The sequence below is a fragment of the Macaca fascicularis genome, chromosome X (genome assembly GCF_037993035.2).
Source record: "Macaca fascicularis isolate 582-1 chromosome X, T2T-MFA8v1.1".
NCBI classification, from domain to species: Eukaryota; Metazoa; Chordata; class Mammalia; order Primates; family Cercopithecidae; genus Macaca; species Macaca fascicularis.
In genome coordinates, this window is record NC_088395.1 from 3,013,666 (window position 1) to 3,157,844 (window position 144,179).

Genomic DNA, 144,179 nt, shown 5'->3' on the forward strand with positions numbered 1-144,179 from the left:
CATTACCTACAAAAGACTGTCCTAGGGACATTTTTCTTCTCTAAGAATCAGAAACATTGCCAACCACAACTTTGGAAAGTGGCAAGTAGAATAAAACAAGAAAAAGAAGCCAGAGATATAACTATGGGAAGAGAGGGAAAGCTATATTTTTTCACAGGCAATATGACCAATTAAGTAGTTCAGCCGAAAAAGATGCAAATAAACAAGACCTTCCCAAGAAAGTTTAGCAAAAGCGTTCAAGGCTTCTACAAAGATGCTGAAAACCTGGAAACATATATGTCCTTGCATGGGAAAACACAATGTTATAAAGAATACATACGAAAAATTTGATTCATCTTTTAGAAGAAATCCAATTAAAATCTCAATGATTTTTGGTGATAAATATTTAGTAAATGAAATTTATTTATAGACAAAAATTAGTGTGAACACATATAACAATATGGAAAACATAAGAAAGCATGGGTTTTCACACTAAAATATGTTGTAAGACACCCTACAATAAAGCAGAAAACAGAAACTCACATGGGTATTTAATGTGAGTGACATTTATGGTCACTGAGGAAATAATAAATTACTTACTACATGGTGTGATATGGTTTGGCTGTGTCCCCACCTAAATCTCATTTTGAATTGCAGTTCCCATAATCCCCACATATCATGGGAAGGACCCAGTGGCAGGTAACTGAATCATTGGGGGTGATAGTCTTATAAGGAGTTTTTCCCCCTTTGCTCAGCTCTCATTGTCTCTCCTCCCGCCCTGTGAAGATGTGCCTTCCACCATGATTGTAAGTTTCCTGAGACCTTCCCAGCCATGCAGAACTGTGAGTCAATTAAACCTCTTTTCTTTATAAATTATCCAGTCTTGGGTATTTCTTCATAGCAGCATGAGAACAAATTAATACATGATGTCAGAATAATTGGTTTAATATTCAGGTAAAACAAAGTTAGATCTTGATTTCACACCATATACTCCAGTGAGTTCCAAATGCTTTCAGTTTATATACATAACATATAATACATTATATATATATATATATATATATATATATATATATATATATATATCTATATTTTAGAAGCAAGGTCTTGCTTTACCACCCATGCTAGAGTGCAGTGGCACAATCATAACTCAATGCAGCCTCCAGCTTCCGGACTCAAGCAATCCTCTTCCTCTGTTTCCCAAGTAGCAGGGACTACAGGCATGCGCCACCACACCCATCTAATTTCTAAAAAAAGTTTTTGTGGAGATGGTTTCACTGCATTGTCCAGGCTGGTCTGAACTCTTGGCCTTAAGCAATCCTCCCACCTTAGCCTCCCAAACTGCTAGGAGTACAGGTGTGTTGCACCTGACCAAATTCTAATATTTAAAGATGAAAAATATTATAAAAGTATGTGAGCAATATCTCATGTCAGAAAGAAGAGTGACTTTCTAAACACAAAGAAGAGTGAATAACAAAGGAAAAAAACTGAAAAATACAACTACAAACAATTTAACACTACTGTACCTTCCAAAAATGCAGTTCCATAAACAAAATAGAAAAATGATAACTGTGAACAAAGTATTTGTTATATTTAGAACAATATTAATGCCTTCTTATGTATTTGCTGTATTTAAGGCTTGCTATGTAGATTAATTCTTACTGCTCAGCAAACTAAGGCTGAACAGCTCAGTATATAGAGGATACAAAATTACAGCTAGAAAGGAAGAATAAGTTCTAGTGTTCTACATCCCTGTAGGATGACTATAGTAATACAAATATATTCTATAGTTTCCAATAGCTAGAAAGAGGGAACTGAACGTTCCCCACACAAAGAAATGATATGTGTTTGAGATGATGAATATGCTAATTACCCTAATCTGATCAGTATTCATCATATGCATCAAAACCTCACTATGTACCCCCTACATTATCCTATGTCAGTTAAAAACTTTTAAAAAGAAATGTAAGGACAAAACAAGAAATAAAACTCTTCCAAGAGATGGCCAAATTAGGTTGTTTGGCAAAGAAGAAGGGGATCGGGAGGAGGAGGAGCAAAAAGAAAGGGAGAGAAGAAAAGAAGAAGAAAGGAAGAAGAATGAGGAGGAGGAAGAGAAGGAGGTCATCGAGACAGGTGACTTTACAAAAGGTGGGGTCTGTCTCAGTGCTGGTGTGCATAAAATAAGTTGAGGCAAATTAGGGATGTTGATGGCTCAACTCAGCATAGTGATTGGAATTTGGGGGTTTACTCCTACCATTTGGGGGAATGAGAGGTTGGAGTAAGATTGCATCTAAAGATTCAATCTAAGATTTCATCTTATAATAAAAGTAAGGAGATAGAGTGAAGTCTACAGAGACACAAGCTAGAACAGCAGTACTCAATCTTGGCTGAACATTAGAATCACCAGGGAGTTTGCACAAATACCAACACCCAAACAAAAAATAACCAAGATCTCTTTTTAAGTTATTATTTGTGCTACTGCAAGAAGAGGAGGAGGAGGAGGAGAAAGAAGGAGGAGAATGAGGAGAGTGAAGAGGATAGAGAAGAGGAGAGGGAGGAGACAGGAAGAGCATACCGCTTTGTGGCTATCAAATTACGAGTTGTTAAAATGATAGTAATTCTTGGGAAGTGTGGAGGTAAAATGTACACTCTCATAGGCTGTCACGGAGACAATACAAATTGGAAAAATCTCTTTGAAGGGCATTTTGGAAATGTTTTGCAAGAGTCTTAAATATGCTCATACACTTCACTGTGGCCATTCCATATCTCAGAATTTCAGAGACTATGGGGATTGTTTGCAGAGGTGGGCAAAGTTGTGAAACAGTCTAAGTGTCCCCCAAGATAGGATTAAATACTTAATGACATATCTATACATCCGTAGGATGGGGCTGACTAATGTTGAGCTATGCAAATCACATATTGGGGTTTTGGGAGGCGGAGGTGAACTTTAAACCACATGATCTGATTTATAATCCAAACTGCAATTACATAGTGTGCATGCACACTAACCAAAATCTGGACTTGTTCAGAATATTTATCTTTGAGGAATGAGATTGCAAATAATTTTTATTTTTTCATTATCTTCTATTCTAATATATATTACATTATACAGAATATCATATTCTAATATATTTCTATGTCTTGTTATTTATAACAGTTACACTATGAAATAAAGGCTTTTCACAAAGTCAGAGGTTAGTTCCAGCTATGTGTGTGAAAATGCTGGAAACTTGTTTTTCCTCTCCAAACAGGGACCGATTCTCCTCCTTAAATGCCCTTAAAAGAGGTTTTTTTTTCAATTTATATTGTCACTATGCCAGCCTATGAGAGTGCACATTTTACCTCCACGCTTCCCAAGAATTGCTATCATTTTAACAACTAATTTGATAGTCACAAAGGGATATACTCTTCCTGTCTCCTCCCTCTCCTCTCCTCTTCCCTTTCCTTTTCCCTCCCCTTCTCCTCCTCTTTCTCCTCCTCCTCCTTCTCTTCTTCCTCCTTTTCCTCCTTCTCTCCTCCTCCTCCTTCTTTCTCCTTCTCCTTCTCCTCCTACTCTTCCTCTTCCTTTCCTCCTCTTCCTCCTCCTCCTACTTCCCCTTGTCCTCCAGCCACCTGGCTGCAGGGTGGGTTTTTGTGCCTGCTCTTGTTTCAGCAAGGAGGACATCAAGACAGATTATCTTTCTCTGTTTAAGAATGTATTAAATTCAGTATTTTCTGTAGCAAAATATCAGTGGTTTTTTTTTTTTTCCTATTAGTTTAAATCCTTGCCTAATCAAAGTCTCACTTTTCCAGAATCAACACTAAAAAAATAAAACTGCAGTGGGTTTTAATCCAGTCATCTGAAAATCATTTTTTATCTCTTCCTTTAAGTAATTACTTAAAATGAACCTCAATCTCCTACCATCATCTAGAAAGTAAGATAGAAAATGTTTATACACATAAGCTATTTTTATAATGATTCAAAGCCAAATCTTGAGGAAAAACTGTAAACTTCAACCCCTCAGCCAAGCCCAGAAAATGTGTGATTGCATTATGTTGACATATTTCACAAAAGCTTATATAACATAAAATAATGAAAAAAGACTGTGTGAGCCTCCTGTTATACATGGAAACTCTTAGATTTTTTGTTTGCTTGTTTTTTTCTTATTGTCTTAAAATTCATGTTGCTGGACATTAATGAAAAATAGCTTTGCTTTTTTTCTTCCAAAAGCCACATGTCCATATTTCTTTCTCACAACAGAAAGTTGAAGCTAGATTCCACTAACAATGCTTCCCTATTCCCCAACCTCTTTATGGTTTTTTTAAAACATAAAATATACTTGTTTAGAAATCTCTTAGATGATAAAGAAGGCTAAGAGTCTTAAGATTGTGAATGGGGACTTGTAGAAAATTGTAATGTATGCTGTGATTAATAATTCAACTAAATTGTATCAGGGACACTTGCCTGGGCTGCAGACAACATTTCTCTATCACTTACTTGTGGGGAGAACTTAAATTGGTACATAATCCCATGAACCTTAGTCCTCTAATCTGGAATAAAGAAATAATGTTCCACCTCCAGTATTGTTATACCCTTTAAATGGCAGTATAAGGGAATGCTTTTAAAAAATTACAGTTCATTGTGTAAATTGGAGTTATGCCATTAATACCATTGCATCAAAGAAATAATAATAATCATCATCATAACAATAATAGATGGTATTTACATATCATTTCTAGGGGAGGCTTTCACAAATATTATTTCATTCAAACATGACAACATTTTGTGGCTCTGTGGAAATATACTATGGGTAAAATAAACCTCAGTCTAACAAAGGCATACCTTGATAAGTATTGCTCTCTGATGTCAAGAGCAAGAGTGTTTCTCAAGAGGTATGGCAGCAGTAAGGGTAAGAAGGTAAGGTATAGTACGATAATAGAGAGACTTTGTGGACACCCATTGAAAGTGCTCTGAATTCATTCAAGAACTCAAGTTCTTCCCACCTTGCCTTCCCCATCCCCTAGTGCCTTATAATCCCTTTATTGAGTGGGGAATGAGAACAGAGAGGTAGAAAAGCGTCCTTGCTTCTTTACTCCTGAGCCAAGAAAGGACACACACCATTGACGGAATTCATCACATCACCCCATTGGCGGGAATCCATCACATGACTCCACCTCAGAGCAAGGGAGCATGGGAAATGTAGTCTTTGCCTAGGGATCTACGTTCAATATCGCAGGAAGTGCGTGGCGCTTGGTGGACAGGTAGCCACCTCTACCTCAGGGCAGTCACATCACCATCAATGTTGCTGGTCAAGGAACTGGGCAACTCAATAACGGAGTCAGATGTAGGTCCAGGCTAACATTATGGTAGAACTGCTTCTTTAACACATGTTTTCTTTTGCACTCAAAAAGGAGGAATGTGTCAAACAAAAAATAACCAAGATTTCTTTTTAATTTATTATTTGTACTTGAAAATGTCCCCCAAATTATGTTTTCCCTCCTACATGTGACTGTTTGGATTATCCATCTCTCCACTTGGAATCCCATCTCTTCATTTCTCCATCTGTTATTCCATAACTTCCAAAGAGAAATAGAAAAAGACTTTTAAAATAAGAATGAACAATTTAGGCTACATTAAGATGTGTCCGAGAACTTGGGTAATATTCATGAGTGTGGTATTCTCTTTTACACATAGGAAGCTTTTTATAAACAGATGACAGACATGCTCAAATGAAATTCTTTAACTGGGTTTAATGAATCCTAAAGGTGCAAGGTATGCTATTTTTATGGTGTGGACTAAAACAGTCAGCAGTAATTACAGTGTGAGATTTGGGTAAGTGTTTGTGTAATAAAGGATTTAGCAGGTTATTTTAAAATGGATTTAATAGCAGTCTCAAAAATGAGTCCCTCAATCTTGAATCTATTGATACACACACATACTCATATATGTAATTTTATGCTTATATTTTATATTTATGTGTTTTATATTATATATTATATCTATCTACTTATCCCAGACTAATAATTATTCTTAAAATGGCTCAAATAACATATATTCTGAGGGTAGTTTCTCTTTAGAAGGAAAAAATACTATTTAAGTCAGTGCACTAAAGTGCTAAATAATTCTATTTGGAAAGAAACTTGTTCTTTTGGGAGAGTAAACTAAAATGTCAATGAACCTTTTTGACTTTGCAAAGGGTGGAGTGTGTCCCAGTGCTGGTGTGTACGGAACAGGTTCAGGCAAAGTAAGGATGCTGATGGCTCAGCTCCGCATAGTGATTGGCATTTGAAGGTTTACTGCTACCAGTTGGGGGAACAAAAGGTTGGAGCTTCAAGCAAGATTGGATGTAAAGTTCTTAGAATGAAAGTAAGGAGGTAGAGTGAAGTCTACAGAGATGCAAGCTAGAACAGAAGTTCTCAATCTTGGCTGATCATTAGAATCACCAGGGAGCTTGCACAAATACCAACACCCAAAACATTCCCCAAACTAATCAAATCTGAATTGCTAACAGTGGGGTAAGGGAAAGAGAGAGATGTTATCAGACATCAGATTTATTAAACTCTTACAATGATTTCAAAGTGCATCCAAAATTAAGAACCACTGATGAGGAGATTTATCAGGGTTTGACATTTCCATTGCCTTAAAGAGTGGTGATATTTGAAGTTTTATTGTCCCCATATGCCCCATCCTATATGATATTGCCTTTCATTATCTTCTAACCCACGTTCATGTGACAAGGTTGTACAGAGGTTAAGATAATGGAATGTAGCGCAGAAACTTCCTAGGTTCTGAAGTTCTCATAGAACAGAAGAGGAACATGAATATAAAGCACAGTCTTTCTAGATTTAAAGTTCTCATTAAGAAGGTAGGAAGGTGGAATAGTAATTGTACCATTTTCGAACTGAATGACCAAAGGCAAGCTGTTCAAACTCACTGTGCCTCAACTTCCTACTAGGTAAAATGGGAGCAGTGGTATCGGCACCAACTTGCAGGGTGGTTGTGATAATCAAATGAGTAATATATGGAAACTGGCCAAGACTGTCAAGACTCTACATAGATACCAATTATTATCATCAGTATTGAATTTTGGAAGATGAAGGAGAGAAGTTGAATACGAGATTGGGACAAATTTACCCAGTCATTGAGACAGAAGCCTTCCGTGGTCATACGTTGGCAGGTAGAATTGATGGAGAATTTTACCAGAAGCTGGAGACTGAAGCAAGAGGAGGCACATTGCAACTCAGTGGCTATGAGAACAATTATTCGCCTTTCTCCCACCGAAGCACCTCAGAATAGGAAGTAGCTATGGGCTTTCCGTAGTCTTCGGGAGAGTACCTAAATCATTCTACCGGCATGTTTAAGTGAAGGGCAGAGGGAGAACTTGTCATTTGGGTGACATATATAATAAGCAAAGGCAGTTTTTGGGAATTCTAGAGGCAGTAAAAGTCAGGAATGTAGGGGAAAGTGGTATAACAGGGAATATTCGTTTTTAAATCACCATCATAGAAAAGTCAAAGGCCATAAATATGTGAAGGGATAAAGACAGGAGATAGAAAATGATGCACCTGAGTGTTATACACATAGCTGCTCACCGAGCCTGGAAGACCCTCCCCATACCCAGCTTCTGAAAAAAGTGTAATAATAAAATAAACTTTCAAAAAACAGAAAATAAACCAGTACCATTTTTTTTACATTTATCAACAACTGATAATTCTCATCTAATTGTTTTCATAATCTTTGTCCTTTGTACATACATCATTAGATGCTTATCTTATCATGTTACAATTAACGTCTGAATCTACAACTTGTATTATAAGTTAACTGGGATACAGGAATCCCATGCAATTCACTTTTCATTCCACTGTCTGACTCAGTGCTTATCCCATGCTACATCTCAGTAAATGTTGACCAAATTCTGAGAGAATGGTGAGAGTAAGAAAGACAAAGAAATCTTTTACAAGGTCTATGATTTTCATTTCTAGTTTACCAAGTATGTTTCAAAGAGGCAAAGCTTTATTTCCAAAGGGAAGCTTTTACACAATTTTACCTCTGCTGATGTCCAGTCTAAGACTGCATGGTGTGAAAGTGTGATGGTGAAAGGGAGCGAGGAGTAAGAGGAGTGACCTTGCAGTTGATAAACAGGATGATGATGATGATATCAATAATGATGGTGATCATGGTGATTGTTGTGATGATGATGATGATGATGATGATGATGATAGTGATGGTGAGAAAAGTCTTTGATAGAGGGTCATAAATGTTTGGGTGACAATAAGAATCCTTCTTGTGTTAAAAGATGGAGTAAAAAATGAAATGGAAGACTTGAAAGGTAGCTGAAGCCCTTGTTTACTAATCCAGAGTGGTGGAGTTTATTATGTAAATTTGAAGATCCAATCTGAGGCTTTTTGACTGAAGTAGCATGACTGGAACTCTAGAGCATAAGACTAGCTTAGCAGTATTGTGTGTTGAATGCATTAAGTTGAAGACTTTAGTAGGCAACATCAGCAATAATCCAAGTGAGATCTCAAATTTGGCATCAGCTCCAGAGCAGTGATAGACCAGGAATAGGGAGAAATAGAAGGATAAGATCAGTGTTACAAAGGTGTCTCAACATAGTTTGGTGAGTGATTGAAAGGAAAGCAAGGAAGAGTAAGTATCATAAAACGTTCTAGCTTTATAAACTGAAAGAGGTGGTGGCATTAACAGAAATAGCAAAGGAGGAAAAGCTAAATTTGGAAGAAAGATGGTGTATACGTCAGCTTCTGCTGCAGTAACAAATACTCCAATTCAAAAATAAATGTGCTTGTGTGATAGGAAGGTTGCAGGTCAGCTACAGCTCAGTTGGGCTCTGCTGGGTTCAGCCGGGCTGGGTTCCTATTTTGGAGCCAAAAGAAACATTTCCTTCTGCCCTCATGGTGGAGGGCTGGAGGTACAGGGTTAAGGAATGTCTTGAGTCCTCTGCTTGGATAAAATTTACATCATATCCACTTACATTTCACTGGTCTAAACATGTCATATGATCATGAGAGAATCTGTATAATTTCCTTCTTGTCTGAGGAAGCAGCTCATTGGAAACATGATCTAATTTGTCCCAGATGGTGAATGCAGTTTGGAACACAGTGGAATATTCTAGTGAGTACAGAGTGAGAGAGAGAGAGTGGCAGAAAGTTGCAGAAAAACAAGAAGAAATGGAACTCAGGAAAAAGAAACATAAGTAAAATCCCTTAATATATAAAAGTTATGGTTGAAGCTAGTGGGATTTATGAGTGAGGAGAGAAAAGAATGGATTGAAGATAGAAAAGAATAAAATTGGGTAAATAAAAGTTGAGGAAGAAAAAAGATATTGCAGTACAAAGAAAATCAGCAGTGGCAGTTATGGTGGGACCCTACCCTAGAACAGATATAAAGAGTAAAGGAATATGTAGAATTTCCAGATTGTTCTCAAAGGTCCCTCGGTCATAAAAAGCTTAGACAATATCGTGGATGCTTGCATCATGGTTATACTCACTTGCCCACACATGCACAGAACTGGGCTACTGTGAAAAGCTCGTATGAAGATCACCCTTGCTTTTCTTACATGCTGTAGTTCATTTGAGTGGGTTTCAGGTGGGAAAGGAGAGATAATAAGGGCAGGAATCATTTCCTATCCTTATGGCATTCTACAAGCATCACAAAAACCTAAAAAAAAATTGTATCCCTGAAGATACCCAGCAGATAAAGCATTACATTGGGTTAAATGGCAGTGGATGCTTTCCTGGAATCAAAGAAAAGATGATAGTGGGAAAGGAGCATCCTTATTTATGAGAATCCATGATGAGGCAGACATGAGATAAAGGTTTTATACCCCAATCTAAGGATTTTCCGTTTCGCCAGCCTTCCAGGGGCTATCCTTAATTAAATGACGGCATACATTGAGTCAAGTTGAGTGTCAAGCAGATTTGCGGTCTTTCCTAGTACTTCAAATAGTCCACAGGCTCTGTTTACTTTCTTCATCTGGATTTTGATAATCTCTCAGATCTTTATATTATGTTTATTCAGGTTGCTGCTTTTCCCTCTCAAAGTCTTCATCAACAGAAGAGAAAGCAGCCATCTTTCTTCATGCCCCAACACACCACCAACCCAAGGTTGCTTTGTGTCACAGAACTTTACTAAAGTTTTGCAAATATTGGAGAATGAAAATTGTGCATAAGTGGGAACAAATTAAGAAGTAATTATAAATATAACAGTTCATGTGATCCTTATTACTGCCATAAAGCTCAGAATTCAAGGCTTTCCCCAGAGGAAGACAAAATGAGTCAACTTCAGAATCATCTCCCAGCCAAAGAGAAAATTCAAATACCTTTATCATGCCACTCAAGACATTTTTTAGTATCTACCATGTTCCACGCACTGGTCAGGTCAATGCGCACACAGCACTGAAGAAACTAGACACATCTTCAACCAGACATTGTGAGTAGTGGTTCTCTTCTATACCAGTTTTCCTGTCACCCGTTTCCCTGGTCTACTTCCTATATATCTTCAGCTCTGCATGGCAAGGAGGACGTTCCCAACAGAGCTTCTATCAGCTGGCTTGTTACTGAAGTCAGCAGTGGGACCGGTTAGCAGGAGTTTGGAGGAGAAGTGGGAGGAATGGAAGGTGGGTGCATCTCCTCTGTTTCAGCCTTGGGCAGCAACGTTGCAGCCACAAGTGATACATCGTCACTCTGCAACTCACTCTCTGGGATGCCTACTGCTCTAGTTGGGCTCCTCAGCCCTTCCTTTCTCTCTGCAGACAACACCATATAGTAATTTCCCTTGACTGAAAACACTGACTAGCCCCTGAAGCTTTTTCTATTTACATAATCAGAAAGCATCATAGAGTGTTTTCTAAAACAAAAAAGGTACTTTTTCTTTCAGATAATTTATACTACCCTACCAGGGAGTGGACACAGCTTCAGTGTTTTTCTTCTTTTTTTAATGGAACTTTCAAGTTTTGTCCCACCAGCTATATGCAGTGGTTTTCCCAATGACCCAGTAAAGTGAGTGGTGTCATCCCCATTTGACACACACAAAGAAACAGAAGTTTAAGTAGATGACATCTACATTCCCACAGCTATTCAAGAACAGGACCTAAATTCAAGCTTGTGTCTCATTCACTTGAAGTCTTATTTGGTCAGCCATGTTTTCCCAAAGCTCCCCATTCACCCAAAACCTTGTTTGATTGGCCATGTTTTCCCAAGGCTCTTCACTCACTCAAAGCTTTGTTTCATGGACCATGTTTTTCCAAGGCTCCTAATCGACTCAAAACCTTGTTTGATCAGCCATGTTTTCCCAAGGCTTTTCATCCTCTCAAAGCCTTGTTTGATTAACCATGTTTTCCCAAGGCTCCCATTCACCCAAAACCTTGTTTGATCAGCCATGTTTTCCCAAGGCTTTCCATCCACCCAAAACCTTGTGGATCAGCCATGCTTTTCCAAGACTCCTCGTCCACTCAAAGCCTTAATTGGCCATGTTTTCCCAAGTGTCCCATCCACTCAAAACCTTGTTTGATCGGCCATGTTTTCCCAAAGCTCCATGGTTAGGCACAACACAGCACAGCACACACGTTGGTTCTAGTTTTGGTTTCTAGTTCTGGTTATGCTACATGGCTTAGGATGCATAAGCTGCAGCTGAAGTTGGATGGTGTAGGATTGGACCTACACCAATGCTCCAATCTTACACCATTATAGTGGTCATATCTAAGCACCCTTCTTCAGAATTCAACTCTCCCAAGAGTGGTTGTGATTCTTAACTTGAACACACTTTGAAAACCATTGCTCTTCAAAATACTGGAGAAATAATAGCAATAAATATGAAAATAACCAACATATACTGAGTACTTGTGATTGGACAGGTTTTGTTCTAAGAACCTCATCTTCTATTTTCACAATGGCCTTATGAGGTGAGTGTCCTATAAATTTCCTCTTTCCCACAAATCTGAAAACAGAAGCATGCAGAATTTCAACACCACACCAAGGTTCTAATGTCTTCATGGGGGGAGGTATCACACAATATGGTACAAATTAGCACAATAGGTTGCCCCATAGAGGGTTAAATAATAAGAAATATGTGATGGATCACAGTATAGTTTTGCCAAACCACTTCAGGAACAAATGAATTCCAGCGCTAAAGATGCCACTTCCTCATCACATTCTTGCTGCACTTTGTACTCACCCAAGCTTCTCTCTCAGAGATTCTGATTTGTAGGTCAGAGTCTGGTGTAACAGGTGGAATGGTGGCTCCCAAAGATGTGTCTATCTATGTCATAACCTCTGGAACTTATAAATGTGAACTTATTTACATAAGATATAATTGTCTTAAGTATCTCAAAATGAGATCATCCTGGATTAGATGAGCCCTAAATCTATGGACAAATGTCCTTATAGTAGACAGAGGACTGGGAGGCTGAGGCAGGAGAATCGCCTGAACCTGGGAGGTGGAAGTTGCAGTGAGCAGAAATCACGCCATTGCACGCAGCCTGGGCAACAAGAGCGGAACTCCGTCTAAAAAAAAAAATGGGAGAGAGAGAGAGACAGAAAAGGAGACACAGAGGAGAAGGCTACATGGAGATGGAGGCAGAGACTGGAGTGATGAGGCTACAAGCCCAAGGATGCTTGGAACCCACGGGAGCTGGGAGAGGCAGGAAGGATCCTCCCCTAGAGCCTCCAGAAGGAACGGGATACAATTGTAATGGATTGAACCATGGTCTCCCAAAAAGATATGTCCACATCCTAACCCCAGAACCTATAAATGGAACCTTATTTGGAAATAAGGGCTTTGCAGATATACTTAAATCAAGGATCTCAAGATGAGATCATCCTGGATTAGTGTGGCCCTAGAGCAAATGACAGGTGTCCTTCTAAGATACAGAAGAGGAGACACAGATGGAGAGGAGTAGGCCACATGGAGACCAAGGCAGACACTGAATTGATGCCGCCTCAAGCCCAGGGATTCCTGGAGCCTCCAGGAGCTGGGAGAGGCAGGAAGGATCCTCCCCTAGAACCTCCAGAAGGAGCGCAGCTCTGGCCACACTTTGACCTCAGACTGCTGGTCTCCAGAACTGTGAGATAATCAATTCCTGTTGTTTTAAGCCACCAGTTCTGTGGTCATTTGCAATCGCAGTCCCAGGAAATGAAGACACTTGGACATGAGGATGTTTAAATCAATCCAGGAGATGATAACATAAAGCCAACAAGAACCAAAGGTTAAAAAATACTGCTAAAAAGGAAGCCAAACAGCCTCTCTGGATGAAGGTAAACCAACGTTTGTTTTTGTTTTTTTTTTTTCCAAAACAGAGTCAGTTCATGCTGGCCATCCAGAAACTCACTAACACTACCCCTCTTAGTTTCATAATTAATCTGTTACTGAACTTCCACCTCCAAAAGACTTGGGTCCTTTTCTTATTTTTGGAGACCGTCTTACGCTGTCACCCAGGCTAGAGTGCAGTGGTGCGATCTCGGCTCACTGCAGCCTCAACCTCTCGGGCTCAAGTGATCCTCCTACCTCAGTCTCCAGAGTAGTTGGGACTACAGGCGTGCACCACCACACCCAGCTAATTTTTGTATTTTCTGTAGAGATGGGATCTTGCTATGTTGCCCAGGCTGGTCTTGAACTCCTGGGCTCAAGCGATCTGCAGGCCTTGGTCTCCCAAAGTTCTGGGATTACAGGTGAGACTTGGGTCTTTAGTGACAAAAGTGCAGAAAAGGATCTTGTGGGGTTCAGTGTCTTGCAGACTGAATTCAACAGCAGGGTTGGGGTCTTCCTCATCTTGTCCCACATTCAGCCAAGCTTCATTGAAACAAGAGCTGCCTTTGCAATTACAAACCAGACTTCAAGGACTAGAACCTGGTTGAAGTTTTGTTTTTCTGTGAGGTCCTGAGAGTAATTAATTGGTAACAGTGGACTGTTAGCTAGGGATTTTGCTTGTGTCCACAGGTTTACAAGCACATATACCAGATGGCAGAACTTAGCCATTTAGGGAGAAAAAACAACTATCTTCCAGTTAGTGTATTATTTACAAATAATGATACAGCCATATGTGATTCTGATTAATGATCTGCTCAAATCACACACCTTCGTGTTCTGGACACACTGGTTTAAATGGCTCTTATTTTACCTAAGTCATGAGGTGCTAAGTATCTCTCATCATGACCATTCCTACAAGAAAATTTAAAATATTTGCATTTATTTCTTAGGACGTCTGTAACCAATCACCTCAAAATAGGGGCTTAAAACAACAGTAATGAACTCTCTCCCAGCTCTGGAGATGAGAAGTCTGAGATCAAGGTATCTCAGAGCCATGCTCCCTCTGGAGGCTCTAGGGGAGGCTCCTTCCTGCCTCTCCCAGCTCCTGGTGGCTCCAGGCGTCCCTGGGCATCACTCCAGTCTGTGCCTCCATCTCCACGTGGCCTTCTCCTGTGTCTGTGCCTCCTCTTTTGTCTCTTAAACAGACACCTGTAATTGGATTTAGGGCCCATCTAATCCAGGATGATCGCATCTCAAGATCTTTACCTTAATTACACCTGCAAAGACCCTATTTCCAAATAAGGTCCCATTCCCCGCTTCTGAGAGTCAGAATATGGGCATATATTTTGGGGGCCACTGCTCAATACACTACAATTGTATGCAGTTCCCTCTGGATGTTCTAGGGTAGGATCCTTCCTGCCTCTTCCAGCTCCTGGGGGCTCCAAGAATCCCTGGGCTTGTGGCCATGTCACTCCAGTCTCTGCCTCTGTCTCCATGTGACCTCCTCCTCTGTGTCTGTGTCCCCTCATCTGTCTCTTATAGTGACACTTATTGCATTTAGGACCCATCCTTATCCAGAATAATCTCATTTCCAGATCATTCACATGATCACATCTGCAGACTCTTTTTCCAAATAAGGTTGCACTGACAGGTTCCAGGTAGAGATAATTTTTTTGCAGAATGTTGTTCAACCGATTACAATATCCTACCATGTTCAACCCCAAATGAAACACATTAGACTGTAGTCCAAATATGTCTATTATTTTTAAAAAATTAATTATTACTTTTTAATATTCAGAGACAGGGTCTCACTTTATCACCCAGGCTGTAGTGCAGTGGTGTGATCATAGCTCACTGCAGCCTCAAACTCTTGGGCTCAAGTGATCCTCCTACCTCAGCCTCCTGAGTAGCTGTGACTATGGGCCTGCACCACTATTACATTTTATCTATCACTAGGCCCAAGGTCTCCTTGCTTGAGGCTCGAACTTTTTTCATGATGTTTTTGCTGCCAGGAGAACACGTCCCCCGATTTGTCCATATCATTCTGCCCAGCCATTCTTCTATTCTTGACCCCATGAAAATGCTACGTCAGCCATCAAAATATAGCTCTTTCTTAATGGGGCTACAATCTCACCTGTTTTTTCATCCCCTAGAATCTGAATGCTCTCTGAACCACTTTGAATGTTTCCAAATGCCTCTTCAGCCCATCACCTCATGTGAATGCAGAAATGTGGGTTGATAGGATGTTTTTACCATTTTTTTCCAGGTAAAATTTCACCAAGGTATGTCCTGCAGAAACATTCTCTACACCTAGGAGAATTTACCTCCCCAGATCTCAGTTTCCGCATCATTCACTGAAGCAGGGAGTCCAGATGAATGTGTTTCTAAAACCCTCTGCTGCGTGTATTTATCTAGCACAGTGTTTTCTAACCAGGGATGGTACAGCCTCATGGGGAGAATGTGGCCATGTCCAGAGACAGTTTTGGTTGTCACACTGGGGTGGTGGATGCTCCTGGCATCTGGTGGGTGGAGCCCAGGGACGCTGCTCAACACCCTACAGTGCACAGGACGGTCCCACCACAGAGAATCCTCCAGCCCCAGATGTCCATAGTGCTGAGGCTGAGAAATCCTTAGCATGAGAAACTCAATCTATTATCTATCTATCTATCTATCTATCTATCTATCTATTTTCCATCCATCCATCACCCATCCAACCATCCATCGTCTATTTTTCTATCTACCCATCTATCATCTACCCAACTACCTATCTAATCCACCCAACCATCTCTCATCAGTCTATGTATGTATCTATCCATCTATTGATCATCCATTCAATGATTTATTACCTATCATCTATCTATAATTCATCCAAACATCCATCATCTATTTATATATATACCTATCTATCTAACATTCACCCAACCATCCATCATTTATCCATCTGTGTATCTGTCATCCATCCAACCATCCACCGTTTATCTATCAATCAATCATCCATCCAACCATCTATTATCTATCGACCTATCTTACTCCTTTCTATATTTATTATCTATTTATATCTATAAATCATCTATCTGTATCAATCTTTATGTCTCCTATCCATATATATTATCTATCTGTCATCTATCTACCATCTATCTATCACTTATCTATATCAATCTTCTGTCAGTTATCTATCTACCAATCTAATCTGTTCTTTATGTCAGTGGCTCTCAGCTAGGAGCAAGTTTGCACCCCCTAAAGGGGCATTTGGCAATGTCCAGAGACATTTTTGGTCATCACAATTTTGGGGGTTGGAGGGGTACTAGTATCTGGTGGGTAGAGCCCAGGGATGCTGCTCAACACCCTACAAAGGACACCCCAGCCCAGAGAATCATCCAGCCCCAAATGTCATTCATGTGCATTTTGAGAGACCTTGCATCATCTGAAGAGCCTGTCTATTGAGGATAAACACTCCAAGCACCACCTCCTCCTCCACCTCTCTGCCTCCTCAGGCCTCTCTTGATATCCAACACACAGTAAGGGCTGTGCAGATATATTTAAGCAGATAAGTGGATTGATGAATGAGAGACAGGCTCTTTGCCTCCCACAGAGTTTAAAAAAAAATGCATTCTTTGGTTTCCATGACCGACATTCTTTAACAATTGGCGACAGTGCATTTCTTGAAATGCTGACAGTCATATTTTTCCCAAATGTTTATCTTGTCTGCCTTTTTCCTTCCTCTCAGGGGAAGCAAAAGAAGGACAGTTTTGCATATTTGTGGAACACCAGTACATGTATTTCCAGATGTCTCTTTGACAAAAAATTAAAAAAGAAAAATCCTGAAGGATTTCCTAGAACACTGCTTCTCAGTCCCCACACTGTCTTGCTGCATACTGAAATTGTCACTACATGCAAGTGACACTCAAACTCTGCCTTCCTGCCTGCCAAATCTGTCATCAGAAGCATTACCTTTGACTCAGTTTCCTTGCCTGTTAAAAATGTGTAGAGAAGATAATCATTGAGAGAAGGTGAATGAAAGCAGTTTTTTCAACCACGCTGATGGAAACCCAAATTCATGTGACTCTCTTTTGTTTGAAAATAGCATTGTCATCACTGCCTGGTTTTTGAGAGAATATTATTTTATTATCAAATGTACAGTATATTGACCTTAAAAATACAGTACAGCAGTCATGGAAATAATAAGTCTTGTATTATTCATGGGCACAGACTGACTCATGGCTGGGGAAGAAGCAGCCACCTTAGACTGGATGGACAGCTCAGATACTGCAGAGAAATTTCTGAACTTTTAGGAGAAGACTCTAGATTCATTTCTGTAAAGCTATGATGCAGTTTTCTCTTTCCTTTCCTCTCACCTCCTCTGAGCACAGCTTTCAACAAAAAGTTTGCATACAAAGAAATCTAATATCGCAGCCTTCCCCACTGCAGGGTTCCTGGAGAAGGTGATATAACAGTGGTTACTGAATTTGAAGGAGGTTGGAGAGGAATTTTTTAAAATTGTATTTCCATGTCTGCTGTAATGTATCCAAGTCTTGTAAAGACCAATAATTTATTAATTTTAATGAGACAGAAAGTATTTCTCCTTCTAGTCTCATCGTCTGATTTGAGAGGAAAAATATATATAAAACATTATATAAAAGGTGAGTTCCAGGAAGAAATGGATTTTTTCATATAAAATGGTAGCTGTATGTATGTAACTCTGAATTAAAAATATATATATATATCAATCACTCTGGTTCTAAATCCTTATTAGGCAAGCTGGAGTTTTGAAGTGACAGAGGAAATAACTGAAAGATGACTTGTCAATCTGGAACAAAGTCTACCATGTAAAAACTGCAGCAGGTTAACTAGGTGATGCGTCTTTAATGGGGTAGTGGGGGATTGTTCGTGTCTATGGTTTATTTTTGGTGAATGTTCTGCAGATATCCTATGGACGCTTATGAAGGCAGTTGAGTGGCATTTGCAAAAAAAGAAAAATTGCAGTCAGAGCACAGATACAGCGAATGAAGCCTCTGGAATGATGTAAACACAAAAGAAAGTTCCCAGCGAGGCTGAGCCCTCCTTCTGGTGTCTGTATTGCTTCCTTTTCCCAACAATCGTAGATCAAGTTCAACCTCAACTTGAAACCCACAGGGTGCCACCATGCACTATGACACATTATTTAAGAGCTCCGATTCCCCAGCCTGACTTCCCGTACAAACCGCGCTTTGTTGTCAGTTCCTAAGCAATCATTCTGGAATCCACATTTCAGAAGACATGGATGTAAGTTGTTTTGGAGTCACTGCCGAGAATGTTTTTTGCCATGCACTTGTAGAAGCCGGCGTCTCTCTGTGTGGCATGCTGGATGGTCAGTGATCCCTGGGGGTGAAGAAATCTGTTTCCATACAGACGAGCCTGAACCCCTGCCTTCAGATGCGACTTATCCGGCAACTCCCACGTGATGTCAGCTTTGGGAATCCCCATAGCCATGCAGTTCAGTTTCACGGTGTTCCCGGGCCGGGTATAGATGACGGGGGTGGGCTCGCTGGTGATCCGGGGAGGATAGGCGATCACAATCACGGGGATGCTGGTGACCGAAGGGCCGTACTCCGTCTCCATCCTGCATACATAGGTACCCCTGTCAAACACCGAGGCCTCACGAACCGCGAGGGTGCCATTGTCCAGAAGGGAAATGCGCCCCAGGGCTTGGGGGCCCTCCAGACGCATGCCGTTGGGGAGCGTCCAGGAGAAACGTCCCTGCCCAGCCCCGGGAGGGGTGCAGGGGAGCTTCAGGGTCTCACCGTTGATGATGCTGACCAGGTTATGATACTGCTTGTTTGCTTCTGGTTTCAGCCCCACCTTCAGGGAGACCAGCCTCTCCGTGTGGCCAGCGGCGTTGCGGGCCACGCAGCGGTAGGCCCCGGCATCCACCGAGGAGAGACCGCTGATGTGGAGCATGCCGTCAGCCTTGTGGTAGAAGCGCTGCAGCTGCTGTCCGCTCTGCAGATCGGTGCCATTGGGAAGGACCCACACCAGGCTGGGTGTCGGGCTCCCCGCGGCAGAGCAGTTGAGGCTGATGGTGTGGCCCGCCATGGCCGTGATCTTCTCGCTGATCGGGTCGTGGAAGATGGGTTTCTCCATGGGCTCCAGGACAGTGAGCTGCACGATCAACCTGGCCTCCCCTCCCTCGTTGCGCGCCATGCATACTAGCTGAACGGAGTCGCTCTTCCTCAGACTCCTGATGTCTAGGGAACCGTTGCCATGGACAGTGACCCGATTTCCATAGTATGGAGCTGGCAGAACCACACCCTCGGGAAAAGCCCATAACACCCTCGGGGTGGGGATGCCTTCAGCTCTGCAGTCAATCAGTTTCCGACTGCCCCCGGCTGCTATCTCCCGCACAGTGGTGATGGGGTTGGGGCTACCGTTGATTTTGGGTGGCTGGACATTGACGTGAATCCACACCGTCTTCCTATCCTCTCCGGCGCTGTTCCTGACCAGGCAGGTGTAGTTGCCACTGTCAGAGCGCTGGGCTTTCTGAATAAGGAGAGTGCCATCTTGGTATATCTGATACTTCTCAGAGGCGGTGGGGATCACCCGGTTGGTTGGGGACAACCAAGTCACCTTGGGCATGGGTTCTCCTTTGGCCTCACAGGCTACAGTGGCCACGTCTCCATAGGGCACCTGAACCGCCAAGTAAGTCTTGTTCCGGATGGTGGCAGGCGCTGTCACCACCTTGACTCTGACTCTCATCTCGTCCTTCCCGACCTGATTTTCGGCAAAGCAGGTGTAGTCTCCTTCCTCCCTCATCCCCACTTCGTTAAAGTAGAGCGTCCCATTGTTGAAGACGACATAGCGCTTGGTGCGTCCACCGCTGTCATCTGACTGCATGAAGGAGTTCACCAGACTCCCATCCGGGAGGCTCCAGGAGATCTCAGGATTGGGAAGCCCGGTGGCCACACAGTCCACTTTCAGGTCACCCCCATAGAAGACTTTGTGGTCGTTCTCCTCCTTGTGCTCAATCTTGGCCGGTTTCATCACCACATTCACCTTGAGCACCACGTAGTCGTCACCAACCTTATTTCGAGCTACGCACAGGTAATCACCAGCGTCTTTGTCCGTCACTGATTTTACCACCAGGGTCCCGTTGGCAAACACCTTGATTCTACTATCAAAACTACAGAAAAAAAGAAAAAGGAGTAGATGTCAGTTTCCCAAATGCTCTACTGTGGCATTAGGTCACTGGAATAACACAAAAATAGTTGGTTCTGTGATGCATCAGCCCAGATGGCTACTATTGCAAAATGCCCAATGGTTTGATCCACACACACTTGCAGGAATAGGATTGACATCTTCGACTATGTTTCATGCCCTTGAACCCATGGTCAGGCCAACCTAACATCAGATTCAACAGGGAGTTCTTATTTGCAGTCAATCACTTTCCACAACCTTCTCCAGGCTGTAAAAACCACTGGGCAAGAGAGGAGGAAGTTAAGTATTTGTTAAGAAGTTAGGTATTTCTTCTGGATCCGAGTTTAGAGGGACAACATTTCATTGCATAAAAATCACACACTGGGCCAGGAACAGGGGCTCAGGCCTGTCATCCCAGCACTTTGGGAGGTCAGGGTGGGAGGATTGCTTGAGGTGAAGTGTTCGAGATCACCCTTGGGAACATAGCAGATCCCATCTCTACAAAAAGTAAATAATAATAATAATAACAAGCCGTGCCTCATGGTGTGCACCAGTAGTTTCAGCTACTCAGGAGGCTGAGGCTGGACGATCGCTTGAACACAGAAGTTTGAGGCTGCAGTGAGCTATAAGCACACCACTGCACTCCAGCCTGGGCAACAGAGTGACACCCTGTCTCTAATGAATTTATTATTATTATTAGTTGAGATGGACTGTCACTCTGTCGTACAGGGTGGAGTGAAGTGGTGTGATCTTGATTTACTGCAACCTCCACCTCCCGGGTTCAAGCAATTCTCCTGCCTCAGCCTCCCGACTAGCTGGAACTACAGACACTTGTCACCACGCCCGGCAAATTTTTGTATGTTTATTAGAGACAGTGTTTCACCATGTTGGCCGGGCTGGTCTCAAACTCCTGACCTCAAGTGATCTGCCCACCTTGGCCTCCCAAAGTGCTGGGATTACAGGCGTGAGCCACCGTGCCCTGCTAATTAATTTCATTTAATTTTATCGGACGCAGGGAGCAGTGTGTGTGCATATTCATCCTGAAAATGGACTCATATTCGTTGGGGCCACCAGCCCAGCGATTTACAGGAAGCCACGCAGAGCCGCCTACCTGAAGAGCACGTCGATCATCCTCTTGGAGGGCAGCCTCCAAAGGATGCGCGGCCAGGGGTCCCCCGAGGCGCTGCAGTCCAGCTTGAGGGTCCCTCCGTACCTGACGTCCGTCCTCCGCGGAGAGGTGCCCGTGATGCGCGCGTTGGCTGCTGCACGCTGCACGTTCAGCTGCACTGTCCTGCGCGCGGAGCCCACCAGGTTGGCTGCCACGCACTCATAGCGCCCGCTGTCCTTGGGCGCGAGGTTGCGGATGTAGAGCGTCCCGTTGGGGAAAACGAACAAGTTCCCGTGGAGGAACTGCGAGGGGCGGATCTGGGTACCGTCCCCGAGCACCCAGCGCACGCTGGGCAGGGGCGCAGCCTTGGCAGTGCAGTGAATGTGAATGCTGAGCCCAGGGGGCAGCGAGATGTTCTCCAGCTTCTCCTGGTGGATAACCGGGGGCAGTGCCGCCACATGCAGGCGGATGGCCAGGCTGTCCGCCCCGGCTGCATTGCTGGCCACGCACTTATAGACGCCTCTGTCTGAGAAGGACGCCTCCTTGATGGAAAGGGTTCGGTTTTCGTGCAGGGTGATGCGGCCCTCCACGGGGGATACAGTTTGCCACACCCTCCTGTCTGGGAAGATCCAGGAAATTTGGGGGGCTGGGGTCCCTTTGGCCAGACACTCCATTGCAATGGTGTCTCCCAGGTAGACGGTGACGTCCTGGTAGTGGGAGGCTAGGATTTGAGGTTGCTGCACGGTGACCGAGAGCAAGACCACCATCCGGTCCAGGCCGTGCAGGTTGCTGGCGGTGCACATATACTGGCCTCGATCTTGCACTTGAACCTGCCGTATCACTAAGGTACCGTTCTTGAGAACCTCAAACCGTTGTATCCTGGTATTCGGAGTCATAAGAGCTCCTGGAGAAAAGTAACACAGTCAGCTTTGGCATAAACTGTGCCCTTTTGATAATGCTCAAACGAGCAGTATTAGTTAATCTAATTCTCCACTTTATCACTCAGACAGCAAAAGCAAATGTAGAAGGTAGAATGTTTTAGTGTTTTTTAAAGGTTTTTTTATGTTTATTTTATTTGTTAGAGGTAGGGTATTGCTCTGTCTCCCAGGTGAGGGTGCAGTGGTACAATCATAGCTCCCTGTAGGCTCAACCTCCTGGACTCGGCCTTCTAAGTAGCTGGGACTATAGGTGCAGGCCACCACTCCTGGATAATTTAATTTTTTTTTTTTTTTGTAGAGACATGGTCTTGCTGTGTTGCCCAGGTTGGTCTTAAACTCCTGACCTCAAGTGATTCTCTTGTCTTGGCTACCCAGAATGCTGGGATTACAAGTGTGAGCCACCACACCCAGCCTGTTTTGGTGCTAACCGTTAAAGAAATGAAAAACTGAGATATCATCTCATGCCTGCTGGAATGTCTATTATCAAAAAGACCAAAAACAACAGACCATGGTGAAGATGTGGAGAAAAGGGCACCCTCGTACACTGTTGGTGGGAATGTAATTTGGTACAACCACTATGGAAAACAGTATGGAAGTTCCTCATAAAACTAACAATAGAGCTGCCTATAGTCTAGCAATCCCACTACTGGGTATTTAGACAAAGGAAATAACGTCAGTGTGTTGACAAGACATCTGCACTCCCGTATTTACTACAGTGCTATTCACAACAGCCAAGATATGGAATTCAGCTAAGTGTCCATCAATGAATGAATTGATAAAGAGAATGTGGCATATATGCACAATGAAATACCATTCTGTCTTTTGTTTTTCTTTCTTTCTTTTTTTTTAAAAAAAAGAAGCGCCACTGCACTCCAGCCTGGGCGACAGAGCGAGACTCCGTCTCAAAAAAAAAAAAAAAAAAAAAGGAAATTCTGTCATTTGCCACAACATAAATGAACCTGGAGGACATTAGGTTAAGTGAAATAAACCAGGCACAGAAAGACAAATACTGCATGATCTCATTTATATGTGCAATGTAAGAAAGTTGAACTCACTGAAGCTGAAGCAGATAGTGGTATGGTGGTTACCAGGGGCTGGGGATGGGAGTAAAGGGAAGATATTAATTAAAGAGTATGAAGTTCAGTTAGGAGGAATATGCTTAAGTGGTATTATACTCATGGCAACTATAGTTAATAACAATTTAGCTTATACTTGAAAATTGTTGAGAGTAGATTTTGTGTTGTCATCACACACATACGAAATAAGTATGCTATAAAAAAAAGGATAGAGAAAAAGAATGTTTTGTTTCTCTTTTTCATTTTTACACTAGTCCCAGAAACAGGGCCATCTTCAGGCAAAGGAGGGCAAACGTGGGTTTAATAGAGAATTCTAGAAGCAGGCATGAGTCCCAGCCACTTCCAAGGTGAGCTAAGATGGCACAAGCTCAATTACTAGAGACACAGCCTCCCCTTTATTTATTTATGCTAATGCTGTTCTCCTGAACTCCTCGGGCTAGCTGGCTGCATGGGCATGCCAGGCTTGCAGTGGCCAGCCACCCCTGCCCAGAGAGGCCCTTGAGTCCATAAGAAAGGTGAATTAATCCTAAAGTAAGACTCCAGTAACTCTCTCCTACACAAACTCTGGTTAAAGTGTAGATTGGGTACATATGGACATTAAGATAGGACAAATAGACCCTTGGGACTACTAGAGGAGAGAGGGAGGGGTGGCAAGGGCTGAAAAATCCACCTATCGGGTGCTGTGCTAGCTACCTGGGTAATGGGATCATCTGTGCCCCAAACCTCAGCATCATGCAATCTACCCGTGCAACAAACTTGCACATGCTCCCCCTGCATCTAAAACAAAAGCTGAAATTATAAAAATAACAATAAACGCTTATTCAAGTAAAAACAATTCCCCAAATGTGTTATAAAAATTTCTCCTAATGTGCTTATGTTGTTCAACACATGCTGTTTTAATGTATTATATTGCTAGCCAATAAAATAAAAATTGACCAAAAAAAAAAAAAAAAAAAAAGTAGATGCTTAAACATCTTACCTGTGGAAACCTTTGTCCAAGTAATGAAAGGCTTTGGTTTTCCTGTTGCCTCACAGGGGAACACAGCATCTGTCTCGGCAGTGATGGACACAGTCTGTGGGGACTTGGTGAGGATCTGGGGCTTTTCCCCAAGAGACCAGAATTTGGATGCAGGCGGTCCTCCTGCAAAGAACTTTGAGCTGCTCTGGTGGAAGCTTCCTGAGGACTGGACAGAAGATGTTACAAAGGAGACAGAACTCTGGGTGGAGGAGACCAGAGGGGTATTCTGTAAGTTAGTTGAGGGTGACCCCGTGGTCCGCGGAGTGTGCAACAACGGAGGTGCTGGAGGGCCAAAGTCCAGATGGAAGGTGCTATGGGAATGTATCCTGTTGTAGGAACCTGGATTAACTTTTCTCTCTCTCATTACTGGGGCAGGAGAAGTGGGTATCTGGGGTCTCAGGGTGACTCCCAGCTGTGGAAAAGAAAGAGTCCTGTTGGTAAAGAAAGGGAATCTTCCATTGGAATAATGAGGAATTCTTGGACTGGGAGGCTTTCCAACTGGGTTTCTTGCCTCAGGGATGTTGTTATTTCCAAACACTTTGGAGTAGCCATTGAATTGGTCAGTTCTTCGGTCAGCAAACTTACTAGGAATGCTGGGTTTGGACATGTGCAATGGGAGAGGAGTTGTTGTACTTGATAATCTTGGAGTTGTAAACTGCTTGTTCTCTGGTAAAGACCTAGAAGGATATGTAGTTATTTCTGGTTTGTTGGTCCAGTGATGAGGTGGCTGGAAAGTTACAAAGTATCTGGAAGCACTTTGTGTGGACATTTCAGGCAGCCTCACTGCTCCTGTTGGTAGGAACAGTTTGGGTTTGGCAGGGACTCTGGTTAGTTGATGAGAAGCATGAACTCTTCCATCCTGGTGGTGGCCATCTGGGCCATGTGGTAGACTCCTATTATCAAATACTTGCTTCTCCAATTCCAGCTTTATAGACAAGTTAAATGCATCCTGGTCGGAAGAGGGTGTTGATAATTCATTTGGCCCTGACGTATGCTGTGTCCCTTCATTGTTCACTGGGGCTGCTTTGGTTTCTGGATTCCTCACATAATTCAAGAAAACATTTTCCTTGGAATCTCTAGATGTTTGAGATGTTCTTGGACTGAGAAGTGCTGGCTTAGTGGTGGTGGTTTCTCCCAAAGACATGAGAATCGTGCGTGGGGACGAGGATGCTAGCTCTTTCATCTGGGCGGCAGTAGGGGTGTGATTCTGTGGTCTAGTTTCAGAGAGTAGAATAGCTACAGTGGTTTCATGATGATCTTGATCAAGAGTGGTGGTTTCTGCCTGACTTGAAGACACCTGCACTTTTATGCTTGAGAGAGTTGTGGAAGAACCAACTTCTTCCTGTTGAAATGGTGTGGAGACTGTCACAGAGGATGAAAACTCAGAAGTAAAATCCACATCCTCGAGCTCTTTAAGAAGGGGAGGGTCTGTAAGGTTTTCCCCAGAAGTAGTAACAGGTATGTCTGTCTGTAGCCTCCCAGGCTGGGCTGTCCTTGAGGGATTCCAGGTTGGAGTTCCTGGAAAGCCTACAGGAGAGGATTCTTCCTTAAATTCTCCCGTAGTGGAGACCAAGGAGCAAGAAGTTGGTATGACATTAGTAATTGAGTCACCAGTGACTAAAGTGTCACTTTTATGTTTGTCGACATTTGTGGCATCATCATCCTTAATTTCTTTTCCATCTGTTGTGGGTTTATATGTGACTGGAAGTGTCTCTTGGATTTTATGGTAAGATGAATATATTTTTCTGGTGGTTGTCATGTAATCTAAGGAATCATAAGGGCCCTCAGTTTTCAGAGAAACAGTTGTAGGCAAAAGTATAGTTTCTGAACTGGGAGTAACAATGTTTCTATGTTTATTTTCTGGAGAAGGGCTGGGCTTAGATCCGGAAGCTCTTGAGCTCACTGTAGAAGGGGTATATCGATGTTTGTTTGGCCTCTTCCCGTGTTTTCTCCGTGGCGTTCCCTTGGATATGGGTTCTGCATTCTTCTCCATTTCCAACTGTTTGGGGGTAGTAACTGTGTTATCCACCCAAGCTGTAGGAACCGGAGAACTCTCCACTTGATTTGAAATCTTAATTTCAAGTGCTTGAGTTGGTTGAGTAGAAAAAGTCTCTGATGGGGCAAAAGTTGTGGGTGGGGTTTGCTTGTGTCGGTGGCGGAATTTGTGGGGGCGTAATCTCTTTCTCCCATTGGGTCTCCTTCGAGGAGGGTGAGTGGTCATGGTGGATGACGAAGCAACTTTTTGCCTTGGAGTTGTTGTTGCTGTTGTGGTGTCTTTGTCTAGCAGGGTGCCAACTGTGGTTTCTGCAGGCTTCTTAACTGGAGACACACTGCTCATTATACCCAGTGTGGAGTCAGGCAAAGTGATGGATTTGCTCTGTTGGCCTTCACTCTCAGAACTTCTGGAGTGTGTGGGGTCTCCCGCTAGCATATCTCCTCCCTGTAGTGTCTGAGACTCCTCTTTCATACCTGTTTTAATCAGTAAGGTGTCTTGAGTGCTTAAACTACTTTTCACAAGCTGGATGTTCTCTGTCGGTCCTTGTAAATGTGATTTGCCTGGGACACCTTGTTCACCTATAGTAGAATCCTCAAATGACTTTGATGTACTAGAGTCATTAACCCAGGTGGTGGGGATTGGAGTAATGTGTGCAAAGGTGTATTCTTTCATGTTATCCTCATGTGTTTGTGAATTAGTCTCCAAATCTGGGTCAAAGTATTGCGCAGGCTCAGACTCAGCCAAGGAGACAGCATCCAATGGAGGCTCATACTCACTGGATGTGGGCTCTGGTGAGGATCCAACATCTGCTGCAGACCAACCCTCTGTTGCCGTCTCTTCATGGGTGGGCTCTTCATAGACTGTGTCTAAGGTGTGCAGAGTAGGAGATGGTTCATAAGGCTCAGATATAAGTGTAGGGGCTGCAGTCCACTTCAGGTCGCCTTCAGTGGAAGTTATCTCCTCAGTCTTCTCGGAAAACTCATAAACAACTTCTTCCAGAGGTGTGCTTGTTACTTCAGGTTCAACAAGAATAACTCCATTGTGGTTGTGTTCTAGTCCCATGCTGGCTGAGGAAATGGTACTCAAAACGTGCTTTTCTTCACCAAGTAGAGGTACATCTGCTGAGGATTCTTCAGCACTGGTCGCTGTCTGCATAGGAGATGCTGACGGGGGAGAAACAGCAGGCAAAGGTGGTGTGATTTCTAGACTCAAGGATGGAAGACTTGTGGTTTTAATCACTGGGGGTACTTCTGTGCCCTTAGGGAGATTTTTCCCACGGACTTTAGCTAAAATGTCAGCCCAGTGCTCTGGATTAATCTGTTTGTTTGCCATGTTTATCCTTCGTCTGGATTCAAACACTCTGCGACCTTCTGCAACATTGGTCTCTGGTTCTTTTTCCGAATGCTTCCAGAGTTTCAGCTTTCTTCTCCCTTTCTTGGCTTTCTTATCTCCATTGATGGCATCATCCTTTGTTTTGAGGAACACCTCTTGGTCCTTTGGATGCAGAAGTCTCCTTGAAGTGTTCTCTTCATCTCCCATGCCTGAGCCCCCTTCATCCTCCACGATGTCTTCTCTCACTCTGGAAAGAGCCTTTGCACCTGGGCGTCGGCCTCTTTTGGATGGCGAGCCAGACCCTTTCTTGGTCACTGTGATTCCCACGGTAAAATGGTCTGCCCCTTGCTGGTTGACAGCCACACATCTGTAGTAACCACTATCGCTGACTTGGACCTTTGGGATGGAAAGAGTTCCATTTGGCAGCATGTATACATGTGATGTGTTAGTCAAATCATTAATTATCCTTCTGTTTGGAAGAATCCAGCTAAGGTGGGCTTCGGGTATTGCTAAAGCATTGCAAGGCAACATCACCGGCTCTCCTGGGTTCTTGCCAATTGTCACTGTGTCTTTCTCGGCTGGCTGAGTGGAGGGAGACTGCACAAGTACCCTATATACCATGCGGTCCATTTCATCCCTCACTTGAGCAATGCACTGGTACAAGCCCGAGTCAGATGGCTCCATGGACTTGATCCTTAGCCAGCCACTGCTGAGAATGGAGAACTTGCTGTCTGGGTCATCCATGGGCGCTTTCAGGATGGAGCCATCTGGAAGCACCCAGAAGATAGACGGACTCTCAGAAGCTTTCACATTGCAGCTCAACTGGCATGGACCCCCTTCCAGGACAGTCTGATCTCTTTGCACAGCTCCACTAGGCTCAATCATTACCCAGCTTCTGCCCCGAGCCTGCCTTGTATCTTTGGGGGATATTGTTTGAGAATACTGGGTGTAGTAGGAAAGTAGCACCTTCTTGGCCGTACTCTGACGTCGGTTCAGCTGGATATCTATGGATGGCTGCATGACCCATTCTGGTTCTGCAAGAATCTGGGCTCTCACGCCTGTGTAGTAAAGAGCTTCCTCATCAGCATTCTGCCTGTACTGGTAACTGACTCTGGGGTCTTTGCTGAGCATGAGCTCTCTGTGTAGCTTCACGGGAACTTCACTGTAGTATGCTATCAATTTCCATAGCTTTTCATAGTTTTCCCGGGTCATTGGACACTCAAAGTCCAAGGCAACTGTTGCATTTATGTCAATATCTGGAGGATCCGTTTGGTTCAAGTGAATTTTGTACACATCCATTGGTTTCTTGATGTCACAGACCAAGTTCACCATGTTCCCGTGCTCGTCAGTCATGTTCAAAGAGATATTCCACTGGGAGAGTTGGAATTTCTCCATGATGAGCTGGCTGTCACCATCCTCTTCTTGTTCTTGCTCCTCCTCAATACTGCTGCTCCTGTTCTGTCTCAGAGGAGACTCTATGGAAGGCTTCAGACAAGTCATGTCCTTCAGCTTGTGAATCTCATGTTTGTACAACTTCTTTGGACTGAAGCACATTGCACACAACTGACCACCTTCATAAGCTTTGTCCTTTTTACACTTCAGAATTCCTAAAACAAATAAGCAAATAGACACTCAATAGCGTAAGGAGCCAAAGAAAAGGCACGCCTTACACATGGCCAGAGAATAAAGCCTATGTTTGTGTCTTTATCACCCAGCTGTAATCCCATAATCAAGGAATCCTATACATGAGTTGCCTTTGAGGCTTCATGTTAAACCACAGTTTTAGCACACTGCGTGGTAACTAACGGGTGCTTTATAACTGCTTAACCATTAATAATAATTTTTACTTAAAAATACCTTAAAATACTTACTAACGGGTATTTAAAAAGCGTTTCTAAGTTAAAGAAAGCAACTTCACTCACATACATTATACGATGTACCTTCTGTGAAAGTTTAGGAGAATCTATATAAATAACTGCAAAGTGGGGAAACATTTCTAGGTAAAAAGATGAATCTTTGCATGTATCACATCATATCTACTTTTTGTTGTTTTTTCATCTTGATATATATATATATACCAACATATATTAAAAAATCTTGAAATATATCTATCTCAATATATACAAATATGTATCTATCTTAATAGATATATGTTTATATAATATATACATAAATAATAGATATATTTTTATATAATACATAGATATATATCTATCATAATATATAAACATATATTGATATATCAATAATATGTATTAATATGTAGATATATAGACATATAATCAATGTTTATGTATGTCTAAATATATATAAATAATATATAAATATATATGGATATAAATATATAAACCCGTGAAAGCATTTTCGGATAAAAGGAAGAATCTTTGGCATGTATCACATCATATTTACTTTTTTAAATTGTTACATAAAAATATATAAATGTATAGATGTATATATATTTATAAATAGATAATCAGCATATTTATATTATAAATAATTTATAAACATATAATAATACATAATTTATATGTTTATATATAAATATATATAATCAATGTGTATCTAGGTAGCTATGTCTATATTTATAACTCTCTATATATTTATAAATTTATAATACATAATGTATATATAATCAATATGTATGTATCTAGGTAACTATATATAACTCTATATAAATTTATAACATACAATTTATATATAATCAATATGTATCTATGTAAGAACTATATATTTATATCTATATATGTATAAATTTATAATATATAATTTATATATAATCTATATGTATGTATCTAGGAACTGTATCTATATTTATAGCTCTGTATATTTATAAATTCATAATATATAATTTATATGTAATCATTATGTATGTATATAGGTAACTATATTTGTATTTATAACTAGATGTATACATTTATAATATATAATGTATATATAATATATAATATATACAAGATAAATATAATGTATGTATAATCAATATGTATGTATCTAGGTAACCATATCTATATTTATAACTCTCTCTATAGTAAATACTTCGCAGAGGGTTTGCTTTTGAGTTCACATTGTCCTCTTAGTCTCCTGGATATGAAATCCTCTGGAATTTTCTTCATCCTTTCTGGCCACAACTCAGTCTCAGTCACTGCTTGCTCTTCCTCCTCTGCCTGAATCTTTGCTGACTGGGTCCTCCTTGACTTGGTCCTAAGCCCCTTTCTTTCCTGGTCTGCTTCAGCATCAATGGTCTCTCCCACATGTGTGGTTCCAATTACCATCCACCTGCCAGTGATGACTATCTTATGAGCTTCTCTAGTCCAAACACATTCTCTGAGTTCCACACCCCATTGCCTCTTTATATGTCCTTTTAGATAGCATGAAGGCTCCTCGAACTGACATCTACGAAACAAACTTATATTCTCTCCCTGACCTAAATGTAGAGTCTCGTGCCTGTTCTATCTCAGTAAGTGATGGCATACTCTCTCAGCTTGGGAAACTGGAAGACTAGGAGTTTTTCTTAATAGTCCTCTGCCTACTTCTGCCCATTCACATTGGGAAGAAGCCAGTCATACTGCTTCATCTATGACTTGGAGAATTATAAAACTCCTAACTGGCTTTGCCATCTTTCCTTTTGCCCTCCTGACCATGGTTTTCTGTGTGACTTTCAAAGTAAACACCTCAACATGCAAATAGGATTGTTTTGCACGTCTCCCCCCAACACACATACACACACTCACACTCATACCCACACACATACATGCTGTGAGACAAACCAGCAAACATCAGCAGCATTTCACAAAATCCCTTGGCCAGCTCAATTTCAGGGTTCAGGGAATGAGCACAGCCTATAAATGAATGCCCTGAAGATGATGAGCAGGATGGAGCACAGGTCCGCATGTCACTTGCCTGAATCACTGCACTTTTAGAAAAGATGAGTTCAATGCTCCTAGCCCCTGCCTCTTTCTGCACATAACATAATGTCTGGCAGGATTAATGACTATGCCTCTGTAACCTGTAAGCAGATGTCCCCTGGCACCCAAACTTTGATGAGAATCAGCTCTAATGTAACCTCTGAGCACATCTGATGTGAATTCTGACCACATTTGATGTGACTTCTGAGCACCTGCAGAAGCTCCACCACCTGTGTATAAGCTGTGGGCTGAAACACTGCTATGGAACAGTCTAACAGAAACTCTCTGAAAGATTCTGGGATTGCAATCTTCAGAAAGGCTCACTATATAAGACTAACTTTAATACTTTAAAATCTTGGGTTTATTTCACATACATGCAAATCTACACATATGCAGATGTACACACATGCACACAGACACATAGATGCATAGACATGCACACACAAAGACATGCATGAGCATCTCCAGACAGTAGCAGAGATGGTTCTTTGCCCAGCAAAGTTTTATGGGTCCACATCCATAATGTAGTGCTAATGCTACAAAATAGCCATCCAAATGCATTTTCAGGCTCCCTTGCATTCACTGGGGTGTGAGGACTGGTTCTCACGAATGGAATATGAGTGGAGGAGGTGTGTGTCTTTTCTGGTTAATACCATTCACAAGTGGGTATACCTCTGTCTTTCCTCCATCCATTGCTTGATGGTCTCTTGGAAGGAAACTCTAAAAGCTAAGAAAAAGCAAGCCTCTTGAACGTCTAGCAGTAAAGACTCCCAAGCAGGCAATTGAGCAAATCTAATGATGTTGAGTTGGAAATAAGTTTAGAAGCTGCAAGGAACAGACGGGAAGACAGTGTGGCTAGAAATAGATGAATAAGTAGAACAATGGGACCACCATGCTAGAGGATAGTGGGGACAGGTGGAGCGACCATTGTGTGGAGACTTCTTGGAGGGAATGTGCAAATGTGCATCTTATCCTAAGAGCAATGAAAATCAGTTACGCAGAGGTGTGGCCTGGCTGGATGCACATTCTGCAAAAATGTTCTCACTGCTTTGTAGAGAGTGGATGGAAAACAGGGCTGACAAGGCCATGGGGACACTTGTTTAGAATGCTCCCCTTTCCTACCAGAGAGAGAAGGAAAGGAGCCTGATCCAGGCCAGCGGCTGTGAGAATGGAGTTGAGGAAATAGATCCAGGATATGGTAAACACAATGCAATCTGAGGATGGGGATAGGTTGCAAGGTAGGGCTTAGAGAAGGGGGAGAAAAGAAGGAAGGAAGAAAGGGAAGAAAAGGATGGAGGGAGGGAGGGAGGAAGGGAGGGATGAAAGAAAGGACAGAAGGAAGAAAGGAAGGCAGGAGAGAAGTCAGGAGGAAGGAAGGAAAAAAGGGAGGGAGGAAGGAAGAAGCGAGCGGGGGAAGGTGGGAAGCAGGAAGGGAAGGAAAGAATGATGGAAGGAAAGAAGGAAGGAAGGAGAGAAGGAGGGAATGAAGGAAGGAGAGAAGGAAGGAGTAAAGGAGGGAAAGTGGGAACCAGGGAAGGAAGGAGAGAAAGAGAGAAAGAAGGAAAGAAGGAAGGAAGGAAGGAGAGAAGGAGGGAAGGAAGGAGAGAAGGAAGGAAGGAGGGAAGGAAAGAAGGAAGGAAGGAAGGAGAGAAAGAAGGAAGGAAAGAGGGAAGGAAGGAAGGAAGGCGAGAAAGAAGGAAGGAAGGAAAGAAGGGGAGAAAGGAATCACAATCTACTTTGTTGCAACTGCTACATATAAGTCCTGGTTGTTGCCATAGCTCTCTGGATCAATACTGAGCATCGCTTCCCTGTCCATAAAATAACGACCTTGTAGCCACTCCTCACCAGCCTGCTCTTTTCTAAGCATCCTTTGTAACTTTCTCATGGAACATGCATTCACAGCCCCTCCCCAGTCCCAGTTTCCCACATTAAGCTGCAGTTCAAGGCTGGCATGATTCTCCAGATACCCATTCCATGGCAACCCACATCACCTGTATGTAACTGATTACATTGACCACTACATTTCACTAAGGGATAACTGCATTTGCATTGGGGAATGAAGGTGGCTTAACATTTAAGTGGTAACGTTTAAAGTGTGGGTTCCTATCTTACTGATTGGGTGCTCAGATTTCATCCAAGGCAAGATGAATAAGTCAATATAAGAACCTTGGAGAAAGGAACGTCTCCAAAAAGATAAAAGAATGTGCAGCTAGGAGTGGTCTACTCTCCTCTCTTCTTACCTCTGGATTTTGCATCCCATTCCAAAAACCATCTCATCTCACAATCACAGGTCCACGGATTTCCCTGCAAGTAAAGATTCTCCAGAAGCGGCATGTTCTGAAGCATGCTGGCAGGAAGAGTTCTAATCATGTTCTCCGCTAAGTAGAGGTGCCTTATGGTGGAGAGTCTGAAATCATCCAGAAATGTGAACGTGGAGAAGGTGCTGGGGTGCAGCTGGTGGAGCAGATTTCCTTCCAAATGGAGTAGTCTCAGGGATGTTAAGCCATTGAAAGCCTGTGGGTGGATAAACTCGATCTTGTTGTGGTCAATGTGCAGCCTCATTAAGTTAGAGAGACCCTGGAGGGTCTGTCCTGTGATCACTCTCAGCTTGTTGTAGCTGAACTTGAAAACCTACAAGGGCAGGGGAAAACAAAACAAAACAAAAGGCTCCTGTTTATAGTTTAAAAGCCACAGCCCCAAATAGAAACCGGTACAAAGGGCTGGAGAATAATAACATGGAACTTGTCTTTCATGTCAAAAAATAGCCGTTTTATTGATCATTAAGGAGAATGACATAGTTTCCATTCTTTATTACTGGTCTTAGAGGATGCAATTAGTGACACTTACAAATGCCGCGGGTTTACCTGAAGAGAGCTGAGGTCTCTTAAAGCTCCGTCGGGGATGCTTGGGATCTCATTGCCGTGAATCATAAGTAACTCCAACTTGGTCAGTCCTGCAAATGAAGTTTCTGACAGGGCCTGTATGCTATTAAACCTAAGGAATAGTAATAATAATTATTATTATTAAGAAAATAAATAGCAAATGCTTAACTCCCACATGGGAAACATTCTCTAGCCTGCCCAAGAGCAAATTAGTACAATGGTGAGTTTATTTATTTATTTATTTATTTATTTATTTATGACAATCTTACTCCGTCACCCAGGCTGGAGTGCAGTGGTGCAATCATAGCTCACTGCAACCTCCACCTCCCAGGCTCCAGCAATCCTCCCACCTTAGCCTCCCAAGTAGCTGGAAGTACAGGCACAGGCCACTATCCCTGGCTAATTTTTTATTTTTTATTTTTGTAGAAACAGGGTCTTGATATGTGCCCAGCCTGGTCTGGAACTCCTGGCCTCATGTGATCCTCCTGCCTGGGCTCCCAAAGTGCTGGGATTACAAACATGCGCCTGGTCACTGCACCTGGTCATGAAATAGTGATTCTGAGGTTATAGGGGTGCCATTCCGAAAGATGTTTATCCCTTTGTGTCCCTATCTCTGGGGTCAAGAAAAAAGTGACACATATTTATTTGTCTTCGTTCTGTTAAGGAACATTCACGGAGAACTTCGACTTGGAATATGCTAATGTGATCAGGAGGCTATTTGGTGTCCATCAGTAGGATTTAGAATTCAACATGAGGCTGTTCCACATGTCTCTTTCTTGGAAACTCTGTGCTGAAGTGACAGTAATAAGAAGGGACACATGGCTAGCAGGGACGGGAAAATCCACAGCATTGGAATTTGCTTTGCATATGGCAAGAAAGGAGAGAGCTTCATGCTAAGGGCCAAATAGAAACGTTGACCACAGACACCGACACTCTTATTTCCCATGGACAGGTTGCCATGTCTGACGGATGATCAAAGTTACTTGTAGACATGCTAGGTTTCTTTTTTTGTTTTGTTTTTTCCTGTAACCTGTCCTCAAGAGGAGTTCTTTTTGTTTGAAATGTTTGGCTTTTTGTTGTTGTGTATATAATTGTCAAGATGCTTTCTTGACGAATTCAGAAATGTCTCATTGCCATATTGGTAATAGCATACAACAATGCTTAAACTTGATCCCTGCATAAGCAATTTGAAAAACGAATAGAGAAGCCTGCATGCTGTTACCATAAATCACTGTTTCTGCTGAGATATAACACATCTAGCCTGATATCATCCATTGCTTCTCCTTGTCACTTAAATAAAAGGAAATCAATTAGCAGAGAACATAAGTGAATAGCTCATAGCTAAATGCAGCAGAGGCTAGCATGGTCCAACTTTCTCATACTCATATGTGCCCAAACCTGGACTACAATTCCAAAGTCAACAGAAACACCAGGTTAGCTGTGACTCCCCTAAGACCCAGCCTTAGGAAGCTCCTTTCAGCTACAAATTTTTGAGTGCAGGAAATTTATAAACTCTATTTTCAAAAACCATTCACCTTGATTGCATCAAACTTTTCAAAGACCTCCTTTCATAATTGCATTCTTCTCTTTAAGAACAATTTATGCAAAGAAAACATCAGATGGAATGAAATGCATCCCATCTTATTGAAATAATGTATAGATTCAATATGGCGCATGAGGAAAATATAGTAGAAGATGATCCTATTTCCTGTTCATCATTTTGACTCATGTAGTCAATGAACAATCATATATAGTGGTTCTCTCTTCTTCATTAGATGACATTTCCACTCTTCTTTTTAGTGCATTACTCCAGTGTGTTGTCAGCTAAGCTCTGCTTTATTTAACACTGCTGAGAGGTAAAATATTAAAAGAATTGGGCTCATAGCTATTTGTGTACCTTATGAACATGCTTTGGATTCCATAGAAGGTGGGAAACTTAGCTGGAAGTGAGTCTTGTCCTCTTTGTATTGCTTTTTGCCCTTTATCACCTAAACCCCATGAAGCAGGCTAATTTTCCACAGCAGAAACTGAGATTCAAGAAAGTTTCCAGGCTGGGCATGGCGGCTCATGCCTATAATCCCAGCACTTTGGGAAGCTGAGGTAAGAGGATCACTTGAGTCCAGGAGTTCAAGCCTGGGCATCATAGTGAGACCTAATCTCTACAAAAAATACAAAAATGAGTTGGGTGTGATGGTGCATGCCTGTGGTCTCAGCTACTGGTGAGGCTAAGCAGAGAAGACCACTTGAACCTAGGAGGTCGAGGCTGCAGAGAGCTGTGATTGTGCCACTGCACTCCAGCCTGGGAAACAGAGCAAAACCCCATCTCAAAAAAAAAAAAGTGAGAAAGAAAGAAAAAAAGAAACTTTCCAAAATTTTTCAAGGAATAGGAAAAAAGGGAGGTAAAACCATGCAATGTTCCATTCCAAAGTTTTTTTGCTACTACCTAGTGGTATTTTGGTCTTATTAAAACAAGATGGGAACTTAAATATTCCACAAACAAACACAGTAACAACAATAATGTCCCCATTACTGAAGAGGAGACTCCCAGAAGACATTGAATGCATTCAAGAATACAGTCAGTGAGAGTGAAATCCAGGCATCTTGAGACCAAAGCTTCAACCTGCGTTCAGACACTGTTAACTGAAGCAGGAGAAGCTGTCAATATCAACTTGACGTTGTATTTTATTTAGTGAATTCAAATGTATGGAATCATGGTACAAAACTCCCCGAAATATAATGCTGCAGAGATAAGTGAAATTCAAGGGCATGAAGTTTTATTTCATGTTAAGGACCATGAACCTCCTTAGTGGGTAAAATTCCACGTAAGAGAAGAAAGAGGTGCATTTTTCCAATCATGAGCTCAGCAGTTTCCTGCGGAGTGTAATAAAGGGGAAGGAAGGTGTTGACTCCTGCAAGCTGCGTGGGGAATGGGGGTCCCAGGGTGTAGAGCTGAGATAGAAGCATAGAAAACTCTCTCCTGCTCTCTCGCTCTCTCTCAAGACAGGGTCTGGCTCTGGTGTCCAGGCCAGAGTGTGGTGGCACAGTCTCGGCTCACTGCAACCTCTGTGTCCTGGGCTCAAGCCATCCTCCCACTTCAGCCTTCTGAATAGCTGGGACTACAAGCACACACCACCACACCTGGCTAATTTTTGTATTTTTAGTAGAGATGGGGTTTCACCATGTTGCCCGAGCTGGTCTTGAACTTCTGAGCTCAAGTGATCTACCCGCCTCGGTCTCCCAAAGTGCTGGGATTACAGGTGTCAGCCACCACACCTGGCCAGGCCTCATGTTTTGAGGTCAGGCACACTTCACGTTGCCTGCTGGTTATCCCAGAGAAGTTACCAAGCTTTTTGGAAGCTCAAATTCTTCATTAGTAATGTTGCTGAGGATTCTTTTTTCAGAGAGCCATGTGTGGGTTAAAGGACATAATGTCTGCAGCCACTCAGACATTGCTCTGTGTCAAGGGCTGCTAAAGAGTTTCTGGAGGGAATAGGTACAACAAAGCTGACACCAGGGAGATCAAAGGGAAAGTCACAGCCAAGCAAGACACAAAAAGAGACATGATAAAAATCTGTGAGTTAAAAATGGCAACTAAAATGTAGTTAGGCAGGGGAATAATGAGCAATATATTATATGAATAAAGACATTCAATGAAAACATATTCAGATGTTCAAAAATTTATATATAATATGAATAATGTAAAAATCATACAGGAATCATACTATTCGTAAACACGTCCATTCAATGATTCTTCTCAGAGACACTCAAGTGACCAATTTCAGACCTGATTTCAGCTGACTCCAGAGTAGAAATCTACCTGATACATTTCTAATTCATTCTTTGCCATGTTATGTTTCAAGGAACTTTGCAGCCTGATTACATATGTTTCAACTCACTAAATAAAATAAAGTGTCAAGTAGATATTGATAGCCTCTCCCGCCTCAGTCTCTGAATGCAAGGTGAAGCTTTGGTCTCAAGATACCTGTATTTTACCATAGTGACTGTGTATTCTTGGATGTATTCAGTGTCTTCTATGAGTCTCCCTTCCTCTATAATGGGACATTATTGTTGCTGTTGCTGTGTTTGCAGGGTTTTTTTGTTCCCATCTTGTGGGTAAATGAAGTGCCAATCATGCATAATGACCATACTAAGTTGCCATTTTTTATTTTTTATTATTTTTGTTTTATTTTATTTATTTATTCATTTGAGATGGAGTCTCCCTCTGTCACTCAGGCTGAAGTGCAGTGGTGCCATCTCGGCTCACTACAACCTCTGCCTCCCGGGTTCAAGCAGTTCTCCGGCCTCAGCCTCCCGAGTAGCTGGGACTACAGGCGTGTGCCTCCACCCCTGGCTAATTTTGTATTTTTAGTAGACCCATGGTTTCACCATGTTAGCCAGGCTGGTCTCAAACTCCTGACCTCAGGTGATCTGCCTGTCTCAGCCTCCAAAAGTGCTGGAGTTACAGGCATGAGCCACCGCACCCGGCCGCCATTTTTATTTTTAAAAGAAGACCTTATTTCTTCTTATTTAAACACAAGCAAAAATGATCCAGCACATAAGAGGGGGCCAAGAAAGTCTTACAGGATGGGTTTGCCGATGGCATCCTCAGAATTGTTCACAGGTTTTTGTTTGACTGAAATACCAACTATGAGGAAAAATGCAATGCACGTGAGTGAGAAGCAAAGAGAGTCTAAATGTATGTTTCAGAGTCACCGACTACAGAGTAGAAGTCTACCTGACACATTTTCTCATTCACTCTTTAAATTGACTTTCTGCAAAATCACTATGCAGTGGCAATATTCATTGCTCAAGATGCACACTACAAAGAGGAATGAAGCTCTGACACAGGCTACCATGTGGGTGACCCTTGAAACCTGTTGTTCACTGAAAGAAGCCGTTACAGGTCACCTGTTGCAGTGGTCCTCGAACCCCGGGCCACAGAGCAGTACCGGACCGGTTAGGAACCAGGCTGCACAGCAGGAGGTGAGCAGTGGGTGAGCCAGCAAAGCTTCATCTGTATTTACAGCCATTCCCCGTTGCTGGCATTACTGCCTGAGCTCCATTTCCTGTCAGATCAGCGACGGCATTAGATTCTCAGAGAAGCACAAATCCTATTCTGAACAGCGCATGCGAGGGATCTAGGTTGCGCACTCCTTATGAGAATCTAATGTCTGATGATCTGTCACTGTCTCCTGTCACCCCCAGAGGGAACTGTCTAGTTGAAGGAAAATAAGCTCAGGGCTCCCACTGATTCTACATTATGGTGAATTGTAGAATTATTTCATTGTATATTACAATGTAATAATAATAGAAATAAAGTGCACAAAAATGTAATGCACTTGAGTCATCCCAAAACCACCCCCTCCCCAACCCTGTCTGTGGAAAAATTGTCTTCCATGAAACTGGTCCCTGGTGCCAAAAACGCTGGGGACCGCTGATCTATTGTATGATTCCGTGTATATGAAATGTTCAGAATAGTCAAATTCATAGAGACAGAAAACAAAGCAGTGGTTCCCAAAGGCTGGAGGAGGAGACGGAGTAGAGAATGACTGCTTAATGGATATGAGGTCTCCTTTCGGGGTGGTGAAAATGTTTTGAACGAGATAGAGATGATGAGTACACAATAGTTTGAATGTACTAAATGGCACTGAGTTGTAGAGTCTACAAGGGTGAATGCCATATCATTTGAATTTTACTTTAAAAAATTGCAAAAACATTGTACAGGTCAGCTTTGTATGTGCCTTCAGGATATAGTGGGCTCTGAAAACAAGCTTTAATGCTTTTAGAGATGGAGAAATAAAAGGAAAAATAAGGCAGATGCTGTTTGAACTTCCCTCAATATGAAACAATGTCTGCTAGAGATTCTACATGCATGGAATCATTCTGCAACGCAATCACAGCTATAATTTGAGCTTTGTGTGTCTGCAACTTACTATTCTGGGTGGGTCAACCAAATAGGCAAGGGCTCAGCTCTCTTAGCAAGAAGGATGACTAGAAGGGTAAAAATAATGAAAAAGATCATTTCCGGTAGTTGTAAATTTCATAAGAAAATAATTAAAGCACAGGAAGGAGAGTAGAAGGGGTTTGATGGGCCAATGTCTAGGGCAGTGCTCTCTGGGGAGCTGAGATTTGAAATAGGGCTTAAGAAACAAAGGGATGTGACCGTGTACACCTCTCTTGGGGCAAGGCATTCCCAATGGAGGAAGACACCCAGAGATTTTCATTGCTTTATACAAAAGCCCACTGTTTGGTTTGTTGACCCTGATTAGGAACTTGGTTTGGGTGCTGCCTCAGTGTTTCACTCCATTATGGGTTGACTTATAGTTCATTCACTTTCTTAACTCTCAGCTCCAAGATGCCTCCTTCTATTTCCAGTGATTCATTCTTGGTCCACTTGGGCATGGCCTCATCATTTTAGAAGAATATTCCATAGTGGACAATTAGTTAGCTCTCTGGTTTTTGCTGTTTGTCATAAAGTTCAGAGTTATTGGCCATCTTTCTGTTCCTTAGACTCACCAAACTTGCCCGCTTTATGGCACAGCCATTGATTTGTTCTCTATAGAGATGCTGCTCAACATCCTGTAGTGCACATGATGGCCCCTACAACCCAGAATGATTGAGTCCTAAACATCAAGATTGCAGAAATTTGGTAACCTTACCTTAGCATGTGCAAATTTGTCTATCTGTCTCTCTGTCTGTATCTATCTATCTATCTATCTATCTATCTACCTACCTACCTACCTATCATCTATCAATCTATCTATAATCCTCTCTATCTCTCTATCAATCCATCTATCATCATCCTATCATCTATCAAGCATCTATCTATTATCATTTGTATATCAATTATATATCTATTCATCCATCATATCTATTTATCTTCTATTATCTATCCATCCATCACATCCATCTTTCTATCTATCAATCATGTATCTATCATCCATCACATCTATCATCTATTATCTATCCATCGCATCTATCTATGTATCTATGTATCTCTGTATCTATCTATCCACCTATCTATCATCTATCTATGTATCTCTATCTATTCCATCTATCTATCTATCATCATATCATCTACCTACCAACATACCTACTTTTCATCTATCCCTATCATCTATCAGTCTATCATCCTATCTAGCTATTATTCTATCATCTACCTATTATCCTATCATCTATTATCTCTCTATGCATCTATCATATGTCTATTCATCCGTCACATATATCTATCTATTTATCTATCATCTATTATTGTTCCATTCATGGCATCTATCTATCTAATATCTATGTATCCATCACATCTATCTATCATCTATTATCTATCCATCCAAGACATCTATCATCTATGTATCATCTTTCTATATATGTATAGCTATTCTATCTATCTATCATCCAATCACTTACCTATCAACATACCTAGCTTTCATCTATCTCTATCATCTATCAGTCTATCAGTCTATCATCTTATCTAGCTATCATTCTATCATATCTATCATCTATCTATTATCCTATTATCTATCTATCAACAACCTACCTATCATCTATCTCTGTCATCTATCAGTCTATCATCCTATCTATCAATCTATCACTCTATCATTCTATCATCTATCTGTCTGTCTGTCTGTCTATTTTCTATCTATGGCAGTAGTTCTCAAACAGGGGTAAATTTGCTTCTAGGGAACGTTTGTCATCATGTGTAGACATTTTTGGTGATCACAACTACGGAAGGGGGTGCTACTGGCATCTAATGGGTGAAGGTCAGGGAAGCTGCTCAAAGTCTTACAATGCACAGGACAACCACATAAAGTAATGATCCTATCCAAAATGGTAATAGTGCCCCAAATGTCAGTTATGCTGAGGTGAAGAAACCCTGCTCTAATCATAGATAATCTTTGGGCAGATGTGCTTTCTTTATTGTTATTTAGGATTCTAGATTTAGTAATCTATCTGGAATTTTGAACACACAGAGGTGAACTGATGTCAGCATCAAAATCCTTTTCCATTTCTTGGATGCTGACATTTCACTAGATACAGCAAGCAGGGGAAATAATGGTATCAGATGAGTAAGTGAGAATGTCAGGGACCAGGTTAACTAAGAGCTGAGAAAACATGGGAAGGACTATGTTTTCTTCACACCAGGTGCAAAAGGGAGTGATTGGAGGGTTTAAGTAAGGGAGTGACATGAACTGAAGTATGTGTTAAAACAGCAATGTTGGCCACTACCTGGAGAACGTGTCAGAGCTGGAGAACGTGTCAGAGCTGGGCAAGAGAAGGAGGCAGAAATGTGGTGAATCCTGCAGAGATATTGAGGGATGTTGGATTCATGACCAGGTGTGGCAGTAAACATGAAGGCACACAGAACATTTCCAAATGTACTTAGAGGAAGAGCCAGCAGGCATTGCTGAGTGGTGGGAGTGAGAATGAGGACAAACTTGGGGGAAGGACTTCTGCTTGGAGGGGAGCAAGTGGGTGGATTCTACCATTTGCTGGACAGCAAAGGCTGGAAGAGACAGGTGTTGGGGAAAGAATTCAAAGCTGTATTTGCCATGGGATGTTTGAGAATTTTGTAAGAATCTAAGGGGATAATAGGGCTCAAGACCAAGATGGAGACCCAAGATACACGTTCAGGCAAGACTGGCCAACCGACCAATGGAATAGAGCTCCGGGAGTAAATAATATCACCTGAACAGAGCCCAGAAGAAGGAGGCAGATCTTCAGAGAGAGGAGATAGGGTTCTGAGGCTCAGTCTCTGAAGTGGGTCAGAAGCAGCTGGATGTTCCTCAGCACATTTTACTTCAAGGGTGTGATATGTTTTCCTTCCATAGTTGTGGTCATCAAAAAGGTCTCCAGATGTTGCCAAATGTTCTCCAGGGGCAAACTCATCCATTGTTGCTAACTACTGTCATAGATAGATGATAGATAGATACATAGATAGATAGATAGATAGATAGATAGATAGATAGATAGGCAGGCAGACAGATGATAGATACAATAGATAGATAATAGATAGATAGATAGGCAGACAGATGACAGATAGATAGGTAGATAGGCAGACAGATGATAGATAAGTACATAGATACATAGATAATATATGGGCAGACAGATTGATAGATGATAGAGATAGATGACAGGTACATAGATGATAGACACGTGATAGATGATAGGTAGGTAGATAGATAGATAGATAAATAGAATACATGATAGACAGAGATAGATTGATTGATAGAGATGATAGGTAGGTAGACAGATTATTGATAAATTGATGATAGAGAATAGATAGGTAGATTAATAGATGATAGATAGACAGATAGATGGATAGATAGAATAAGTACATCAATAGATAGATGATAGAGATACATGATAAGTAGGTGATAGGCAGACAGATGATACATAGATCAATAGATTGATAGATAGATGATAGGTATGTAGAGAGATAGATTGACTGATGATAGAGATAGATCATAGGTAGGTAGATAGGTGAGAGGCAGATGCATGACAGATAGATAGATATAGATATAGGTAGAGAAATAGATTGGTTGATTGATGATAGAGACAGATGATAGGTAGGTAGACAGGTAATAGGCAAATGATAGATAGATAAGAGAGAGAGAGAGAGAGAGAGAGAGAGATATTGAGAAAAACATAATGGCTCATACTAAAGCCATGGATAGCTGAATGTCAAATTTAACCTGAGAAATTTGATGACAACTATCAAGGTGGAGAAGAAGGGAAGATAGGAACAAAGGATCAATACTGGTTCATTTCCCTTCACATCTGAATAAATCCCCCTGTTCGGGAAGGCACCCAAAGTCTGGAACGGGCTCCACATCAGCTCAGTAAACCTGTCTGACCCTGTCATCTTCCCTCTGCTTGTTTGTTGTTGTTGTTGTTGTTTGTTTTGTTTGAGACGGAGTCTCGCTCTGTCGCTCAGGCTGGAGTGCAGTGGCGCGATCTCGGCTCACTGCAAGCTCCACCTCCCGGGTTCACGCCATTCTCCTGCCTCAGCCTCCGGAATAGCTGGTACTACAGGCGCCCGCCACCATGCCCAGCTAATTTTTTGTATTTTTTAGTAGAGACGGGGTTTCACCGTGTTACCCAGGATGGTCTCGATCTCTTGACCTCGTGATCCGCCCTCCTTGGCCCCCCAAAGTGCTGGGATTACAGGTGTGAGCCACCGCGCCGGGCCCCCCTGCTTGTTTTTAAGGGGCATTAGAGAGCTTGTAGATGCAGATGCCAAGGATGCCAGACGTGAGAATGGGGTAGATATTCTGGAATAGACAGAAGCCTGGGGAATCACCTGAGTACCCCCTTTCAGAACCCGAGGGTATACATGTCCCCTTTTTGCATCCTTCTAAAAATCAGCAGAGAGTCTGGGAAATGAGCACCACACTCAGGGAACAGAATCTAACTGGAGACTGGGATGACCCTGCATGAAGTGCAGTTCGGTGGCTCATTAGCCCTTTGGCTTACATTCCAGACTACCTTCATCACTATTGATTGGCAATCACTGAATGTATAACCAATTCTGTGAAATGTTTATGGCAGACAATATTTGCAAAATTATGTCAAAGGTTCCGGTTAATATCACAAGGCAGAACTTAAAATAAAATAGGCAAGTATGGCCCTTGTCAAAGCTGCAGAAAGGCATCATCAAAACCAGTCTTTTAATCAAGAGAAAAAAAATATTTAAGAGTCTGTAAATCCATCTCTAAGTGGATGCTATATTGTTGGCTCCTGGAAAAAATATTTGGAAAGCAATTTTCAGAAATGCTTTTAGTTTGTCCAAGCAGGAAACAGCAATGCTGACAAAGAACCCTAAAAACAGCTGTGTGGGAATAGAAGGATTCATGAACACTTGGCCAACAATTCCTTATTCCTTGAGAGTCTTATATTTTCTCCAGACTGCTAAAACACAGATCAGTCTCCGAGTTTTATCTGTTAGACATTGCTCTTGCTTCAGTTTTTTCCCCAAAAAGATGCAAGATGCCAGACTCATTCCCTAATTTGAGGTGGATTTTTCTAAAACAATGCTACTATGATATTATTAGTGATTTTTTCAAGTAGTATATTAATTCATGTTACAAATTAAACTAGATGGAGGTAATAGATGTTGATACAGTGAAGTGATTCTCTAGGGTTTTTTATATTTTTCTTTTCTTTTTAATATTACAGAAAACTGTCTCTAGATATTACTGGCATCAATAGGAAAAAGAAACATTAACATGTTGGTTTGTCTGTTTTATTCCCATGTTAAAGTCAATCTTTATTGTGAGTTGTTTAAAATGAAACCATCAGAAACGGTGTTGTGATTTAGAGGTTAGTTATGTTTTGCTCTCACAAAGTACTTCAGTTTAAAAATGAATGGGAAGAAAAGCATCCCAGAAACTGTAAATGAGATGCAAACAACTTCAGAGGTAATAGTCTTATTGGTGCTATGAGTCTCAAGCCATTAAACAAATCACCTCTTTGGGGAGGGTGCATGCAGGGACTGTCCCCACCCTCATTTCCAGCCTGATAGCCCCCTTCCCAACACCCAACACAAACACACAAACCTGCTGTGCAGGAAGTACCTCTATATATATATATATTTCTGCATCAGCCCCATGCTTTTTAGAGGGTTCCACCAAGTCCCGGCTGATGGTGCCCCCAGCATGGGACCTGCCAAGGTGCCGGATTTGAGAGACGAGGTGGCTAATCCCAGCAAGTGGGACCATGTGTTAAAATGGTTCATGTATAAAAAACAATTCCTAGACAGAGCCATTTTGCACCCCAAGGGCGGAAGAAAAAGAAGTTACAGTTAAAGCTCCACTTTCTGTTCTGCAAATATCACATGCGCCATCCCCCAGGATTCAAACAGGCTTTAGCAGACATGGAACCAACACAAATGCCCACCAATGATAGACTGGATAAAGAAAATGTGGTACATAGACACCATGGAATACTATGCAGCCATAAAAAGGAATGAAATCTTGTCCTTTCCAGGGATGTAGATGAAGCTGTAAGCCATCATCCTCAGCAAACTAACAAGGGGAAGAGAAAACCAAATGCTGCATGTTCTCACTCATAAATGGGAGTTGAACACTGAGAACACATGGGCACAGGGAGGGGAACAACACACACTGGGGCCTGCTGGGGGGTGGGGGGTGAAGGGAGGGAACATAGAGGATGGGTCAATAGGTGCAGCAAACCACCAGGGCACACATACACCTGTGTAACAAACCTGTACACTCTGCACATGTATCTTGGAACTTAAAGTTAAATAAATAAATAAATAAATCAAATGGGCTTTAGCACCTCTTCCCTTTTTCTTACTTCCATTACACAAGAAATGTGTCCTGATAAATTACAAGATTGTGAAAAGGGAAGCTGGCTTACATGTTACTATTCCCTCCTCTGGCAACGCCAGGCTGTTTTCCCCAATGAGCTATCATCGTTGTGGTTGGATGTTCAGATGGTCAACTCCTAGAGTCTAACAGCATTTCATTGAGAAACCTATTTAATCGTCTGTTGCCATGGGTTAGGGAAATTATTATCTTATTCCCTTAACATTTTGTTCTCTTGTTCTACCACTGTCAATAGGGAAGTTTCCATTTTACTCCCTCAATGTTTCATTCTGACTCTACCACTGTCAATAGAGAAATTTCCATCTTATTATGTCAATGTTTCATTCTCTTCTTCTACCACTGTCAATAGAGGAGAGTTTTTTTTTTTTTTTAACTTTGTTCTATAAGATGTCCAGGTACATTTACAGTTATTTTGCATTGGCTCAAATCTGACCATTTTACTTTTATTAAAACATCTCCATGGTGGATACTTCTCAAACACTAATTTAATCGGTTGTTCTGGGGATAGACGCTAGAAAGTAGCTAATACATTTTGTTGAAGAACTCCAAATGATTGTTGACTATTAAAATTGCAGTTGAGTACCTGTAGATCATAGCGACTAACAGTTAGGTCCACGAAACATTCGTGTGTATAAAATGAAACCAATATATTAAAATTTTACCTGGCACCCCACATCAAAATATGTTTTAAAAAAGATGTTGATATTTTTAATAGCCAAAATCTGCAGGAATTCTTTTACTGCCTCAAAGTCACAATTCTATCATCTACATGACTTATAAAATGGCACAGATGTTCTACTTATTTTTATTATTCTTAAATCGTTGCTGAAGTCTGTTTAAATCATCTTCATATGTTTAAGTGTGTGTCTCATTCATTCACCTTAACAATGTATTAAAGAAATGGTATCAAGGGAATTTTTCAACAAACTCTAAAGTTGTTCATGCTGCTCGTTGATAGACCTCACAGCAGTGGCAGCTGATGGATATATTCAGATAATCATCGAAAAAGCTGCGTTTAGCGTAACTAAAAGGTCTCCTCTCTATTCTGCCCATCTGCAGCTCCATAATTCTCGACAGAGCTACACAGAGGAAATGCACATATGAAGTTAAGTAAATGCACATACAAACATGCAAAACCAGATCAAGACGCACGCACTAACAGTGGAATGGTTCGGGAAGAAGGTGGTACAAACCCCAAATTGATTCTTTCCACGTGTTTAGCAATGCCAGCAGGCACGGAAGCCAGGGATCGGAACGTGCAGTGGACCTCGCTGGGGACGTAGCAGGCACAAGGATGCGGGCAGGCCAGCGCCATTCGCGGATGGCCCCAAAGCAGGATCAGCACCACGGAGAGGGCCCCCCAGTGCGCGCGCTTGGGCATCTTGTCGGGGTGCCTGATTCTCGGATACCTGAGGTAGAACAAGGAAAAGAGATGCGCTTATTCACAGTAGCACCGATTTCCTGTGGGCAATTTTTAAATTTGAATTGTGCATCAGGGTTTCAAGCTTCCCAGGACTTCACACGATGTGTTGTAGTGATGCTTAAACCATGGGAATTGAGAAGGATGAAACATGTTTTTTTCTAAACTTTTCACCATTCACTTTAATCATGACTATAGAATATAGTCCTGATTCTTGGCTTGGATACTATGATTTGGAAATCTATCTTGCACTCTGTAATTGTGGGTATGAAATAGAGAGAGGAGAGAGCGAGAGAGAGAAACAAGAAAAAGAGAGGTTTATATTTATGTTTCTATAATAAAAGAAATAATAAAATATTATGTTTCTGCCTCCAACAACGACTGAGCTATTATATATTGCATATATTTGAATTTAAAACATCCCAAGAAAAGTGTATTCGTATTCTTTCCTTTAATGATATTTCTCAAACCTTTAATTCTAGCTTCTTGAAGAGCTTAAAGAGGCATTTGCTAGGAGGATATTCATCCTGTTATTTCTGGGTTTATTTACTATCTTTATTTTATTTTATTTATTTATTTATTTATTTATTTTTCTTGGAAAAGCCAGCGAGTTTTTGTGATGATTTAGAGTTGCTGTTAATTGGGGAGGAAGTTTGGGGGAACCTCTGATCATTCAATAAACAGGAAGGGACTGCTTATGAAATATATTCAGGCAAACAGAAAAAAAAAATGGAGTCACTAAAAAATGGAAAAGCTCGGGTAAATGCTAGATTGCATCAGCTACTTCATTTAGAATGGCGGTGATCATTTTCTTCGTGCCCTGGCAATGCCTATGTCATCTAACCTTTTGTCATCTCTTAAATGGCGTTCACTTAAAAATAGTGGCACACATGGAAAGTAAATAGGGATACACAACAAACACGCGCCTGCCCATTCGCCCGGGTTCTGAACGAGCGCGAACTGCTGATTAAAAATTCTAAAATCCAGGCCAGGCTTAGTGGCTCACGTCTGTCATTCAGCACTTTCGGAGGCCAAGGCGGGCGGATCACCTGAGGTCGGGAGTTCGAGACCAGTCTGACCAACATGAAGAAACCCCGTCTCTACTAAAAAAAAAATACAAACAAACAAAACAAAATCAGCCGGGCGTGGTGGCGCATGCCTGAAATCTCAGCTGCCCGGGAAGCTGAGGCAGGAGATTCGCTTGAAGCCGGGAGGCGAAGGTTACGGTGAACCGAGATCGAGCCATTGCACCCCAGCCTGGGCAACAAGAGCGAAACTCCGTCTCAAAAAATAAAAATAAAAATCTAAAACCCTTCCTATAAGAGAGGAGCATCCCAAACCTGCAGCTTTCCCTGCCTTTAAGTGGCCTAGAAAAGGTTATCCTCTTAAGCCCGGGGGCGCGTCTCCCTTCAGCTGCCCATAAAGAACTGATTGCACACAGGTAGCTTTGCAAAAAAACAACTCCGGGTTCCGCCTCTGAGCGCTGGAACAAACCAGCTCCTGCAGCTCTGCAAAAGTCCTCGGAGTTTCCTCTCTCGCCAGAGCCCGGGCTTTCCCCGCCCCTGCCTGCGCGCCTGACCTCGGCGGTGGGCTGGTTCCAAGGGCAGCCGCGCCAGTCCCCAGCGTCCTGTGCCGGCGGGCGGACTTGGCCCGGGCGTTCCAGAGGACTCTTCAGCCCCAACTCCCTGTCCGGCCTCCCTCCGCCCCCTCCCCGGCACCAACCTCTCGGGAGACCCAGGAAACTCGCCCCCAGACAACCCTAATCCCAGGGACGCGGGGTCGGGTCTCTCCGCCGGGGAGAAAGCGGCCACGCGCCAGTTAGGCCGCCAGAGACGGTCTGCGAATCCCGTCGGGAAGCAGGGGTGGGGGCGTGAGGCCGTCTACTTTCTTTTTGGCCCGGGGCGGACAACCTGGAGTGGCCGGGCGGGCAGCCCTGAGCCCCTGGCCAGCTTCCAGAGTCCGCTGAGTCGCGTCGAGCTGGCTGCGGGGTGAATTACGCGCTTTCCCGGAATGCGGCTGGGGTGGCCCTGCGAGTCCCCGCCACCCGGGACTCGGACATCAAACCCCTTCTATCTGCGTGATGACTGTCCCGGTTTTTTTGCATGGCTCAGCTCACTCTAGGCGTTGGGTTGTCCCCTTTCCAGGGAAAGCCTGGGTAAGGGTAGGAGGAAAGAGGCGGGGAAGGAATGGGGGAAGAGAAGAGGGAGAGGAGACTTGAAGTAGCCACAGCCTGAGCAACTTGGAAAGAGGCTCCTCAAGTGCCCTTTCCCCCACCGATTGCAAGAGCAGAGTGGGCTTCACTTAGGAATTCCGTTGGCAGCTTCCCAGAAACGCGGGATGGCCGGGTTGAAGGTCTCCAGAGAGAGCGAGGGATGGGGAGCGCGTTGGGGAGAGGGAGGAAAGGAGGCATGGGATGTCTGGGCTTAATTAGACCTATTCAGTGCATCCTCCTTCAAGATCCGGCTCTCCTCCCTAACTGATCTTTAGTTACTTAAATTTGCAGGAATTCAGGTATCCTGATTTCTTAGCAACTTCAAACAGTGCTGGGGAACGGTGCAACCTACCTGCATGCAGGTCCTTTACCCCCAGTTTTCCCTTGGGTGTCTCAAATCCCTTCACCCCCTGCGGGCAGAAACGGCAGCCCTGGGGCGCCCTGGCCACCCTGGGTCCTCACCTGTCCTTGAGAAGCCGCCGCACACGGGAGCGGTGCGCCGAGAGCATCCACCGAGCTGGGGCGCGCGAGTCACGGCCGGGAGTCGGAGTCTGCCGGGGTCATGCCCTTCCCGGGGCCAGGGGTGAGGCAGCTCGGCTTCCCAGCGCGGCACAGCGAGCCGGCGCCCTTTTATTCCCGGCACTGCAAGGCTTCCCCAAGTCCACGCCTCGGCACACCCCCACCCTGCCCCACCCCGGGGAGACGGGGCGCGGGCCCGAGCCAAGGGACCCTGGCCGCGCCGCTCTGCGCTCAGCCTTCTTCTTGCGTCTTCATTGCGCCTGGGCCCGGGTGGGCATGCCTCGCCCACTCCCGCTGCAAGAACCGCAGGCGGCTCGGGGAAGGAGGGCTCTTTGTCAGAGAGAAGTCTGGAGACCCAGGAGAGAACGGTGAGATGCAGGGAGCGCGGTGAGAGCCGCAGTTGAGTCCGCGCTTGGAGAGCGCCTAAGCAGCGCTGGGAACGTTTCCGTTCCTTTCAGGAGAGAGAGAAGGAGCAGGGTTTGCGCTTCTCCCGGCCAGACGGCGTTTTCTCTGGCAGCTCTTCCCGGCCCGTGTGCAGGCAGGAGCGGGCTGGCCCCGCCGGCATCCAGCTAGCTGCAGGCAGGGCTGCAACGTGAGAGCCGCCGCCACGCCCTCCCGCCTCTCCGGGACTCCCCGGCGCCCGCCTCCCTCCCCCTGCCAGTCTTCTAGCCTGAAAGGTGGAACGGCTCCCTTCCGGCGTGGGGAGCCTTCGAGGGGCAGGGCGAGGGCTGGGACGTTCGGAGAGTCTGATGGTATTGTCCGGGGAGGGGGCGGAGGGATGGGGGGAGCGACCTGGCGACAAGGCAAAAAGTAGAGGGTGCAGAGGGTAGGTCCCTATTCCAGGAGGCAGAGGAGGAGGAGGAGGCCGTTGTCTGGCTTCCTGGATAAGTCAGACCTGGAATGGTGGGGAGAGGTCAGGCGAGGATCTTCAGTCAGCAGAGCCCACCTGGGGTAAAAACATGGAGCTCAGACAGGCGTGCAGGGCCCGGAAAGGCACCATTGCACCAGCTTGTTGCAGGGTGCACCAGCGACTGCTTTTCCTTGTTCCTCCGGTTAGCCGCATTCCTCTCCCTGAACCAGCATTTTGACAACACGTCCTTAGGGTGTTTACCTCTTGTGTTCTTTGATCTACAAAAGACATCTGTGAGCATAAAAAAAAAAAAAAAAATTATTTTTTTTTACAAGCCCAGTGGTACCATGTACTTGTACAACACATCCTGTCTGCTGAGATGCCCCTGAAGCAGGCTGATAGCATGCGGTATTTATTTATTTATTTATTTATTTATTTATTTATTTATTTGAGACGGAGTCTCGCTCTGTTGCCCAGGCTGGAGTGCCAGTGGTGTGATCTCGGCTCACTGTAACTTCTGCCTTCGAGGTGCAAGCGATTCTCCTACATCAGTCCCCCCATGTAGCTGGGACTGGAGGCTTACGCCACCACGCTGGGCTAATTTTTGTACTTTTTTTTTTTTTTTTTTTGTACAGACAGGGTCTCACTGCGTCGCTCAGGTTGGACTCGAATTTCTAGCCTCAAGTGATCCACCCACCTCCGCCTCCCAAAGTGCTGGGATTACAGGCGTGAGCCACCGAGCCCAGCAGGCATGCAGTTTTTTGAAGGCAATGCATGGAAAAAGTATAATTGAGAAGTGTCTGCTCTTTAGGTTCAGAAGTCCTGCCCTACATCTAGCACTCTGTCAGGGGTCTTTCAGGAGGAAGGAAGGACTAAGCCTAAGAAATAAGTTGCTTCCCCTGCATGGAGCCTGGACCATCTTAGCTCCTCCAAAGAAACACAACGTCTGGGAATTCCTCACCACCTGCCTCCCATGCCTAGGGTGGCTTCCACAGAGTTGAGAGTCAGACAGAGTTGAGAGTCAGGAAACACTGGTTCATAAATGGGAATTCATTCCTTCTCTAGCTTTCGTTTTCAGTGTGTGTTGACATAGTTCCAGGGAATAGTCAAATAATACCCTTAGGTAGCCTCTTTCTGGGCATGCCCCAAATCCACTGATTAAATTACAAAACAAAACAGAAAACAACTGTCTCTTGAACACGTCTTTACCTCTGTTAATGATGTTGCCACCCATCTCATCAGCTAAACTAGAAACTCAAGGCATCGTTGCCTTCTGCCTCTCTTTCATGTCTTCGTCACAGTCAACTGGTTGCCAAGTTTAGATCCTGATGCCTAAGAATCTCTGGGCCCAACGTGCTCTTCTCTCCACCTCTCTCACTGCAGTTGCATAGATATGTCTTAGATTTTGACAACTTCTTCCTCCACCAACTCCTTCTCATTCATCCCTTCCAGGCCATCACTGAAACTTAGAGGGGTGCCATCATCCTCACACCCAAGGCTGAAGTTTTCCATGGGTGGCCGGTGCCATGCCCTGTGCTTCCCAGCCTGCCTGTCCCTGGGATCTTCCTTTTGGTGATAGGACTGGCTCGTCAAGATCAGGTAGCACATCCCTGATTTTTGTTGTCGGTTCATGCCACTGTTTTGACAAAGTTCTCCTCAGTCTCCATTGTATAGTATTTCCTTACCTCCGTGCCCATTGCTAATGTGGGCTTTTTCCTGCATTGTGGACAATCACTCACCTTCTTTTTATGCCATCATAGCTTCTTGACACCTGGAGTATAGCACAGAGCTTGGCATACACTAGGTGTTCAATGGAATGAATGAATGTGTGCATGACTGAGGTTGAATTCTATTAAGAAATGTCTAGATTTGGCCAGGCACAGTGGCTCACACCTGTAATCCCAGCACTTTGGGAGGCCAAGGTGGGAGGATTGCTTGAGTCCAGGAGTTTGAGACCAGCCTAGGCAACATGGCAAAGCTCTATCTCTACAAAAAAAAAAAAAAAATAGCCAGGCATGGCGGCATATGCCTGTAGTTCCAGCTATATACTGGGGGCTGACAAGGGAGAATTGCTTGAGCCTGAGAGGCAGAGTTTGCAGTGAGCCAAGTTCACACCATCGCATTCCAGTCAGGGTGACAGAGTAAGACCCTGCCTTAAAAAAAAAAAAAAAAAATTCCGAATTTCCCTGCAGTAAGGAAATCTGTTTATACTACCTTATCCAGGGGGATTATTATTGGCACATTTAATAGATAGTATCTATTAATACCTCTAAATACTTGTGCTACCTGTACAATCTGCACCCCAAAAGTGGTTTATCGAAGTCTAGTTAAAGGCGTAGGTTTACGGAAATGAGATGGTTAACTCAAACATAGCGGTTTTAATTCCTTACAAGTGTGAAGTAAATAAAATGCCAAGTCAACTAATTAAATTCTGCTTTGAAAATTTCATGCATAGGATGAGGGGGAGTAAGCAGTGGAAAGAGACGGCTGAATGGGTGCAGGGTTTTAGCTTGGGGTGACAGAAATATTTCGGAACTACATGTTGGTGATGGTTGCACAACATTAAAGATGTACAAAATGCCATTACATTGTTACTTTAGCATGGTTTACTTTATGATGTGAATTTCATCTCAATAAATTATTTTTTAATAACACACATACTAATAAAAATAAATGCCTAGACTAGAAAAGTCCCAGGGCATAACTTGCACAATAAATCCACAAATAAAGCATTATGGAATCTCGTCATTCCGTCCTTTCTTAAAATAAAATGCATATTTTGCTGCATTTAGTCTTTTTTTGTTTTGATGTTTGTCCTGCTAATGTTGCCTGCTTGCTTGGTTATGTGTTCCTAGAGCAGGGACCATGTTTTATTAATTGTCGAATCCCTTGAAGTGCCAAGAGAGTTCCTTAAATACAGGAGGTTTGGAGTACATGTTGGCTAAATTAAATTCATCTGTTTGCTAATAATTCCACCATGTGGAGGATGAGGAGGGATGATCAAATGACGGGCAGGTCAGTCCTTGTAGCTACAGAATGTACTTCAAGCAAAAGAATGATACTGAGCTCAGTGATTAACAAAAGGTCAGAGCCTTCCTAATCGCCAAATGCCATGGAACCTGATGGATTGCAGTTTGTTGCAGGATGCACCAGTGAAAGTGACTTTTACCAGCCACTGCTTTTCACTGTTCCTCTGGTTAGCAGCATTTCTCTTCCTGAGCCAGCATTTTGACAACGTGTCCTTATCATCAGCGTTTGCCTGTTTTGTCTTTGATCTACAAAAGACATCTGTGAGTATAAAAAAAAAAAAAAAAAAAAAAAAAGCTTTTTTTTTTGACAAGCCTAATGGTACCATTTCCTTGTGTAACCAATCCTGTTTGCTGAGATGCCCCTGAAGCAGGCTGGTGGCATGCCAGTTTTAAAAAGCGATGTGTGGAAAAGACATGATTGAGAAGTGCCTGCCCTTTAAATTCAACCCGCTAGACTCATGCATTCAGAAGGAAATCCAAACAGGTTTGCTAGTTCACTTCCCATTACCCAACCCTGACCCTCCACAGAGGCCCTCTCTCCTCTAGAAATGTGGAGATAGGGAAACTTGCAGCCCAGGAGACCCAGGAGGCCCTTACCCTGGGGAAGCCATCATCCCTCTGCCTCCGTCATAAGATCTTTAAAATCCACTTTTCTTGCAAGGCTTTAACCAACAGCAGAACCATAGGTGGTTAAGTCAGACAGATAGTAGAGCTCAAACCACCTCCTCCTACTACTCGCTATTTCTTGGCCAGAGGGCCTAGAACACACTATTCTCCCTTCCTAAAACTAGATTTCTCAGGGGTACAATAAGGGTAATTTTACCTCTTGGAGGTGTCGTAAAGACAGAATGCAATGCTGTATAGAGAGAACTGAACATACTACCTGCACCACATCTGCAGTTAATATTTATATATAGGATCCAGTGAACCTACAGTCATTTTTTCAACTTTATTGCTGTGTCTTTCATCTTCCTATCCAGGTTTTACCCCAATGCAGTCTCTGGAGGTGCACTGGCTGTTTTGTGTATGAACTGCAGTTCCTGGCGATTCTGATTTCAATGTGAAAATCTAATATTCTAAAGGACTCTGTGGATCACTATGTAATTTTCTTAACAGGGGTTGTAAAAGTAACTTTCTTAGTCACATGCCTGCAAACCCCACTGCTTCCCAAACTCTGTAATCAGGAGAAGGGCTGACCTAGTGAATACCCTTGGATGACTGGAGGGAAAAAAAATAGTCTACACAGGAAATCTCTACTTCAAACTCATGGGCTTGCATAGCTCAGAAATCCCGGGGGCAGACTAATAGCTAGTGGGCTTGTATCTTTATTTGAGCAGAAACAGACTTTCAGGAATTTTCCATGGGAACTTGCCCTCATCCGTCTAGGGTAAACCTTAAATGAAAATACGGGCTACTGGCCACCTCGATGAAAAGGAGGGGGTATTTTTGTTTTCCTTCTTATCCTCTTAGCACAGCCAGGAGGAATACCCTGTTCTGTTGCATGTACTAAAATGTTCCCAGATTTTCTCAACAGCATACTTTAAAATAGAACAGCAGCGTGGAAAATAAGTAAATAAATACAAAGAACATGTCAGAGAAACCCTCTAGATCTCCTGAACACAGTTGAGTTATCTCTGCAAATTAGGCTGGAGAAAATTCTGCTTAGCATGGTGCACATCAGCCTACAGAGAAAACACGTCGTGGAGAAGTGAACTTGCCTGACCCAGCTTGGGCGGACGTGCCGATGGGGATATCTGGGCAAAATGAAAGCTGTTTATCTACTACTGTCTCTTACCGTGACCAGCAGCACCTAGAACATGGAACTCACAGACACAAGCTTCTCCGCTCTGGATCCCTAAAATTTCAATTGGTAGAAAACCAGCTGCAGAAGATGAGATCACAGAAGGTTGTCCCATTCCTCCCCAACCCAGACCACACAGGCCAGTGAATTGCAGACAGGGAAAGGCAAGGAAATGTCAGCAATTATTAATGAATCCCTTCAAAGACCTCAATCCTAGATGGGTAATTCAGCAGAAATCAAGACCTAGCTCACTTTTTTTTTTTTGAGATGAAGTCTTACTCTGTTGTCCAGGCTGGAGTGCAGTGATGGAATCTTGGCACACTGCAACCTCCACCTCCTGGGTTCAGGCGTTTCTCCTGCCTCAGACTCCCAAGTAGCTGGGACTGCAGGTATGCACCACCATGCCTGGCTAATTTTTGTATTTTTAGTAGAGACAGGGTTTCACCATGTTGGCCAGGCTGGTCTCGAATTCCTGACCTCAGGTCATCCATCTGTCTTGCCCTCCCAAAGTGCTGGGATTACAGGCGTGAACCACCACACTCGGCCCATCTCACTTTTCAAAATAAAAATGGCACAGGGTCTCTTTTCCAACGTGAAACTATTCATTTCAGAAAGATGTTCTATAAATGATGAACACTCACAATTCTGGAGTTCACACCAAGAGGGAGCCCTAATGAAAACTACGGACTTTGGGTGACTTTGGTGTCTCTGTGTGGGTTCATCTGTTGTAACAGACGTCTCACCCTGCTGAGAGATATTGATCATGGAAGAGCGGGTGTGTGTGTAGGAAAGGGATATATAAAAATTTCTGTGCCTTCTGCTCAATTTTGCAGCTCAGACTGCTCTAAAAATAAAGTCTAGTTTTTAAAAGTCTATATTTAAAGAGTTGAGACTCTTTCTTTCCCGTGTTCTGTTTTGGCTTACGTTTTTGCTGATTCGTCTTCTTTCAGACAAGCTGCCTCTTGGAATACAAACCAAATGGCTTCTAGGGGATTCCACATGGAAGCTGCCCTAGAAGCTTGTGAGGAAGAAGGAAAGAATGTCACTGAAACTAGTCTGAGCACTAATGGCTGGTGGAGACCTTGCCCTCGAGTGGCATGGTCTAGAAATCTCCTAGGGCAGCGGTCCCTAATGTTTTTGGCACCAGGACCAATTTCATGGAAGACAGCTTTTCTGTGGAGCAGGATAGGGGTGGGACATATGGTTTTGGGATGGTTCAAGCACATTACATTTATTGTGCACTTTATTTATATTATTATTCCACTGTAATATACAATGAAATAATTCTACAACTCACTATCACGTAAAATCCATGGGAGCCCTGTGCTTGTTCTGCTGCAGCTAGACAGCCCCATCTGGGGGTGATGGGATAGACAGTGACAAATCATCAGGCATTAGATTCTCATAAGGAGCCTGCAACCTAGATCCTTCATATGTGCAGTTCACAATAGGGTTTCTGCTCCAGTAAGAATCTGATGCTGCTGCTGATCTGACAGGAGGTGGAGCTCAGGATGGGAAGCAGCTGTAAACACAGACGAAGCCTCGCTCACTGGCCTGCTGCTCGCCTCCTGCTGTGCAACCTGGTTTCTAACAGGCTGGTAGCAGTCTATGGCCTATGGGGTTGCAAACCCCTGTCCTGTGACATTCTTCTTACATGTGGATGGATTCCAAGACCCATCTCACTTTTCGAAATAAAAATGGCAAATGGCCTCTCCTTCAGCATGAAACTATTAATTCAGAAAGATGTCCTATAAATAATGAACACTCAGAATTCTATAGGACACCGCGTGAAGTGCCTTCCGTTTTGGTAAGAAGTCCTCTTTCATGAATTAGAAGAAGCGGCCTTAGTTAACAGACCGAGGGGGACTCACGGAGCAAGCTTGAAGTTATTCTTAAAATACAGAAGAGGAAATTAGTTCTCATACACAGTGACCTTCACTTGTGCCTAATCATGAGATTGAAACATACTGAGATTTACTCGATTTTAAATACAGGTGTGTGTTGTAAGTGGACAAGCTTAGAGATTCACTAAAACTCAGACTAAATTCAAAGGAGCACTAATGTATTTTAAAGAAGTATCAAAACACTTTGGAACATGCACTTTAAAGATATAAATATAACTCTTATGAATAAAGTAAAAGAAACAAATAACTCAAAGCCGTTAGAAAGCCTGGATGAGAAAATTCAGCTTGTAAATGTTGCCCTGAATACATTACAAAGAAAAAGGCAAAATAGTATTTAGCTTAAACAGAAACTGTGTGGTTTGGTAATTATTCTTAGTTAACCTTCAAACGTGGGCACAATCTGTATGCATTTCCCAGGACTGCCACACAAACCGCCACTGAGTGCCTTAGGACAACAGAAATGTATGCTCTCCCAGTTCTGGAGGCCAGAAGACTGAGGTCAAGGTGTGGGCAGGGCTGCACCCTCTCTGGAGGCTCTAAGGGAGGATCCTTCCTCCCTCTCCCAGCTCCTGGGGGCTCCAGGCATTCCTGAGCTTGTGGCCGCATCACTCCAGTCTCTGCCTCTGTCTCCACGCGGCCTTCTCCTTTGTGTCTGCACCATCTCCTCTTCTGTCTCTTAGAAGGACACCTGTCATTGCATTTAGGGTCGATTCCAGGATGATCTCATCCCAAGATCCTTAACTAAATATTTTTACATCCTCTTTCCCAGAGCCTATGAAAACGTTACCTTATATGTCAATAGGGGAATCAAAGTTGGAGGGAAAATGAAGTTTGCTCATCAGCTGATCCTAAAATGAGGAGATTATTCTGGGTTATCCAAGTGGACCCCATGTAATTGCAAGGGCTCTTAAAAGTAGAAGAGGGAGGCAGAAATGGAGGTTAGAATGATGAGATGTGAAACGGTCTCTGCTGGTTGTTGCTGGTTTTGAAGATGAAGGAAGAAACCACATTCCAAGGAATGCAGGCAGCCTCTAGGAGGTACAAACTGCAAGGAAATGGATTCTTTCCTGCATCCTCCAGAAGGAACCAACCTGGCTGACACTTTGATTTCAGCCCCAGGAGACTCATTTAGGACTTCTGATTTCTAGAACTGCACGTGAATAAATGTGCATTGTTTTCAACCAGTGTTTTTGGTATTTGTTTTAGCAGCCACAGGAAACTCATACAGAGCTCTTGCACAGGGTCTACCATCTCTCCTGATAATTGACACGTGATTTGTGAGCTGACTCCCTGGACAGGCGTGTGGTTGCTGAAGGGAAGATTTGACACTTCTTAAATTACCAAATCCACTACTCCTCTGGTAAAGGAACTAGAGGAAAGAACCAAGAACCAACACATGAAGGTAGGTTTTGCTTTGTTTTTATTATTATGTCATATTGTATTTTTATTATAAGGCAGAGTATTTTACCCATGGGTTTTTATTTTGAAAATTATTAGACATGATTGATTATTAATATTATCTTATCTGATAATATAATTATTAATGTTTAATCTAATAATATTATAATATCTTATCTAATGATATTAGATAAGACTAAATTATTATAAGATAATTGTTTATGATCAGTCTTTCCTCATTTATTTCTCAGGCATAATCATTGTAAAGATAGGCATAAGTATGAGTGTTATTCTTTCATTATTTAAAATATTTTAATTGGCACACATCTATATGTATTAATAAATGATTTGCTATATATAAAAATTCTGAGAAATTAAAAGAAATTCCTAAAGGCTACTTTGTGTTTAAGACTGGAAGAAGAGAGAGGCGATAGACAAAAAGGCTTAGTACTGAATTTTTTTTTCTTTTTTTTTACTCTAAGCATTTTTGGTTTTATACCCAAAAGGGGGATTTGTCTGATTTAGAAAGAATGTCTTCTGATTTTTATGTTTAAAAGGACCACTGAATGTTTTATTGCCTTGACGTTTAAACTTAAAGCCATTAAGGAATATGAGGTTAACCTAGTTAAACTCCTAAAAGACCAAGGCGCATTGTGCTTTTCATCTCCTGGTTTTTCTTTTTTTTTTTTCTTTTACTCTGAAATAATCTTTTTTAGGGGGAGATTGAGTCTTGCTCTATTGCCCAGGCTGGAGTGCAGTGGCGTGATCTCAGCTCACTGCAACTTCCACCTCCCGAGTTCAAGCTATTCTCCTGCCTCAGCCTCCCAAGCAGTTGGGACTATACGCATGCACCACCACGCCCGGCTAATTTTTGTATTTTTAGTAGAGACGGGGTTTCATCATATGGGTCAGGCTGGTCTTGAACTCCTGACCTCGTGATCTGCCCGCCTCGGCCTCCCAAAGTGCTAGGATTACAGGCGTGAGTGACCGCACCTGGCCGAAATAATCTTTTAAAAAGAAATACTACTCGTTTAAATAAAATGTGTCTGAAGTTTAGTAATTCCATGAGTTTCACTTTCTATTTTGGAGTAAAACTCATATAACATAAAATGGACTATTTTAACCATTTTGAAGTATGATTCAGTGGCATTTAGTGCAGTGGTCCCCAACCTTTTTGGCACCAGGGACTGGTTTAGTGGAAGACAATTGTTCCAAGGACGGTAGTGGTGGGGTTGAGGAGGTTGGTTCCAGGATAATTCGAGTATGTTACATTTATTGTGCACTTTATTTCTATTATTATTCCATTGTAATATATAAGGAAATAATTCTACAACTCACCATAATGTGGAATAGGTGGGAGCACTGAGCTTGTTTTCCTACAAGACAGTCCCATCCGGGGGTGATGGGAGACAGTGACAGATCATCAGGCCTTAGATTCTCATAAGGAGCATGCAACCTAGATCCCTCACATGCTCAGTTCACAGTAGGGTTTGCTCTCCTATGAGAATCTAATACCACCACTGATCTGACAGGAGGTGGAGCTCAGGTGGTAATGTGAGCCATGGGGAGCAGCTGTAAATAGGCATGAAGCTTTGCTCACTCACCTGCCTCTCACCTCCTGCTGTGTGGCCTGGTTCCTAATAAGCCATGGACAGGAGTCAGTCCATGGCCTAGGGGTTAGAAACCCCTGCTATAGTGCATTCACAATATTATGCAATTATCATCACTATCTAGTTCCTAAACATTTTAAACATCCCAAAAGGAAACCCTATGTCCATTAAGCAGTCACTCTCCATTCTCCTTTTCTCCTAGTCCCTGGAAACCAATTATTTTATGTTTTCTGTCCATAGATTTAGCTATTCTTGAAATTTAATGTAAATGGAATGATATAATATGTGGTCTTTTGTGACTGGCTTCTTTTACTGAGCATGGTGTTTTCAAGGTTCACACATATAGTAGCCTGTATTAGACCTTCATTCCATTTCATGAATGAATCATATTAGACTGTAGGAATTGAACATATTGAACATATTTTGTTTATTTCTTGATCATTGGATGGATAGGTAAAATTATATGTCACGCTTTTTTTTTTTTTATTTGAGACAGAGTTTCACTGTCACCCAGGCTGGAGTGCAGTGGCGCCATCTTGGCTCACTGCAACCTCTACCTCCCAGGCTCAAGCGATTCTCCTGCCTTAGCCTCCTGAGTAGCTGGGACTACAGGCACGTGCCACCACTTCCGGCTAATTTTTTGTATTTTTGGTAGAGACGGAGTTTCACCATGTTGGCCAGGCTGGTCTTAACTCACAACCTCAAGTGATCCCTCTGTCTCAGCCTCCCAAAGTGCTGGGATTACAGGCATGAGCCACCATACCCAGCCTATAATGTTTTTTAGTAAAGAACCAAATATGTTAGCATCCATTTTCAATCTAGTGAAATAGGCACAGAATCTGCACATCATGAAATGAGCACCCATGGATATGATGCACAGAACATCTGAAAGCCACTGTGAAACCACACTTCCCATGTTTCTCCAGGAGCGTTATAATAGAACCCTTAATATAAACAATATTTGCACAGCAAGCACAGACTTCTTATTTACGAACTCTCAGCATACTCTATTTTTTTCTTAACAGGTAAACTTATCTATCCATCCTCCATGTATCCATCTATATTTCTATCAATCTATAAATTGTCTTATATATATATATCTATGTATCTGATCTCTATCAGTTGTCTAATTTATCACCTACTGATTGGTTCTCCTCTATCCCAGGGGTCCCCAACCCCCAGGCCATGGACTGGTACCAGTCGGTGGCCTGATAGGAACTGGCACACACAGCAGGAAGTGAGCAGCAGGTGAGAGAGTGAAGCTGCGTCTGTATTGACAGTTGCCCCCCATCGCTTGCATTACTGCTTGAACTCCACTTCCTGTCAGATTAGCGGCCGCATTAGATTCTCACAGGAGCAAGAACCCTATTGTGAACTGTGCATGTGAGGGATCTAGAGTTTGCCACATGCTCCTTATGAGAATCTAATGCCTGATGATCAGTCACTGTCTCCCACCACCCCCAGATGGGACCATCTAGTTGCAGGAAAGCAAGCTCAGGGCTCCACTGATTCTACATGATGGTGAGTTGTAAAATTATTTCATTATATATTATAATGTAATCACAATACAAATAAAGTATACAATAAATGCAATGCCCTTGAATCATCCTAAAACCACCTCTCCATCAAGTCCATGGAAAAATTGTCTTCCCTGAAACTGGTTCCTCATGCCAAAAAGGTTGAGGACTGCTGGTCTATCCATCATCTATCATCTCTATGGTCTATCTTTCTATCTATTTTCTATCTATCTTTATATCCACCTACCCATACTTGAGATAAGTTTGAACATTCATTTTTTATTAATTTCATAAAAAATAGCCTTCTTCAAAGGTTAGCTAGAATCATGTGTGATTATTTTTTTCTTCAATAGAATAAAATGCAGTTGTAATAAAATACAGTCTAAATTCTTTAGAAAGTGACTTTATTGTAATACTTTCATTTACTTTTTTTCTCTTGGCAAATGTGTGAGACTTTCCTAAAACACTATATAAACTTTTTGCATGTATGTATGTCTGGTTTTTGTTATTGTTGTTGTTTGTGCTACAGTGTGGGTAATCAAATAACAAAAATATTTGTTTTATTCTCATCATCCAGGCTTTATATAATTCTTGGGACTTAATTGATGAGTGATGTATCGGAGGTGTCTAAAAAAAGGGTGATTTCTAGTTCTTTCTTTTAGTCAATCCTTCAAAGTCCGTACATTCTTCTGTTTCCTAAGGTGTCAGGGTGTTAAGAAAAATAAAAAACTTGACTTGAAAATGCTTGTACAATTTAAATACTGTGTTTGTTTGGCAGAAATAGTGTTTTAACAAGAGTACCATTTGTTTCTGCCTCACTGATAAGAATTCTGGAGATGGAAAACCCAAGGCTGGAGTTCTGGGATACCAGCACCCTCTTCCCTTAGCATGTGAACTCCCACATTTAACAAAAGCTGTTGCCCAGGCGTGGTGGCTCCCACCTGTCATCCCAGCACTTCAGGAGGCCAATGCAGGCAGATCACTTGAGGTCAGGAGTTCAAGACCAGCCTGGCCAACATGGCGAAATTCCATGGCTACTAAAAATACAAAAATTAACCAGGCATGGTGGCACACGCCTGTAATCCCAGCTACTCAGGAGGCTGAGGCGGGAGAATTGCTTGAACCCAGGAGGCGGAGGTTGCAGTGAGCCTAGGTCGTGCCTCCAGCCTGGACAGAGCCAGACTCCACCTCAAAAAAAAAAAAAAAAAAAAAAAAAAAGACAAAAAGCTGCTGACTCTTCAGCCACCCCATCTGTATTCCAGACATAAATCAGGAGAACAGGAGGAAGGAAGAAAAACAAACAAAACAAGACCCCCTCCAGGAGCTCCCAGCACCACTGAACTTTCACAGCGTCAACTGGAAGAGTGTTTAGAAAAGAATAAATTTTTCTGTTGAGCATATTGCATAGTGTGTGGGTATGTGAGTGGTTTTCCCTATAGCTGCTGTAACCAATTGCCACGCATTTAGTGGATTATAACAAGACAAATGTATTATCTTATAGTTCTGGAGCTCAGAAGTCTAAAATTAAGGTGCTGGCAGGACTGTATTCCTTCTGGAGGCTCTTGTGGGGAAATTAGTGGTCCCTTTCTGTATGTTCAAAGCCAGCTGCCTAGTGTCTTCCAGTCTTTCTCTTTCTGACCCTCCTCGCTCCCTCTTCTGCGGACCCTGTGATTACATCAGGGTGCCCCTGGACAACCCAGGCTCATCTCCCCATCTCAGGACGTTTCACTTAATTATAAGGTTGCTGCAAAAGTAATTGCGGTTTTTGCCATTATCTTTGCACCAACCTCATACATCTGCAAAGTCGTTTTTGCCAGACAAAGTAACATATTCATGGGTTCCAGGGATTAGGATGTGGACATCTTTGGGCACCTGTATGCAGCATGGTACACTCAGTAAAGAAGTAAGGGAAAATGAGTATCACGTAGGAATCTGACTATCTCAACCACCGCGAAATGGGGAAAGTTCCCCCATCTCCCTCACAGGGCGTGCAATGCGGGTGCGGCTCACTTCTTCAGTGCCCCGCTGCGCAAACCGCTTGGAGGTGCAGGCAGCTGGGGAGGTTGCGGGGCTCCTGCCCTCGGCAGCATCTGCGGGTGAATGTTTACAGCTCCGGAAGCCCCAGTGGGCATGTGTTACAGGGTGCTCTTTTAGCTTAGCCGTTCATAGGCGGCTTGTATTACTCAGCTCAGTTAGACCCCCTGCCTTATCACAAGGACAGAGGGCTTTCTGTACCCCGGGTTCCTGTCTTTGTGTACCGGAAGCATCAGATCCACACGTGGGCTTGGAGACTGAGTGCAAGGTTTTATTGAGTAGAAGTAGCTCTCAGCAGATGCGGGAGCCAGAAGGGAGATGGTTTTCGCCCGGAGTTGCCGGCCGCTCAGCAGCCCCGGCTTTCCTCTGACCTTCCGCGTGAAACTCCGTGTGGTTCTGCCGGTCAATGGCCTGCCGGCCTGCCGGCGTCTGCCAGTGCACTCTTCCGCTGACGTGCTCCCCTCGAGGTCTGGCTGCTATGTCTTCTTCCGCTGATGTGTTCCTCTCAATGTCCAGGCCCTTGCGTGTCTGCCTGCTACGGTCTCGAGGTTTTTATAAGCACAGATTGGGAGTATAGCAGGCCAGAGTGCTCTTGGGAAATGCAACATTTGGGCAGGAAAACAGGAGTGCCTGTCCTCACTTAGGTCCATGGGCACAGGCCCACAGGTGGAGCCCTAGCCAGGGACCACACCTTCTTCTACGCAGCACTTCCCTGCCCCCCTTCCATATGAACAGTGCTGTAAATGACAAAGTAGATGATTGATTTTTATGTAGATTCATGGAGCCACAAGTACACTCAGCCTAGACCTATCTGTAACCTCTGTATGCATACCAAATTTTCTGGTAGATCCTTAACATGTAAGCACTTTTTGTTGGCTTGTTTTTGAGACAGAGTCTTGCTCTGTTGCCCAGGCTGGAGTGCAGTGGCATGATGTCGGCTCACAGCAACCTCCGCCTCCCAGGTTCAAGTGGTTCTTCTGCCTCAGGCTCCCAAGTACCTGGGATTACAGGCGTGCACCACCACACCTGGCTATGGGGTTTTGCCATGTTGACCAGGCTGGTCTTGAACTCCTGACCTCAAGTGATCCGTCTGCCTCAGCCTCCCAAAGTGCTGGGATTACAGGTGTGAGCCACCCCGCCTGGCCTCATGTGTGCGTTTTAATTGCCACTAAAAGATATGATGGGCTGTGATTTTGTTTCATGGTAAAGTGAGCCACACAGCAAAGTACATTCAAACACCCTTTAGCAAGCTATTCACATACCGTGAGATTTCATCCTACACCACTCAGAATGGCTATTACTAAAAAAAAAAAAAAAAAAGAAAAAAACAGATGTTGGTGAAGATGCAGAGAAAATGGAACACTTATACACTGTTCATGGGAATGTAGATTAGTGCAATCTCTATGAAAAAGGGTGTGGAGATTTCTCAAAGAACCAAAAATAGAACTATCATTCAATCCAGCAACCCACTACTGGAAATCTACCCAAAGGAAAAGAAAAAAAGAAATCATTATATCAAAAAGATACTTGCACTGGCTGGACGTGGTGGCCCATGCCTGTAATCCCAGCACTTTGGGAGGCTGAGGCGGGTGGATCACTAGAGGTCAGGAGTTTGAGACCAGCCTGGTCAACATGGTGAAACCCCGTCTCTAATAAAAATACAAAAATTAGCCAGTTGTGATGGTGCACGCCTGTATCCCCAGCTACTCGGGAGACTGAGGCAGGAGAATTGCTTGAACCCGGAAGGCAGAGGTTGCAGTGAGCCGAGATAGTGCCTCTGCACTCCAGCCTGGAAGACAGAGGGAGACTCCATCTCAACATTAAAAGAAAAGATACCTGTACTGGAAGCCCTGTTTACAATAGCAAAGATATGGACTCAACCGAAGTGTCCATCAGTGGATGATGGGATAAAGAAAATGTGGTATACGCACACAGGGGAACACTATTCAGCCACAAAAAGGAATGCACCCATGTCTTTTGCAGCAACATGGATGGAAGCGGTGGCCATTTTCTTAAGTAAAACAACTCAGAAACAAAAAGACAAATACTACGTGTTCTCACTAATAAGTGGGAGCTAAATTATGTTTCCAAATAGGCATAGAGTGTGGAAAAACAGACATTGCTGACTGGGAAGGGTAGGAGGGGCTGAGGGATAAGAAATTACTTAATGGACACAATATTCATTATGCCAGTGATGGTTACAGAAGCCAAGACTTCACCACTGCACAATCTAGGTTACAAAATCACACTTGTGCCTCATAAATTAATACAAATTTTTTAAAAACCCAATTACACTGCTTCTAACAGTCATAATTTAAAAAGTCAAGTGATTAAAAAATGCATTTGTTGATTTAATCATTTGTCTAATTAATGAATCACACAATATCGAGTGTATTGATGTAGATTGAACTCCACACGGGCCTAAACTGTGTTAATCCCACTTGCTGAATTCTTTACTCAGGCAGGGAGGTTAGAATGTGAACTCGTGGCTACGCTCCACATCTCAGCAGGGAGCAGCGTGTGCTGTCTTGCCTGTCTGCTCCTGCAGATCAGTAGCAACCTGTCTAGTGCAAATAGAGAACCAGTCTGGGGATGTGTCTGGGCTGAGCAGAGAAAATCACTTCGAGAAATCACTGATGTCGGCCAAGGGCTGGGAGAAAGGAGGACACAGGGGCATTCAATTAGCACACCTGCCTTCATCAGTCCAAATGCTACTTCAGTGCAAACTTTTATTGCATTGTGTTTTAGTCCGTTTCACGCTGCTGATAAAGACATACCTGAGACTGGGAAGAAAAAGAGGTTTCACTGGACTTACAGTTCCACGTTGCTGGGGAGGCCTCAGAATTATGGTGGGAGGTGAAAGGCACTTCTTACATGGTGGCAGCAAGAGAAAATGAGGAAGATGCAAAAGCGGAAACCCCTCATAAAACCATCAGATCTCATGAGACCCACCCACTACCATGAGAATAGTATGGGGGAAACCGCCCCAGTGATTCAAATTATCTCCCACTGGGTGCCTCCCACAACACATGGGAATTCATTCAAGATGAGGTTTGGGTGGGGATACAGCCAGACCATATCACATTGGTAACATACTTGCCTGTGTAGTTTTAGGAATGTGCTTCTCCAGCCTACCAAAACCTAATTTTAACACAGAATATCTTTTTTTTTTTTTTTTTTTTTTTTTTTTTTTTTTTTTTTGAGACGGTGTCTCGCGCTGTCGCCCAGGCTGGAGTGCAGTGGCGTGATCTCAGCTCACTGCAAGCTCCTCCTCCAGGGTTCACGCCATTCTCCTGCCTCAGCCTCCCGAGTAGCTGGGACTACAGGCGCCCACCACAGAGCCCGGCTAGTTTTTTGTATTTTTTAGTAGAGACGGGGTTTCACCGTGTTAGCCAGGATGGTCTCGATCTTCTGACCTCGTGATCCGCCCGTCTCGGCCTCCCAAAGTGCTGGGATTACAGGCTTGAGCCACCGCGCCCGGCCAACACAGAATATCTTAGTTCAATTTTTAAAGATTTTTCTAACAGTTTTTTTGGGGAAAAAAAAGATTTACATCAGTTTATTTGCTGAAACAAAGCTAGTAGATTTGTTTGTAAATATCTCCTAATTATGCAATATGGAAACTTTGAAGGAAAGTGAGAGTCTTTTTGTTGTTATTTTGTTTTGTTTTTGTTTTGTTTTTGAGACAGGGTCTCAATCTGTCACCCAGGCTGGAGTGCAGTGGTGAAATTATGACTCACTGTAGCCTTGACCTCTTGGGCTCAGGTAATCTTCCTGTCTCAGCCTCCTGAGTAGCTGGGACTACAGGTGTGCACCACCATGCCCAGCTAACATTTATATTTTTTGTAGAGATAAGGTCTCATTATATTGCCCAAGCTGGTCTCAAACTCCTGGACTCAAGCGATCCTCCTGCATTAGCCTAATAAAGTGCTGGGATTACAGGCATGAGCCATCATGCCTAGCCTTCATTTTTAACATAACACCTATAAGAGATCACTTGATTTCCAGGCACATCGTGTTCTATCATTGGTTTCTTCAAAATTTATTAGAACAACTTTACCTTGTGTATATTTGTTAATAATTGTATCACAAATGATTTAATGTAGTAATTATTATAATATTTATTGTTAATAATGCAAATGATATATATTATATAATATGTGTCTTTAGGTATATTTTACAAGTTATATGGCTGTATAAGATATATTACAAAATTATATCACATTCATAAAATACACACTATATTATATTATATATAATATATTGCATATAAATTACACGTGGTAGCTCATGCCTGTAATCCCAGCACTTTGGGAGGCCAATGCAGGTGGATCGTAAGGTCAGGAGATCGAAACCATCCTGGCCAACATGGTGAAACCCCATCTCTACTAAAAATACAAAAATTAGCCGGGCGTGGTGTGGCTACTCAGGAGCCTGAGGCAAGAGAATCGCTTGAACTCAGGAGGCGGAGGTTGCAGTGAGCTGAGATCTCGCCACTGCACTCCAGCCTGGGCGACACAGTGAGACTCCATCTCAAAAAAAAAAAGTTACGTATGAATATATAACTTGTATCATAACATAAATATCTTTCTATAATATGTAATATTTATGTTATTATGATATATTCATTCTATTATATAATATATTCATATATATTGTATTTGTATATTTGTATATTATACATCGTAAATTCATTAAAAAGTATCTAATGTTTACCTAATCAAGTTATCTAATTATCTAACTTATAACATCTAAATAAAATTTATATTTATATAAATTATATATTTATGTTTTATAGTATTATATCAATACATGTAAATGTATCAACATCAATATATTGTGTATTATGAAATATTTATGTATTACAATACAATAAATTCACATTTTCTCAAACATGTATAAATTTAAGTTATGCACTTAAATATGTATGAATATCTTATGCAGATTTCAATATTAATTAGATAAGCATGCAAACATATTTTCCCTTTGCCTTTAGGGAATTCATTATTCTGTGTAAGCTGTCCTTCTTTTTCAACTGGAAAAAACATAAATAAACTTGAGTTGAAATCTAAATGTTTGATCTGTTTATTCCAACATTTCTTACACTTAGTTTATCTGTCTACGGCTCATACGACTTACATGGATTGCTTGAAAGAGTTAATGGTAGGGTTATGGCAGGGTTATTGCGGTAGAGGTTTAAACAGAATTAAATGTAGGAAACTGAGTTCCCCCTAGAAGCACAAGCAGAGACTAGGATTTGAGGGTAAGGTGTTTATGGGAGGTGATACCAGGAAGGACCCATTGGAAAACCAGAAAATGAGATAGTCGAGGCCCCATTGCAGAAACCTTCATTGAACTAATCTGAGTGTTTGACCTGGGACTGCGCATTTTTGGCAAAAACCCAAGTTGTTTCTGAAGCAAGTAGAATGTGGATCGTGAATCTCCTGGAGGATACTCTGGTTCAAAGGAATCTCCTGTTTACACTGGCTCATTGGCTTTTTGAGTGACAACCCTGACTGGGCCCATGACAGGTCAATTTCACCTTGAGAAAGAGTAGTTCAGGGACACTGGCTCTTATGTTAACCTTCCTAGTTACTCACAAGGGTGCCCAATGGCTCACAGGTGAGAAGACCAAGGTACAGCACAGGGGATCGGCAGTCAATTCCCACCACTAGAAATGACTCACATTGTGGCCCAATAATTCCTGGTGTATAGTGCATTATTACTGGGTAAATGGCTGCCTCCTGGGAAGATACAGAATTTACAGGCCCTCACCCATTCGCCAACTTATTAATTTTCTATGGCTGTTGTCACGAATTGCTATAAACTTAGTTGCTTAAATGATGCAAATTTATTTTCTTACACTTCTACAGTTCAGCAATTCTGGAAGTGAGAAGTTCAACAAGAGCCTCATTGGGCTAAAATCAAGATGTCGGTAGGCTCAGCGTCATGCAATGTAACAACATCATAAACCTGTACATGTAGTCCTTAATCACAAGTACAAGTTGATGTTATTTTAAAAAATAAAATAAGAATGAAAAATCCTTATTTTTCATTCACCAAGAATGAAAAATCCTTGTGAATTTCCTTCTGGAGTCTCTTTTGAACAGATATATGGTGTATTCATTTCTTAAACCTGATCTTTGATCTGATACGAATGTTGATTTTTTTCCTAATTTTTACATTAAATCATTCATTAAAGTGGTTATAATTATAAAAGTGAAAAAGAATAACAAAAAGGTGTCAGTAGGGCTGCATTCTATTAGAGAAGATGTTGTGCAGAATTCATTTCCTTGCTTTTCAGGGATGGTGGCAGAATTGTTTCTTGTGATTGCAGAATTGAGGTCTCCCTTTCTGGCTGGCTATAAAATGAACATCATTTCCAGCTTCCAGAGACCACCATACTCATCTCTGAGTCTTCTGCTGTTTTTTGTTTGTTTGTTTGTTTTGTTTTGTTCTGTTCTGTTTTGTTTTTGAGACAGGATCTTGCTCTGTTCCTCAGGCTGGAGTGCAGTGGTATCCTTACAGCTTACTGCAGCCTCGACCTCCTGGGATCAAGTGATCCTCCTGCCTCAGCCTCCCAAAGTGCTGGGATTACAGACATGAGCCACTGCACCCAGCCTTTTAATTTTTTTGAGATAAGGTCTCGCTGTATCACCCAGGCTGGAGTGCAGTGCCACGGTCATAGCTCACTACAGCCTCCAACACCTAGGATCAAGCATTTCTTTCTTCTCAGCCTCCAGAGTAGCTCATGTTACAGGTGCATGTCTCCATATCTGGCTTTTTTTTTTTTTTTTAAGTGGAGACAATGTCTTGCTATGATGCCCAGGCTGGCCTTGAATTTTGTCTATTTTTAAGGACTCTAAGGACAGTTTAAACCACTACAGGTGTACTTAGTTCCCTCTGGAGGCTCTAGGGGAGGATCCTTCCTGCCTCTCCCAGCTCCTGGGGGCTCCAGGCATCCCTGGGCTTGTGGCCATATCACTCTAGTCTCTGCCTCTGTCTCCACGTGGCCTTCTCCTCTGTGTTTGTGTCTCCTCTTCTGTCTCTTACAAGGACTCCTGTCATTGCATTTAGGGTCCTGAATCCAGCGTGACTTCTTGCAATTAGATTGAATAATCAAAAACAATCTCCCAGTTTTAAGGTCGAGTGAGTTAGCCACCTTAATTCCATCTGCAACCTTTATTCCCTTTCTCCATTGCAGGGTATCATATTCACAGGAGATTGGCATTATCTTGCCTCCTATGCCTTTCTCTTTCCGACTCTGGTTCATATCTGCCATGGAATCTTGTCTCCACCTGATAGCCCAGAACTGCCCCAAATGCTGACCAATTTTGACACACAGAGTTCTCAATAGGCTCAGCTCCTCAGTTGATAGGCACTGAATCCAAACACATCTGACAGCCAAACCAAGGCTGGTGCTCCAAAGGAGAGTTCAAAGCTCCTTCAGTATATACCACAACAGTCTCCACCCAGTGTCTGAGCATGGCTCATGGGCCTGGGGCCCGTGTTGACCCAAACTCCTGGTCAGTGTGCTAACCCACCTGACATTTCTCATTGATTTTGGTGTTGCCTCTAACCTGAATGGTATTAGTTTTGTACAGTTGCTATAAAAAATTACCTCCTCTTGCTCTGTCACCTGCCTCAACTGCCTGGGGTCCTAGTGGTTCACTGCACCATGAAGACAGATTCCAGATGCAGGGAACTCGCACTTCCAATTCCAGACGCTATGTCCAGCAACGGCTCCATGGTTCTGGCCCACCGTGGTGCCCTGGACACCTCCTGCATCCTCGTATGGGTGAAGGAAAAAGGCCATGACGTCATTGCCTACCTGGCCAGCATCGGCCAGAAGGAAGACTTCGAGGAAGACAGGAAGAAGGCATGGAAGCTTGGGGCCATAAAGGTGTTCATTAATGATGTCAGCAGAGAGTTTGTGGAGGAGTTCATGTGGCCGGCCATCCAGTCCAGCACCCTGTATGAGGACCACTACCTCCTGCGCACCTCTCTGGCTAGGCTCTGCATCACCCACAAACAAGCGGAAATCACCCAGCAGGAGGGGGCCAAGTATGTATCCTATGGCATCATGGGAAAGGGGAATGATCAGGTCCGGTTTGAGCTCACCTGCTCACTGGCCCCCAGATTAAGGTCATTTCTCCCCGGAGGATGCCCGAGTTCTACAACTGGTTCAAGGGCCTCAACGAGCTGATGGACTATGCAAAGCAACATCAGATTCCCATCCTGGTCACTCCCAAGAACCCGTGGAGCATGGACAAGAACCTCATGCATATGAGCTATGAAGCTGGAATCCTGGAGAGACCCAGCCACCATAAGCCCTGACCTGACCAAAGCCCCCAACACCCCTGATATTCTCGAGATTGAGTTCACAAAAGGGGTTCCTGTGAAGGTGACCAACGTCGAGGATGGCGCCACCCAGCAGACCTCCTAGGAGCTCTTCGTGTAACTGAACGAAGCCAGAGGCAAGCACGGCCTGGGCCGTATTGACATCGTGGAGAGCCATTTCATTGCAACGAAGTCCTGAGGCATCTATGAGACCCCAGCAAGCACCATCCTTTACCATGCTCATTTACACGTCGAGGACTTCACCATGGATCGGGAAGTGCGCAAAATCAAACAAGGCCTGGGCTTGAAATTTGCTGAGCTGGTGTATACTGGTTTCCGGCACAACCCTGAGTGTGAATTGTCCGCCACTGCATCACCAAGTCCCAGGAACGAGTGGAAGGGAAAGTGCAGGTGTCCGTCTTCAAGGGTTGGGTGTACATCCTCAGCCGGGAGCTCCCACTGTCTCTCTACAATGAGGAGCTGGTGAGCATGAGTGTGCAGGGCGATTAGGAGCCAGTTGATGCCACCGGGTTCATCACCATCAGTTCCCTCAGGCTGAAGGAATATGACCGTCTCCAGAGCAAGGTCACTGCCAAATGGACCCCTATACAAGGGGAGCTGGGGCCTCCTCACTTTGCAGATCCCCCAAGTATAGGCACTAATTCTTGTGATAATTTGTAATTGTGACTTGTTTTCCCCAGCTGGCAGCGTAGTGGCTGCCAGGCCCCAGCTTTGTTCCCTGGTCCCCCTGAAGCCTGCAAAAGTGGTCATTGAAGGGAAGGGTGGGGGGCAGTTGCAGTGGGGAGCTATAAAATGACATTTTTTTTTGAGACAGGTTCTGACTCTGTCACCCAGGCTGGAGTGCAGTGGCTTGATCTCGGCTCACTGCAACCTCCATCTCCTGGGTTCAGGTGATTCTCGTCCTTCAGCCTTCATTCTCATTCTCATCCCTCAGTAGCTGGGATTACAGGCGTGCACCACCGTGCCTGGCTAATTTTTGTATTTTCAGTAGAGACAAGGTTTCACCATGTTGGCCAGGCTGGTCACGAACTCCTGACCTCAGCTAATCTGCCCACCTCAACCTCCCAGGGTGCTGGCCTTACAGGTGTGAGTCATCGTGCCTGGCCAAAAATGACAATTAAAAGAAGATTAAAAAAAATAATAATGACCTCCTACTGGGTGGCTGAAAGCAACATAAATGTATTATCTCCCAGTTCTGATTTTTTCCAAATTTGTTAATTTTTGTGGGTACATGGGAGGTGTATATATTTATGGGATATCTGCAATATTTTGATACAGGCATGCAATGCATAATAATCACATCACAGAGAATGGGGTATCCAACCCCTCAAGCATTTACCCTTTGTGTTACCAATAATCCAATTATACTCTTTTAGTTATTTTTAAATGTAAAAGTAAGTCATTTTTGGTCTCCTAGTTCTCTTGTTGGCCTCTCTCTAGCTTCCAGTAGCCACCGGCAATCCTTGGCATTCCTCGACCTGTGGCTGCATCGCTACAGTCCCTGCCTCCATCTCCACGTGGCCTTCTCCTCTGTGTCTGTGTATCCTCTTCTGTCTCTTAGAAGGACACCTGCCATTGCACTTAGGGCCCAACCTAATCCAGGATGGTCTCATCTTGAGATCCTTGACTTAGGTATATCTGCAAAGCCCCTATTTGCAAATGAGGTCCTATTCACAGGATCTGGCCATTAGGACACAGATACATCTTTCCAAGACCACAGTTTAAGCCACTACAGGTGTACTTAGTTCCCTCTGGAGGCTCTAGGGGAGGGTCCTTCCTGCCTCTCCCAGCTCCTAGGGGCTCCAGGCATCCCTGGGCTTGTGGCTGCGTCACTCCAGTCTCTGCCTCTGTCTCCACGTGGCCTTCTCCTCTGTATCTGTATCTCCTCTTCTGTCTCTTATGAGTACACCTGTCATTGCATTTAGGGTCCTGAATCCAACATGACTTCATCTTGACATCCTGTACTAATTACAGTTACAAAGACTCAATTTCCAAATAAGGTCCTATTCCAAAATTTTGAGTGGACATGGAATTTTTTTAGTGGGGAAGGTGGGGAGAAGACACAGAATATCTCTTGTGTTTCCCACATCCTCTGGCTCCTGCTGCTTTCTCCTAGCCAGTGGGATCCTGGTCTCTCACATCTAGCCATTAGCTGGAATCTTGCCTGCACGGAGCTACCCCAACCCCCTGCCCTGACTGGCTCCTACTGGGTTATGTATTCCCCGTCTAATTTTATCGCCACAATTATCACAATGTATATCTCATGATCATCGTCCCCAGTCTAGGGACTTTACCTTCAACCATCCTTTCATTAAAATGGCTTATTAACGTGCTTTCTGCAAGTTGGACTATGCAACTGGATTTATTCTTAAAAACGTGCTTTCTGCAAGTTGGACTATGCAACTGGATTTATTCTTAAAAACGTGCTTTCTGCAAGTTGGACTATGCAACTGGATTTATTTTTTAAATACCTGAATTGAACAACATAATTTGACCTCCTACTCTCTGCTTGTCCTAGAAAAAAGCAGCAGTTACACACGAATTAGAGTCTTAAGATATGAGACCTTTCAAGGTCGGGCATGGTGGCTCACGCCTGTAATCCCAACACCTGGGGAGGCCAAGGCAGGAGGATCACTTGGGCCCAGGATTTCAGGACCAGGTGGGCAACATGACAAGACCCCTGTCTCTACAAAAATTAGCCAGTGTGGTAGCACATACCTATAGTTCCAGCTACTCAGGAGGCTAAAGTGGGAGGATCACTTGAGCTTAGGAGGTAGAGGCTGCAGTGAGCTCTAATCAGACAACTGCATTCCAGCCTGGGCAATAGAGCAAGACCCTGTCTCAAAATAAAATAAAATAAAATAAAATGAAACGTGAATTGAAAAACGTAATTTGATCTCCTGCCCTGTGTCCATCCTAGAAAAAAGCACTAGGGGCCCTTGAATTTGAATCTTAAAATATGAGACCTTTGTTCTAAATGAACCACCCATAGTCTCCACACCTGTTGTGAAGAAGTAACTAAAATGAGCTGATTTTGTTTACTTAGCAGAATCCCCTATATCCCTAAGTGACTCATAGCCTGCTGCTGTTACATAACAGCTTGAAGACAGACTAAACATTTCGGGATTGTTAAGGGAACAAAATGCAAGTAAAGTGCTCCTACAGAAACATTGCCCCTGGCTATGAACACCTATGAGACACTTGGAAATTGATGTCGCTTTGTTTTGTTTTGCTTTGTTTTGTTTTGTAGGAAGACAGATACACTTTGCATGTTGTCCACATATGGAAACCATAGTCTGAATATATAACCTGGGTGGCCAAGTTAGTTGCAAACAAAGATACAGTAGCAGTAATAGAGTGTTACCCTGATAGAAGGAGAGTGAACAGATCCACAATAGGTCAGAAGATCTGAAGTTGCATCCACCTTTATTCATTAGGAAGCCTATAAAAAGCAGGAAACAATAGCTAATGTGCTTAATTCATGTTTAAAGAATAATTGAGGTAACAGATATCAGTGTGTTTTCAAAAGAAATAAAATTCAATGGCTGCAGTTTCCTATCTGGTTATATAATTCCCATGTAGTTGTATCGCCCAATTGATGACTAAGCTAAACCCACAACACCCTTGCCAAGGCCTGCCCAGCCTCCAGCAATAGGCAGTGATATTTCAATCCATTTAGGGGTAAGTTTGTTCCACATTCCACCAGCTCTATTGTGTGGGTTTTCGTGTTAGGGAGACAAAAAACCACCTCTAGGTAAGTTTCATGGATCACAGGTACACCCCTAGGGATCCTGTAGAATGTCTGTGATATTTACACTACACAGCAGCCCCTCAAATCTTAAATGGCACACACACACACAAATGATCACGCTTCCTGTGTCTTAATTTGATTTAGAATAAACACGCACTCACGCATGTTGAGGTTAAGAGTCTGCTATGGTCTGCATGTCTATGTCCCACCCCAAATTCTTATACTGAAATCCTCACCCAAAAGGAGATGGTGTTGGGAGGTAGGGCCTTTGGGAAGTGATGAGGTCATAAGGTGGAGCCTCATGAATGGGATGGGTGCCCTTAGAAAAATGACCTCAGAGAGTTCCCTCGCCCCTTCCACCATGTGAGGACACAGCGAGAAGGCTCCATCTTAATCCAGGAAGCGGGTCCTAACAAAACACTGAATCTGCCCTGCCTTGACCTTGGACTCCCAGCCTCCAGAAGTGTGAACAGTAAATGTCTGTGTTTGTGAGCCCCCCAGGCTATGGTATTTTGCTAGAGAAGTCTGAATGGACTTATCCAGGTGGGTCTGCTATCATCACAGGGATCCTTACAAAAGGGAAGTAGAAGAGTCACAGGCTGCAGGAAGCAGAGGTTGGTATGATGTAATTTGAAGATACAGGAAGGGGTCATGAGCCAAGGAATGCAGGCAGCCTCTAGAAGCCAGAAACAGAAAGAAATCGTTTTTCTCCTAAAATATTCAGAAGAAACACAGCTCTGCAGACATCTTTATTTTATTCTGATGTCCAAAGCTGTAACAGAATAAATGGGTGTTGTTTTAAGCAAGGACATGGTGATGATTTGTGACAGCATCCACAAACTCGCACACTTATCGTCCTGCTGTTCAACCTTCCCTACAAGACAAATTCACCCCAGGCCCTTTGCACCCGCTGGCTCCACTGCTTGGAAGTTTCTTTCTCCAAATACTGAATGATTTATTCCAACACCACCTCATCAGAGTGGCTTTTCACCTATCTCTTTCCAAAACAACCTTCTCCTTTCCTTTTGCCCTGATTCGCTTTGGAAACAGTTCCTATGTGAGTTTAGTGTTTATTTTACTGCATCTGACTCTCTCACTAGAATGTGAGCTCAGTGGAAGCTTCAGCGTTCTCACTCATGGCCCTGTCTAGGGTTAGGGTTAGGGTTAGGCAATCTGGAGCCATCAATAGCTATTGAATGAACAAGCATGGCCAGGTCTATGTTTAGAGGGTCAACTTCTGGACAGGGACATAATATCTTCTTAAGCAGTGAGGAAGTCAGCAAGAGCCATCAAACTGTCATAGGGAAAGAGTAGAAGCACACCTATTAGGAGTGGAAATCAGAGTTAGGACACTTCGTGGGTCTCTCTGATTCTGAGACACCCAACTGCATGGTGAGACGTTGTATTTGTCTGTTTTCACATTGCTGATAAAGACGTACCTGAGACTGGGAAATTTACAAAAGAAAGAGGTTTAATGGGCTTATAGTTCCACTTGGCTGGGGAGGCCTCAGAATCATGGCAGAAAGCAAGGAGGAGCAAGTCATGTCTGAAAGCAAGGAGGAGCAAGTCATGTCTTACATGGATGGCAGCAGGCAAAGAGAAAGCTTGTGCAGGGAAACTCCCCTTTATAAAACCATCAGATCTCATGAGACTTATTCACTATCACGAGAACAGCATAAGAAAGACCTGCCCCCATGATTCAATTACTTCCCACCGGGCCCCTCCCACAACACGTGGGAATTCAAGATGAGATTTGGGTGGGGACACAACCAAACAATATCAGACTTCTTCCATGAGTGGTTTTGGCTCCAGATACGCAGTGAAGCCACCTGTGATGACCGTTAAGGTGACTTTGGAAGTCACCTGTGACCTTCCAAAAACACCTGCACCTATGAATCTAACTACATAGATTTGACTTCATTGGACCTGGGTGTAGTCTGAATTTTGGGAGTGCAAATGATCTTCTTGTGAGTCTAACAACCTGTAAATGGATATGATAATGCCTAGATTCCAAGAGAGAAACAAATGTATAGTCAGCATCAAATTGGTTTGGGATGTGGGAGGCAGAGGATGTCATGGGTCAGGGAAAATGGGAGATCCTGAAGTTGCCAATCTTTCTTATAAAGAAGGACATATTTTCTTCAGAAGAGTAAATCAAACCCAATTTTAAACTTGATTTAGACAAAACATGTGTCTGCACATGGGTGTCTATCCCTTAAGGATTTAAGAGTCATCATACTATCCATTTATATTTATGAAATAAATATAGTTCTCTGCAGGGAGAAAAATGTTGTAATTTTCTTTTACTTGAGGCCAATTCTGTTTTTTGGCCATGTGTTCAGCCATAAGTGGAACTGGTCGAATTTTAATTTTCCAAGAGTATCATAAAGAATAGAAATGGAAAGTAATAAAGAGAAAGTGACTGAGTGGGCAATATTTTCCTTTTAGCTCCCAAAGAGAGTGGCCAGTATTTTTTGACCCTAAGGAATGCCTGTCATTTATTCTCAGAAGCAATGTAGGAATTCATGGGCTACCCCAAGAGATGCCATGAGAACAAAAGTGTAGACCCAAAACAAAGGTAGCTAGTGTCAGCACGAGATGTATGATGCAATTTGAAGACCAGGGAGAAGTTGAAGGGATACAAGGAGGGACATTGTGTCTCACATATAGAATCATGTAAGGGTAAAGATGTGCAGTGTGCCAAGTGAGTGTTTTCCAATTGGCAGTAGACATCAACTCTTCTACTGAGAAATAGTATGGGGAAAAGAGAAAGAGAAGGTTAGAGGTATGCTGCCTCTCTAATTAAAACAACGCTTTGAAAAATATGTATGGAAGACTTCTAAGTATCCCAAGACCACAGACATATAAGATGTAGATTTGGCCATGGACCTTTGGCCATGGAACATTTGTACTCCCAAAATCCAGACTACATCCAGGACCAATGAAGTCCAATCCCTACAGGTAGAACCATTGGGGCAGCAGTTTCTGGATGCTCACAGGTGACTTCCAAAGTCACCTTAAAGGCCATCACAGGTAGTTGGGGCCCAGAACCACTCAAGGAAGGAGGCTCACCATGCAGTCGGGTGTCTCAGAATCAGAGAGATCCATACAGTGTCCCCTAACTCTGATTTTCCACTGGCAATAGGTGTGCTTCTACTCTTTTTCTATGACAGCCTGATGGCTCTTGCTGTCTTCTGCACTGCTTAAGAAGAGATTACGTCCCTGTCCAGAAGTCGACCCTCTAAATGCAGACTTGGCCATGCTCATTCATTCATTCAATAGCTATTGATGGCTCCATGATGCCTAACTCTAACCTAACCCTACCCCTACTCCTAACCCTACCCCTAACCCTAACCCTACCCTTACCCCTAACCCTAGACAGGGCCATGAGTGAGAACACTGAAGTTTCCATTGAGTTCACCTTCTAGACAGAGAGTCAGACACAGTACAATAAACACTAAACTCACGTAGGAACTGTTTCCAGAAGTGAATCAGGGAAAAGAGGAAAGAGAAGGTAATTTTGGAAAGAGGCAGGTGAAAAGCTGCTCTGAGGAGGTAGTGTTGGAATAAATAATTCGGTTTTTGGAGAAAGAAGCTTCCAAGAAGAGGGGCCAGCAGGTGCAAAGGGCCTGGGGTGCATTTGTGTTGTAGGGAAATTTGAACAGCAGGATGATGAGTGTGTGAGTCTCCTGTGGCTGCTGTTACATGGGTCTGAGGGTGATAAAACGAGAACCTTTTAGTCAAATAGTTCAGTGCCCAGTTTGAGGACAGTAGGTTGATAAACCAGCCACGAATATTCCAGGCTTTCTCTCATGCATTTCAAGACTGAAACTGGCCTTGTCTGTACCATGTTTCAATAACAGGCTGCCTTATTAACATGTACTCCTGTAGAATAGGAAAAACGCTGACTCAATAATAACACTGCCTGAAAAAGAAATGCAACAAAACATGTTTTTCCTCTTTCTCCCTCTCTTCCCTCTCTTCTAATTGTATAAAGTGATATCTTATTATCTTCATTTTTATTTCTCATTACATTTTGATTTTGGCATCTCCTCGTACTCATTGAATGAGTTTTCTAGGGATGCTGCAATGCATTCCCACAAGTTCAGTGGCTTAAAACAACACAATTGAGTATCTTCCAGTTCTGAAAGTCAGAGTCCAAAATGAGTCTCCCTGGGATAAAATTGACATATTGGCAGGACCCCATTCCTTCTGGAGGCTCTACACAGGGAGAATCTGTTTTCTTGCCATTTCTAGCTTTTAGGAGTGTCAACTAAAAATAAAATTCTAACACCCCCTCTCCTCCCACCACCCCCCCCCCCCCCGGTTATCTGAACAGACCCCTCCTCTCAGCCAAGCAACTCCAAAGTTAACCTAAAAAACTGGTTCAGACCATGATGGGAAGTGGAAGCTGGACATGCCTCATAATGCCCTCCTCCCTTTTGGAATCACTGATAGAACAGACTCTCTAACTCTGATAAGAAATCTTTACAATCTATTCTCTTTGGAGCCTGCTACCTGGAGGCTTCATCTTCATTATAAAACCTTGGTCTGTACAACCCCTTGTCATAACCCAGACATTCTTTTCTGCTGATAATAACTCTTTCAACCAATTGGAAGTCCCTCTGCCTGACACTTTGAGTTGTCCTGCCTTTCTGGACCGAACCAATGTACATCCGACATGTAGTGATTGATGTGTCATGTCCCCTAAAATACATCAAACCAAGCTGTACTCCAGCCAGCTTGGGCGGATGTCCTCAGGACCTCCTGAGGCTGTGTCATGGGCACACCCTTAACTTTGGCAAAATAAACTTTCTAAACTGATTGAAATCTGTCTCAGTTACTTTTGGTTTAATGAGAGCTACCAATGTTTCTTGACTCACGGCCCCTTTCTCCATCTGCAAAGCCAACCACAGCCACCGGGTCTAGTCTTTCTCAAGTTGCCATCTCTCTAGTTCTCCCTCTCCACAACCTTTTAAGGACCTTAGTGGTCACAAGGGGCCACCTGTGTTACTCAGGATACTCTCCTTATTTCAAGATCAACTGATGAGAGAAAACTTAATTCCATCTACAACCTGAATTTCCTATTGTCATGGTGCCTAACACATGTATAGGCTCTGGGAAGTAGGCCATGACATCTTTGGGATGGAAGAGATCACTCTATCTGCTATACGCATTCAAACTATTCAAGTTTCTTCTTGTAAGAATTATTATTCCTACCCATTTTGCCTTTCCTCTTGGGTTTTATTTTCATCTTAATCGGCATACTGACCAGGAGCAGTGGCTCATGCCTGTAATCCCAGCACTTTGGGAGACTGAGGTAGGAGGATCACTTGAGCCCAGGAGTTTGAGACCAGCTTGGCCAACATGGCGAAACCCCATCCTGTTAAAAATACAAAAAATTAGCTGGGCGTGGTGGTGCATGCCTGTAATCCCAGCTACTCAGGACGCTGAGGCACAAGAATTGCTTGAACCCAGGAGGCGGAGGTTGCAGTGGGCCGAGATAGCACCACTGCACTCCAGCCTACGTGGCAGTGAGGCTCTGTCTCAAAAAAAAAAAAAAGTAGAAAGATTTTTTTTAAAAAATAATAATAATGGGCATACTTTGTATAGTTTAGGTATTAGCCCCTCATCAGTTTGATACTGTGTGTGTGTATGTGCGTGTGTGTGCGTGTGTGTGCCCATGTGTATGTGCACGCGTGTGTTTGCATGCGTGCACGGGTCTGCATGCGCATGTGTGCGTGTGTGTGTATGTGTGCGTGTGTATGTGTGTGTGCAGGTGTGTGCGTGTGTGTACATGCATGTGTGCGCGTGTGTGTGTGTGTGAGCACTTTTCTGTGAGGTATTTCTAAGATATTTTTCTTTCTTCTCACAATTCAAATACTTAACCAGAATACTTCCAGTTGTTATTTTTCTTTCCATAACTTTCATCTGGGACTAATTAAGAACCAGATAGCCAGAAAGGTCTTATGAATTATTATTTTAAGAATAAAGATGATGTTATTTTGTAGATGTTACAAAAATACAATGAATTGATTTCCAAGAACACTGTGCATTCTTTTTTGTTTGTTTTTAGTGTCTCCAATAATTTATCTTGTAGGTAACCTATCCTCACAGAAACTCAGGGCAGAAGAGGAGATCGCGGTTTCTGTGCAATTATTTATTTGGAAATGGAGCCCATTCCCTCTCTGGAGCAGGAGCTCAGGAAGTGGAGGGAAGGACGTGAAACGGGAAAAGAGGAAAAGCCCATTTGACGATTTATGACTGGATTCGCTGCCAAAGTGGCAACTGGAGTTTTTTTTAGGATAACTGTAAGGCTGTACCGGGGAGATGAGAGAGGAAGCTATTTCTCCATCTCTTTCCGTCGTCTACGGGTGAAGGATGGCTCCTTCTCTCTTGTGATCCTGAGTGCTGGAAAGCTGAAGGAATTCTTCCGAGAACTGAGTGAATTCAGCCAGCCTGGATTCCCGGGAATTCTGGTGAAACCTGACTGGGGTAAGAACAAAGACTGAGAAGGTTTGACTTGGTAGACAACCAGTACCTCATGAACAGATATCCTGTAACATAAAATAATGATAATACTAACAATACTTATCATTATTATTAGCAATAATCCTGCAGGTTTGTTATTACTGCCTATGTATATTTTTTCCAGGATGAAAAAACTTCCTCCACATTCTAGGACAGAATTTCCCTCCATGAGTAGATAGTCCACAGAATCTTAACCTCACAGGATGGTTCATTCAAAACAGATTCAATGATAAAACACACTTTAGAAAGGTTAAATATATATTTCCTTGTTAGTGACTCATAACCCCGTTAGTTATGACTGTGTAACAAGTTAACCCCAACATTGAGCTGTTTAAAGCCACACACAACACACATGTATTGTCTTGGTTTCTGTGGGCTTGGGATCTGAGAATGAGCTGGCATGGTTAGCTGGGTCTTACAGCTGAGGGTCTCTTGGGAGGTTGCAGTTGAGGTGGAGGTGGGGGCTACAGCATCTCAGGGCTTGACTGCAGAGGGATTTGCTTCCAAGCTCACTCACATTGCTGTTGGTGGGATTCAGTTCCTCACTGGCTGTTGTCCAGAAGGTTCCTTTCATTCTGAGTCACAGGGACTTCTCCATTGGGAAGCTCATGACGCAAAGGCTGGCTTCCATCACAGCAAGCACGCAATCAAGCCAGTGAGAGGGGATGAGGAATATGGAAGCCGCAGCCTTTGTGTAACCTAATTTTGGTAATTGCATTCCATCACAGTCGGCACATTGTGTTCATTAGAAGCAAGTCGTGCATCCTGCCTACACTCAGGGAAAATGATTATACAAGGAAGTGAATGCCAGGAGTGGGGAGTTCTTGAAGTTTCTCTTAGAGCGAGCCTTCCTATGTTGGCAACATATACAGAATCTCTAGGGTAGCAGGTTCAATCAGGAAGGGATAACCTGCAAAATGGGACAAAATGTTTGCAAACTCTGCATCCAACTAATTTCCAGAATCTACAGGGAACTCAACAACAACCAAAACAATCCGTATAACCCTAGTAAAATGTGGGCAAAGAGCACGAACACACAGTCTTCAAAAGAAGACATATCAATGGCCAGCAAGCATATGAAAAGTTGCTCAACATGACTAATCATCAGAGAAAAGCAAATTGAAACCATAATGAGATATCTTCTTATTTCAATCAGACTATTTTTTTTTTTTTTGAGACAGAGTCCCGCTCTGTCACCCAGGCTGGAGATAATTTGATTATTACTGCCATGCCTTGGTATTTGTGTTTCAACAGCTGCCGGCAACTGCTATTAAAGGATGCATTTATAAACATCCTGTGAAATTGATTACCGAGTCAGCTCCTGAAATATCTGGAAAGACTGTGTCCACTTTATGTATCTCTCCTCCAAATATAGGAAGTCCCAAGAAAATATGAGTACAGTATCAAAAAAGGATTTGCTTCTTAAATAGCACCACACTTTCTTCTATTTAATTTTGAAAACTGTCAAGGACTATGTTCTTTCTTTATTTAGACTGCCAGAACGTACAGACCCATCACCATCTGTGTTCATCCTTGTGGTTTCATTGTCAGCCCTCACTGTCATATCACCGTGGTTTTCTATCACTCATTTATAATCTGTATTCTTTATATCCTTTTTTAGTTGCGTTTTGTATATCTTATGTTGTTCTGTTTCTTGTTGCCTGAAGCTTCTTCCTTCTTTTCAAAGGACAAGGCAAGGCCAGACATGATTGCTAATGCCTATAGTTCTAGCATTTTGGGAGGCTGGAGTGGGAGGATCGCTTGAGCTGAGGAGTTAAAGATTAGTCTGGGCAACATGGCAAGACCTTGTCTATTAAAAATCAAAAAATTAGACCAACATGGTGGTGCACACCTGTATTCCCAGCTACCTGGGAGTGGGAGGCGGGGGATTCTCCCAGCCGAGGTGGGAGAATCACTTGATCCCAGGAGGTCAAGGCAGCTGCGAGCTATGATTGCACCACTGCACTCCAGCCTGGGAGACAGAGCAAGACCCTGTCTCTAAAGAAAAAAGAAAAAAAAGAAAAAAGGACAAGGCATGGCCTGTAAGTTGACAACCAATGAAAGAATCACTACAATTACAAACTGCCCTCCACTTTGGAGCAGTTCTGGTGGCTCAGACCATTTGGTTAAATACCCTGGTTTCTACTGACTTTGAGGGTGTGAGGTTTCCCATACACATGCACAGCACGGTTTCTCAGAGGTCCAAAAATGGTTTCCTTTTCCAGTTTGCACTCTCTGCTCGTAGGTTTTATAACAGACATAAATGTTCATGTCCTATGTAGCATGGTCAACAATTGTGCAATGTAAAATTTCACCATTTGCAAGGATACTCAGTGAGTGGAAAACTGGATTTATACTATTAATGTGCATTACACCTGTTGCCTGATGTATTAGTCAGGATAAAACAGAACTAATAGAATGTATTTGTGTGTGCATGTAGTTGACCCTTGAACAACACAGGTTTAAACTTATATGAGAATTTTCTTCCACCTCTGCCATCTCTGAGACAGCAAGACCAACACCTCCTTTTCCTCCTCCTCCTCCTCGCTGTGAAAACAGCGAGAATGGAGACCTTTAGGATGATCCATTGAAAATGACAGTTTAAAAAAAGAATATATTGGCTGGGCACGGTGGCTCACGCCTGTAATCCCAGCACTTTGGGAGGTCGAGGCGGACAGATCACGAGGTCGGGAGATCAAGACCATCCTGGCTAACACGATGAAACTCCGTCTCTACTAAAAATACAAAAAAATTAGCCGAGTGTGGTGGTGGGCACCTGTAGTCCCAGCTACTCGGGAGGTTGAGGCAGGAGGGAGGCATGAACCCAGGAGGCGGAGTTTGCAGTGAGCCGAGATCGTGCCACTGCACTCCAGCCTGGGCGACAGAGTGAGACTCTGTCTCAAAAAAAAAAAAAAAGAATATATTTGCTAATGTCATAAATAAATAAATAGTAAATCTATTTTCTCTTCCTTATGATTTTCTTTCATGACATTTTCTTTTATCTAGCTTACTGTATTGTAAGAATACAGTACTGAGGCCTGGCATGGGGGCTCATGACTGTAATCTCAGCACTTTGGGAGGACAAGGCAGGTGGATCACTTGACCTCAGGAGTTCAAGACCAGCCTGGTCAACATGGCGAGACTCCATCTCTACCAAAAATACAAAATTAGTTGGGCATGGTGGTGCGTGCCTTTAATCCCAGCTACTTGGGAGGCTAAGGCAGAAGAAACATTTGAACCTGGGAGGTGGAGGTTGCAGTGAGCCAAGGTCATGTCACTGCACTCCAACCTAGGTGACAGGGCAAGACTCCGTCTCAAAAAAAAAAAAATAATAATAAAAAAACGAATACAGTCAAAATTTGCGTTAATCAACTGTTCATGTCACCAGTAAAGCTTCTGGTGAACAGTAGGCTGTTAGTAGTTAAGTTGTGGAGGAGTCAAAAGTTATAGGTGGGTTTTTTCCTTTTTTGAGACAGGTTCTCACTGTGTCACTCAGTGTGGAATGCAGTGGCGTGATCTCAGCTCACTGCAGCCTCTGCCTCCCCAGCTCAAGTGATTCTCCTGCCTCAGCCTCCCGAGTAGCTGGGACCACAGATGTGCACCACCACACCCAGCTAATTTTGTACTTTTAGCAGAGACAAATTTCACCATCTTGCCCTGGCTAGTTTCGAATTCCTGAGCCCAAGAGATCTGCCTGCCTCGGCCTCCCAAAGTGCTGGGATTACAGGCGTGAGCCACCGTGCCCGACTGAGTTATAGGTGGACTTTTTACTGTGTTGGGGGGAGTCAGTGCCCCTAACCTCTGTGTTGTTCAAAGGTCAACTGTATATATAGTTATATATACTTTTATATAGGTATACATATGCATATGCCAATATGTTTATATTAGTATACATATTTTACATATGTATATGTTTATATGTATAACTGTATAAACAGTTGCATATATAAGTATATGTGTATTGTGTACATATGTATATAAATAAGTATATATGTCTTTGTGTATATAAATATATATGCATGTAAATATAAATATATGTATATACACATATATTTATTTACATATATACACTTACATACATTTACATATACATACACATATATACTATATATAATATATACATAAATATACTTTATATATACACACACAAATGAACACATATATATTTTTATACACACACATACATATATATTTATTTACACACACACACACACACACACAGAGTTTTGAAGGAACTGGCTTATGCGATTGAAGACACTTGGCAAGTCTGATGTCTGCAGGGTAGACCAGGAGGCTGGAGACCCAGGGAAGAGCTAATGATGCAGCTCAAGCCCAAAGTCCTCTGTGTTGAGGCAGAATTTCTTCCTCCTCCAGGGTCCACAGTGTTTTCTTCTCTTACGGTCTTCGGCTGATTGGACAAGCCCACCTACCTCATGGCGGGCAATCTGCTTTACTCAAAGTCTACTGATTTTGGCATTATCTTCTAGAAAATGCCTGCATGAAAATGCCTAGACTAGTGCTTGACCAAATACTTGGATTCCACGAGCTCATCAAGCTGTCACATCAATTTGACCCTTGCTCTAAATTTTAAAATGTTTTGTATTGCAAACTTGCAATTTGTTTGCTTGTATACACCCCTCTATGTAGGACACTTGTGCTCCACAGTCAATCCTGCCAACTGCACCTCTTACTCCAGTCAATGCCACCATGGCCAGTTGCCTGTGGCTTTTGCCATGTTCCCCAGGTGTCTCGTGGCTGGCCTGTCTCAGGTATGTGGGTGACACCTTCCCCTCCTGCCACCTTCCTTCTCTGCCGATGGTTTGACTTTTGCAACCAAGCAAGCAAGACACAGGAGAGAAGAGCCTGAGACAGAGCAAGGACCCCTCTTTGGAGCCTGTGGGATTCCCCAGACATGGAAATAAAGGAAAATCTTGAATTCCTTGGAGGGAAATTCCAGGCACCTGGCAGGCTCTGAGAAGTCAATGAGCAGCCTGATAAGCAAGAAGGTAATAGTAACTTAAAACAATTGCCAAGGAAGAAGTTAGAGTTACGAGATGCTTGGCTCCCCTACAAGAACTAAATATAACATCTTAGCATGTGTCCCTGAGTTGTGTTTGCAGAAACCCAGACCTCCACCCAATAGATCTACCACCCTCTCCCCAGACCTCAGATAAAGGCGACTAGGGGTTACACTCCGAGCACCATTCCTTGTTCTCAATTTCTTCCCAAGGGGCCTGGATGTCACGGCCCTGGGTCAGAACGAATCTTCTTTCCTGCTGATCCCAAATTTTAAGACCAAGTTTTGCTTGCTTCAGCAATTACAAATCAGAGGGGCTTTGAAGCCACCTAGCCCCGCAGGCCTCTGCTCTGCAATTTCTCGTCGTTTTAGGTCGAACCAATGTATAACCTCCATGCACTGATTTCTGACTTTGCCTGTAACCTCTGCCTCCATGAATTAAAGAATTCATACCAAGAAGCCATTATGAAGTCCAGGGTTTAACCATGAGCTGCCCAATTCTCCCTGTTTGGTGCCCTGCAAAAAAACACCCTCCTTTCTCCCACTGCAAACCCCACTGTAGACATCTGGTCTTACTGTGCTGGGTGAGCAGACCGCAGTTCAGTTCCAAAACAAGATGATGCAGCCTCTGCACCTTGAGAATTGAAGGCTGCTGGACAAATGCCTTTGCTTGCAGCCCTTGGGAGGACAGTTTGAGATACATTTCTCAAGTCCGTGTTAGATAAGACCTCCGTTGTCTGTAACAGGGACAAAGACCACAACGCAATCTTGTTTGCCTTTCTCTCTTCCCACTTTCACGCTTGACCTGTAAACCACTTGGCAAGGAAACTTGCTGCACACAGCCCTGCCCAGGCGAAGATACCCTTGAGTGAGCATCTGATAAACCAAAACAATTAAGAATGAAAGAATGCAATGACTCGCACAGTGAAGAATGCGAGATCCAAAGTAAGGTCTTAGATATGAGACTAGCCATGACATGAGTGGGAAATATTGGAGCCTGTGGCCTGCACTCAACAGAGGAGTTTGCAGCTTATATGGAAATAAAATTCATAATACTGTAGGGTCAGAATAGGTAGAGGGTTTTGGATCGTGGGGTGTATGGGTGTGTATGTATGTGTATGTGTGTATATATGCACATACGTGTATATGTGTGTGTATATATATGAATTAGCATGTGTATCTCTACCCTACTCTTTGAGGCAAAATTCATCTCCTCATATGCAGGGCAGAAATATTATTCTCCCCCGACAAAGTCACCCACAGAATTCAACACTGTTCGAATATTGTGACCCTATCTTATCCAATTTTATTATTAACATAAGTTAGTTCAGGAACTTCTATAAAGCAGTTCAAATCCTTGATGAATATCTACATCTACATATAGCCATACATACACACACACACACATACATGCATCTACATCTAGACAGGCATAAATGCATGTACATACATCACAGATAGATGACAGATAAGTAATAGGTACATACATAATAGATAAATGAATAATAGATGATAGTTTGATAGATGATATAATAGATACATAATAGCTATATGAATGCATGATAGATAAACAGATGATAGCTGGGTAGATAGGTAGAGAATAGATGAATGGATAGATAGATGATGAATAATATATAGATAGAAAGATAGATAACAGATGAATTGGTGGATGGAAGATAGATGGATAGATGAAATGAATATATAACAGATAGCTTGATAGATGGAGGAGAGAGATAGATACATAGATGATAGGTAGATAGATAATAGATAAAGAAATACATGATAGAATAGATACACAATAGCTAGATGGATAGATGATAGACAGTAAATAGATAAATAGATGATTGGTAAATAGGTACATAATAATAGGTAAGTAGAGAATAGATAAGTGGATGGATAGATGAATAGATGATACATAGAAAGATAAATAGTAGATGAATGGATGGATGAAAGATGGATAGATAGGTAGATAGAATAAATATATAATAGCTTGATTGATGAATGATAATAGATAGGTAGACAGATGATAGATAAATGGTAAATAATAGATGAACGAATGGATGATAGAACAGTTACATAATAGCTAGATGGATGGATGATAGGTAGCAGATAAATAAATAAATGATAAGTAGGCAGATAGATAGATGATAGGCAGTTAGGTAGATAATAGATTAATGGATAGATAGATGAATGGATCATACCTAGAAAGATGGATAGATAATAGATGAATGGATGATAAAAGGTAGATAGATAAATAATAGATGAGACATAGATAGATAGATGATAGATAGATATCCATTAAAATGCAATGTCATGTGCCAAATACTTAATGCAAAGCAGTGAAGGAGACAAAAGCGTCTTCTTGTTGGACTTCTGGGCTCTGTGTATATCAGAGATTCTCTAAATTATGGGAGGGGGTGACTCAATTTCATATTGACTCCTCATATGCTGATGCCTCCAACTCTCCACTCAAATTCATCTACCTATCTGCCTACCATCTACCTAACCACTTATCATCTATCTATTTATCTATCTACTCTCTATCATCCATCATCCGTCTAGCCATTAGGTCTCTATTCTGTCTATCTATAATCCATTTAGATGTGTGAGACAAGGGAAAAGGGAAGAAGATAGCAATGGTAAGCCCAACAAAACTCAGTGAGAGCATGTTTGCAACAGTGGATGCCATTTATAAGTAATTTTTTACTTTATTTTACTAAATAAGCGAATGCATGAAAACCACAGGTTGCTGAGGCAAGGCAGGTAACAGAAGGAAAGGGTAGCCTGCTCAGAAAGAAAAGGTAGACAAAAAAAGGGGGGGCTGCAGGACACCCAGAGATAAACTGGTCAAGATGCACTTGTCCTTAGGAACCAAGAAACACTCATTAGTTCATTCTACGATGACTGTTTCTCTAGCAAGTGGAGAGACAGTCATCTGATCGCCTGAACATGGCCCCAGCAGCTAGGTCAGCTCTGGGTCAAGTTACCAGTTGGGCCAAAGTTCCCAGAATGTCTACCTCGTCCTTTTTGGGGACAGCCGGTTCCTCCATGCCAAGCCTGTTCCTGCAGTTCTAAGTCTCCAAATAGCCACTCATCTCTCCTCCCAGGCACGTGTCATCCTATACACACCTGCTGTCTTTCTTTTTTCTTTTTGAGACAGAGTCTAGCTGTGTCATCAGGCTGGAGTGCAGTTGCACGATCTTGACTCACAGTGGCCTCTGCCATCCAGATTCAAGTGATTCTCCTGCCTCAGCCCCCTGAGAAGCTGGGATTACAGGTGCGCACCACCACACCAGGCTAATTTTTGGGGGGGATTTTTAATAGAGATGGAGTTTCGCCATGTTGGCCAAGCTGGTCTTGAACTCCTGACCTCAGGTGATCCACCCACCTCTGCCTCCGAAAGTACTGGGAGTACAGGCATGAGCCACCATGCCAGCCCACACCTGCCTTCTGAGGCATTGAAGATGCACCGTTCCCTATACGTATTAGGGTTGCAGGATTAAATATAAGATTTTGATTTAACTTAGGTTTGAAGATACATAATTATTTTAAAATATATATTGTAAGTATATCCTACATATTTAATAAGTCATACTAAAAATGATCCATCATTAATCTGAAACTCACTTTTAATTGGACATTTTGTATTTTCGTTTGCTATACCTGACAATCCTAATACAGAACATTTTCATTTTGAGAAGTAAAAGATATGTGAATTGCTCTGACTCCAAATATCTGCCCCTTTAGCATCTATGTATGTGTGTGTGTGTATGTATGTATGTATATATGTGTGTGTGTGTGTGTCTATCCATCTAGCTATCGTGTATCTATTCTATCATGTATTTCTTTATCTACTATCTACCTATCATCTATCTATCTATCCATTATCTATCTACCTATCATCTATCTATGTATCTATCTAACACATCCATCTATCAGGCTGTTATATATTTATTCCATCTATTCATCTATCTTCCATCCATCCAATTCGTCTGTTATCTATCTATCTTTCTATTTATATATCATCCATCATCTATTTATCCATTCATCTATCTATTCTCTAGCTCTCTACCTATCATCTGTTTTTCTATCATGCATTCATATAGCTACTATGTATCGTTATATCATCTGTGTAACTATCTGTCATCTATCTATTATCCATTTATTTATCTATTATCTATTACTTATCTATCATCTGCCTTTAATGTATGTGCATGCGTTCATGCCTATCTAGATGTAGATGCATGTATGTATGTGTGTGTGTATGTAGATGTAGATATTCATTAAGGATCTGAACTGCTTTAAAGAAGTGTGTGAACCAACTTATGTGAATAATAAAATTGGATAAGGTAGGGTCACAATATTTGAACAGTACATATTACTGGGACGATTTTCCTGTTTTCTTCAAATCCCACCTTGTTAGGAACTGCTAATAAGGTCAAGTCAGGTTCTTGAGTTTTAGCCATGAGCTGCGTCTTCCTCCTTCCCTGGGTCAGAAGATTCACAGATGAACCCTTGTGCCCACAGGAAACAGAAGCTTTTATTTGAAAGTAGAAATGCAGACAGAATGTATTTTTAGAAATTCATCAACATATGGGATGCTAAAGTATTAATCTTATCCTCCTTTGATCACTTTCAGTCTCATGCTTTCTGGGTGTTTTTAGAACATATTTCTTCGCATTTGCAAACTATTATATGACTCACATTTGGGAAATAAAAGTGACATTAATTCAAAAGATTCAAACTTCTTCATTTTGACTCTGGAGTCAGAAGTAACCTTTGATGATCTACAAACCCTCTGGATCTTTAATCCAACTATATACCAAAGGGGGAAAAATTGGCATTTTTAAAGATGTTTTTATTTGAACTCTTCTTATAGAAGAAAAATCTGCAATTATTTTACTATAACAGAATATACCATCAGTGCAAAGCACAAAGCATTTTAACTGAGTATGCAAATGCTGCATGGTTATTCCAAAGGGAAGAGAGGTGAATGGAAAAGAAGATAAACATGATTTATAGTATGTCAGTGCCTAAGACTGTTATCTTCTTAAAGTACCCACTAAAGAAGAGGAACTGTATCTACTTACATAATTTTAGCAAAGACCTTGAAAACTGCAACAATTTAGAGCAAATGAATATTTGAGCTGTCGTTAAGCAGGTAGATTGAAAGAAGAAAATCGTGGTGCTTAAACACGAATATTATGATCAGAAGCGTTAAGATTGAATGAAGCACATGGCAAGCAGCCATTATTCTGCTGCTTTTTCTAGGAAGAAAAATGCTAAAATAAGGAAGCCAATTTCCAAAATAAAAAAATAAAGCCTTCGCTGGAAGAACGTCTCCATTTTTCTTTATTCTTTCTGAGCTATGCCTACTCTTCCAGTTACTGGTCATTTGGGAATCTGTGGTTGCAAATTGTTAACATATAATTTCTTTCTAAGATACCACATGGTGCCCCTGGAATTAGAGTAGATGTTCTTTGGGGGCTTAGCTTTGGTTTAGAATTAACAGCAACAACAAAAAATGATGAGCAGGCGGAGGATTTACTTTAAAGGAGGTTTAAGATTCCTTTTTGGCTCCAGATTTATCCAGCATTAAATTAAAGGCCTATGAGAGCAAGTAGCCACTAAATAAATCTTTTTTCAAACATTAAGTGTGTATGTCATATTTAGGCATATGAAGGGTTTCTGAGGTGAATGTGTTTCATGGACGGATTGCCTGGGAAGGGCATCCTAATATAAAATTGGTACTTTCTAATTTCGGTATGTATGGCTTTATTCATAAAGAAAAAGCAAACTAGAAAGATATGAGACATCACCCACAGCCAACGCTTCAGAAACTTCAGTGTACATATGGATCTTGTTAAAATGAAGATTCTGGTGTGGCAGGCTGGGGCTGGGACCCGAAATTCTGCATTTCCTACAGCTCCCAGGTGATGCTGATACTATGAGCCCATGGACCACACTGAGGGGCCATGCCCCAGCCCACCGCATGTAAGTCACAATCTCTGGGAGCAGAACCTGGCACTCTTCAACTCTCCAGGGGATGCCACCATGCAGTCAGGATTCCAAAGCATGAATGTACACTCATAGCTGGGTTTTCCAGAAAAGAATAAAACCTAAAATCCCTTAGAGTTGTCCAAGTTCATGTTACAAGATAGCAGCATCGTGAAAACTGCAGGCTACTTCCCTGATCTCTAGGTCTTGGTAGCTGATACTTTATTACTCTAATGCGAGGGACCTCAAACCCCCAGGCCATGGACCAGTAGCGGTCTCTCCATCATAGTTCCTCCTTTTACTAACATCACGGCTGCAGGATGCCCTCTTACCATTTAAAAAGTGACATCATACCAAAGGAGGTGGCTGGGCACAGTGGCTCATGCCTGTAATCCCAGCACTTTGAGTGGCCGAGTGGACCAGTCCTGGCCCATGGCCTGTTAGGAACTGGGCTGCACAGCAGGGGGTGAGCAGCAGGTGAGCGAAGTTTCATCTGTATTTACAGCCATTTCCCATTGCTCCTTACTGCCTGAGCTCTGCCTCCTGTCAGATCAGCAGCGGCATTTGATTCTCATAGCTGCGTGAACCCTATTGTGAACTATGCATGTGAGGGATCTAGGTTGTGCACTCCTTATGAGAATCTAATGCCTGATGATCTGTCACTGTCTCCCATCACCTCCAGATACGACCATCTAGTTGTGGGAAAACAAGCTCCGTGCTCCCACTGATACTACATGATGGTGAGTTGTAGAATTATTTCATTATATATTACAATGTAATTATTATAAAAATAAAGTGCACAATAAATCTAATGCATTTGAGTCATCCCAAAACCACCCCCTCCCCGATGTCAGTGGAAAAGTTTTCTTCCACAAAATCAGTCCCTGGTGCCAAAAAGATGGGGGACCACTGCTCTAGTATATATGGTATGAAGAACTTTAATTGATTAAAAACAATTAAGTGCTAACAGTGAAGAGAGTATGAATACAAGAATAAAGGGAAATTAAATTACAAAAAATATTTTTTCCATCCCTCCTTTGGTTTTTGGGATTTTGTGTTTTGTTTTGTTTTGTTTTTTGAGACAAGGTCTCACTCCACTGCCCGGATTGGAGCGCAGTGGTGCGATCTCGGCTCACTGCAACCTCTGCCTCCTGGGCTGAAGCAATTCTCCTGCCTCAGCCTCCAGAGTAGCTGGGACTACAGGCACATGCCACCACACCCAGCTAATTTTTGTATTTTTTGTGGGGTTTCACCATGTTACCCAAACTGGTCTGGAACTCCTAAGGTCAAGCAATCTGCCCACCTCGGCCCCCCGAAGTGCTGGGATTCCAGGCATGAGCCACCACGCCCAGCTCCCTCCTTTGGTTTGATGTCACTTTTTAAATGGTAAGAGGGTATGCTGCAGCTGTGATGTTAGTAAAAGGAGGAACTATGATGGAGAGGTAGAAAGTGACAGGGAAAGTGGACGAGGAGAGAAGAGAGACAGATCAGATGGTGAAGATTTGGTCAGGAATTCCTTGGTCTCGAGTTTGTAAAAGAGACTGCCCTGGAAAAGACAGATCGCCGTGGTGTCAACATCTTGCATTCTTTCTCCCACCCACTGGCATCTCCTGACATGCCCACTCAACTTCATTAAAAGGCGCAGTGGCTGACACCTGTAATCCCAGCACTTTGGGAGGCCGAGGTGGGCGGGTCACCTGAGGTTGGGAGTTCAAGACCAGCCTGACCAACATGGAGAAATCCTGTCTCTACTAAAAATGCAAAATTAGCTGGATATGGTGGCACATGCCTGTAACAGCTCCCAGCTATTCGGGAGGCTGAGGCAGGAGAATCACTTGAATCAGGGAGGTGAAGGTTGCGGTGAGCTGAGATCGCGCCATTTGTACTCCAGCCTGGGCAACGAGAGCAAAACTCCATCTCAAAAAAAAAAAAAAAAAAAAAGCACTATCAGTGTTAAATGTTGCCCACACCACAAAAGGACTTTCTTAAAGAGCCGTTGACACGTTGCCTGAAGTCCTATTGACAGAAAGCAGACAACACGGTCAGCCTGAACAATTATTCCTTTTGAAGGCAGCTCCAAAAGACAGGCTCTTCTCTCTGCTCAGAGCTTTGGAAAGAAAAAATCCCAGCCAGGACTAAAGAGAAAAGTGCTTGCAAGATCAACCTACATCGTCCTGTCACAAATAAGCACAGCAGGGAATATACAGGAGTGTCCAAATTGCTGCCCTTCTGAGATTTTTATTTCTTCAAAATGACAAGGCATTCAGCAAAACATGAGAAACAGGTTTGCACAGATTGTCTTGTGGGAAAATCTTACTTTGAGGCATATCCTTTTGGCAACTTTGTGGAAACCACCAGTGAAACATGTCTGGAGGGAAGTCATTGATTCTACATCGAGAAGATGCTATGCAGTGGAACCTCCTACAACCCCACTTCTGGTTTCAGTTGGCATAAAATAGCAAGGGTTGTTCCTATATTTCTTGCCCTAATATGCTTTAGAGTATTTCTTATTTGAAGGGATCATCATTTTACTTTAGTTATATCTTTCTGATAGGAGAAAGATTAAATAGAAAAAAATGTTAAATTCACAAGAGCTAAGACATGGAATCAACCTAGGTGCCCATCCACAGTAGACTGGCTAAAGAAAACACACATATACACCATGGTGCATATATACCATGTCATACTATACAGCCATAAAAAAGAAGAAAATAATGTTCTTTGCAGCAACATGGATGCAGCCATTATCCTAAGTGAATTAACGCAGAAACAGAAAATGAAATACCACATGTTCTCATTCATAGGTAGAAGCTAAACATTGGGTACTCATGGATATAAAGATGGGAACAACAGACACTGGGGACTACTAGTGCAGGGAGGGAGATGGAGGGCAAGGGTTGAAAAACTACCTATTGGGTGCTGTGCTCACTACATCAGTGAGGGGATCAGTCATACCCCAAACTTCAGCATTGCACAATACGCCCATGCAAAAAATCTGCACGTGTACCCCCTGAATCTCAAATAAAAATTGAAATTAGCACAAAAATAAAACTTTTTAAAAAGGAAACACTAAAAAAGAAAAAAACTGTAGCAAAAATGTTTCTGTTATACAGAAAAAAAGACACATTTATTTATGTTTTGAAAGGACTCCAAGATCCTGAATGAAGAAGGAAAAAGAAAACACCACCCACATATAATGATCATACTCTATCCTGAAATATTCTGTTGGGTAGAGTAGCAGTTAAGAACTCACACTCATAGCCAGATCCCTGCGTCTAGAGTCCAGCTCCCATTTGGATAATTATATGAGCTCTGACTCACTGGTTTAAGAAAGATAATGTCTGCAAAGCAATTAGCAATCAGCCCAGCACACAAAAAGCATTCAGTAAATATTATCGTGATGATTGTATATACTTTTTATTTCTTTACAACAGAGAAGTTCGTTCTCTGCTGCCTTTCTCATTACTTACACGTGTTAAGTGTTGGTTTTACTTTGATCTATTCCAGACATACCATCCACTGACAAGGTGCCAAAGCCATAAGATAATTTAAGACTCATATGAGGAGGAAGGTAGGGGCATCCGGAGGTGAAAATACCCCCAGGGCATTGTAAGATAACACGTGCAAATAATAATAATAGTTGTTATTATTACCAGCAATGTGAAGACTAGGAAATAATGATTTATGATTAACCATTGGTCCTGCCAAGAATGATCTCAGCAAGCAGTATTTTAGGTAAATAATGTGTGGCAGGTTCTTAGGTTAATATAACCATTGAAATTTTAAAAACCCAATTCATGAGGCAGGAGTTCATTTCCCTTGTTATACAACAGAGTTGTGCATTGGCTTTGTGGTCAAAAACCTTCAGTAAGCTATGCCAGCCTGTGCTATCTGCATGAACCCAGCGAATTCCTTGCCAGTCTTAACTCCCCGTCTAGACATGGAGATAGTCTCCTGATTAGATACCCAGTAGGGAAGCTTTGTAAGAATGCCATCAGCAGACCTAGGGCACCAGAGGATGCCTGCCATATCTTGCCTCCAATAAACATTGTAGACTAACTTTGAAGCAGAAAACATCATTACATTACAGAGACATTACATTTGGCATCTAAAATGTCACACCTCCTTCAAACATTGAGGTGTATGTGTGTCTGTGTGTGTGTGTGTGTGTGTTGTCCCATTAGTGTGTTCTGTTGGTCTGGCCCTAATAATCACTTCACTATATATCGATCATTGAGTATATTTTTACAAAATGTAACAATCCGTAGCCATTGAACCTGATTGAGTTTGCTTTTTTTTTTCAGATGCTCTAAAAACACTATCCTTTTTGTACTCCATTTTCCTTGTGTTTTAAAAGGGTTCCTGACTTACGAGTTTCTGTAACCATAACCATGGATTCTCCCTTCCCTTTCCACCAGTCTTTGATTGCTATGGCTGGAGTATTTGTCCTCTCCAAAACTCAAGTGGAGATGGGCACAGTGGCTTATGCCTGGAATCCCGGCAATTTGGGAGGCTGAGGCGGGAGGATTGCTTGAGACCAGGAGTTTGAGACCAGCCCGGCCAACATAGCGAGCCTTCATCTCCACAAAAAATAAAATAAAAAATTAACCATGTGTGGTGGTGTGCACCTATAATCCCAGCTAGTCAGTAGGTTGAGATGAGAAGATGGCTTGAACCCAGGAGTTCAAGGCTGCAGTGAGCTGTGATTGCACCGCTGCACTCCAGCCTGGGTCAGGGAGCAAGACTGTCTCTATTAAGAAACAAAACACCAGGCCGGGCGCGGTGGCTCAAGCCTGTAATCCCAGCACTTTGGGAGGCCGAGGCGGGCGGATCACAAGGTCAGGAGATCGAGACCACAGTGAAACCCCGTCTCTACTAAAAATACAAAAAATTAGCCGGGCGCGGTGGCGGGCGCCTGTAGTCCTAGCTACTCAGGAGGCTGAGGCAGGAGAATGGCGTGAACCCAGGAGGCGGAGCTTGCAGTGAGCCGAGATCGCGCCACTGCACTCCAGCCTGGGCAACAGCGTGAGACTCCGTCTCAAAAAAAAAAAAAAAAAAAGAAACAAAACACCAAAACAAACAAACAAACAAAACTCTTGTTGAAACTTAATCACCAGTGTGGCAGTATTGAGAGGTGGAACCTTTAACAGGTGGTTGAGTCATGAGGACTTTGCCCTCCTAAATAGATTAAGCCATCCATGTATTAATGGGTTAATAGATTAATGGGTTTTCCCAGGAGTGGGACTGGTGACTTTTTAAAAAAAGGAAGAGAGACCTGAACTAGCACCCTCAGCCCTCTCACCATATTATGCCCTGCACTGCCCCAGGATCTCTGCAGAGTCCCCACCAGCAAGAAGGCCCTCAACAGATGCCACTCCTCAGTCTTGGACTTCACAGCCCCATAACTTTAAGAAGTAAATTCTTTTTTCTTATAAATTGCTTAGTTTCAGGTATTCTAAGTAACAGAAAATGGACTAAGACACCAATAGAAATCCAATTTTTCATAATTTTTATACTTACTTCTTTTTAACACAGTTGTTATCATGTGAATCCAGCAGTGTCACTCTGAGCCAGCATTCTCTGTAATGTTATTGTACACCCTCTTATTGGACCTTTTTTTTTCCTTAATAGAGATGGGAATCTCAGTCTGTCGCCCAGGCTGGAGTGCAGTGGCACAAACATAGCTCACTGCAACCTCAAACTACTGCACTCAAGCAATCTTCCCGCATTAGCCTCCTGAGGTGCTAGGACTACAGGTACATGCCACCACACCTGGCTAATTTTTTAAAATTCTTTTTAATTTTTGTGCAGATAAAGTCTTTCTGTGTTGTCCAAGCTGGACTTGAAGTCCTGGCATCAAGCAATCCTTCCACCTCGGCCTCCCAAAGTACTGAGATTACAGGCATGAGCCACTGCCCTAACCTATTGTATCTTTCTGGATGTACTCTTGAATTCTTTAAGTGACTAGATATTATTTCTAAGAATTGGCTCAATACATATTTTGTATGAATTACCAGTTCTCTCTTCCACACGGGCTGCATCTTACCCAGGAGGAAAAGTTTACATCTTCTTTGTAAATTCTGCACGTGGTAATGATCCAAATTGCATTGGTATGTTTTGTATCTCACAGTAGTGCCTCATTTCAACTGAGACAGAAGAGTCTTATTCTCACATCAGGTCTTAATACATTTTAGAGTTGCAAAGATGAACTTGCATTTATGGCAGAGTCTTTAATACAACTTTTAGGAGCTCTGCCCACTTCCGTTTATAATGAAAATCACACTTCTTGCCAGTGTTAACCTAAGCAACATGCAACAACACCCAATGATGTTATTATCTTCCTCATGAAAGTACAGAGACATGAATTGATCCTTGAGTTTTCCTGATGGAAACACCTTGGAATAGACTCAAGTTCTGCTAGGCAGTGTAAGAACTACACTGTGTTAGTCTGTTCTTACACTGCCATAAAGAACTACCTGAGACTGGGTAATTTATAAAGAAAGTAGGTTTAATTGGCTCATGGTTCTGCAGGCTGTACAGGAAGCATGTTGGCTTCTACTTCCAAGGAGGCCTCAGGAACCTTACAATCATGGTGAAAGGTGAAGGGGAAGCATGCAAGTTTTACATGGCTGGAGCAGGAGGGTGAGAGAGAGAAAGAGATGGGGGAGGTGCTACATACTTTTAAACAACCAGATCTTGTGAGAACCGTATCAGCACTAGAGGGATGGTGATAAACTATTAGAAACCACCCTCATGATCCAATCATCTCCCACCAGGCCCCACCTCCAAGACTGGGGATTACAATTCAACAAGAGATTTGAATGGGGACATAGATCCAAACCATATTATACACTAAAACTCTTCTCCAGATAGATGACTACAAGGAAAATGCCAACCAGAAAGCTTCCTTCACCAAGTAGAAGCTTCTTTCGCCAGGTAGAAGCTGACTTGCTTGCATTTGGAAGAATTTTTTTTTCGTTGTGTAGTAAGTTTTTATAACACAGCGACATTTTAGGAAAAAGCATCTAGCTATCTTTACAAAAAGAAACCAACTAAAATACAATACTGTTGGTTTCTTTTGCCTTTATAATTTTTTAAATTCAGGTGGTGCATGTTCAGGTTTGTTTTATGGATATATTACGTAATGGTGAGGTTGGGTTTCTGGTGAACTCTATCACCCAAAGAGTGAACATTGTACCCAACAGGTAGTTTTTCAGTCCTCACTTGCCTCCCACCTTCCCACCTTTTGGAGTCCCCAGTATCTATTATCTATTATTTTCATCTTCATGTCCATGTGCACACGTTATTTAGCTCCCACTTATTAGAGAGGTCAGGCAGTATTTGACTTTCTGTTTCTGAGTTATTTCACTTAGAGATAGTGGCTTCCAATTCCATCTGTGTTGCTGCAAAAGACATGATTTCATTCTTTTTTATGGCTGAGTGGTAGTCCATGATGTATGTGTACAACATTTTCTTTATTCATTCCTACAATGATGGACACTTAGGTTGATTCCATGAGTTTGCTACTGTCAATAGTGCTGTGATAAACATATGAGTGCAGGTATCTTTTTGATATAATGATCTATTTTCCTTTGGGTAGATACCCAGTAGTAGGATTGCTGGATGGAATGGTAGTTCTATTTTTACTTCTCTGAGAGATCTCCATATTGTTTTCCACAGAGATTGTATTAATTTACATTCCCACCAAAAGTATATGTGTTTGGAAGAAATTGATTAGTAATGTAGCAAAAGCTAACGTATATTGAGCATTTGTTAATATCCAGGAATTTTCCAAACAGTTCTATGGAGTTAAATTCATTGCCATGAGTAACCTCATTTTACAAATAAGGAAAAAGGGGTTTTGAGAATGTACATAATGAACTAGGGCGCAGAGCTTTGGAGGTACTGAGCTGGCATTAGTCTAATTCCATGGCCTGAATTGAGTCTCTCCAAAATTTATATGTTGAAGCCCTAACCCCTAGTTGCTCAAAATGTGACTATATCTGAAAATGGGGTTTCCAAAGAAGCAATTAAAGTAAAATGAGGTTATTAGGATGGGCCCTAATTTAATATGACTGAGGTCCTTATAAGAAGAGGAGATAAGGACACAGACACACACAGAACGACAACCCTGGGAGGACGCAGGGAGAAGATGGCATCTCCAAACCCAGGAGAAAGGCCTCAGGAGTAACCAGCCCACACCTTGATCTTGGACTTCCAGCCTCCAGGACTATGGGAGAATCAATGTCTGTTGTTTACGAGCCACCTAGTCTATAGTATTTTGTGATAGTAGCCTGAAATGGACTAAGACACCTCATAAGAGAAGAAGATGAGGACACAGACACACACAGAGGAATGACTCTGTGAGGACACAGGGAGAAGATGGTGTCTACAAGCCCAGGAGAGAGGCCTCAGGAGGAACCAGCCCTGCCCACACCTTCGCCTGGGACTTCCAGGCTCCAAGACCCTGACAGAATAAATCCCTTTTGTTTAAGCCACCTATTCTATGGGACTTCATTATGGCAGCCCCAGAAGACCAACACATACATGAACATTGGAGTTCAGAGCCGTGTCTTAAAGCAATAAGGTCTGTTGCCTTAGATTAAAGGTTCATAGAATTGAAGCTCCCAGAGCTATGACTCTGACTTGAAATGCATTCATTCTCTAAGCCTCCTCACCTCCGGCCGACCTGAAGAAGTGCTGATATTCATCTCTATGCAAAAATCTGTTCATCATTACTCAGGGTCTCACAGAGCCAGCCCCGAGTCTCAGGGCAATTCGGGGGCCACTTGTTCTGGCTCCTTTAAGCTGCCCAGAAACACTTCCTAAGTCCACCCGACCTCTCTACTCAGCTGTGAAATCTTGACACTTCACCAGGTATGAATCTGTCAGAGATGTGTGAAGCAGAGCAACTCCATATTGAATAGCAGCTAGGTAAAATGAGGCTGAGACCTACTGGACTGCATTCCCAGACTTAGAAATCACAGGATGAAAAAGGAGATCAGCACAAGACACAGGTCACAAAGACCTTGCTGATAAAACAGGTTGCTATAAAGCCGGCCAAATCCCACCAAACCCAAGATGGCCACAAGAGTGACCTCTAGTTGTCCTCACTGCTACACTCCCACCAGCACCATGACAGCTTACAAATGCCATGGAAACCTCAGGAAGTTTCCTTATATGGTCTAAAAAGGGGAGGCATGAATAATCCTCAAGAAATAACCATAAAAATGGGCAATCAGAAGCCCTCGGGGCTGCTCTATCAAGTAGTCATTCTTCTATTCCTTTACTTTGCTAATAAACTTGGTTTCACTTTACTCTACGGACTTGTCCCGAATTCTTTCTTGCGTGAGATCCAAGAAGCCTCTATTGGGGTCTGGATGAGGACCCCTTTCCTGCAACAAATCTTCCAAGGTTTCACAGTCCTGCATTTAAGGGAAAATATCCTCCCAGAAAGGACACAGGGATAAAGCAGAATGAGTGATCAGCTGAATGCAATGCATTTCTCTGAGAAAGGAAGGCAAGGACGACGGATAGATTGCTGAGCAAGCAATGTGGGAGGAGAGGGCATGGGACGGAAGGATGGGAAAAGATCAGGGCAGAGAGGCTTTGGGGCCAAGGAGGTGACAGAACAAGAGTAGGAAGAGAGAGAAGATCAGGGAGAAACCAGCTGCAATTCTGACCGCAGATTTCCTGCCCTGCTGTTAGAGTTCTTCCTCCTCAGCCAGCCCCTGGGGCTTTTGATCCACTTCCTTCCATCCTTCATCCTCCCCATGGGAGGCCAATTTCCTCTCCAGAAACTTGCTCCCTCCAGCAGCAGCCAAATCCTCACCTGCAACATTTCCAGTGGCCTCCGAGAAACCAACAGACCACTAGGTAAAAATCTCAGCCTAGCTGTGTTCCTTTAAGAAAGAAGAGCCTGTCACCACCTTCTGTGGGACTCCTCCCTGCTCTCACCTCGCTAGGTCACACTGTCTGCCTCCTTTCCCTTGCCCAGGAGGACTGACTGTTGACCACACACTGAACACCCAGGACGGTGGCCAGAGTATCTGGAGATGTCCTTCAACGTGGTCTGGCCCCTTTATCCAGCTGAGGGCGGAAATGTCTTTTGCAGCCAGGCCTATGTGCAGAGAAATACTGACATCCAGAGAAACAAAACTGCTTCCCACACATAAGCTGAGCAGCTGAACAGGCTTGTTTGGGTGGTGGGGGATTCTTCTGACTTCTTCTGGAATCTATTATAATTCTTTTTCCAACATTTTGAACATGTATTTTCAGGAATGGTTCTGCTTTTCATAGGCTTGGTGACTTTTGGAAATTCTTAGAAAATGGATGTCATCAATCATTGCATATTAATTATCTCTGTTCCAGGCTTTCAAGGACAGCAACAAAAAAACTCTTTTGGGGGAAGATAACAGATATCTAGATTGTACTTCAGTCGGTGAAATGTAATGCACAATTTCTTACTGAATTGAAACCGTATCGAGGACAAAACTCTGAATTTTTTTCTTCTCTTGCCAAAATTCCGATCTAAGAGGTCTTGGGAGTCATGCCCTACAAATCATAAAGTCTCCTGAGAGGAGTTTTATTTAACTCTGTGTAACGTGGCTTACTTTCCAACCTGACTCTAGCATAATATCATATGACATTTAAGAGAGGAAATCAAAATATTTTAACCCCAAATATGTTTCTTTGCCATGTCTTGAAATAGCCCTGCAAAGCTGTCTCTTGTAAGGGAAAATCTGTGTTCTGTAGAGAATCTCTTTCCCTTTTCCAGGACTCCTTATCTTAACCCAGACATTTCCTTTCTAGTGATTCCAGGTCTTTAGATGAACTCTTTCAACCAATTGCCAATCAGAAAACCTTTGAATCTTCCCGCTATAACCCTGAAGCCACCACTTCCAGTTGTCCCACCTTTCCAAACAAAATCAATGTACATCTTACTTGTATTGATTTATGTCTCATGTCTCCCTAAAATGTATAAAACCAGGCTAGCTGTAGCCTGACCACCTTGGGCAATGTTCTCAGGATCTCCTGGGGCTGTGTCACTGGCCATTGGCCACTCATATTTGGCTCAGAATAAATCTCTTCAAATATTTTACAAAGTTTGACTCTTTTCATCAATAATATTTACAGGTAAGAAAAATAATAAGCAAGTATTTTCTTTCTGATGATATAAGATCTGAGATACCAAATGTAAATGACATAAGATGATGGGGAAACATAGAAGAAATGAACATTAGCAATATTCTTTGAGTTGTGGATACTTGAAGTCTCCATTCCCTTCATTTTTGGCTCACTGTAATCTTGTAACTGCCCAATGGGATCACCTTGCCCACTGCTTAGACAGAGCCAATTTATTAAGACAGGGGAATTGCAATGGAGAAAGAGTAATTCATGTAGAGCCAGCTGTGCAGGAGACCAGAGTTTTATTATTACTCAAATCAGTCTCCCTGAGCATTTGGGGATCAGAGTTTTTAAAGATAATTTGGTGAGTTGGGCCTTGGGAAGTGGAGAATGCTTATTGGCCAGGTTGGAGATGGAATTATAGCAGGTCAAAGTGAGGTTTCCTTGCCGTTTTCTGTTCCTGGGTGGGATGGCAGAACTGGTTGAGCCAGATTACTAGTCTGGGTGGTGTCAACTGATACATTAAGCATAGGGTCTGCAAAATATCTCAAGCATGGATCTCAGGTTTTACAATAGTGATGGTATCCCCAGGAGCAATGTGGGGAGGTTCAGACTCTTGCAGCCAGAAGGTGCATGACCCCAGTGACCCCGAAACTGTACTTTCTAATCTTGTAGTTAATTTGTTAGTCCTGCAAAGGCAGACAGGTCCCCAATCAAGAAGGGGGTCTTTTTGGGGAAAGGGCTATTTTCAATTTTATTTCAGAGTCAAACCATGAACTGAATTCCTTCCCAAAGTTAGTTCAGTTTACACGCAGAAATGAACAAGGACAACTTAAAGGTTAGAAGCAAGATGGAGTCATTTAGGTCTGATCTCTTTCATTGTCATAATTTCCTTAGTTATAATGTTGCTAAGGCAATTTCAGTCTGAAATTTATCCTATGACTTTATCACAGCTCTCTGCAAGCTCACCATAATTCAATTAAATCACTCGATCCACTGGATGCATTTGACCTTCACCATTCAACAGACAATTGAATGTTGGAGCACCTCTAAACTTTCTCCTGGACTATTTCCTCTTATTTTATTCATCTTTTGTAAGTTTTTCCATCTCTGCCCCTGACTTCTATCAACATATGTAGATCAGTCACTCCAAATGTATGTTTCCAGTTCAGATCTTGTCTACATACTCCAGATCCATATATCCAAGTCCTTCCAACATTTCCTCTCAGCTATCTCAAAGGTCATTACACTTATCAATGCCTGATATGCTTAGGATATTTTCCCTTCCAAATCTCATGTTGAAATTTCATCTCCAATATTGGAGGTGGGGCTGAGTGAGACGTATTTGGGTCATGGGGGTGGATTCCTCATAAATGCCTTGGTGCCATTCCTTGGTAATGAGTGAGTTTTGGCTCTGTTGGTTCATGTGAGAGCTGGTTGTTTAAGGGAGCCTGGTATCTGTATCTGGCTTCCTTTCTTGCCATGTGTTCTATACACACACCAGCTCCCCTTGCCTTCTGTCATGACGGGAAGACACCTGAAGTCCTCACCAGAAGCACCAGAAGTAGATGTCAGTGCCAAGCTTCTTGTAGTCTGCAGAACTGTGAGCCAAATAAACCTCTTTTCTTTAAACCATCCAGCCTCAGGTATTCCTCTGCAGTAATGCAAAGCAGACTAACACAAGAACAAAGAACAAACTTGTGTGCCAGCCTTTCACGTCCAGTTCCATGAGTCAGGAACCTAGAGGTCTTCCTTTTCCCCTTGCAATCAATCTATCTCCAATCCTCATAGATGTTTCTCATTTTGTCTGCATTTCTCCATTTCTCTCAGCATCCATCTGGTGGAAACTACCTTGGCCTCTTACCTGGACACTTCATCTGCTTCCTAAGTGGTCACCTATAGACCTGGTGTTCCTCCTTCCTTCATCCTTTTATTATTTATTTATTTATCTATTTTGCATCTCAAAGATTTTTCACTCTTGTTGCCCAGGCTGGAGTGCAGTGGCACGATCTCGATTTGCTGCAACCTCCGCCTCCCAGGTTCAAGTGATTCTCCTGTCTCAGCCTCCCAAGTGGTTGGGATTACAGGTACATGCTACCACGCCTGGCTAATTTTTTTGTATTTTTAGTAGAGATGGGGTTTCACCATGTTGGCCAGGCTGGTCTCAAACTCCTGACCTTAGGTGATCCACCTGCCTTAGCCTCTCAAAGTGCTGGGATTACAGGTATGCCTCATCCTTTTAATTGCTTGCCATTGCTCTTACAATGAATGCTATTCCTGATGGTCCTCATGATGCTCTGCTTTGCCTGGTTTTAGTTCTCACTTCTCTCTACTTTTCACCTTCCCTGAAAACCTAGATTTTCTCTAGCCCTACCTACCCCTGCTGCAGACCCTTTGCCATGTTGTGTCTTCTACTTGGAGCATGCAGAATTTATCTGTGACCTCCTGAACTAGTTCATTCCCTTTGTTACAATTTCTCCTGGCATCATATTTATTTCCCTCATAATACCCACCACAGTCCATAATGATACAGCTATTTGTCTGATTTTTTTTATTACTGTCTGCCTCCACTAAACCATGCGTTCCAATGCTTGGCTCGTTTTGTTTACTCCCTTATCGCCTTCATTGAGTATTCTGCCTGGAAGAGCATTGGCACATCACCCATACCCATGAACGAATGGATATGAGCACCGTAACTGCTGAGTTATCTATAGACTTAGCAGCTAGGAAGCTTGTCTTGGATGAGAATGTTAAACAGGAAACTCTATCCCTCAAGAGTTTCCATTCTGGCTTCTCCTACTGATTCTGAAAAGCAAAGCATGTGCTTGGGTGACTGACACAGCACAGTGCATGAATATGTCTGAAGAGGTTCCTTATGTAGCTCATGGGACCATGTTTAATTGAATAATGTTCTGCTACTCATGTTTTTATCACTTCTGTACACTGGAAGTCTGAGGGTAAATGATTCTTCTCAATGCATTTCTTACCTCCAATTACATTCACCCTAATCATTGTGTTATTCATTGTATGACCTCAGCCTGTGAAGCAAGCTGTCATGTTTTTCCTGAAGCCACCAAGACTTGGGGTCAAGATGCCTGGCAGGGAATGAGGCAGTTGGAAAACACTAAGGAGCATTTCTTCTCTGCTCAAGGGCAACGATTAATTTGGAAATGGGAAATACTTTGGTCAACCGATGCTACTGTTGATCTTCTTAAATTATGCGTATCAAGTATTCTATTTTCCCAATTGCAGCAATGACAGAGCCATAGAGAGATTCCTGTAAGACAGAGTATCTAAAAAGGAGAGTGGAGTGTGTGTGTGTGTGCGTGTGCATGCACACACTTGTATATAGAATTCCACCAACACTAGGATAAATGTTTGTCTCTGTATTTAGCTTGGCTATAACTCCATGACATAAAAGTAGACTCATTTAAGTCATCAGTGAACACTATGTTAAACACTAAGACAGACAGATGTGAGGATAATATGTATGCATACATGGGCCAAGGCTGCAGCATACAGCATATTAATGAATCCTGTCCCAAACCCAGCAAGTTGCTTAGATGTTTAAAAAAATTGTTCAAATTGAAGTCAATATCCAACTACAGGTAGCTTAAACTTTGCAAAAGAAATGTCTTATTAGATGCTAGAGTGCCTTAGAAACATTGAATTCCATGTCTGAAGCTTTTTTCATAACCCTAAAGCTTTTTAATGTTATGAGTTGACTGCAGGGTAAAATTTAGAATATGTATATAGAGAGACTGAGTATCCCTCATAAAATCCTTCATTACTAATGTAGTTTACCTTAGAGTCTAAAGAAAATTGAAGAGCAGAAATTTCAAAGTTAGCATCTTCAGCAAGAACCTAGTCCAGATATTGACGAGAACTAAGACAGCAAAAGTTAGCATTGTGTCTTCTCATGAAAATGGAATTCTCTAGCAAAATGTTCCATCTAATGGACACCACCATGCAACCTTGCAAGAAAAGGGGCTGGGCATACGTCTGGTGGGGAAAAAATTTCCCCAGAGAATAATTCTGCATTGGCTTAAGTGAACATATGGTTGTTGAAGACTTACTAACAGGAACATTGACAAATAATGATGTTTCTGGATTAATTTATTTACTCATTTACATTTTACAAATCATTTATTAACTCACTTATTGGTACCATGTGCCAATCTTCCACTTTGCCCAAAGGGGATGCCAAAAACATTCATTTACCACATCAGTTAACATTGAAAACAAACAAACAAAAACTTGTTTTTCATTAAAAGAAAATTCAGTGTTCCAAAATGGTTGATTTGAATGATCTAATGTCTCTGTAAAGAAAATATCTGACAAAAGAGAAAACTACTTGACCCCTTCCCACCCCACCCACAAGGACTGCAAGAGATATTCTGCAGTTTTCCCAAAAATGGGCATGTGGCTTTAATGCTAACTGTTGGTACAACTTTGTTTTGTGTTGAAGCTGTGCTTGGGAAAAGCAGGTAGAATAATAAATCTACCTTTTATTGGTCTTACAATGGAAAAATGCACATAAAAGGATTTCAATAGGGCTTTTCAATAAAAGAGAAAAATGAACTTTCTGTCTTCCAAGAATACCAAAAATAGAGTCTACAGGAATATCAGGCAGGAGCTATTAAATGCCCTACAGATCCCATAAACAAATAATAAGTTCCTGGGATCCTTCATGGTCATTTATGATATCATTGAACTGAAAAAACAACCAACCAACAGATAAACAGATGGCTGACTTTCCTTGCTCTCAAAGAAAGAGTCAAAGAAATGGAGTTTTTAGAGATAATCCATTGGTATACCAGCAAGACCAAGTATCTCTGGGCTCAGTAGGGGTGTGTGCAGAGCCACGTGGAAAGAAAAATCTGTGCCATAAATATGTGTTTTCCCACAAGCCCTCCCACATCACATGGAGGTCACCTTTGGGGAAGATTTTGTTATTTTAACTAAAATTGATCTGTTTCTTTTAATTTTAAAATATTTAATTTATACTAAACAATGTAGAAGAATGTTCTTTAAATTTGATTCAGTGTAATTTTTATGTATAAAAATTGGGCTATATTTTGGAATATACCCTTTACGTTATATATATACACACACACAAGCACATACACATATACATAACATTTATTTCATATGTCTACAAGATGTGAATACACATATATACATATAAACATATGTATTTGTTTATGTGGGCACATGTTATGGACTGAATGCATCTCCCCAAAATTCATGTGTTGAACCCTCACCTGCAAGGTGATGGTGTTGGGAGGTGGGGCCTTTGGAAGGTGATGAGGTCGTGAGGGTGGGGCTTCATGAATGGGATGAGTGCCCTTATAAAAGGGATCCCAGAGAGCTCTCTCGCTCCTTCCACCATGTGAGAACACAGCAAGAAGGCTCCATCTAGGAACCAGGAAACCCTCACCAGACACTGAATCTACCGCACCTTGATCTGGGACTTCCAGCCTCCAAAAATGTAAGCAGTAAGTGTCTTTTGTTTATAAGCCTCCCAGTATATGGTATTTTGTTATAGTAGCTTAGACAGCCTAAGATAGTACATATTAGTATTTGTATAATTCCATTTCCTGAACAGTTTTGAGTAAAGTAAATCACGAATCTTTGAATTTATGCCTTTTCTTATCTGCTTTATCTTTAATTCTTATTTTTCTTCTTATAGAATATTGAGACATAAATATTTAAGTGTAAAATTTTCATCATAAAAACAGGCAGAAGTTTGACAATATGTTGCAGATTGGAATTAGACTTTAGTAAAGTATATTGCTAAAGGTAACAATAAAAAATATTTTACTCCGCACGCTAGTAATATCTGGAAGCTCAAACATCAAACAATATTTATAGTATTCATCCTCCTGATCCCTTCGTTAATGGCAAATGAGACTGAGTATAGCGATTGTTGGCCAAGGACCATACATTTTCATTTTTCAGTAAATATTAACTTCATAAATGAAATCATTGACTCCCCACGTTTCCGATGTAAAGTATCATATGGCATGTACATTTGAATATCCAGCTTCAAAAGCTACTAATCAATAAAATTGAAAATAGCAATGTTTCAAGAGAAGCATCAATTCAGTGAGTTTTCAAAGAAGCTCACAGAATTATTTACTGTTTGTAAAACTCACATTTTCCATCTGTCTTCTAGGAAAAAGTTATCCCAGGCAGACAAATTAAATCCTGGTAGCTGAAATCATCTTAAAGCTGTCAACTATTATAAGCAGTATGTCCCAAATGGTGGGTGACGGGTGGTACAGTATCCTGGTATCTATCAAAGCTATCTCTAATTTATTTTTTTATGGGCAATGAGGAATACCACTTAATCTTGGAAAACATTTTTCTTGTTTTTCTCCATTACATATAAATAACACTACATTTCAAAAATAGCTCAATTATCCAGTTGTAATAATACAATTGAACTATAGATTCTCTCTCCTTACGTCTCTTCTTCTGTCAGCTTTTGCTTTTTTCTCAATTATTCCTGCTTCCCTCCTTTTCCTCCCATTCATCCTCTTTATCCCTCTTTGGAAACTGTGCCTCCTATAAAAGATGGGGCCAAAATGCTAAAGAAAACACGCTTTGTCTAAATCTGCATGCCAGTAATATCCGGAAGCTGAAATATCAAACAATATTTATCGTATTTATCCTCCTGATCCCTTCGTTAATAGCAAGATCATTGCCATCAGTATTTTGTGTCACAAAAACCATCTGCTTTGTATTACTTTGCTCAGGCTTCCATAACAAAGAACCATAAACTGGGAAGCTTAAAAAACAGACATTTATTTCTCACAGTCCTGGAGGCTGGAAGTCCCAGAGGAAGGTGTGAGCAGGGCTGGCTCCTCCTGAGACCTCTCTCCTGGGCTTGCCAACATCGTCTTCTCCCTGTGTCCTCACAGGGTCGACCCTCTGCATGTGTCTGTGTCCTCATCCCCTCTTCTTATGAGATGTCTTAGTCCATTTCAGGCTGCTATCACAGAATACCACAGACCGGGTGGATTATAAACAACACACATTTATTCTCTCACAGTTCTGGAGGCTGGAAGTCTGAGATCAAGGTGCAGGCAGGGCTGGTTCCTTCTGAGGCCTCTGTCCTGAGCTTGTAGACACTATCTTCTCCCAGTGTCCTCACCAGGTCGTCTCTCCGTGTGTGTCTGTGTCCTCGTCTTCTCTTCTCATAAAGTGTATTAGTCCATTTCAGGCTACTACAACAGAATACCGTAGACTGGGAGGCTTATAAACAACAGACATTTGTTGCTTGCTGTTCTGGAGGCTTGAAATCCAAATTAAAAGCATGGCGGATTCCGCGTCTGGTGAAGCCCCGCTTCCTGATTCATAGACAACGCCTTCTCACTATGTCTTCACATGGCGGAAAGGGCGAGGGAGCTCTCGGAGGTCCCTTTTATAAGGGCACTCATTCCATTCATGAGGCTCTTCTTAAACCTTGGGAGTAAGAATTTCAACTTTGAATTTTAGGGAGACATAAACATTTACATGATAACATAAGGCCACGAGTCATATTGAATTAGGGTCCAGTCTAATGACCTCATGCAACTTAATTACCTTGTGAAAGACCCAATCCCCGAATACAACCCTCTTCCATGGTACTAGGAATTAGGACTTCAGCATATGAATTTCTAGGGACAGAATTCAGCCCGTAATAAGTTCCTTCACCATCCATGTTATCATCCTTGCTCCCTAGAACTCAGACATACATCTACCCACCCACACCCATACACAAACACATACACACACACACACACACACACACACACAGATCCAAATGTCCATTGGGATCCATAGGACCTCTCAAGTTAGTGATAGTCTTTTTTAGGTTTGGAGATTCTACCTGCATTCACCCTTGAAGCCCACTCCATCCTCTGCAATAGCTTGATTTAAGATGGTCACCAAACCAGTAACACTACAGAAACTTTTGTGACTGTTTGCAAATGCTTGTAGACATCTAATGGCCAGTTCCTCTTTTTGTCTTATTTTTCTAAGTATTTTATTATTTCTAAGTATCATATGGTATATACATTTGAATATCAAGCTTCAAAAGTAACTAATCGGCCAGGCACAATGGCTCACGCCTGTAATCCTAACACTTGGGGAGGACGAAGTGGGCGGATCACTTGAGGTCAGGAGTTTGAAAGCAGCCTGGCCAACATGGCGAAACCCCGTCTCTACTATAAATACAAAAATTATCCGAGCGTGGTGGCATGCACCTGTAATCACAGCTACACGGGAGGCTGAGGCAGGAGAATCACTTGAACCTGAGAGGCAGAGGTTGCAGTGAGCCAAGATCATGCCACTGCACTCCAACCTGGGCAACAGAGAAAGACTCTGTCTCAAAAAAAAAAAAAAAAAAAAAGTAACTAATCGATAAAATTAAAGGTGGCAATGTTGCAATAGATGCAGCCATTCAGTTATTTTTCAAAATAACCTCACAGAATTCTTTGTCTATTCAACTCACATTTTCCACCTTTGTTTCTAGGGAAAGGTTATCCACATGAAAACCAAATACCACATGGTCTCATTTAAAATTCCTTAAATAAATTTTATTGTGAGGTTTACAACATGCTGTTATGGGTACATTGATATTATTAAAATACAAATTTAATATATCCACCCTCTCACATAGTTACTTTTTCCGTGTGATAAGATTGCATTAGGGATCTCTGTGCCTTATAGTTTATGATGGTGAAGTTAAAGTCACATGGGCTCTCCATGAATTCCAGGTGAAGCCAGAGCAGCCATGAAGAATTCACAGTCGATGAAAAATGACACTGTAGAGTCACCTGTCTTCCAGAAATCAGTAATTCTGCTTCCTCCACTCTTGGGTAATACTTTTAAAAAGGGTAACATTCCATAAAAATGAAAATACATGTGGGCTTTCTGTATTTTTAGAGTCTTATTGAGAAGGTTAGGAAGTCTGGAAAGCTAATTCTCTGGCTGTCCAACTAATGATTGCGTAGGATGGGAGCATGGACACAGCTACGCATTTGTAACTCTCATCCCCTCCACATTCCAGAAGGCAATCCATGTTTTGGACAGAAATTTAAGCAAAATATTTGCCACTAATTCAAGGACACTCTAAGCATATCTTGAGTGCATACCATTGATAATTAATTCCATTTTCAGTGTGATAATAAACATTCTGTGTCTAGGTGGCTTGCCAGTTTTAAAGCCTCTCAGGACCCAGCTAAGACTTTGGGATCAATTACTCTACCAGGGCACCCTCCCCAAGGTAATTCTGATGCCCCCTGGAATTCCCAGATGGCCAGAGCTAGAAAAGTTAGCCACAAGTGGCTTTTGGGTCAGATACTTTCTATTTCCCATTTATGCTGAGTCCTGTCAATCACCCAGTAAGAGACCATTTGCAAACAGTTTGCGCTGAGGTTTGAATAAAGTCACCTCTGTGATCTTTTGTTTCCCAAAACAAAGACAGTGGCAAGTAACCTAAGTAAAGCAGTGAATGTGTTCAGGACTTGCTATGCAGTCTGTAAACAGTTCTCTCTCTGTAAAGATACCACAAACCCTAGCTGTCCTGAGTACAGGGTCACACAAGGCCATTGTATGAGTCCGCTGAGGCCATCATAACAAAAGTCCACAGACTAAGGGGCTTAAGAAACAGACATTTATTCTCCCACAGTCCTGGAGGCCGCAGGTGTGAGATCAAGGTGTGGGCAGGACTGGTTCCTCCTGAGACTTCTTTCCTTGGTTCGCAGACACCGTCTTCTCTCTGGGCCCTCACAGGGTCCTCTCTTTGTGTGTGTCTGTGTCCTCATTGCCTCTTCTAATGAGATGTCTTAGTTCATTTCAGGCTGCTATAACAGAATAGCATAGACTGGGTGGCTTAAACGACAGACATTGATTCTCCCACAGTCCTGGAGGCTGGAAGTTGGAGATCAAGGTGTGGGCAGGGCTGGTTCCTCCTGAGGCCTCTCTCCTGGGCTTGTAGATGCCATCATCTCCCTGTGTCCTCACGTGGTCGTCCCTCTGTGTGTGTGTGTGTGTGTCCTCATCTCCTCCTTTTATGAGACCAGTCACATTGGATCAGGGTTTACCCTAATGACATCATTTTACCTTAATCACCTCTTTAAAGACCCTGTCTCCAAATACAGCCACATTTTGATGTCCTGGAGCTTAGGACTTCAATATATGAATTTTAGGGGGATACAATTTAGCCCATCACAGTTTTTTTCCTTTCTGACTCAATCCTAGGGGACAGAACAAGGACAGGCTTTCAGTAACTTGCCCTGAACTTTTTTCCGAATGGCTGAGATTTACCTGATGAAACAAACCAATGTAGGAATATTTCCTTGGGGCTCAGTATGTGTAAAAAAAGTGGTGCAACAAAAAGCTCAGACTCAAAACACTGGGTCTGAGTCTTACCCTGGTCACTCACTAGATCATGAGTCCTAAACAGTACACATACATTATGGATGCCGGGTTCATCACTCTGAAAATAGAGATGTTTCTATCTGCTGGTAGGCTTTTTCCAAGGATTAAGGATAAAAAGATTGCATCACATGAAATGTGATGTTCATTTTATTTCCTTCTTTTGAAAATGTAAGCTGACATGTGTGTCTTATTACTAAATATCTGGTGCATCTCCCAGGATCCTATAAGAGTTTACTGTCAAATGGGCATGGCATTATAACACACGTGCATAAACCCACAGGCATGTACATAAACACACAGGCACGTACACACACTATACTGCAAGGTAAAACAACAGCCGTTACTGGAAAAGAGTGAGAGACAATAGCCTTTTGCTCCTCTTGAAATGAATCAATGAATAGATGTTTGTTAGGAAAAGAGAGAATTCAAAGGCAGTACCAGCCATATAGGAGGTACAGACATAGACATGGACGTGATGAAATGTGAAAGAAAACATAAAAACTCAGGACCTCAATTCGCTCTTCCAAAAGGAAAAACCAAGGTGAAAGTTGAATCATGCAAGAAGATGCCTTTCCTTTCATTCCTAAGCAGATAGCTACAGATAAAGGGTTAAACATCCCCACAGGTAGCTATATAAGCTAGGTTCACCTTATGCAAAGTGCTAATTTCCTAAACATGAGACAAATACATGCTTGACTATTGCTCCTCTTGCTCCCTTTCTCTTGAAATTTCGATTCAGTAATGTGACCATACCCTCCCTTTTTCCCTTCAAGCCCACTTCTCCCTTTTAAACATTGAAGCCTTCAGAATCATCTTTGGAGAAAGGCACAGACCACAGACTGTTTCTCTGAATCCATGTTTATTTCTTCTGGGCACGTCCTTAACCTTGGCAAAATAAACTTCTAAGCGGATTGGGATCTATGTCAAATACTTTTTGGTTTATAGAAACTTGAGCAGGTTTGAGGAATAGAAAATTGTCCAGTCTGCCAGGAACACACAGAAAATGTGCAAGGAAGTGGTAAGAAATAACACTAGAAGTGGAGATCATGGTAATATGGCTGGGGACACTGGATGCCAAGCTAAGAATGTTGTGGAACATTTATGCCTGCCAAGCCATCAGAAGTGATTTGTATTGCTTTGTTGTTGAGAATGAGAACAAGAAAGGCCATGCATTAAGAAAATGTAACCCAAAGCAACATGTAAGAACGCAGAGAGACCACTTAGATGTCAACTGCAAAAATGGAAATGAAAGTGAGTATGTAAGTATCCTATTTGCCGCTATAACAAATCACTACAAACTTACTGGTTCAAAACAACACCAATTTAGTCTGGCAGTTCTGGAGGTCAGAATTTTGACTTGAGTCTTAGTGGGCTAAAATCAAGGTGTCAGCAGGGCTGTGCTCCAGGTTAGGGGAGAATCCTTTTTCTTACCTTTTTCGGCTTCTAGAGACCTTCTTCCTCCATCTTCAAAGCCTGCAAGGTGCATCTCTCTGTGTCTTTTTTGGGTAGTCACATCTCCTTTGCACTCTCTTTTTTCTCCCTCTTTCCACATTTAAGGACTCTTAATGACATTGGTTCTACCTGGATATTCCAGGGTAAAACTCCCACTTCTTTTTTTTTTTTTTTTTTTTGAGATGGAGTGTCACTCTGTTGCCCAGGCTGGAGTGCAGCTCACTGCAAGCTCCGCCTCCCAGGTTCACACCATTCTCCTGCCTCAGCCTCCCCAGTAGCTGGGACTATAGGCGCCCACCACCACACCCAGCCATTTTTTGTATTTTTAGTAGAGACGGGGTTTCACCGTGTTAGCCAGGATGGTCTCGATCTCCTGACCTCGTGATCTGCCCGCCTCGGCCTCCCAAAGTGCTGGGATTACAGGCATGAGCCACCGCGCCCGGCCTAAAACTCCCACTTTTTAAAGTCAGCCAATTAGCAACTTTTATTCCATCTGCAGCCTTCATTCCCCTTGACATCTAATCAAGTCTATTAATATGTTCCAGGGATTGTGATGTGTACATCTGATATGGCTCGGCTCTTTGTTCCCACCCGGATCTCATCTTGAATTGTAATCCCCAGGTGTTGAGGGAGTGACCTGGTGGGATGTGATTAGATCTTGGGGTGGTTTCCCCTGTGCTGTTCTTGTGATAGTGGGTTCTCTCATGATCTCACAGTCTTATAAGTGGCACTTTCTCCTTTTTGGCTCTCTCTTGCTTGCCGCCATGTAAGACGTGTCTTGGTTCTCCTTCACCTTTCGCCATGACTGTAAATTTCCCGAGGCCTCCCCAGTCATGTGCAACTGTGAGTCAATTAAACCTGTTTTCTTTACCAGTTACCCAGTCTCAGGCAATTCTTTATAGCAGTGTGAAAACAGACTAAAACAACATCCTCCGTGAGCGTTATTCTGTCTACCACTGAGATAAATGTCGTGATTAAGTGAGATTTTCCCAGCCTTCCTGTTTTGAGGTAAGCTTTTTTTCTGTCTCTCAGAGGAACCAAACAGGGGCTGAACACAAAAGTTAAAACAGAAATAAAGCAGTGCTTCTCAGCATGTAATTCCATCTTTAACTCATCAGATCTTAGGGCATTTAGCTTGGTGGCAGGCAGAATAAGGCCCACCAAGGATGTGCATGTTGCAGTCCCTGGAACATGTGAATAGACTTGGTTAGACACCAAGGGGGAATGAAGGTTGCCAATGCAATTAATGCTGCCGATTGTCTCGGTTTGTGAGCACAGGATGGCTCTCCTTGCAACTGCATCTCTGTTTTGTATTCACTACTGCTATTTCCAGAGGGACCCACTCTTCCTAGAATGGACTAGGAATGTGTGTTTCCAACCAAGACACTGTGGAGAGTGTCAGAGAGCACTAGGAATGATACCTGAGACCAGAAGTGAGAGCCAGGGCTGGCAAATGTAGCTCTACCCCAACCCGGAGGAGATGTAAAGACAGTAGTTCACCTCTTATCTATGTGGGATACATTCAAAGACGTCTTCCCCAACCCACTGTGTATGCTTGAACCAGGAGATAGTACCTAACCCTTTACATACTATGTTTTTTTCTGTACAATACATAATTATGATAAAGGTTAATTTATAAATTAGGCACAGTGAGAGATTAATAGAGGTAACACATAATAAAAAGGAACAATTATAACCGTATGCTGTAATGAACACTATGTGAATGTGATCTCCTTGCTCCTAAGTGATTAACAGGGAGGTAGCATGTACAGTGTGGATGTGCTGGCAAAGGGATGATTCCTGTCCCTGCGGTCACAGAGCAAGATGGTGTGAAACTTCATCATGCTTCTCATAACAGCATTCAATTTAAAACTTATGCATTGTTCATTTCTGGAATATTCCTTTTAACATTTTTAGACTGTGGTTGACCACAGGTAACTGAAACCGTGGAAAGCGAAACCAAGGATAAGAAGGAGCTACTGTAATGATTTTAGAAAGTGGGAAAAATAAATTTACTAGGGGAGAATGATACTACGGACAAATTGGCATGATGATGTTATTTTCTCCAGAAACATCTAGCTCGAGTGAGTTGGCAGGTGGGGTTGAAGCAGAAATGAGGTTGCATCCTGTTATCAGAGAGAGTACCAGAGCACTAAGGGTGTTTGCAGGGTAGTGTTGTGGTTTCCAACCATGACATTGAACTAAAAGTGGTTTGGTCCATGCGTCTGCACCCAGATGGCACAGTGAAGACCCTAGAGAAAGTGAGTTGGAAGGACCCAGAGTCTTAGTGAATTCTGAAAGCCACTATTTCAGATACAGTGATGACAGCAAATGTAGGTATGATCACTGCAGGGAAGAAATTGAGAGAAGTGAAGAGAAGGCGTATTTGGGGTTCGGCAGGTCAAAGATGACTTAATGGTATCATGCACGAGTTCTATAAACTTCAAACCTATTAGAATTTTAATTACCCAACTTGAATATCCTTTGCATGTCATCACTTTAAAGTTGGCTAAAAGAAGTCATAAAAATAATGTAATGCATTTGTACATTACTGGAGAGGGAAGAATCTGTTTTCTTCATTCCTCTGGCATTTGGAGCAGACATAGTTTATGATTTAGCTGTAAGTATATCTTAATATGCATGGAAGAAGATATATTTTTCTTCATGACAATGTATAAATTTAAAATGACTGCAGTGACACTTTGGATCACAAAAATACCTTAGGAGGGAAACCTTGTTAAATCATTTTCTGCTTTTACTTTTTGGGTATGCCTTCAGAAACAAACAAAAAAAAAATTGGGGTAGTTGGGGAGGAAAGGGGTAAAGTCAAGCCAAAAACTAATCAAAAATAGCAAGGAATAATGAAAATCCAGTGCTTGGATTCCATTTGCAATAAATGAATGCACATGAACTTTGACATTTCCAGTCTTTGGAGAAATAGTTTTGCTCTCAGAATATTTTTAATCCAGGAGGCAACAAAGGCAGGAATGTGTGAGTCTGTCTAGTTTAATTCTAGTTTAATTCTTCAAATATAAATAAACCCTGTGGTTACAAGAACAGTTTTGGGAGGCAAGTTGCCTCAGGTGGTATAATCAAAATGGAGTGTTATTAAAAGATTAATCACAGTAAATATTTCCTCCCAGGATGCAGTAGCTAAATCTCACTAAGACCAGCGAGTCTGCTAGCGTAGGCGTAAATGTCTCCTTCACAGACAAACTTTTGGAGTGCTCAGGGATGCTTAAGGGTGAGCCCAGCCTCCTTTAGTGGTTCCAAGTCAGCCCTGTCAGACTCTGTCTCTTCTTCTCCACCCATTCATTCATGGATTCCATACCCAGAACCCATCTCAGAAGCAGAATCCTGTGCCGCCCCCCAAATCTGACACATGCCCTCCATGGGACAGAAATTGAACCCATGTTCCATTAGGACCTTGAGATTGTCTCATTTACTTTCCTGCCTGGACTTGGCTCTTTCATTCTACACAATGCGAAACTATCACTTGGAATCCCCACTGGACCACAAACAATGGATGGTTTATCAGTCTGTTTGAGGCATCATAATAAAATACCCAAGGCTGGGGAGCTTCAACAATAGACATTTATTTTCCCATCATCGTGGAGGATGGAAGTCCAAGATCAAGGTGTGGGCAGGGCTGGTTCCTCCTGAGGCCTCTCTCCTGGGCTTGTAGATGCGGTCTTCTCCATGTGTCCTCATGTGGTCATCCCTCTGTGTGCATGTGTGTGTCCTCATCTCCTCTTCTTACGAGATGTCTTGGTCCATTTTAGGCTGCTGTAACAAAATACCATAGACTGGGCAGCTTAAACAACAGACAAGCCTGAGACCCAGGAGAGCCAAGGGTGTGAGTTCTAGTCTGAGTCTGAAGGCCTGAGACCCAGGAGAGCTGAAGGTGTGGGTTCCAGTCCAACTGGAGAGGCCTCACCTCCAGAAGGGCCAATGGTTTAAGTTTTAGTCTGAGAGCAGGAGAAGACTGACGTCCCGGCTCAAGCAGTCAGGTAGAAAGAGTGAATTCTCCCTTCCTTTTTCTTTTTATTATATTTAGACCTTCAGGGGATTAAATCACCCCTATCTACACCTGTGAGGGCAACCGGCTTCACACAGTCCACCAACTGCTGATCTTATCTGCAGACATTTTCACAGACACATCCAGAAATAATGTTTAACTGAATTCTGGGCACCTTGTAGTTCAGTCAAGTTGACGCAAAAAGTTAACCACCACATCAAGATGCCTATTTCATTGTATCTCTGTTATTTCCTTCCCTCCCTCCCTCCCTCCCTCCCTCCCTCCCTCCCTTCCTTCCTTCCTCCCTTTCTCCTTCTCTTTCTTCCTTCCTTTCTCCCTCCCTTCCATTCTTCCTTCCTCCCTTCCTTCCTTTTTTCTTTCTTCCTTCTTCACTTACTTTCTTTCTTCCTTCCTTCCTTTCTTCCTTTCTCCCTTTTCCTTCCCTTTCTTCCTTCCTTTCTCCCTTCCTTCCTTCTTTCCTTCCTTCCTTCCTTCCTTCTTTCCTTCCTTCCTTCCTTTCCTCTATAGCTACCAAGCTTCTACTATGCCTCAGACACCATGGTCCACGTTGGGAACATAATACAGACAGTAACATAGTTCCTGCTCTTGAATCTTCCCAATGCATTCCACAAGAGAGATTTTTCAGTTTGTCCATGAGTTTTCAAAATTAGATATATTTTCTAAAATAAAACCCATGAATTCAGGTTCTAGGGGGAAAAAAGCCATCTGGGTACACAGAAAAATAAGGCCAATATTTTATTGGCAAGTATGGTTGACCCTCTAACAATGTGTGGGTTAGGGCCACTGATCCCCTGCCCAGTCAAAAATCTGCACATAACTGTTGGCTCCCCAAAACTTAACTACCAATAGCCTACTACTGATTGGAAGCCTTACTGATTACATAAGCAGTTGATTAACATGTATTTTGTATGCTATGCTCATTATATGCTATATTCTTTCAAGAAAGCAAGCTAGATAGTAGGAAATCATAATGAAGGGAAAGTATATTTGCTATTTATTAAATAGAAGTGGATCATCATAAAGGTCTTTATCATCAACGTCTTCATGTTGAGTAGGTTGACGAGGAGGAGGAGGAGGAGAGGTTGTTCTTGCTGTCTCAGCAGTGGCAGAGGTGGAAGAAAATCCACATATTAGTGGACTTATGCAGATCTAATGTATGTTGTTCAAGGGTCAACTGTACAGAAAAAGTCATTGCACTTGTTTCCAGCATGGGTCATTCTGTTTTGGAGATGCTCACATCCTCATCGATCACGAGCCCAGGATATACTTTGAATCCTCATATTTGCAAAGACTTTGCATAGGATTTCAGAAACCCACAGGTCCTAGGATTGCAATGTGTAACAGGATAGCCACTAATTGTGTGTAGCTATTTAGATTTAAGTGACTTAAGTGAATTAACATTAAATAAAATCAAAAATCCAGTTCTTTATTCGCCACTAGCCACCATGTTTTCAGTGTTCAATAGCAGCTAGCCAGCTATTGAACTGTGCAGATTATAGCACATTTCCATGACTGCAGAATGTTCCATTGGACAGAACTGCTTCATGACCTGGAGTACGAAGGTGAACCCCAGATGCCAGGTGAGTGATGACTGGGTCCAAGAATGTTTAAAGCTCTTCCAACATGAGCAAGGTTCCTATCTCTAACCTGAGTTTCCGCAAACCAAAACAGATCATGCATTTATTTAGATATATTTTCTAAAATAAAACCCATGAATTCAGGTTATAGGGGGAAAAAAGCCATCTGGGTGCACAGAAAAATAAGGCCAATATTTTATTGGCAAGTATGGTTGACCCTCTAACAATGCGTGGGTTAGGGCCACTGATCCCCTGCCCAGTCAATGAAGGGAAAGACAGAACTTTCTTATGTTCTAGCCCAACTAATGAAGGGAAAGACAGAACTTCCCCGTCCTTGGCCACACGACATCTCCTCATACTACACCTATAATCTTTGTATTTTACGAGTTTCTATCCATGTGCAAGACAGATATTACAGCAAGACATTGCAGACAGAACAACCTCCACAGGTCTCCTGTCTCTACTCCTCCTGTCAATGTTTGTTTTGTATTTTTACACTGCCATGCTGTTTCTAGTTTTAAGAGTTCAGATAGAGGCTAGGCGCTGTGGCTCATGCCTATAATCCCAGCATTTTGGGGGGTTGAGACGGGCAGATCACTTGAGCCCAGGAGTGGGAGACCAGCCTAGACAACATGACAAAACCCTATCTCTACAAAAAATACAAAAATTAGCCAGACATGGTGGTGCGTGCCTGTAGTCCCAGCTACTCAGGAAGCTGAGGCGGGAGGATCACCTGAGCCTGGGGAAGTCGGGGCTGCAACAAGCCAAGATCATGCCACTACACTCCAGCCTGGGCCACAGAGTGAGACTATCTCAAAAAAATTAAAATAAAAAAAATTAAAAATAAATAAATAAATAAATTTTAAAAAGGGTTCAGACAGAGAATTCTTGAAGCTGTTAATACTGGAGGTGAATTCCTGGGTATTAAAGGTCAATGCCTCTGAGCTATATCAGCTTAAGTGTGTGGTTTTACCTGGTTAAGCCTCAGCTTCTGCACTCCTTTATCCCCCCGAAAAAATGGGGATGAAAATAAAAACACTTCCTGGGTTGTTGTAAATAGCAAGTATCTAATAGAGCTTTCAGAACATAGAAGTGCTCAGTAAAAGTTTGATGACACTTTGTAAATACACTTGGTTTTCTCTATAGGACCTCAAAAACATCCCCGCCAGATTCCTCTCTTTTAAAGAAGAGGAATTTTTCTTTAAAAAAAGAAATTTAAAAACCTGTTATTTTTCTTTTTAAAAACACTCTTATTTTCAGTACACGTGAAGGTTTGCTACATAGGTAGACACATGTCTATGGGGGATTCTTGTACAGATTATTTCATCACCCAGGTATTAAACTCAGCACCCAATAATTACATTTTCTGCTCCTGTCCCTCCTCCCACCCTCCCCCTTCAAGTAGATCCCAGTGTCTGTTGTTTCCTCCTTTGTGTTCATAAGTTCTCATCATTTAGCTCCCACTTATAAGTGAGAGCATGCGGTATTTGCTTTTCCATTTCTGCGTTAGTTTGCCAAGGATAATGGCCTCCAGCTAGATCCATGTTCCTGCAAAAGACATGAATTCATTCCTTTTTGTGGCTGCATAGTATTCCATGTTGTACATGTACCGCTTTTTCTTTGTCATTGATGGACGTTTAGGTTGATTCCATGTCTTTGCTATTGTGAAGTGTTGTAGTGAACATTTGCATTTATGTGTCTTTATTGTAGAATTATTTTAATTCCTCTGCGTATATACACAGTAATGGGACTGCCGGGTCAAATAGTAATTCTGCTTTCAGCTCTATTAATTAATTAATTAATTAATTTGAGACGGAGTCTCACTCTGCCCAGGTTAGAGTGTAGTGGCACGATCTAAGCTCATTCTAACCTCTGCCTTGTGGGTTCAAACAATTCTCATGCCTCGGCCTCCTGAGAAGCTAGGATTACAGGCACCCGCCACCACGACCAGCTAATTTTTGTATTTTTTGAGTAGAGGCGGGATTTTGCCATGTTGACCAGGCTGGTCTCGAATTCATGACCTCAGGTGATCCACCCTCCTCGGCCTCCCAAAGTGCTGGGATTACAGGAAGCAGTCACCGTGCCCAGCCTGCTTTTAGCTCTTGAGGAATCACCACACTGCTCTCCACAATGGTTGAACTAATTTACAGTCCCAGCAACAGTGTGTGTTTGAGAAGAGGAATTTTTCATCAAGAGTCTGATCTGGGTGTTTACTTGATGTTCTGCTTTCCCCTTCTTTGCTGATGGATGTGAGCTAGAGTCAGCTAAAGGTTGTCAGGTAAAAAGAAAAGCATTGCCATTGCATTCACAGAATCTTAAAGGATACTCGTCACTGGGAGACAAGGTAGAAGGACGACATCACGCATGAATGCAGTTTTGCAACCTGACCCTGGGTCTTGGAAGCTGCAATTGCTGCAAGTCCCATGTGGGTAGACTGGGAGATAACAGGGCAGCCAGTTAGCCGTGCAGCATGTCAGCCATGGCCTGTGCTATGAGGAAATACATTTTAAAATGTCATTTGTTAAATTCTGTTTGTCGGGAACCTAGAAGGACTCCATTTACACTGTGTCTGAATGGGCATGGATACTCTTTCATTATAAGAAGTATTTTGGCCGGGCATGGTGGCTCACGCCTGTCATCCCAACACTTTGGGAGGCTGAGGTGGGCAAATCACTTGAGGCCAGGAGTTCAACACTAGCCTGGCCAACATGGTGAAACTCCATCTCTACTAAAAATACAAAAATTAGCCAGGTGTGGTGGCATGCGCCTGTAAGTCCAGCTACTCAGGAGGCTGAGGCAAGAGAATTGCTTAAATCTGGGAGGTGGAGGTTGCAGTGAGCCGACATCACGCCACTACACTGCAGCCTGGGCGACAGAGCAAGGTTCTGTCTCAAAAAAAAAAAAAAATGTATTTTTAACAGCACAACAAAGATCTCATGAAGCCACCACGATAATAATTGTTTGGAAAGAAAGGAATTCACCATATTCCTATTTTAAAGGAATACCTTGACCTTGTTTCTTGAGAAAAAAGAAAAGAACAGAATTTAAAATAGCACATCATAAAGTTAAAACATCATAATACTTTTCTTGGATGGCTGGAAAAATAGATTGCTAAACGAACAAGTTCAAAAATTGTTATTTTGTCCCACGACTCGGTATCGACCCAAAGGAAAAGAACTAATTCTATCAAAAAGTTACCTGCACTCCTATATTTATCGCAGCACTATTCATAATCACAAAGATGTGGAATCAACCTCAGTGTCCATCAATGAATGATTAGATAAAGAAAATTACTCAGCCATAAAAAGAAAAGAATGAAATATTGTCATCTGCAGCAACATGGATGGAACAGCAGGCTGTTATCCTTAGGAAATGACTCCGAAATGAAGAGTCAAATATTGCACATTCTCACATATAAGTAGGCTATAAAGAATTTGTACACATGGACATAGAGTGTGAAATCATAGACTTTGGAGCCTGGGAAGGATGGGAGGGTCGGGGTGAAGGATGAGAAATTACTTATAGGTACAATGTACATTATTTGGGTTCTAGATACACTGGAAGCCCACACTTTACCACTACCTAATACGCCCACGCAACATGATGATCTATTTCTATTTAATGAATGGCAAATATACTTTCCCTTCATTATGATTTCCTTTTATCTAGCTTGCTTTATTGAAAGAATGCAGTACATAGTGAACATAACATACAAAATACATATCAATCAACTGCTTATGTTATCAGTAAGGCTTCCAATCAGTAGTAGGCTATTAGTAGTTAAGTTTTGGGGAGCCAACAGTTATGTGCAGATTTTTGCACTTGTACCTCCTACATTTATAAAAATTTTTTTAAAAATTGTTATTTTAATAGATTTGGTTAACAAGAAAGGTACACTGAGGAGATTTAAGGTTTCATGTATGCCTGTATTTACATATTCAATGCATAATTTATACATATTTAAGACATTATATGCTTTATAAATTATAACACATGCAATTTAATATACTTTTTTTTTTTTTTTTTTTTTTGAGACAGTCTTGCTCTGTTGCCCAGGCTAGAGTGCAGTGGCGTAATTACTGTTCACTGCAGCCTTGATGTCCCGGACTCAAGCAATCCTTCCACCTCACCCTCTTGAGTGGCTGAGACCACAGGTCCACGTGCCACTACACCCGGCTCATGTTTTTTGTATTTTTAGTAGAGACGGGGTTTCATCATGTTGCCCAGGTTGGTCTCAAACTCCTGGGCTCAAGCAATCTGCCTGTCCCCACCTCCCAAAGTGATGGGATTACAGGTGTGAGCCACCGCTTATAGGCCAGGCGCTGTGGCTCATGCCTGTAATCCCAGCACTTTGGGAGGCAGAGGTGGGTGGATAACTTGAGGTCAAGAGTTCGAGACCAGCCTGGCCAACATGGCCAAATCCTGTCTTTACCAAAAATATAAAAAATTAGTCAAGTGTCGTGGCGCACACCTATATTCCCAGGTACTCAGGAGGCTGAGGCATGAAAATGGCTTGAACCCAGGAGGCGGAGATTGCAGTGAGCCAAGATCGTGCCACTGCGCTCCAGCCTGGGCAACAGAGTGAGACTCCATCTCAAAAAAAAAAAAAAAAAAAAAGAAAGAAATAATTTTATATATTTAATCCACACTTAACATTTTAAATTTAGATTTTTAGTAAAGCATTACAATTCAAAAAGAAAAGAGTACTTTTTTTTTTTTTTTAATCTGCTCGTAGCAGAAGGTCAAAAGCAACAAGACACAATGAGAATGCTCTTTCCCAATCTTGGCACTGACGTTGGACTTTATGAACAACTGCTGAGAGAATCATTTTGGCAGAGTATTTCCACTGAAATGTCAGCGTTCCTCGGTCATATAATTGGTGTAATGAGATATTATATTATAAATACAGCATCCTGCATTTCAGAAAAACCACAAAGTAGCTTCAGAAACTGTCCATGGGGAGCTCCAGGGAGCCCAGGTGGAAATGAGGTGAGGGAGATGAGTTTAAACTTATCATTCACAAGCTTTCATGTCTGAATGGTAGAAGTTACAAAGTGATATTGTTTTTATCCACACACATTACAAATTCAAGGAAGCCCTGGCTTTTTGGTAACAATGTAAGAGGTGTAAGTGCAGTTTTCTTGCATGGATATATTTATTGCACAGTAGAGAAATCTGGGCTTTTAGTAAACCCACCAACTGAATAGTTAACGTTGTACCCATTAAGTAATTTCTCATCCCTCACCCCCCCAACCCTCTGTGTCTTTATTGTCTGTTATTCCACTCTCTGTGTTCGTGTGTGCCTCGTTATTCAGCTCGCACCCATAAGTGAGAACATGTGGTGTTTGACCTGAATTGTTTCACTTAAGATAATGGCCTCCAGTTCCATCTACGTTGCTGCAAAAGACACGATTTCCTTCTTTCTTCTGTATGGAAAGAATGTGTTATATATTAAATTGCATGTGTTATAATTTATAAACCGCATATAAATTGCCTTAAAGTATGTATAAATTATGCATTGAATATGTTAATATAAGCATACACTAAACCTTAAATCTCTTCAGTGTGTCCTTTATGTTAACCAAATCTATTAAAACAGCAATTTTTAGGCCAGGCGCAGTGGCTCACGCCTGTAATCCCAGCACTTTGGAAGGCTAAGGTTGGTGGCTCACCTGAGGTCAGGAGTTCGAGACCAGCCTGGCCAACATGGTAAAACCCAGTCTCTACTAAAAATATAAAAATTAGCTGGGCATGGTGGTGGCGCCTGAAATCCTGGCTACTTGGGAGGCTGAGGCAGGAGAATCACTTGAACCTGAGAGGCAGAGGTTGCAGTGAGCCAAGATAGCACCACTGCACTCCAGCCTGGGTGACAAGAGTGAAACTTTTTTTCTCAAAGAAAAAAAAAAATTAAATATGAGCCGGGTGCAGTGGCTCACATCTGTAATCCCAGCACTTTGAGAGGCCGAGGCAGGCAGATCACTTGAGGTCAGGAATTTGAGACCAGCCTGACACACATGGTGAAACCCCGTCTCTACTAAAAATACCAAAATACCAAAATTAGCCGGGCATGGTGGTGTACACCTGTAATCCCAGCTACTTGGGAGGCTGAGGCATGAGAATCATTTAAACAAGAGATGCAGAGGATACAGTGAGCCAAATTTGCACCACTGCACTCCAGCCTGGGTGACAGAGCAAGACTCAGTCTCAAGAAAAAAAATTTTATACAAATTTAGGAAGTACAAGTGCAGTGATGTTGCATGGATATATTACATAGTGGTGGAGGAGGGCTTTTAGTGCATCGATCACCTGAATAATCTACATTGTACCTATAAGTAATTTCTCATTACTTATAGAGACCCACGACCCTCCCACCTTTCCCAGTCTCCAATGTCTATTATCCCACACTCTATGTCCATGTGTACACATTGTTTATCTCCTACTTATAAGTGACAACACGCGGTATTTGACATTTTGTTTCTGAGTCATTTCACTAAGGATAACGCCCCTCATTCCATCCATGTTACTTCAAAAAGACATGACTTCATTCTTCCTGTGGCTGAAGAGTAGTCCATTGTGTATTATATATATGCCACAGTTTCTTTATCTTCTCATCCACTGATGGACACTTAGGCTGGTTCCATGAATTTGCTATTGTGAATGGTGCTGTGATAAACACACGCATGCAGGTTATCTTTTGGCATGATTTTTTTCCCCTTTGGGTAGTGGGATTGTTGAATCAAATGGTACTTCTATGTTTAGTTCTTTGAGATGGCTCCATACTATTTTTTGTAGAGGTTGTACTAATTTACATTCCTACCAACAGCATATAAGCTGACATTCCTCGAGGGTGTGTGTTTTTATAAGCTAGAAAGGCAATTGTGTGTTTGCTGAAAGGCCTCCCCAGGAGAGATGGGCTTCCAACATCCACGGAAACAGTAGGGTTTGTGTCTACGCGAAAGTCAACGAGCCCTGTCTGGTGCTGCAGCTTGGACAGATTTAGGCATGAAGGGGCTGCAGCAATTTCCTCCAAGGTCAGCATGTGAGATAGAACAGAGCCAAGAATTTTCAGGGGGAAAGAATGATAAATGAAACCAGGTAATGGCTTTTGCCTTTGCACATAAATGGAAGGCAGGCCCAACACTCATGATAAGCACTGTGTGGTTAGGGGACTCTCAGGGATGAGAAAGGCCAGATGACCGGGTTCTGTTCTTTCCATCTGAGTGAGTTTTCTTCATCTGTCTAAGGCTGGAGGCATGTCCAAACCCACATGGATGAAGCCAACCTCAAGACTCAGGAAAAGAGTGAACCCAACTTGATCATGCATGTTTGCAAGTCAAGAGATCCTGGCTCTAAAACGAATTTGTCTAGTTGCCTCAAAGACTGTGAGCATCAGATAAGCTCAGTATTGGGGCAAATCATTATAAACATTTCTGGTACAGAAATCTAAGGAGCTAGAGTAGGTGATAGCTTTATAAATATCTCGTTCCAAAATTACTTTATAGGGCCTGAATTAAGCTTGCTGGAAGGTCCCTATAATAGGCATGCAGTCCTGTGAATTTCCATCTCTGTTTTTCTGTTATGTTTTGCTGCGTGATCTTTGCTAAGTTTCTGTGCCTTCATTCTGTATGTGTGTGTGTGTGCATGTGTGAAATAATTGTTCAATTTCATTTACTTCACAGAACTTTGTTGAAGGTTAATGAAACAAGTTGAAAAGCATCTGCTAAAATTCTGAAACAATGAGTTTTAAATGAATGGGTCACTCTTACTATTTTGTTACAAATCTGCTAAGATGTGGGTCTACTGTGATAAAGTAAGAAGAGCTGGGACTCCATGAGCAATAATATATACAATAAAATGCGTTTATTAGATTAACTCTAGTGAATTTGGGATTGGCTGCTTGACCCAGGGAAGGAAAAGATACAGGGATCCCTCCTTCTGTCTTATGGGATGGGAAGGGACTATCTCATGGTAGGCCATAAATAACTATATAATGGAGGATCAACTTAACCAGGGCAGTTTTAGGAAAGCTGCTGCTATACAGAAATGGAAAGAAACGGAGGATGGAGAGATAGAAAGAATTAGAGGATTTTTAAAATCAGTACCTTAAAGACCTTACAATGGGAAAGGGAAATACTTTGTTCCTGAATCCAAGTGCCTAGGTCAGTTATATAAGGAAATTCAGGCATCATTTTACCTTGTTACATTAGGTCTCTGAAACTGCTGAGTCTTCAGCTGACATAGTTCTGAGTCCAAGTCACCATTTGCCAATGACGATGATGATTGTGATGGTGATGATGATGATGTTGGTGATGGTGATGATGGTGGTGGTGGTGATGCTGCTGATGACGATGGTGGTGGTTATGGTGATGATGCTGATGATAGTCATGGTGATGGTGGTGATGATGATGATAGTGCTGGTGGTGATCGTGATGATGGTGATAATGATGGTGGTGATGGTGATGATGATGGTGATGATAGTGCTGGTGGTGTTGGTGATGATGATGATGTTGATGACAGTGATGGTGATGATGGTGATGACGATGATGGTGAAGATAATGGTGGTGGTGATGATGATGGTAGTGATGGTAGTGATGGTGATAATGATGGTGGTGATGGTGGTGATGGTGATGATAGTAATGGTGATGATGGTGATGATGATGATAGTGATGATGGTGGTGGTGATGGTGATGATAATGATGGTGATGATAATGGTGGTGGTGATGGTCATGGTGATGAGGATGATGGTGGTGGTGATGGTGGTGATGATGATAGTAATGGTGATGATGGTGGTGGTGGTGATGGTAATGATGGTGATGATGGTGATGATGATAATGGTGGTGGTGATAACGATGATGGTGATAGTAATGATAATGATGATATGTGATAATGATGGTGGTGATAATGATGGTGATGATGGTGATGGTGATGGTGATGATGATGGTGATGGTGATGATGGTGAGTTATAATGGTGATGGTAACGGTGATGATGGTGATGATGATAATGATGATTGGTAGGGTTGGCTTGTTACTTGTTTAGTTTCCACATTTGAAAAAGGGAGTCTGGATCTGATTGTTCTAATGTTTGGCCTCCCATCCTCCTGCCTTGCTCGTCTTCAGGGTCCCTGGAGAACCATTCTGCCCCAGTGGCCACTGCTTGACAGATTCCACATGGGCCAGGCTTGTTTTAATGCTGAGGCCTGAAGAAAATAAAAATATTTTACATCAAAATATACTTCTTTGGCATATTTTGGGATGGCAGTCAGAGGGCCAGCAAACAGAAGCAGCCCTGCAAAACTGTATTTAGTGGGGAGATTTGCACCTGTAGAGAATCTGCATTGATGTAACCAGGCCTCTTCTGAGGCCTTTCCTTGTCTGGGTCTAAAAAAGATGAACTGAGTCTAATACTCTCAAGTTGGAATGAAACATTTGCCATTTATTCTCTCTGGGGGCTATTACCTGTGAAGTTTCATCTACATAACATGACCCTCTTTGCTAGCCAGACCTCTTCTTCTCCCTCTCCCATAACCTGCCTGGCCATCATAACCTGATTCACCACCATAACCTGTTTTTGACCATGCTCTTTCTGTAAAAAAAACCTGTTTTTGACCATGCTCTTTTTGACCCCTTTCTTTCTGTAACTTCAAGATGGTGTATAAGCTTCTACACGTCATTGGGGAATTGGGGTCATCACTCTGTGATTCTCCTCCATGTGCAAGTTAATATATTTGTATGCCTTTGCTCCTATTCAGCCGCCCTTTGTTGATTTTTCAGTGAATCTTCGCAGGGCAAAGGAGACGTTTTCCCTTGGCCCCTACAGGCCCCAGCCAGGGAGAGGCCCTGGGCTCTTCCCAACACCTCTTGACTCAGATGTAGCACCAAGCCCTGGGTCGTGAATCTCATTTTCCCAATGGTCCCTGGAGGAACCAGGGGATGCTACTCAAAGGATGGACTTAACTGGCCATAGGGCAACCTTTGGCCAAATGGCGCAGGAGATGGAAGGAAATTGGTGGGAAAAACTCTACTTTCCACCCCGGTTTGTTGGAACATCACAGGTGCACCATGATTCCAAAAGGTCTTCTCAAGAGACAACATAGTCAGCTGAATTATCTACAAAGCCAGGGACAGCTCAGGGCACCCTCCCTTCCACTGGCTTTCTTGCCTTCTTTCCCAGCACTTTCCCCTCTTCCTTTATTCCTGTTTCTCTGAGATCAAAATCCCCACCACTTCCCCAAGGGTACTGTTTTCTAGAGAGGCCAGGCAGTGGCACAAATGAATAGTGGCCACTATCATAGGTCCTAAGGATTCATTGAGATAACATACACGTAGTGCTTCTCACTATGTCTAATCCATTGTAGGGTCTCCGGATCTGCGAGGCCATCAGAAGGATCTAGAATCTGTGTCTGAGAATCGTTTGGTTTTTATGAGTTGTTTTCCATAATCTTATTACATTCTAACAGCAGCAAACAGTTAATAGAGCTGACCACTAAGGGAAGGTTGTTACAGGGACTATCTTGAACAGACAAAAATGATCTCCTGAGAATTCTATTCTAGCTATCTGAGCAAGATGCACCAGGTAGGAAAAAAGATACACAGAGAAGTACCTGAGGTGTCCATGTTCAACTTGATGGCTGGATAATTTTAGCTCACACCAATACAGGTCATATGGTATCCATGAACATTATCCTGGAAGGAAATTGAAAAGCAGAAGGGCTGTGACTAGCATACTTTTTTAAGCTATTTGAAAGAGCTAATGGTAAACCATGTAGGTCTTGGCCAATAGACTGGGGTGGACAAAACCTCTTTATAGACAACGAGGCTCATGGCTCAGCACAAGGACTCCATGAGTCATTACAGAAGAGAAATTGGATGACACTGAAATAGTCTATTGATAGTAGCTGGGAAGGTCCCCACCACAGCATACAAAATGCTGTGTGCTTCACTCCCACTCACTTCCAGGAATGTGTCTACTCTGGAAGAAAGAGAAGAATAAAAGCCGGGAAGAGGAAGGACGCCATATTTCATGTCCTGGAATCACTCAACACTGTGAACATTAATCCATGAAGTAAAACAAAACAGTACAAAAGATGACCATATTCCTGTAGTTTAAAAATGTGTCTGAGCCATTGAGTAAATGCTTTTGATAAAAATTTTAGTCATTTGCCAATTGCTGACTAATCTGATAAAAATGAAACATTCTGAAGGAACATGCATAATCTAAAAAACAGTAGTATTGAAAAGAATCCAGACTATTCTTATCCTAATTTTTAAAAAGTATTAAAAATTATTTGAGAGGCAATGGAAAGATGGTCTTTGTACATTTATCTTGAAACTGCTACATTTGCAAACAGATCCTTCAGGCTCGAGGAAATAATAATAAAGCATTAAAAGCAATTCAATACCAGTCCCAAATTCAACTCACTTTAAGAGATATCAGTTAGGAATACAAATGCATCTGTTGTAGGAAAACTAATTCAGCACCATTTGCTTAGCAAACGATGTGATTGGCCCTAAACTGAAATTATTCAAAAAATATATTTTAAGACCCAAATCTCTTTAAGTGCTTCGATGAATAAGAAATTTCGCAAAAGAACTGTGTTTTGGTTTGCCTGTGTCCCCACTCAAATCTCATCTTGAACTGTAGTTCCCACAATTCCCACGTGTCATGGAAGGGACCTGGTGGGAAGTAATTGGATCATATGCACAGGTCTTTCCCATGCTGCTCTTGTGATAGTGAATAAGTCTCACAAGATCTGATGGGTTTAAAAGAGGAGTTCCTCTCTCTTTGTAAGTCCTCTCTCTTTATAAGTCCTCTCTCCTCTCTCTTTTGCCCATCACCATGTAAGAAGTCCCTTTGCTCTTCCTTCATTTTCCTCCATGATTGTGAGGCCTCCCCAGCCATGTGAAACTGTAAGTCCATTGGACATCTTTTTTCTTTATAAATTACCCACTCTTGGGTATGTCTTTATTAGCAGCATGAGAACGGACTAATACAAAATCATTCTATTCTAGGCTAAAGCTTCGATAACTGTTTAAGTCTAATATGAGAAGGCAGGACCGACAAGCCAAGTGATTTAGGAGAGGTCCACATTCTTCTTTCCATTTGGAGAGAAATATAGTAATAACCACCCCCAAGTGAGTGCTGGGCATGGGTCAGGCTGGGGTTAATTGCATCATAGCAAGTATCACTTATTCTCATAGCCATTGGCAAGACGGGTATAGAGTTCCTGTTTTTCAGTTGATAAAACTTAACCATGAATGGGATACATAAGTGTTCAAGATATGTGGCATCTCATAAGAAGCCAATGTATGCAAATGCACATAGCAGGGAAAGATTATATTCTCCTGGAATCTGAAAATGCAGTCCCAAGTATCCCTTTGATCCATGCCAGTGTAGGTATCCTTGAAGTTTCACCTTATCTTTTATTGATACTTATTTTATTTTAGATTCAGGGGGTACATGTGTAAGTTTCTGACCTGAGTATATTGCATGATGTTGAGGTTGCGGCTCCTAATGAACCCGTCATTCAGGTAGTGAGCCTGGTACCCAATAAGTACTTTTTCAACCCTTCTCCTCTTCTCTTCCTTCCTGCTTTTGGAATCCCCAGTGTCTACTGTTTCTATCTTTGTGTCCTTGTACACTCAATGTCTAGCTCCCAATTATAAGTGAGAACATGTGGTATTTGATTTTCTGCTGCTGTGTTAATTCACTTAGAATAATGGCCTTCAGCTCCACCCATGTTTCTGCAAAGGACATGATTTCATTCTTTATCATGACTGTGTAGTATTCTGTGGTGTATATGTACCAAATGTTCTTTATCCAGTCCACCATTGATGGGCCCTTAGGTTGACTCCATGTCTTTGCTATTGTGAATAGTGCTGCAAGGAACATAAAAGTGCATGTGTGTCTGTGGTAGAATGATTTATTTTCCTCTGGGTGGCTACCCAGTAATGAAATTGCTGGGTGGAATGGTAGTTCTATTTCTAAATCTTTGAGAAATTTCCAAACTGCTTCCCACCGGGGCTTAACTAATTTACATTCCCACCAGCAGTGTGTAAGTGTTCCCTTTGCTCTGCAGCCACACCAGCATCTGTTGTTTTTTCATTTTTTAAAGCCATTCTTGCTGGTGTGAGATGCTCTCTCATTGTGGTTTTGATTTTCACTTCTCTAATGATCAGTGATGTCGAGCTTTTTTTCATATGATTGTTGGATTCATGTATGTCTTCTTTTGAAATCTGTATGTTCATGTCCTTTGCTGACTTTTTAATGGATTATTTGTTTTGGTTTTTTTTTTCTTGTTGACTTGTTTTTAAGTTCCTTATAGATTCTGGATATTAGTCCTTTGTCCACTGCATACTTTGCAAATGTTTTCCCCATTCTGTAGGTTTTCTTCTTACTCTATTGATAATTTATTTTGCTGTTTCACCTTATCTTAAATATGCACCATGCATACTTCATGTCTTACAATGTATCTGTTGGATTAAACACTTACCCGGCAGTGAATTGGCTCTAGGAGGAATTTCCTGCCTTGGTTTTGAAGGCTTGGGGGCTGCAGCCCATTCTATCTCTGGGGCATGTTTGTAGGTGGGTGAGTGAAGGTGAGGCATGGACCCACATCCCAGAAAGTCGATGTAAAGGAGCTGCTCACCAAAGTCGATCAATGGAATCTAACAATGTAAGGAGGCCTTTCCCTGAGCATGGAGCATAAGTTGGGTTTCCCCACTTTTTTCTGCCCCTCCCTTTGCTGGTATGAACAGAGGCTGACAAAGACTGTGTTGGAAGTGCTAAAAGAGAAAAATGCAAGCATTCTTTTGGTTTCATTTGGAATTTGTGGAATAATTTTTCCACTCTCCCATAATAACTACAAAAGCAAGGGTTGCATTTTTTTCTTGATGGAGACAAAATTAAAAAGTGCACATTTCAGTGTGTCTGTATGAACCTGACATCCCAATGCAGATGATAGCTTTTTGGAAGGAAAAATATCTCCATCTTCTGTTACAGAGTTAATTATGTGCCCCTAAAATGTCCACACTGAAGCCCTAAGTCTCAGTATCTTAGAATGTGATTTTATTCGGAGACAGGGTATTTAAAAAGATAGTTACGGTACAATGAGGTCATTATGAATGGCCCTAATCCAATAAGACTAGAGTTCCCATAAGAAGAGGAGATTTGGACACAGACCTGCACAGAGGGAGGACCATGTGAGCACACAGGGAGAAGATGGTGTCTGCAAGCCAAGGAGAGAGGCCTCAGGCGGAACCAGCACTTCCCACACCTCGATCTCAGACTTTCAGCCTCCAGGACAGTGGGGAAATAAATTTCTGTTGTTCAAGCCACCCGGTCTGTGGCTCTTTGTCATGGCAGCCCTAGCAGATGAATACAGCCCCCTTATAAACAGCAACTTCCTATGCATCCTGCTTAAATTTCCACCAATCCTGCGCACACACACACACACACACACACACACACCCCTAATGGAAGTGGCTGTTAATGCATTTTTGGCTCAATATTTAACTTTCAGGACACATGTACTTGGCCAACTTCAACACCACCCAGGACTCTTCACTCCTGTGCAACAGGCTCTGGTCCCATGATTCTCACCTTCTCCAAAGCCCTCTGGGTAGGAATAATTCTCTCACCATCTTCCACTCAGTTTTCTCCTTGAAGTTCCTAAAATATCCCTGATTTATTGGCCCTGCTTGTCTCCCCGGGAGAAAAAATTGGTCACCGCCAAAGAAAACAGCCTTGGTAGGACTTCCTGACAACGCCTTCAAGTGCGTTTTCATTCTGCAACTATTTAGTCATCAGCTAACTGCTCCAGGCAAAAGGAAGGCACTTTTGAATGAAAATAACAAATATGTAAGCAATAGAAAAGGTATCAGAAAAGTCATGTGGCTGGACACAGTGGCTCACATCTGTAATCCCAGCACTTTGGGAGGCCAAGGCAGGCAGATCACCTGAGGTCAGGAGTTCAAGACCAGCCTGACCAACATGGTGAAACCCCATATCTACTAAAAATACAAAAATTAGTCAGGTGTGGTGGTGGGCACCTGTAATCCCAGATAGGAGGCTGAGGCAGGAGAATCACTTGAACCCAGGAGGCAGAGGATGCAGTGAGCTGAAATTGTGCCACTGTACTCCAGCCTGGAAGACAGAGTGAGACTCCATCTCAAAGAAACAAAGAAGAAGAAGAAAAGTAATGTATCTTCTCACTGGGGGGGGGATGGGAATGCATGTATGTGTGTGTGCGTGCGTGTGTGTGCACACATGCTCAGTTAGAAGACAAGCTAGACCCACTGTAGGGGAAGGAGAATATCACTCAAACCTGGGAGGAATCATCTGTAGTGTAGTGTGCTGTGTTACGTTGTGTTATCTCGTTCATGGCATTATATTTTGCATTTTATTGTATTGCATTGACTTGTTAAAGCTTAGTATTATCCTTGACACGTGGAAGAAAAAGCAATGGGTGGATTTAACTCTCTCTCTCTCTTTCACTCTCACAGGCACACACACACATGCACACACACACATACACACATAATGAACACTCAATTGTTCCATAACATTTGTTTGGAAAACACAAATGGGTTCCAATGCAATTGACATATGAGGGCACACTTGAACATACTGCACATTTTGCGTTGGATTTTGCATAATCTTCTCCACACACAACAAAGTAAGACAACAACAACAACAACAAAACCCACAGGTGAGCAAAGAGAATTGCATCACCAGGAAGCGTCACCTGAATAAAGAAAAAGCACACACGTCCACACCTCAAACATATACCCACTTCCTCAGTTTACAGGTGTCTTAGGAGCAGCATGCACATCCATTTTTCTGCCTGTTTTACTGCATTCAGGCTGCTATATAACAAAATACCACAGTCTGGGTGGTTTAAACAACAGACGTTTACTGGTCACAGTTCTGCAGGCTAGAAGTTCAAGATCACTGTGTGGCAGATTCAGTGTCTGGGGAGGACTGGCTTTTTGGTTCATAGATGGTGCTTTCTTGCTTTGTCCTCACATGGTGGAAGGGACAAGGGAGCTCTCGGGGTGTTTTTCATAAGGGCATTAATCCCATCCATGAGGCTTCACCCTCACGACCTCATCACTTCCCAAAGAGCCCACCTCCTAACACCAGCACCTTGGGGTGAGGGTTTCAATACAGGAATTTTGGGGGTGATACAAACATTTAGACCATAGCACTGCCTTCCTCAACTTTACAATATCTCCCAAGTGGCTACCCTTCTGAGGCCCATGTGCACCAGCCAACATCAGGTCTTTTTCTGGGTAAGGTCTGCTGACATATATTGTAACGTTTACATATGCCTTAACAATTTAGCACATGCAAAACTATGTTACAATGTTAACAGTCTTTTATCTCCTTGTTTATTTCTTTCTTTTTCTTTTTCTTTTTGAGAGAGGGTCTTGCTCCGTCACCCAGACTGAAGTGCAGTGGTGTGATCTCAGCTCACTGCAGCTTCGACCTACTGGGCTCAGGTGATCCTCCCACCTCTGCCTCCTGAGTAGTTGGGACTACAGGTGCGCACCAATATGCCTGGCTAATTTCATGTATTTTTGTAGAGACAGGGTTTTGCTAAGTTGCCCAGGCTGGTCTCAAACTCCTGGGTTCAAGTGATCAACTCACCTCAGCCTCCCAAAGTGCTGGGATGCCACTGCACCGAGCCCTATTTATTCATTTTTAATTGACAAATTGTATATTATTTGCATCAGTGATAACATATTTGAGGGCTGCTCCACACCATGGTTTTTCCACAAGCCCTGTGGTTATTATTGAGTGTTTTTTGCATAGCACAGTGATTTAGGGGAATACATCTGTCTCCTTAATGCAGAATGGACTATAATTAATGAGGGAAGAAAAAGAGTGGGATTGAGTTTCTAGAGCTATCTTGAGAGCACGGTGTGTTCAGACCTGCCTTGCAGACTCAGCTGCGGTTCTTCCGTCATGACCTTAACGAGGAAAGAGAACAAGTCCTGACTGAGTTCCCTAGTTCCCTTTCAGATTGTGTGGGCCCTCGAGCTGTTCTCTTCAGAACCAGGACTGAGTATGTCTAAGTATGTTTGGGAAGATGATTTAAAGCAGGTGTGCTCAATCAGGTGTAGTTTATTTAATTTTAATAGGTATTGGTGAGCAGGTGGTGTTTGGGTACATGGATAAGTTCTTTAGTGGTGATTTCTGAGATTTTGGTGCACCCGTCACCCAAGCAGTGTACACTGTACCCAATGTGTCATCTTTGATCCCTCACCCCACTCCCACCCTTTCCCTTGAGTTGCCAAAGTCCATTGTATCATTCCTATGCTTTTGCGTCCTCATAGCTTAGCTGCCACTTATGAGTGAGAACATACGATCTTTGGTTTTCCATTCCTGAGTTACTTCACTTAGAATAATGGTCTCCAATTCCATCCAGGTTGCTGCAAATGCCATTATTTCATTCCTTTTTATGACTGAGTAGTATTCCATGGTATAGATATATCACATTTTCTTTATCCACCTGTTGATTGATGGGCATTTGGGTTGGTTCCATATTTTTGCAATTGCAAATGGTGCTGCTATAAACATGTGTGGGCAAGTCTTTTTCATATAATGCCTTCTTTTCCTCTGGGTAGATACCCAGGAGTGGGATTGCTGGATCAAATGGTAGATCTACTCTCAGTTCTTTAAGGGATCTCCACATTGTTTTCCATAGTGGCTGTAGTTCAGTTAAAGCTGGTGGGATAAATGATGCGTGATCTATTTACAGCACGTGGGGTCAATCAGGTGTCACTTATTTAGAGCATTAGGGTCAATTAGATGTGATCTATTTAAAAGAGGTGGGATAAATCAGGTGTGGTTCCAAGAACGTGGGATAAATCAGATGTGGCCAATTTAAAGCAGGTAGGCTTCATCAGTTGTGGTTGATTTACAGCATGTGGGGGTCAATTGGGTGTGGCCTTTAAACCAGGTGTGTACCAATCAGGCATGGTCTATTGAAAGCAGTGGGATTGATCAGATGTGGTTTATTTAGAGCACGTAGAGTCAGGTATGGATGATTTAAACCAGGTGTGTACCAATCAGGCATGGTCTATTGAAAGCAGTGGGATTGATCAGATGTGGTTTATTTCGAGCACGTAGAGTCAGGTATGGATGATTTAAAGCAGGTGAGATAAAGCAGGCATGGTCTATTGAAAGCAGTGGGATTGATCAGATGTGTCTACATAAACCAGGCAGGGTCAATCGGGTGTGGTGCCTTTAAAGCAGGTGCAATCATTGAGATGTGGCTTATTCAAAGTAGGCAGGGTCGATCAGGGATGTTGTATTTAAAGCAGGTGGGATTACTCAGGTGTGGTTGATGCAGAGTCTATGTAGACTCAATCAGCTATGGATGATTTAAAGTAGATGCGATAAAGCAGGCATGGTCTAAAGCAGGTGAGATAAAGCAGGCGTGGTCTATTGAAAGCAGTGGGATTGATCAGATGGGTCTGCATAAAGCAGGCAGGATCAATCAGGTGTGGCATATTGGTGGAATCACTGAGATGTGGACTATTCAAAGCAGGCAGGGTCAGTCAGGCATGGTCTACTTAAAGCAGACGGGATTGATCAGGTGTGGTTTATTTAGAGCATGTAGAGTCAATCAGGTATGATGATTTCAAGCAGGTGGGATTGATCAGGCATGGTTTATGTAGCGCATGTAGTCAATCAGGTATGGGTGATTTCAAGCAGATGTGGTCTACATTAAGCAGGCAAGGTCAATTAGGTATGCTCTATTTAAACAAGCTGAGATAAAGCAGGCGTGGTGTATTTAAAGCAGGTGAAATAAAGCAGGTGTGGTCTGTTGAAAGTAGTGGGATTGATCAGATGTGTCGACATAATACAGGCAGGGTCAATCAGGTGCAGTGTATTGAAAGCGGGCGGAATCTGCGATGAGGCCTAGTCAAAGCAGGCAGGGTCAATCAGGTGTGCTCTATTGAAAGCAGGTGGGATTAATCAGGTGTGTTTAGGTAGAGCACGTAGAGTCAATCAGGTTGGGTGATCTAAAAGCACGTGGGATAAGATAAAGCAGGTGTGGAATACATAAAGCGGGCAGGGTCAATCAGGTGTGCTCTATTGAAAGCAGGTGGGACAGATCAGGTGTGGTCAATTTAGAGCAGGTAGGCTCATAGAGAGATTTTTGGCCCAGAAACAGGGATGAGGTGTATCCTGCTCCCAGCTCTGCATAACTGATAAAAATCCATCCAATCTCTAGGCTGCACAGATCTGTCCGTACTCCTAGAAGATTTGACTCAGTGGCCTACACAAAAGCCACAGGCCCTAGTTGAGCTCTGAAATTCTCTTCTCTCCAGAGCTCCTCCTCCTCCTAAATCCACTTCTGCTCAGACCTTGGTCTCCACACCCGAGATCTCTCTTCTCCTTCCATGCAAATAACTATTTTGTTTTCGGAAAAGGAAATACTTGAGTACGCTGTTGTGGCAGTGGCTGCTCTTCTACAGGCATAAACACGATTTCTTCTTGATGAAGACTTCTCCCTGTGAATGTGTGAAGCTGATTTCAGATGAGTGCAGAGTGTGTTTAATGAAGGTGCTTCCTTTCCTGGCTAGCGTGCAGGATCCAGGAGCCATGTGAGGTAGCTCGCTGGCCGGGCTCTCATCTCCCTCCCAAGCAGAGAGTGGAGGACACCAAGCAGAGGGATGTCTGCAGCCATGAAAGCGTGGGGAAAAGGCTCTGTCCACCGCCAGGGATGAGGCTTCCTGCCGGAGTCTGAACAGACTGTGGACGCCACATGGGAGACGGACCACGGTGGCATGTGAGTAGCACCACGGCCGCTTTCCATGCTGCAGCTTGGAGTGGTCCTTGTTTAGATTCCTTTAGGGAGGTTCCAGAAGGAGCAGGATGCTAAGGTGCGGTTGTGTGTCCAGTGGGCTTGCTGGACGATGGTGTGGAGGGCCATAAAAGAGCCTTATGTTTTCCAGGTAGAGAATGAGTTTGAAAGCCAGGTAGGGGGTGACTCCCTCAGGAAAGGGGAGACAGGGTCTCTGATGGTCACAGGGCTGGGTGTATCAGCGGCATGTGGGATCCAGTTCATGTAAGGAGAGACACGGCTGTATGTAGGTCTGAAGACTCTGAAAGTACTGTTCCCCTTAGCAAAGATGGTGAGTGGCTGGGTGTGGGTGTCTGTGTGCCTCCGTGTCTGCACACTATATACACACGTGTGTATGTGTATAGAATGTATTCTGTATGTCTGTGTATATGCCCCGTATGTCTCTGTGAGCATGTATGCGTATCTGCGTCCTGTGTGTCTGCATGAATGCACATGTGTGTATGTGTGTATTGTATGTATTCATGTGTATCAGTGTGCATTGTGATAGGTGTGCTGTGTGTTTTACGTATGTCTCTGTGTATATGCATGTATGTGTGTATGAGAATGTGCATATATGTTCTCTGTGTGTGCATATATAGATGCCTGTGTGTGCCTGAGTGTGTCTGCATATGTGTCTGTGTATGTGTGTCCTGTGTACACACGTATGTGTGTGTGTATTCATGTGTGCCTGTGGGTAAGTATGCACTGTGATAGTGTACTGTGTGTTTTATGTGTCTCTGTGTGTATGCCTGTAT

At 42.5% G+C, this 144,179-nt stretch overlaps 1 protein-coding gene, 1 long non-coding RNA gene and 1 pseudogene across 5 annotated transcripts; 2 read left to right on the forward strand and 1 right to left on the reverse strand.

Moving 5' to 3' along the window:
• Positions 1-17,325: 17,325 nt before the first annotated feature.
• MXRA5 (matrix remodeling associated 5) lies at positions 17,326-51,705 on the reverse strand. The gene is made up of 7 exons (XM_005592897.4): positions 51,086-51,705; positions 48,185-48,400; positions 34,630-34,759; positions 34,006-34,396; positions 24,494-29,467; positions 21,504-22,404; positions 17,326-20,378 (listed from the first exon to the last, which is right to left on the reverse strand). Exons 1-7 carry the CDS (start codon positions 51,130-51,132, stop codon positions 18,470-18,472), a joined length of 8,568 nt encoding a protein of 2,855 aa, XP_005592954.3. The 5' UTR covers positions 51,133-51,705; the 3' UTR covers positions 17,326-18,469.
• Positions 51,706-51,798: 93 nt separating this feature from the next.
• LOC102141165 (uncharacterized) lies at positions 51,799-64,656 on the forward strand. Of its 4 annotated transcripts, XR_006695556.3 has the most exons (5): positions 51,799-52,245; positions 53,445-53,591; positions 55,136-55,282; positions 59,933-60,128; positions 64,078-64,656. It is a non-coding gene; the product is annotated as an uncharacterized lncRNA (long non-coding RNA). The 4 variants fall into 4 exon arrangements; XR_012429907.1 differs by lacking the exons at positions 55,136-55,282; positions 64,078-64,656 and adding an exon at positions 62,900-63,068; XR_012429906.1 differs by lacking the exon at positions 64,078-64,656 and having other exon boundaries at positions 55,126-55,282; positions 59,933-60,119.
• An 8,358-nt stretch (positions 64,657-73,014) lies between these two features.
• Positions 73,015-74,306, forward strand: LOC102129813 (argininosuccinate synthase pseudogene; annotated as a pseudogene).
• The last annotated feature ends 69,873 nt before the right edge of the window (positions 74,307-144,179 follow it).

Coding starts and splice junctions, on each gene's coding strand:
- MXRA5 (XM_005592897.4), bottom strand. CDS start 51,132: ATGCTCTCGGCGCACCGCTCCCGTGTGCGGCGGCTTCTCAAGGACAG. Junction 34,397..34,629: donor GAGACCTCAGCTCTCTTCAG/GTAAACCCGCGG, acceptor CTGCCCTTGTAG/GTTTTCAAGTTCAGCTACAA. Junction 29,468..34,005: donor ATGGGATGCAAAATCCAGAG/GTAAGAAGAGAG, acceptor TATTTGTTTTAG/GAATTCTGAAGTGTAAAAAG.